Consider the following 144179-nt stretch of genomic DNA (forward strand, 5'->3'; position numbering starts at 1 on the left):
ATTTCCTTAATGATTTCAATTTAAGATGTACTACACAAATCATTTTAGCTTGAATATTTTACTTTATGGAAAATCTGTTGTAACATTGTTTTTTAATTTGTGTAAAGTAATTTTTGTATACATGCTGTATACTTTTTAAACATTTGTAATTTGACTGTCTATTGCTGCAATAGCTAAATGACAATTAAATTCTTTTACTATTCACTATTTAATGTTGTCCCAGAGGAAAAAAAGCACTGCTATTCCAAACTCCAAAAACATTATCAATTTCTCTCAAATGAAGCATGGCTTAAATTATATATTGTCCTCCCCCCTCCCCGAAATATTGGTTGTATTGACAGACTGGACCTGTTCTGCAGATTAATATTTACTTATGATGGCAGACTAGCATGCTAATACTAGCAATGAATTGTTCTCCTTGTGAGAATAATTAATTTACTGATTGGACAAAAATATATACAAAAACTTGTCAACCACAGAGCAGGAGCAGCATTAATTATATATTTACTGATGAACAGAAAAGACTATTCCCCTAATTCTATGAGATTGGGGTTTCACAGAGAATTTGTGGTAACAAATTAATCTGTAGCAAAGCCTCATGTTTACGGCTGCACCATTTCGAAGAGAGCAGAAGGGGTCCAATACATAACATTTACCAACAAGATGTATGGGATACTGTGCATGAAATAAAAACAGAAAATAGAAATAAACATTTATTTCACATCATCTTCCCAAGCCCCAAACAGTATAATTTAACATTTTTTCAATCTTTTGTACACAGTTACATTTTTAACAGTAGTTACATCATTTCTCCTCTTGGTGTAATTGTTTAGCAAAATATTTGCACAGCAAAACAGTATGCAATTCATGACTGAATCAATTGAGTGTTTATTTTTACAGTGAAACCCATAAAAAAGATTGCTGGGAATGTTGTGGGATGCTACCTTCACAAGTACATTTCTCTGATTTGCCTGTTCTAAAAATAAAATTTCCTGGTCTTTCAGAATTTTCTGTAGAGTTAAATAGACATATGTCACACACACTACTACATCATCTGCAGGATATGTCAACCCTCCTCTGTCTTTTACCATAATCAAATCACCACCACCCTGCTTCATTTCATCTGTAGTAAGGAATACCTTACAATATTCACAATGTTTTTTTTTTAATAGCTTGGTGTGAGCAGTAACCTGCTATGTAATGCAACAGTGGCCAAGTATTCTCATCTATTCCATCAACATCATTTTCATCTACTGCTACATTTAAAAATTCTGGTATTGATGTTTCTTTTAATCCCTGAATTTCAGTATGAGTAGAAAAAATATCAGTGGTCTTAATAACAACATCCCCAACTACTTTCGACCGAAGCACAAGGGAAAACATAGACTGTGCCCTTAGTTTTTGTTCAGTTTCAAAAACTTGCTTAGAGAAACATGATAATTTCCCCCACATAGCTGGCGGTATTTGCCGAACCTGTCTTCTAAACTGTCTGTCTGTACTTTTCCTAACAGCAAATATGATCTGTTTTTCTCAGATAGCCAGTAGTCACTGAAGTCTATCAAAGCAGCAGTTGTGTGTTTCAAAGCGCTATGTGTCTCTCGAGTAAGTTTTCTTTCATCACTACACTCTTCCCAAGAACATAACCATGAGATGAAGCACTGTAAGAATTCTTGTATGTGATGGGATTTACTAGTCACAGGTTCTTGGAAAATATTTCTTAACCTCTGTCCCTTGAGTAATGTTTTTACATTTACAATATCCCACCAACGATTTATTATTTTTATGAATGTTGCAGTACTTTCCCAGTTGCTAATTGCTTTCTTTGAACCAAATGTGTCCAAAGCAACAACTGTATCACTGAAAATACGCAACACTAACTTGACATTTTGGCGCTCAATTGAGTTAGGAAATAGAGACTTCAAAGTTAAGGAACTGCCATATTGCAATAGTTCATCTTTTTCTATCAAGTGCAATTCTTTCAGTGCTCCAACAGAAGACAAACCTCCCTTCAAACTGTCACTGAAGCACATCTGGAGGAGTAGAAAACTTAGACATTGCTTTCTTATTAATTGCATTATTGTCTGCTACTATAACAACCACCTCAAATCCAACTGCTTCTAATTTAACAATGACTGCTTTAATGTAAGAGAACAGAACATCACCCTGAATAGTATGAACTGGCAGAATAGATACCACATCCTTGTAAGGTGATTCCATGCTCTGAACCATAAAAACATAGGCGCTGGTTGCACACAAAAATTTTTCAGTGTTAAAGGCACATCCACAACATTTCCAGCTTTGTAATCAAGCTGAGACTTATGATGAATTTCATCCATCAACAGGAGCACAGTTTTATCATCTGAGGGTAAAGTACCTACTTTATTTGTGATGTAGCTCATAAACTGATGACCCTGTTGCTCAATGACAGGATTTGTTGAGAGTTTACTACAAAGCCTTGAAAGGGTGTTAGGACTAGGCATAGAAAAACTGTCAGTGTTCCTCAAAAATTTGTAAGCATGTGGGCTTATAGAATGTACTAATGACCACATTATCATAGAGTTAGTATCATACCTCAATTTAGTTGAACTTCTGCACTTCAAAAATGAAATCTGTTCCTTCAAAAATGTAATTTTAGTTTCGTTTCCTGGCAACTTTTCTAATAAATTTTGCAATAATTGGTCAATTAAAGACAAAATGTTATCTACAGGAGCCTCAGAACTATTATACAGAAGATAAATGTTCTTAAGAACATCACTTACCACCTGTATGTTGTTTACTTTCATGGGAAATTTCATGTTTCCAATACATTTCACTTCAATATCATTATTGAAGACACTGAGTAATAAACCACTGCTTATAACTACGTGGCAAAAAATTCTTGGGTAAGGATTATGCTTTAGTAACACTAGTCTCACACTGTCAGATTTGTTTATCACTACCCAGTCACTGTGCTTTTCACATTCACTCAACTTTGTTTTCATTTGTTCTAAACTATCGAACGATATCGCATCAATCATTTTCGCATGTGTGTCCACACTTTCTTGGATAGCAATTTGAAGAGCACGATTTTCTAAACGCCCCCTACGAATTTCTGGGTCCTCTCGTACTGCAGTTTGATGACTCGACAAGTAAGATGGGCATCCAGGCAACTTCGATGGGATAGCATCTGAAAAAATTAATAACGAAGTATGAAACCGATCTCACAGCATATAAGTGAAATAAAGATAGTTCTTATGCCACTGTACTTTACTAAGAGTGTGTTTCGTAACTCACCTTTTCTCAAGCGTCGACGATCCAACGGTGCTGTCAAGAGTATACCAGTTTTCGGGTCATACATACTGGTACTGCTTAAAATGTCGTCCTTGTTGAAATGCAGTTCACATATCTAAAAACAAGCATACAGTTCTCTTTAAAACATATAACGAAAATTAACGAGGTATGAGATTATAAATATGTTCTTCTGTTTTTACTGTATTTTGTTCAGCTGTACTACATTTCAAGTAACTACGACACACTAACCAAACAAATACACTGATACTTACAACAGAGTGCTTACTCGGTGTCCAGTCTTGTCTGTGAACAGTCGATAACCATTTTCGTCTTAAATTCTCGTCAGATGGAAAATAAAATACACTGACTTTAGGTCCATTATCGTAATTGCCCCTGCAATTCGGCATACAACACCTTCGGGGCATCGTAACTGAGTATAGATCAAATAACCACTCACGAACAGCACAAAGTACAACATGGAAACGCTACGAATCACGTGTGTCGGTAGTCGGTTCCTAGCTTCTCAGACCCCTACCCGTGACGTCACAGGTTCCTTAGACTCACGTTGTGAGGCCTTGTTCCTAGGTGGCGTTGGTTAAATTCGACCAATAGATGGCTCACGTCTTTGAATGTGTAATACTACTTGCGACTGCTAACTGTGACTGAAATCGCAGTTAGATTCTGTAAAGTTGCTACTGTGATATCTGTGACTTCTCAGTCACTGTGATTTCTAACAGATACGCGATTTCCTGCCCACCACTAGTACAGACTACCGACACACGTGAATCGTAGCGTTTCCATATTGTACTAATGTACTTTGTGCTGTTCGTGAGTGGTTATTTGATCTATACTCAGTTACGATGCCCCGAAGGTGTTGTATGCCGAATTGCAGGGGCAATTACGATAATGGACCTAAAGTCAGTGTATTTTATTTTCCATCTGACGAGAATTTAAGACGAAAATGGTTATCGGCTGTTCACAGACAAGACTGGACACCGAGTAAGCACTCTGTTGTAAGTATCAGTGTATTTGTTTGGTTAGTGTGTCGTAGTTACTTGAAATGTAGTACAGCTGAACAAAATACAGTAAACAGAAGAACGTATTTATAATCTCATACCTCATTAATTTTCGTTATATGTTTTAAAGAGAACTGTATGCTTGCTTTTAGATATGTGAACTGAATTTCAACAAGGACGATATTTTAAGCAGTACCAGCATGTATGACCCGAAAACTGGTATACTCTTGACAGCACCGTTGGATCGTCGACGCTTGAGAAAAGGTGAGTTACGAAACACGCTCTTAGTAAAGTACAGTGGCATAAGAACTATCTTTATTTCACTTATATGCTGTGAGATCGGTTTCATACTTCGTTATTAATTTTTCAGATGCAATCCCATTGAAGTTGCCTGAATGTCCATCTTACTTGTCGAGTCATCAAATTGCAGTACGAGAGGACCCAGAAATTCGGGGCACTTATGCAGTTTAGCAGGTACGGAAAAAATTTTTCATTTTTTTTCAAAATTTGATCGATTATAGTCAAATTTGATACGCTGATTACGAATACGATATTTATTTTCGCATATCTTCTGCCCGATAAGCGCGGCGCTGCCGATGACGCAACATTGCGTAATACACTAACTAACCAGTATTTTCAAATCATAGGCGGCCGCTACTGCGGCCGCATTCCAAAAAAAAAACTCCCAACCTAACCTCAAGTGGGCTACGCTACAGATCAATTTATGCAGTTTAGCAGGTACGGAAAAAATTTTTCATTCCAAATGTATCTGGCTTGGAGAGCTTTGTGGGTGAATATGTAAAGTTTGTTGGTGATTGTACTTTGTATTTTCATAAATAAAGTGATCTGTAGCGTAGCCCACTTGAGGTTAGGTTGGGAGTTTTTTATTTTGGAATGCGGCCGCGGCAGCGGCCGCCTATGATTTGAAAATACTTATTAGTTAGTGTATTACGCAATGTTGCGTCATCGGCAGCGCCGCGCTTATCGGGCAGAAGATATCGCCGACGGTCAAGGGAAAATGAAAATGGATGTTATATTCGAAATCAGCGCATCAGAATTCACTATATCGACAAAATATTGAAAAATAAAAAAATTTTTAAAAAATTTAAAACAATTTTTTTGATGTAAATAATTGACTGGGGCGAAAATAAATATCGTATTCGTAATCAGCGTATCAAATTTGACTATAATCGATCAAATTTTGAAAAAAATTGATAAATTTTTTCCGTACCTGCTAAACTGCATAAGTGCCGAAATTCGTAGGGGGCATTTAGAAAATCGTGCTCTTCAAATTGCTATCCAAGAAAGTGTGGACACACATGCGAAAATGATTGATGCGATATCGTTCGATAGTTTAGAACAAATGAAAACAAAGTTGAGTGAATGTGAAAAGCACAGTGACTGGGTAGTGATAAACAAATCTGACAGTGTGAGACTAGTGTTACTAAAGCATAATCCTTACCCAAGAATTTTTTGCCACGTAGTTATAAGCAGTGGTTTATTACTCAGTGTCTTCAATAATGATATTGAAGTGAAATGTATTGGAAACATGAAATTTCCCATGAAAGTAAACAACATACAGGTGGTAAGTGATGTTCTTAAGAACATTTATCTTCTGTATAATAGTTCTGAGGCTCCTGTAGATAACATTTTGTCTTTCATTGACCAGTTATTGCAAAATTTATTAGAAAAGTTACCAAGAAACGAAACTAAAATTACATTTTTGAAGGAACAGATTTCATTTTTGAAGTGCAGAAGTTCAACTAAATTTAGGTATGATACTAACTCTATGATAATGTGGTCATTAGTACATTCTATAAGCCCACATGCTTACAAATTTTTGAGGAACACTGACAGTTTTTCTATGCCTAGTCCTAACACCCTTTCAAGGCTTTGTAGTAAACTCTCAACAAATCCTGTCATTGAGCAACAGGGTCATCAGTTTATGAGCTACATCACAAATAACGTAGGTACTTTATCCTCAGATGATAAAACTGTGCTCCTGTTGATGGATGAAATTCATCTGAAGTCTCAGCTTGATTACAAAGCTGGAAATGTTGTAGGATGTGCCTTTAACACTGAAAAATTTTTGTGTGCAACCAGCGCCTATGTTTTTATGGTTCAGAGCATGGAATCACCTTACAAGGATGTGGTATCTATTCTGCCAGTTCATACTATTCAGGGTGATGTTCTGTTCTCTTACATTAAAGCAGTCATTGTTAAATTAGAAGCAGTTGGATTTGAGGTGGTTGGTATAGTAGCAGACAATAATGCAATTAATAAGAAAGCAAATGTCTAAGTTTTCTACTCCTCCAGATGTGCTTCAGTGACAGTTTGAAGGGAGGTTTGTCTTCTGTTGGAGCACTGAAAGAATTGCACTTGATAGAAAAAGATGAACTATTGCAATATGGCAGTTCCTTAACTTTGAAGTCTCTATTTCCTAACTCAATTGAGCGCCAAAATGTCAAGTTAGTGTTGCGTATTTTCAATGATGCGACAGTTGTTGCTTTGGACACATTTGGTTCAAAGAAAGCAATTAGCAACTGGGAAAGTACTGCAACATTCATAAAAATAATAAATCGTTGGTGGGATATTGTAAATGTAAAAACATTACTCAAGGGACAGGGGTTAAGAAATATTTTCCAAGAACCTGTGACTAGTAAATCCCGTCACATACAAGAACTCTTACAGTGCTTCATCTCATGGTTATGTTCTTGGGAAGAGTGTAGTGATGAAAGAAAACTTACTCGAGAGGCACATAGCGCTTTGAAACACACAACTGCTGCTTTGATAGACTTCAGTGACTACTGGCTATCTGAGAAAAACAGATCATATTTGCTGTTAGGAAAAGTACAGACAGACAGTTTAGAAGACAGGTTCGGCAAATACCGCCAGCTATGTGGAGGAAATTATCATGTTTCTCTAAGACAAGTTTTTCAAACTGAACAAAAACTAAGGGCACAGTCTATGTTTTCCCTTGTGCTTCGGTCAAAAGTAGTTGGGGATGTTGTTATTAAGACCACTGATATTTTTTCTACTCATACTGAAAGTCAGGGATTAAAAGAAACATCAATACCAGAATTTTTAAATGTAGCAGTAGATGAAAATGATGTTGATGGAATAGATGAGAATACTTGGCCACTGTTGCATTACATAGCAGGTTACTGCTCACACCAAGCTATTAAAAAAAACCATTGTGAATATTGTAAGGTATTCCTTACTACAGATGAAATGAAGCAGAGTGGTGATGATTTGATTATGGTAAAAGACTTAGGAGGGTTGACATATCCTGCAGATGATGTAGTAGTGTGTGTGACATGTCTATTTAACTCTACAGAAAATTCTGAAAGACCAGGAAATTTTATTTTTAGAACAGGCAAATCAGAGAAATGTACTTGTGAAGGTAGCATCCCACAATATTCCCAGCAATCTTTTTTATGGGTTTCACTGTAAAAATAAACACCCAGTTGATTCAGTCATGAATTGCATACTGTTTTGCTGTGCAAATATTTTGCTAAACAATTACACCAAGAGGAGAAATGATGAAACTACTGTTAAAAATGTAACTGTGTACAAAAGATTGAAAAAATGTTAAATTATACTGTTTGGGGGCTTGGGAAGATGATGTGAAATAAATGTTTATTTCTATTTTCTGTTTTTATTTCATGCACAGTATCCCATACATCTTGTTGGTAAATGTTATGTATTCTGCTCTCTTCGATATGGTGCAGCCGTAAACATGAGGCTTTGCTACAGATTACTTTGTTACCACAAATTCTCTGTGAAACCCCAGTCTCAGAGAATTAGGGGAATAGTCTTTTCTGTTCGTCAGTAAATATATAATTAATGCTGCTCCTGCTCTGTGGTTGACAAGTTTTTCTATATATTTTTGTCCAGTCAGTAAATTAATTATTCTCACAAGGAGAACAATTCATTGCTAGTATTAGCATGCTAGTCTGCCATCATCATAAGTAAAAATTAATCTGCAGAACAGGTCCAGTCTGTCAATACAACCAATATTTTGGGGAGGAGGACAATACATAACTTAAGCCATTCTTCTTTTGAGAGAAATTGATAATGTTTTTGGAGTTTGGAATAGCAGTGCTTTTTTTCCTCTGGGACAACATTAAATAGTGAATAGTAAAAGAATTTAATTGTCATTTAGCTATTGCAGCAATAGACAGTCAAATTACAAATGTTTAAAAAGTATACAGCATGTATACAAAAATTACTTTACACAAATTAAAAAACAATGTTACAACAGATTTTCCATAAAGTAAAATATTCAAGCTAAAATGATTTGTGAAGTACATCTTAAATTGAAATCATTAAGGAAATTATGGTACACTCACTGAGCAGTTATCACTGTGATATTTACACTCATACATTCAAGTGAGTAGGGAGGATTTACCGATAACCAACTGTACTACTTGTGGTTGAATAAATCAAATAAAGCTTCTACCCATTCTAGAGACAGTTTGTTAACAGCTTCATACTCACTACATTGCTGTTCTATGATTTAGATAATCTGCAGTAAGGTATGTGAAGATGCCTACTATTTCTAGTTCTGGCATTACTGAAGATTGGGATGCCACTCATCTGCTTTCACAAATGGCACTATAGATGACATTTTAAATTTTTACAACGTTGTAATACCCATTGCCAATGATCAGTGTATCAAATGACAAGTATTTTAACTAAAAGATGGGGGATCAGTAAGTGGATGGGTGAATATAAATGGATCAGTTTGTACAGTAAAAAGTAATAAAAGGTTCTTAAGATATGTCATTACATGAAGCTGATGGGTGGTGTCCCATTCTTCAGTTAAACCCCAGTTCCATGAGAGTGTAAATCCTGCCTAAGCTGGTATTCTGCTAAGTTAGTCTTTGTATACAGTAGAACAGTGTAAATGTGCAAGTTTATAACAGTTAATATTTTCAAGCTGATAAACAATGGCTTACAGTGGGCAAGTTTGTCAGAGTTTGTAATAATTCTAATGTGTGGTTCCCATGTCAATTTATAATACCTAATAACTTGACACTACCTAGTCTTCTACTGGCAGATCTCTTAAACTAAGTAGTATGTAGAAGGTTCAGTGAAGTTTACACAAGTTTCTGTACGGTAATGTTTTCTTAAGTATAAAACTGTAGATGACTGCCAAATGAGGTATCTGTCATACGAAACTAGAATTTGACATAGATACAAGTCCCAGAGTACCTGCTTCGATTCATTATCAGTCTTCCCAATTACGGTACCTCATTTTCAATTAAATCATGCAAGGTGACATACACTGTGAAAATAGTGCTGTCAGAGTTATGGAATTAGAAATTCGCATTTTCAAAACGCGAGTGACGGAAATTACGAAAAAGTATTTTCACCTTTGGAGCTATAGTTTACGAAATTTGAACAATTTAATTCTCCAGTGAGAAGGATTAGCGTTTGTTTACAGATTTGTATATAAAACACTATAAGTAGTCTACCAGGAAACTGTTTAATGTTTTCATATACGTGGCGCAGAGCCTAACAAGCCGCTCGGTATTTCAGACCCCTAGTCGTGACGTCACGAGTCGCGCTGTGAGGCCTTGTTCCTAGGTGGCGTTGTCCTGACTGAGTAAGTTCTCAGCAAAGAAATTAAAATCCAACATCTTTGGTTCTTAGTTTGTTTCGTTTGAGTGTGTTTTGTGTTAGCGAAAGTTTTCTCAAGTTATTTCTGTGCCGAAATGGAAGAATCAGAATTAGCCTTTGTCGACATTATTAAAGATTACCCCGCAATCATCAGTAAATCACAAACTCCGGCCGCAAGAAGAGAGAAAGACGATTGTATTAAAGAAATACAACACCGTTATATGGTTAGTTTCGGGAAAGAAATAACGGACGGGCAGGTAATGAAGAAACTGCACAACATGAAATCCCGTATCAAGGCGAAAACGGATGTTAATAAGACGGGAAACATTAAGATTTCCCTGAACAATTGGAAGCAGATATTTTTAAAGTTTTTGGACGGAGATGACTGCAACCCAACTATCCACAGAGTTCGTGGTAAGTCCCATACTTCCCGATTTTTTTATTACGCGCTTAATGCTTTTAAATTGTGATTCAGAAAAATACGTATTTTTAACATGTGAAAATGAAACAATGTTTGGTAAATTTCGTCTACTATATCACCACTTTTCTGTAAAAGTATCACAGTGTACTATGCATGAAATTGGACGAACCCCTCCCACATTTCTGCATAAACCTGTTTGTTATATTTACTAACTAGAAACTGAATCCTGACACACTACTATTACTTTTTTTTTATTTTCATTAGGAGCTTGTGCAGTAGGTGGTGGTTCCACCTCTGTCATCACTTCACCAACGAATTCGGAGGTAGCTGATACAGACTGCACATTGTATGAACAATAGTCAATTTTGCAGCTACCACTAATCGTTCCAGCCGACCATATGGATCTCGTTGGCCCCGAAATCGTCATACCTGCTCAATCGCCTGCTTCGGGGCATGAGAGAGTGCCTAAACGTCGGAGATTAAGCATGGAAACAGATGAGACACGTAATTTGTCTACTCCAGAGCTGCAAAGGCTGGTGCTATTGTATCAATTGGACATATTGAAACGAAAGCAGCAGAAATTGATGCGTGATGACGGTGAACAATAAAACAAATTGTGTAGTGTCTTATTTACGTACCGAATTTTATTAATAAACACACTTTTTTTTTTTTTTAAGTGAATGTTCATTTACATTCCTCATTTACCAAATTCCATATCCTCTTACAAAAATTATTCAGTACAAATTTCTTTTCAATGAAAAAATAAGAGTAATGAAATCCAATTTGAAATGTTAAAAAAATGTATGCACTTATATTGTTGTGTCTGGCCAGTATCTCCACCACATCATTGAAACAATTTCTGGTAAAGTAAAGCAAAAAGAGTAACTTGTTTGTATTTTAAATGCTGCAGGTTAGACAGTTGTGCACTTATTTACTATAGCATCTGGCAAATACCTTCACCACTAATTTTTGGTACAGTAAAGCAAAAACAGTAACTTGTTTCTATTTTGAATGCTGCAGGTTAGACAGTTGTGCACTTATTCTCTGTAGCATGTGGCAAATACCTTCACCACATCCTTGGAACAATTTTGGTAAAGTAAAATAAAAACTTGTTCCATCAATCTGCTGAAGTTACAGTACAGAAATTACATTAAGGTTCCAGCAGTTCATGTTAACCTGTTGTGTCCAAAGCTATTTACAGTAGTATCTCTGTTCCAGTTTGAATAGTTACATGTTAAACAATTTTTGTTGAAAGTAAAATCGATGATAGAGAGTGAAAAAAACAACACTAAACAGCATTTACAATTTCCCATCTTCTATTTGCTCCACATGTACGTTTGCTGCTTCCTCTTCTCCCAGTACTGGAAGATTGTTGTCGTCATCACTAGGTGCCTCAAAATCCTCATCCCCTACATGTTTTGCTACGTTGTGCAAAACAAAACAGGCTACTATCACACTGGGGATTTTTGTTTGGGCAAGCCTTATTTTATTTTGCAGACTTGGGAAACGCCTTTTCACCTGTCCAAAGCACCATTCGATTATCACCCTTTCCTTAGAGTGAAGTCTGTTGTACGCCCTCTCATCAGGTGTTTCGGGATTTGGAAATGGTGTCATTAACCACGGTGCAATGCCATATCCTTTGTCTCCTAAAATTAGGGCGTTGCACTGGTTCTCACGCAATATACGATACACATCGTATTTTCTCCATATCTTAGTGTCATGTGCAGACCCAGGCCATGAAGCATCAACACTCGTAAACATTTCACTGTTGTCACACGTCGCCTGCACGTTTATAGATGGAAAGCCCTTCCGATTAACGTATTCGTCTCTATGTGAAGAAGGTTTCATTATAGGTATGTGAGTGCAGTCTAGGGCCCCTACCGCACATGGAAACTTGTATATCGATTGCCATTTAACCTTCGTTGTTTCCAGTTCGTTAATATATCTCGGAAATCTGATCCACAACGGTGCTTTCCTGTTGACATGTTGCAGAACATACGAAAATGTTAGTGATACTGTAGTCTGGTGTACTCCCAAATCTTCTCCTACACCTATCTGAAAGCCTGGATCCGCTAAATAGCGCAAAAATATTTTCATTTTGCATTCATTGGAAAGGGCGCCTCCTCTTCTTTCGTGATTTTCCGGAAGAAAGTGATTTGCCAGCCAATTAATGTTTTGACTGTTAAATCTATACAAACTTCTACAGTTCCTTTCTTCTGTGTTCCTGCGTTCTACGTATATCTTTTTTTGCCTTTCAAGAAACATAAATTCCGCCATTTTCGCTAAAAACACTCGGTAACGCTAAATCACAACACAACTCGCTCACTCATGCTATGGAGCTCACTCACAAAAACAGAGAATCTTCTCCGCTTGTGAGAAACTTCTTTGGCTTTATTCATACGAAATCGGAGAATATACTTTTCTTTGAGCAACTTACCCCACCCTTCAACCCACACTGAGAACATACTCGGGTGAAGTATATTCTCAGACTCGCTTTATTCATGCCAACCAGAGAACTTTCTCCGAACATCAGAGTATAAAGTGTATTCTCCGTTTCATTCATATGACTCATTGCCCTTGCTCTTTGAATAGTTGTTAAATAGCCTCTTTCGAAACTGCTGTTCCGTTCTGGTGTGTATGAAGGGGTAATTACCAGCTGGATTCCAAGGTTTCTGAGAAGCTGTTTAGTTTCTCAGTTAATATGCAGTACTTGGTATGATTGTCCACACACAACATTTTGGTTCTTTGACGGAAGCTGTTCAGTACAAGAACGTTAAATTAATGCAATTTATCAGTGTCGTTGTGTTAGAGAAAATAAGTACTGTATCCAATTGTCGTATTTAAATTTAACAAAAAACTATGCACTTTGATCCCATGGCCAACATTTGTTGAAGTGACCATATATTGAATGCCCCGGTCATTAATGCCAGTACTTCATTTTATTCACTGCACTGTTTACTTTAGCACTCGGGTGAGTCGGTTTTAGCATGAAAAGCAACCTATTTATAATGTTCGCTTGCTTCACTTCTGCAACAGTTTCTTTGTCATGCACAAACTTGGCATTGTTTCATAATTAATAATTTTTGTTAAACTACATGTTCCAAGAGTTAACCAAATTATTTGATGTCACTCACTCCATTTGTGATCAACGGTTTTGTTGACGACAGTTCCCATACCAGTGATTTGGCATTATCATCACAGAATGGTACTTATTCAGCCATTTTGTATGTGACACACCACTGTCCATCAGCCATATGTCTAACTGATTGCACTGAGGCATTTCACTCAAGTGCCCTGTGATGTTTCGACAAGACATGTTTTATCCAACAAAACTTTCATGTTTCTCCAGGTCTTGCTTTCTCTTCCAGCAGTCTGGAGATAAATGTTCACTCTTTGTAGTGAAAACACTTGTCAGCAGATCGTATTTTTTGCTCTGTAGAACTGTTTGTTTTATAATTTTAAATTGCCTTTTTCTTTTGCAAACCGATTGCCGTCACTGCAAACATGTCCACTTCATTATCTGTGGCCAATTGGTACGTTGTTTTAATGAGACATTCCAACCATGTTTGCAAGTTCTGTTGACCACTTGGCACGCTGTCCCATTTTGCTTAGAACACGTTGCACTTTGATGGCTATGATGCGATGATTGTCATCTTCATGGCAGTGTCTGACTTACTTTCTCGAACGTTTCGGAGTTGCAGTGCCAGGTTGCGACTTTTTAATGTGTAGTTACTAGATCATCATATATTCAAGAAAAAACTGTGTTAGGGATAACATACTTCCTTCTGATCATTGCTTGTGTGTGAATCTCAATGTGTTGCACATTGTCTCACAAATGAACAGATTTTGCAATTGATTTTCATCTGCTGATGTGGAAATCAGGAACAGAGCCTAGGCATTTCCTTTTATTCAAGCTTTCATGGCCTCATTTCCAGGTTCAACCAATGGAATTCCTGTTCTACATCATCAAAATTTCCGTTGGTGTTGAGAGTTATAGTCATCTGGAGTTCCATTACTTTTTTATTCTTCCAATCTATTTGTCATGTCATGATAAAATTTCTTCAGCCTTTGTAGATCAATTTGTATCTGAGCCTGTCATGATTGAGATAACGAAACCTGCCACAATATAGTCGTTATTTCTTGTTAACTCCATTCTCCCTGATAGCAAAATGGGACTTGCTTTCAGTACTTGAAACAGTGGCCATAAGATAGGTATTTTGCATTCCATGACTGCATCTAGTGACGACACTGAGCTGACAATATTTGCTGGTTGAATTCCACTATTTCACTGTCGCAATCTACTGATTTTAATGTGTTGTTAGTGTGAGAATACGACGTTAATGGGAAATTCAAGTCACTTAACATTTTCACTCATGATCAGTACTGCCACAGACAGAAGTAAAGTGAAGGAAAAACAGTGGTACCTATAAAGGATAGAACGCAAAATGATATAATTTTTAATTTACCACACAACCAGTTAAACAGCAATGAAACTGAAAGATAGTAGTTTACAAGACTAAAGTTCTTATTAATATGTCGAGTGGGATTGTTTTTAAATGTGTTCAGAAAATAAGAAAAACGTGTTAATGTATGTAATATCAGTAACAAAAGAAATCCGTATTTTAACGAGATGTTTTAGCTTTAAGAAGCTTTTTGTTTGAAAAGTTGAACAGAACTGTAAATTTTTTCATTAGAAGATTGAGAAATGTGGGCAACATATGGATAAGTTTCTTACTGCAGAGTGTTAAACATTGTCAAATAATCCCTGATATGAGGTAATGTTCTGTTCTGACTCGTGAATAATTTGAGAACTACCAAAATGCCAACAGGAGCTCTAAATTGTAGTAGCTACTGCAGAATAGTTTAAAACCAGTGGCATGAAGGCTGGAACGAGAAAAGAAATCTGACACAACTTGAGTTGCTTATCATTGGAACATTGGCCATTTTACAGTGATAAATCACAAATTGTATGCTCTGAAGAGAAATCCCTGTTGAGATATCGACTTTCCGCATTCCCCATCGATTTTTTCTCAGTTCATCGAATGAAAGAGCAAACTCATCTAAAAGTTGTTACCAAACGTTGCTCAAAATTGCAAAAATAATGTGTGGTTGAGCGAACATGCTATATTGCCTGCAAAAAGCATTGATATTGAAGAACAGAATTCCAAGGTTTAAAGTGAAATTGCTCGAGAATTGATAAGGAAATTGGTGTGTTCTGCTACTAGTGAAGATGATGTCAACTACCCAACCAAATTTTTAAACTAGTCCAAATAGTCGCCCCACACTCTCCAATTGAAAGTCAGATCGGTAATCATAATGTTCCGAAATATCAGAAAGTCTTTGTAATGGTTCCTGGCTTGCATTGAAGAAACTGATGAGTAGCACCACTGAAGCAATATTCTCAAAGAAAGTACAAGGAAGATGACGTTTTGATACCATGCATCCCAATTTTTCCAGCTGACATGCCAACCGACTTTAAATGCTTGCAGTTTCTCGTGCAGTTCGGGTCTGCAATGATGATAAATAAATCATAAGAGCAGTGATTGAGTGTTTGCAGCATTAACCTTGAAGGCCCACGCTTCTTGCATGGTCAATCGTATATCGCCTGTTTCCATGTGAGAAAACGACCAGCTTTGTTTGTTTGTGTACCAGACAACAAAACAAAAAAATGTCATGTATCATATAGCTTTGCAATGAACGAAATGACATCACAGCAAACCAACCGAAACAAAGTATTTCTTTGTTTTGATTGTTAAAGCCAGGTTCATGCATGCAACAAAGTCCCACTACAGCTAGTACTAGTGCTAGTTGCAATGCAGTTGCGAATGTGAACTCCCAGTTTTTAATTATGCAATTAAGAGATGCAGCTTCTGTCATGCCACAAAAAGCTCAAATTTGTTGTACTTGGTGGCGCCACCTCCCCTGCACCATTGCTTCCTGTTGGCTGTATTTTGAAACACAAGCATTTTGTCACAATTACCATAGAGTAATTTCTGCTGTACTCCATTCGATTTTTGCGTGTGTTCATTTTATTACTAAAACAGTGGTCGGTAGGTACATTTTCGCAGTTTCTGGAACTACAGGGGTAACAACAACAGTAACCTGGAATCAGAATGAGATTTTCACCCTGCAGCGGAGTGTGCACTAATATGAAACTTCCTGCCAGATCAAAACTGTGTGCTGGACCGAGACTCGAACTCGAGACCTTTGCCTTTCACGGGCAAGTGCTCTACCAACAGTAACCTATCAATCTGAGTTTGATTTTCTGTAGCAGTATATATATATATATATATATATATGTGTGTGTGTGTGTGTGTGTGTGTGTGTGTGTGTGTGTGTGTGTGTGTGTGTGTGTGTGTGTGTGTGTGTGTGTGTGTGTGTGTGTGTGTGTGTGTGTGTGTGTGTGTGTGTGTGTGTGTGTGTGTTTGAAAGACCAATGATGTATCGAACAACCTTAAAATATTTTTGAATGAATAAATAATTGATGTTAATATGTAATTAGGAAAGCAAGTCGTATCAGCTTAGTGATTTGTGAGACCAAGCATTGCATAAATTATAGATTATATTAGTTAAATAGTCCCAAGAGTGATGTGGCAGCTGTTAAACTAATAATTAGATGCTCGAAATGCATACAGTAATCAATAGCAACAAGATTCTAAAATCTTTGTAGAGTGGCATGTCTGCAACTGATATTTACGTGCCAGCTGTTGGTTAGTTTGCTATAGCAGACAGCATTTCCGTCTCCAAGTGTTTTTTGTTTTATAAATGTGTTGATGGCCCCTGATTTGTCCCAGTGCGAAATATATTTTTGGATGCAACATTTGGGTTTTGTCTTCTTTATCTTCAACTGTTGTGACAGCTCTAATGCCATAACTTGCACTATAATATTAGTACCCTTTGATATGGTTTCAATTGATGCCATATTGAAAGTTGTGTGCAACTGCATAGAATCTGTGGTGCCATTACAGAAAGACACTAGCTGAGGCACATACTAGTTGCATATGTGAACCCGGATTGAATTGAACCTCAGTCAAAGTCGAAATGTATATAAAACATCTTGAAATTCTTTATAATATCAAATGTAATACAAAAAAATCAATCATTTGATTGACATGATATTCTGATTCAATTCAATTGAGATTAAAATTTTGGAACAAAACTGCATGATTACAACACGAGTGCATGCCAGGCACATCACATATTTCAAGCATTTCAGCGTTGTTATACAGATAGAATTCGTCTTGTATGTACAATTTCCCATTGTCATGGTTGTGAAAGTATTCCTCATCTTGAATGTTCATTACCACAATCACTAATGGATATAATGATCATTCAAAATAATGTCTTTTCGATTTTTACTTTCTTTACACATTTTCAATAACTTTTCACAGATTTGCAAAACTATCACAAACAAATTTATTGAAATTTGCTCAGGACAATGTCTGTCACGTCAGCAAGTTGTCTGATAAATATTGCATCCTCCCTACTTTTTCTCCCACTGCAACTCATGTAGAAGATGAGGCCTTATTGCCACAATATCACCCAGAACAAGTCTCACTCATTCACTCTATTCCACATTTATCCATAGTCTAGGCCCTGCCCCTGACCAGTCGCCAGTTCCACCCACTGGAAGTTACAAATCTGTGATTGCTAACAACTTTGATGTAAGTCCAAGACACTTCACCCAAGGGTAGAGAGACATATGTATGTTTGTGGTGTAACACATGCATAGACCATAGATAATGTCTATGAATACATGTTACATTGTGATGACATTCACTAATTAGTGAGAAATTGAAGTTTTTTCAAATACACACATCAAAAAAAGTTTTACCTCACCTCGGTTCCGAGGGATCTGGAACCTGTACATGAAATTGGAATAGAGATCAACATAAGCATCATTTCTGCCCTTTTTATTGTTTATGGGAACCACATATTGCATGTTGTACCACCACACAGCGAGAGCTTCACAGGTGGTGGTCCAGATGGCTGTACACACCGTACATCTAATACTGAGTAGCACATCATCTTGATGCAGTCCTGAATTCGTCATGGCATACTATCCACAAGTTCATCAAGGCACTGTTGGCTCAGATTGTTCCACTCCTCAATGGCTATTCGGCATGGATCCCTGTGTGGTTGATGGGTCACACGTCCATAAACAACCATTTTCAATCTATCCCAGGCATATTCGATAGGGTTCATGTCTGGAAAACATGCTGGCCACTCTAGTCGAGAAATGTCGGTTTCCTGAAGGAAGTAATTTCAAACACGTGCACGATGGGGACGTGAATTAGCATCTATGAAGACGAATGCCTCGCCAGTATGCTGCCAATATGGTTGCACTGTCGGTAGGACGGCATTCATATATCATACAGCAGTTACTTCCATGACCACCAGCGGCATACATCAGCCCCACATGATGCCACCCCAAAACAGCAGGGAACCTCCACCGTGCTGCGCTTGCTGGACAGTGTGTAAGACGCTCAGCCTGACCGAGTTGCCTCCGAACAGGTCTCTGACGATTACAACACGAGCCCTGTACCTCCTTCCTAGTGGAATGACTGGAACTGATTGCCTGTCGGACCCTCTTCATCTAATAGGCGCTGGTCATGCGTGGTGTTTACGTCTTTGGAAGGGTTAGGGACATCTCTGAACAGTTAAAGGATATGTGCCTGTGATATAATACCCACAATCAATTTCTATCTTCAGGAGTTCTACGAACCGGGTTGATGCAAAACTTTTTTGATGTGTGTTGTAACATAATACGAATGTATATTGTTTACAAGCTAAAATTCACCCATTACACATGCAAATACTAATGAGATAAGTCATATAAGGCAAATATTGTACTACTTTTGTTGTGTATTTCTACTATATGTAATTGTTATATTCTTTAATTTTCATGATCAAATCACAGATAATTTGAACTTAGAGAAAGTGGAACCACAGTATAGTTGGAACTAAAATTTCGGAATTCAGATACTACATGTGAAACAAACACCAATTTTGACTGTATTTCCAGAGAGCAACCATATCACTTTGTTATTGCTAGATTGATCGAATCTGTTTTTGCATGTTATTCATGGAATAGTTTTGCTGTAAAGTTTTAAGGGCAGAAAAAACTAGCATAACTTGAAGAAGATACGTTACAATCATAGATTACTATAGCATTTGTTTCTTGCAAACCCACAATGTGACAAACATACAAGTCGCCATTATCAAAGCACAAAAGAATGGTTGTGAATTCCACGAAATTACATACAAATAGTGCTTGATTTGTGACAGTACACTCCATATGTCATACAAGTAAAAGCGCTAAAATAGTGTATCAAGGCGTCTAAAGTTTAAAAAGGTCACAATACTGGAACACCATTTCTTTTTATAAATAAAGTGCTGCATACAACTCTTGGTTAACAACAGCTACAAGAGAGAATAGCAACAGATTGTTTTCCTGAGATGTTTGCAATAGAACATATAACACTAACTTACCACACAGCAGCAGTCACAATTCGTTTTAGACTCCAAACTAATATCGCTTATAATGTGCAGGAATGACATTGGTAGAATTTATAAGTTAAAATTCGTCCATTGCACATACAAATACAAATGAAATGAGTCATATATGCGAAAATCTTATTGCTTTAATTGGCCATTTTTACTTTACGTCATTCTTATATTCTTTAATTTTCATGAGCTAATCGTGGATATGTAAACTAAACGACTTTGACTTGTTTGGGTATAATGTTGATTTTAGACAATCAAGTTATCTGACTGCATCCTTGGCGTTACTACCGCTAAGAGTATTGGTTTCATATTTTATTTTGGCTCTGATGTTCCCCTAAACGACTGTATTACACAAAGTGAATTACTTAATGAAAATTTATCTTTATTGACATTAACTAACATTGCATTTATTTTTGGTTTCTTATCACTAGCGATGTTTCCAGTTCAGTATACATATTTTTATTTCTTTAATAATGCATATTAATATTATATTATTATCTAGGAAAACTTAAATTTATTACTAATTACTGAATATCATCACAGCCCCTTAACATGTATTAGACTGTGATATCATTGTATCACTGTAGGGAGTGTCTTTGACCGACATAACTGTGACACTAACAGGATTGATGTAGCTTCTACTGAGCGGAACTGGCAGTGGAGCTTAGACTATGTATAGGCATGGAGGGGGGAAAGACTTGTTCCGGGTGATTTCCTGGTGCCAAGGGCTCAACACATTACCACCCCCCACATTGCAGTGCAGAGGACTATGGAAATCAGTGTAGTGTGTTATATATCTAGAAGCACAGAACTATACACGAAAACAACATGACACGCACAATGAGACAATATCAGTAACAGAACATAAGAAAATAAAAATTAACTACCTAAATACCTGTGGAACAATGTCTCTCACATAAAAAACTGTAGATTATGTAATGATACAGTCGCAATAACATTCATGAGTCATATAAGTTTGATGTCCACATCATATTCTCACAAAAATGCAGTGAAAACAAAAAGAAAGAAAAAAAAATTATTTGTGAACATATGCACTAGTCGCTGTATGGCATAATATAGCACTTAGAGCTAAACACCACGTAGTCCACCAAATGGGCTGGTGGTCTGCACCAGGATTCACAGCTTGACTGGGTAGCATCAGCAGTCTCTGCAGTATGGATGTGGTCTGGAGTTGACAGTTACAGCTGCACATTGTGTGAATCCCTGGAGTCAGCCTGCATATTGGACGTAGCCTGTGAATATCTTGCAATATCCGTGCTGGTTTCAGCATATGTCCCGAAAGGGTAGATGGTTTTCCATTGAATGTAATGTCAAAAGTGTTGTCACCTCGGCGTATAAATTTATGTGGGCTCAAATATGGTGGTTGGAGCGCTGACCTAACTGTATCATCCTTCAGCATCATAGTCCTGCAGTTCCTTGCGTACAAAAACTGGTTGAACACCATATGATCTCTTGAGAGGTTGTGGATGTTGGAAATATGAAGATTCACACATTGTACTAATTCCATCAACCCCCCAGAATCTGATAAGGCTACTGGTTCGACAACTCTGTCATAAAGTTTAGAGCTTGTCCATACACAACTTCTTCTAATGGTGCTTATAAGTCTTGCCTGACTGCTGGTCTGACTCCTATTAAGATCCATGGTAGAGATTCATGTCACTCAACCCTGTGACACATTAATACTGCCTTTAACTGGCAAAGCCATTGCTCTGCCATCCTGTTGCTTAGAGGGAAGTAGACAGTGGTTCTGTAGCATTTCACTCCACATATTTCACAGAGGTTCATGAACAGTGCCAACTCAAATTGTGAACCTTGATCAGTTGTGATGGTCACTGGGCATCCAAGTGAGCCATCAACATTTCCATGGTTTCTTTCACTGTGGACTCAGTTGTGCTGTCAAGAAATGGAGTGGCATCCACTCATCTCTTGACTCTGTTAATGGCAGATAAGATGTATTTAAATCCTTCTGCCCTCCTCAACATGGGAAGAGGGCCAATAAAATTCAGGCAAACATGCTATTAATTGCCAGATGGAACATAAAATGCACCTAAAGTAGGACTTGTTAGTCCTCCTATTTTGTTCTTTTGACATTCTACAAAAGCTTGAGTCCAAAGTTTACAATCTATTGATGTTTAGCCACATAAAATTTTCTGTCACTAGTCTGGTACACGGATGTATTCCTGGACGTGATAATCTGTTCAGTTTCTGAAAAATGGTCTATCTATACTTTTTTAGGAATGAATAGTCTGGTGTATCCTTATGATGTGTCACACCATAACGTGTCTGCTATATTACTCATTTGTCAGCGTTCAAATTTTAGACTTGTGTGGTTTCATAACAATTGTTGGAGCTCGTTTTGGTTTTTTTTTTTTTTTTTTTTTTTTTTTTTTTTTTTTTTTTTTTTTTTTTGCTGCAATGTCGTCGAAGTTGAGGTGTACTGAGAATGCATTTATTCTGAGAACATAGTTACCCACAATACAATCCATCCGCATAATACGTACCACATCCGTCGAGAATCGCCTGATCCAATTCAAGTGCCAAAACCGTCGAAGCAGATAATCTTTACTAGAATTCCTTATCGCGTCTATCAACTTTGCCAACAGACGTCCTTCGATGTCTGCCTTAAAGCACCAGACTACGTCATAAACCTTGAGCAGCTCCCTGTCAAATGCCGACCACTTGTACAGAACTGCAGTTAGATTTTTTTAAAAGAATCACAATGGGTAAGGTTTTCCATCGATTATCTGTTGCAAAACTGCTTCAATCGTGTGGCGAATTGTGTCTGCTGTCATAGTTAAAAGGGCATCCACTATTTGATGTGTTAATGTAACTGCCTGTTCCAAGCTGCATTTGATCTCTTAGAAAGCCTCTTGCATATCATCTGTCCACTTCAGCATACGTTTCCCATGATTATCTTTCCCCATCAAAGCGTCTGTCAAAGGTGCCTGCAGCTGCGCTGGTTGATGCATATGTCTCCTGTAAAAGCTGATTGTTCCAAGAATTCGTTGCAGCCTCTCTGGAGGTTGTAGGTGTAGGCATAGAGTGGCTAGTGTCAATCCTATCAGCTGTGGGTCTAATACGAGATTAGTTACAGAATAACCCAAGTAGGTTACCTCATTTTTCAGAAGTTGACACTTCTCTTCATTGGCCGTGACACCATGTATCTTGCAATAATTTTTAAATGTATTTCATGCTCTTCTGCTGATTTTGAGAAAAAAACTGTAATGGAAACTCTCCTAACATTGCGGCAATATAACACTGCCATGTCTGGGCTACATTTTTGAAACATAGGGGATTGGCACGAATTCAGAAATGCCAAAAGACGTAATAATTGCCGTTTTTACATGTATTTCGGTGCTATTGGAATTTTATGGTAGGCCTTCTAGCGATCTATCACTCTAACCACACCTGCACTTGCCAGAGACTCTAAAAATTTTTATAATTTGGTAATAGGATATCGATGTGGGATAGTACAGCAGTTAAGTGATATATAATCCTCACACAGTCTATGAGAACAGTCCTTCTTAGGTACTAAATGTATTGGTGGTGTCCAGTTACTAGCAGTAGACTGAATTATGCCTAAGTGCAAAATTTTATTTACAGTTTGTCTAGGAGCCCAATGTCTATCAGGTGCAAGTCTCCCTGTCTTGCTGTAGACAGGTGGGCTGATCTGTGTATTTTGTCTTTTCCAACCTAGTGTATTGATATACCTGCGGTGGCAAGGCTGTAAGTCTCTTATGTCTGCTGTCCAACTGTTCTTGTTGATTCCTTATTGTTTCCTGTAACTCTGAATTTTCTTGACATAGTAATGCCTTCTGCTGAACCATTTCCTGTAATTTGGTGTGAGTCCTGGCAATCTCCTCTTCTATAATTTTCGTCAAATGTTTTCTTTTATATTCTTGTGCTGTTGTGCCTAAATTGACCATGTGTCTCGGCAGTCAGTATCCTGTAATAGAACAACTTATCGTTCCTTTTGCTAAGTCTAGTGAAATTTAGTGGTGGCGAAGAAAGTCCACCTCAATAATTGACACAGATACATCTTTTGTCACAAAATTCCAATTGAAAGTGCGCCGCAATCCAAAATCTACTGTGAGCCGAGATGTTCTGCAATTATGCACCAATGTGTCGTTAATGGTACACAGTGGTTTGCTGCCAAGTGGGGATGTTGTGATGGTATGGTGCTTACTGCAGAACTAGAGTCAAGTAGATGTGGTGACTGGACACCTTATCTCACATGTAGATCCTTCATCTACATCTACATCTACATGGTTACTCTGCAATGCACACTAAGTGCCTGACAGAGGGTTCATCGAACCATCTACATCTACATCTACATGGATACTCTGCAAATCACATTTATGTGCCTGGCAGAGGGTTCATCGAACCACCTTCACTATTCTCTGTTATTCCAATCATGTATAGCGTGCGGAAAGAATGAACACCTATATCTTCCTGTACGAGTCTTATTTCCCTTATTTGATCGTGGTGATCGTTCCTCCCTATGTAGGTCGGTGTCAACAAAATATTTTTGCATTTGGAGGAGAAAGTTGATGATTGGAATTTCGTGAGAAGATTCCATCGCAACGAGAAACGCCTTTCTTTTGATGATGTCCATCCCAAAACCTGTATTTTTTCTGTGACACTCTCTCCCATATTTCGCGATAATACAAAACGTGCTGCCTTTTCTTTTTTTTGAACTTTTTCGATGTACTCTGTCAGTCCTATCTGGTAAGGGTCCCAAACTATGCAACAGTATTCTAAAAGAGGATGTACAAGCGTAGTGTAGACAGTCTCCTTAGTAGGTCTGTTACATTTTCTAAGTGTCCTGCCAATGAAACTCAGTCTTTGGTTAGCCTCCCCCACAACATTTTCTATGTATTCCTTCCAATTTAAGTTGTTTGTAATTCTAATACCTAAGCATTTAGTTGAATTTACGGCTTTTAGATTAGACTGGGTCCTTAAGCTGAAAAAACGAATTGTTATTCTGGTCCTTTATACCTTGTAGGCTGCACTCCTTTTGAGTCTAGTTGTCCATCACAGCAATGATAATACGTTGTTGCTGATACGTGAAATGGCAAGGGGAAGTGCATTTGCATGCTGTTGGTTCAAGTTTCCCATGAAACCAACATAGGTCCTTCGACCTTGAGCCGGCATTAAGAGTTGATATTCTCTCTGGGCAAGGCCAAGAACCTCATGCCAAGGGTGTTCCATCAGGAGGAGGAGTCGCCTTCTGCTAAAGCTCGGTTAATCGGCGTTCCATGTCGTCTCTGCGAATCCCATGAAAGCTTTTGTACTTCTCTGGAACCAATCCTCTCCTGCTGTGGCAACATGGCTCCCTGCATAGTATTACTAATATTTCCTATATATGAATCGACTTCCTTTTGTAACTGCAATACTGCATGGAGTCTACCAGCCAAGTGTAATTTGATTTCTATAGTCTCATGCTCTCCTGAAATGAGTGTAGCTTTCAGTGATGATGGAAGCTTGAGCAGCCTCAAGGTGTCATCTGAAGCTAAATCAGGTCCCATTGTATGCCTCATGTACCACCATAGTTGCGGAGATACTCTGCTTACGATGTCCTCTTTATACAACACCTCTTGTACTTGTTGTTGAGGTGTCTGCTACAGGCGTGACAATAATGGCTTTTTTACTGTGTCTAACTTGCCTGAAGTAGGTGAGGCAGCAGTAATGTCCCCAATGATATGAGAATGTTTGGCTAAATTGTTCAGCATTGCTTCGAACTTGTGTGTATCATCCATCACCCACTAACTTCATAAAATGAATTGTTATTTGAAACCAAGCTTTTCGGTGGTTGGGCTGTAATGATGGAAACTTAGAAATGATTTCCACTTGCCATTGTTCAGCACTAGCTGCTAACTGGAGAGGCATTGCATTGGTCGATTCATATGACTAAAGATCCTGGCAGTTTTGTGGCGCGTTGAACACCCAATGCACATTTAAGCGATTGTCCACGTAATACAGGAGTGGTTGGGTTATTGGAGCACATATTATAAGACTCCAGCGGTTGTGGAATATAATGTGAAGTGGGAGGAAACGCCAGATTATGAACTGGAGTGGTAGAAGCCGGCGCGGTTGTCTCTTACAATAACATTGGCTGATTGTGAAATACTTCCAATTGTGCATATTGTAGGGTTTCCTGCACATTCACTCTGATACATAGCTGTATCTACACTATAACAAGTTGCTGTCTGTTGTCTTGTTTACATATCAGTCCGCCATTAGCACTGTAGTCCATAAAATTAGTGGTCACCAGCTCATTTCACCTCTGATTTGAGTCTTCTAGTGCTGATGAAGTAATGGTGGTTAGAGGTTCTCCCTCTGATACTTCCTTCTGAAGAAGCAATCGGTCCTGTTGCTGATTATATAGATTTGCCATTATGAGCAAATGCACGATATTGGCCCAACATAGAAGTTGGGGGTTGTTTTGGGGGGAGGAGATCAGACTGCGAGGTCATTGGTCTCATCGGATTAGGGAAGGATGGGGAAGGACGTCGGCCGTGTCCTTTCAGAGGAACCATCCCGGCATTTGCCTGGAGTGATTTAGGGAAATCATGGAAAACCTAAATCATGATGGCCGGACCCAGAACACAGAAGTACTCAGTGTTATGAAGAGTCCGTGAAGTCAGTATCACCATTGCAGTTAACTGGCATAGGTGGTTTGTATAAAGTACAGTCAACACGATTTAGACACACAGTAATTACAAGGTGACTATATGAAAAAAACGTAAATTAGTTACAAACTGCGGTGTGGACACACACTTTACTCAAAATGTAAACATCACTACAGATGAGATTTTCACTCTGCAGCGGAGTATGCGCTGATATGAAACTTCCTGGCAGATTAAAACTGTGTGCCTGACCGAGACTCGAACTCGGGACCCTTGCCTTTCGCGCGCAAGTGCTCTACCAACTGAGCTACCGAAGCACGACTCACGACCGCTACTCACAGCTTTACTTCTGCCAGTATCTCGTCTCCTACCTTCAAAACTTTACAGAAGCTCTCCTGCGAATCTTGCAGAACAAAGGCAAGGGTCCCGAGTTCGAGTCTCGGTCGGGCACACAGTTTTAATCTGTCAGGAAGTTTCATATCAGCGCACACTCCGCTGCAGAGTGAAAATCTCATTTTGGAAACATCCCCCAGGCTGTGGCTAAGCCATGTCTCCGCGGTATCCTTTCTTTCAGGAGTGCTAGTTCTGCAAGGTTCGCAGGAGAGCTTCTGTAAAGTTTGGAAGGTAGGAGACGAGATACTGGCAGAAGTAAAGCTGTGAGTACTGGGCGTGAGTCGTGCTTCGGTAGCTCAGTTAGTAGAGCACTTGCGCGCGAAAGGCAAGGGTTCCAAGTTCGAGTCTCGGTCGGGCACACAGTTTTAATCTGCCAGGAAGTTTCATATCACTACAGATATTCAGATTTAGGTTATGACATGTTCGATATGCCTGCCGTCATTGGTGATGAAGTGGCGCAGGCGAATAGCGAAATTGCGCATAATCCGCTGAAGTGTCGGAACATTGATGCTGTCGGTGACCTCCTGATTTGCTGTTTTCAGATCAGCAATTGTTTTGGTGTTATTGCTGTACACCTTGTCTTTAACATAGCCCCACAGAAAGGAATCTCATGTGTTCATATTCAGAGAATATGGCGGCCAATCGTGGCCCATGCCAGTCTCCTCTGGGTACCCCAGAGCCAGAATGTGGTCCCCAAAGTGCTCCTCCAGGACATCAACCACTCTCCTGCTTCGATGGGTTCTAACTCTGTCTTGTATGAACCACATCTTGCCGAAATCAGGGTCGCTTTGAATGATGGGGATAAATTGTCTTCCAAAACCTTCATGTACCATTTGGTAGTCACGTACCATCAAGCAATAGTGAACCGATTATTCAGTGACTGGACATTGCACACCACACAGTTACCTGTTGAGGATGAGGAGACTTTTCGGTGGTGAAATGCGTATTATCAGTCCCTCAAACGCGCCAATTTGGCTTATTGATGAACCTATGCAAATGAAAATGGGCTTCATCGTTAAAGCTAATGGTTCAAATAGCTCTAAGCACATCTGAAGTCATCAGTCCCCTAGACTTAGAACTACTTACATCTAACCAACCTCAGGAACTAACCTAAAGACATCACATGCATCCATGCCTGGGGCAGTATTTGAACACATTAACCCAAGTAACGCCAACAATAAAATTCAAAGAGAGTCAAGGACAACTACCCACAAAAAAGTTCCATATCTCAGTCCTTTTAAGTGGGAACGTCTTGCACTGTCAAGAAATCGATTACACTGGACTTCATTATTTCCAAAATTCGATGTTATTGTTATTGTAATTGCCACATACATCATAATACACGAGAAAGCTTTCATTATGGTCAAAATGTCTGTAGTGAATTTGATATTAACGTTCTGCCATCTTAAAGTTTCTAGTCTTTCATCGAGTTTTACTTCTAAGTACCAACAGACACCCTAAATTTCAACTCATGGAAACATTTCTGCAAGGACTGTGAAATAGTACATTTTTACAACAGGTTTTTGTCAGATTGTCTAATCTTTAGGAAGCAAAGCAATACTTTTCTGAGCTTATTTATAGGTCATTGCTTCATTTTCTAGTGCAAAGCACAAAATCTGATCTGAGACAAACCTTCAGGGATGTAGGACGACTCCAGATTTACATCAACAAAAGACAAATTGTAGACCATAATTTGTATTAACATTAATCTACCTGTATTGCTTAGTATTCATATCCGTTCAAAATAATTTAATCAAGGAAATTAAAAAAAGTTGCTACTTTGAGAAAATGATGCTGCCTCCGGAATTGTACTGAATAATTGTTGTTTATCTCCCACTTGTAGCTTCATATTTACTTGATTACACCTGTTTTATCGAAGAGCATTGTTGCTTCCATTTGTAAATAATGAATCCTGTTTACAATGCATTACTAGTTGACAGAAAGATTTACAATGAATACACTTACCTGCTATGTAAGTGACAGAACTTTTTGATCCTTATATGTAGATCTTCAGTCAGGTTTTAGAAAGAGAGGCTAATTGATTGAATTTTTTGTTTGAATTGGTAGAAATTCCCAATTTTTTGCCTCATGGTTAAGGGGAGCTTATTTAATACCATACCTTTGTAGTAGAATCTGTAACTGCACTTTGATCTCTGGGCAGTTAAATAATTGGTTACATGAAGAGTATTTTTAATGTTAATGTGTACATCATAGTTAAACTGAATCTTGTTTTTGTAGGCTACAACAAAAATCATTAAGGACTTTATGTATTAGGAGGTGAATGAAGAATTCCAAGGGCCTTAAAAACTCATTCTGCACAATTCATGATTATCTGTTTTACACAATAATCTTGCTGTTCATTTCTGGCGAATAAATATTTTGTTCATTTTCAGTGCCCTGCTTCAGAAGATTTATTATCAGGTTCTGTTTAATCAATTTCATAGAAACGCATTAAGTTCTTTCTGATATGCAGTGGGCTATATGCAATGTGTTAGAGGGTAAAGCCTGCAGTGTTTTCTTGTAGACTGTTCGGAAGAAACTGTTTTTGGTTTAAAAAAATGGTTCGAATGTCTCTGAGCACTAGTGGACTTAACATCTGTGGTCAGCAGTCCCCTAGAACTTAGAACTACTTAAACCTAACTAACCTAAGGACATCACACACATCCATGCCCGAGGCAGGATTCGAACCTGCGACCATAGCGGTCATGCGGTTCCAGCCTGTAGCACCTAGAACTGCACGGCCGCTTCGGCCGGCAGATGGTTTTTGATGACTGAAACTTTGCACTATGTAATCTAGTTCCAAAAAGATCAATGGATTTCTTAAGTCAACAACAAACACAACAGAAAAATGAAATAATTAATGGTAATAATGCAAGTACTTAATTTATCAGAATTGCTGTCACAGAAAAGAAGCATTTTGCGAAAACAGCGTTATGGAAAATTTATATCCTTGTGCTGTGTCACTTTATTACCTACCATGTAACCCAAATCTTTTAAAATCAGCGTTATTTAACTCAATTTTTTTGCTGTGAGAACTTTTTATGACGGGGAAGAAGAAAAAATAGTTCATACATCTCAGAAGTTAACATTGTAACACAGTTTTAAAACATAGACACCTTGGAAATGGATACACTTGAGTTACAGAATGAAACAAATACAATGCATTGATTGCTGACATGTCAGCAATAGGGTATAAGAATAATTCAGAGAAACTTTAAGGTAGGGGCAGTCAAGATTTCAGCTTAAGGCTCTTTCGGGCCGTGAGTGCCAAGGAGCTCAACCACACTTTCCGTTTTCCCACTGCCATGCCACGCTATCTGAGCATGGGGAGCAGGAAGAGGCGAAAACTGCGAATGCGCCGCTTTTAAATGGCAGTTTGGTCCCACTGCATGCTACTTGGCTTTATATTTCACAGTTCTCAACAACATAGGTCACAAACAAAACAAAATGTCAGTATTATCAAATTGCTTTTGGCGATCTGAAGACGCAATATAATTATTATCTGGTACAAACTGTCGGCATACGGACAATGCTGACAATTTCACAGATTTTCATCCTCGAGTTACGATGTAAATATGACTCATTTAGCCTCATAATCGAAAAAACTCACAAATACGACAATTGAAACATTGTAGCACTTTTGCAACCTCATTATGGAGACTTGGAAACTGTACCCAAAGATGGCGAATGTAGATATCCTGGACAGTTCTAACATAAAAAGATTAGTCATTAAAATGGGAATTATCTTGTAGGTTAATCAGTTACATCTGCATATGCGCAGGGTGCTTTCAACTGAAACAGCAAATGGTCTGAAAAAGAGCTCAGAAACAGGTGTAATATTGACAATGTCCTCAAAATCTTTATAAAACTATCTGTGTAATGACTTCCAGTAGGACTGCACAAGGCCACTCGCGTTTTCTGTAACGCCAGAGAGCATACAGAACTGGACTGCTTTGTCAGTATGTGTCCCTTCTACAACGCGATTTTCTGTACAAATGCATCCCCACACCTTGCAATGTGTTACTGTGGGCAGTGTGCAGTCAAGCTCACTTAAAGCGCGAAGTCTGCAATTCATTCCGGATGTTCTAATTTTCGTTCCTGCACTCGTTTTTCCTTCCTAAATTGAGCAACAGCGAATTTTAAATTGAAAAATCCTTCCAAGTATGCCCTTGACATAACCATCGTACTTTGCAGAAATGTATAAAATCTCCCTACTCTTTGTTTAGTTCTACTGAAAGCTGTCGAAACTGACATAGGAATAATACGTACGAGTTTAGAAGTTTTGCTGTTCATACCACTAATTTCTTCATGTGTTCCAGGCCTGCAAATTTAGCATAAAGTGAATCCCATCTGCCGATCCTTGTAATTTTTCACCCTTTCATTGGCCACTAAATCCTTAAATCTTTAAATTATTTCTACATGGTACTGTATAGTCGTTTCGTAGCAAATATGTAGTGCCTGTCGCTTATGCAAATTGAGGATTCTCATCCCTCTCTTCTGTCATTCTCATTCATTTTAAAGGATTGCGATGATAGATCGCTAGAGTGCCCCTTCTCGTGCAAACAGCCACTGGACCTGTGATTGTCCTTCATACCACGAACAAACAGTGAGGGTTAAACATAGTTGACATTATGGTCCTGCCAAACTCAGAGAATTTTGACGACAGAAAAATGCCGCACAGCAATGCTAAATGAAATGTCAACTTACTTCCGATAAGGACCGAGCAAAGCCGAGTGACAAGCCCAGCCTTGACCTGTACATGACCTGCATACATCGCACATGTGAAGTCTGGCATGCCGTAGCTGGCCCTGGTTTAAAGGATAGTACTCAATTTCATTAATTTATTTCACCTAAGTGCAAAAACAGCAGTTCACCTGTACATTATAAGCGCTCTTTTAATTAAGAACAATATTATCATGCTTATTTTCATATAATTTGATTGATAATATCGGAAATAATTAATAGCATTGAAAAAGTTTTAATTAAAATTATCGATATATAACAGTACAGAATAACGCCTGCAGCAAAGCAGAGCTTCAGGGAAATCAAAGAGGGTTTAACATGGCTACGTTTGTTTCTAAATTCTACTGTATAAACCATGCGTGGGAATTATTAGTTCTCTTGTCTTATTTTCTGCGCTCTGAATAAGTCTATGTAGCTGCTACTTGCGATATATGGGACATTTCCGTGTGATATGCTACGGAAGGAATCAGGGCGCTTTTGTTCTATTGCAAGAAAATTGACTATAGTTAATTTATATGGGACAGACTTTCGCCATAAGGTCACGGATTGAGAATATCTGAGGAATTGTGTGCGCGAGAAAAGTAGCGCTCAGTATTTTACCACTCAGTATTAAATTCTATTACCAGCCAAATAACTGATAATAGAATTTGTGGACCATATGAAGGGATGTTACACTGAATATAAGAATGGAACTGGACAGTTAGCTTTGTGAAAATAAAAGCGTATGAAGTTTGAATGAATGTATCGAAGTATAGTAATGGACCATAGTCCTTGCTGCAATATCTTTGAGTGATGAACTACAAAAATCACAGACATTTTAGTGCCGTAATTGCTGAGAGTAATTGCTGAGAGTAATTGCAGGATCAACACTCCCTCTATACAGAATGCAGTCCTTCACGATCATCTAATTATTGTTGAATATTGTTAAAAACTAAAGTGATTTCCCTAAGTACGAGTGTATTAGTAAATAATAACTAACAGCGAAAGATGGTATTAACTATCTTGTCTTCAGTAATGTGGCTACAAATGAAGAGTGATAGACTGAGCAAAAAGTTAACATTAATTATTATGAAAACCCATAATTTAGTCACTGTTACAGTGAAAATGTATACGGCTGCTGCATCTGATTTACAGATATAACTAAAAGTCGGGAATATACAGTAGATAACAACATAAATATCTTATGTCAGAGAAGTCAACAACAGCAGATCGATGGAAGGCATCTACAATGTGACTTGACTTCTGCAGCTGTATGTGCCACCACATATTTACTTAATCTTACTTTCAAAATAAACAAAAAAATCACTGCTTACTAAACAAAAGTATTTTTCTGTGGAAGCTCCAAATCATAGCACTGTGTAGGTTCTGATTGCGGAGTCTGACTCCATGATGCCACTTCATTTTAAAGTGCTGAATGTGTATAGCTTTTTTCATTTGGGGAATGGAATCATGAAAGGAGACTGGTTGAAACATATTCATTTAGCTGAAGGAAAATATAATTCCGTATATCCTGCTAAGCTGAGATCACTAGTTCCTTCAGAGGGTCTCTCACATTAAAAATGAATGTTTGTCTAATACTTTCTGCCCTGTTTTGCACATTTAAGCATCGTCATTGGATATGCCAAACAAGACATTTCTATTTTTGCTGTTTAAGATACCAGCAATAGAAATATTAGAACACAGTGCAATTTGCCAAAAGTGGCACGCCAGTTTATTGTTCAGTTTCCAAGCCAAATACGAACTGATAGAACCTGGATGAAGTACATAATCGCACTCATGATTTATTACAATGACAGAGCAGTTAGCATTAGTAGAGGCATCAGTTTGAATACATACCAAAAATCTCTTGAAAGCAGCTTGAAACTCCTGGTTTGGTATTCTGCCATATCTAGCCCCAACTCACCCAGCGACTTCTCACAGCACTGGAAAATACTCCCAGCTGGTCTTGACTGAGTTCATATGTTAGTACAAACGTCATTCCTGGTGCAGATCTGCTTGCGATAGCATCATATGCAGCTAAATTATACCTATAAAACAGTTCTAGTCCAGAGAACCACAAACGTTCGACAAGAAGATTATTCTAATGTAAATAAGCAATCTTATCCTTGCTTTACACATCAGGATCACTATACGTGGCAGAAGTCATAAAATATAAACGCTTATTTCGCGTAAAAAACGGACAGTGTGACATGGATGGACTTCATTTTTTATAAAAGTATAACAAAATATTTCACGCATATCCTTGAGGCGTTGTAAGAGTGGTAATGCTACTTGCCAAACTGAGGTCTTGTCTTCTAGTCCTATGGAAGCAGTGACCTACGAGTGCTGGAACTTAAATAATGGCAACTATTCATTCACAACCGATGCATAAGAGTTACATGTTTGCACCTGTTACTGTCCTTCAAAGTAGTCACCAGCGTTGTGTAGAACCCGTTGCCAGCGATGTGGAAGGCGTTGTATACCGTTAACAGAGCCTGTTCTGTTGATCGTGAGAATGGAGCTGTCTACAGCCTGTCGAATCTCTGGAACAGTTCTGACGAGAATGCCACAAAGTGGTTTCTTCATCTTCAGAATCAAATAAAAGTTACTATGACTTAAGTCCGGGGAGTATGGTGGATGGTACAGTACTTCTCAGTGCCATCGGCCGAACAGAGTAGCCACAGCTTGCACTGTATGTACCCAAGCGTTACGTGCTTCTTTCGCAAAGCTGGTCGCAGGTGGTGCTCCAAAAATGAACAACAATACTGTACATTGAAGGTCTGCCGTGGGGAAACATAATGCGTTAGGACAACACCATCACAGTAATACACGAGAATCACCATAACTTTAGACTGCTCCATTTGCACCATCAACATAACAGACTCTGCTAACGGTATTCTACGCCTTCCACATCGCTGGCAACGGGTTCTACACAACGCTGGTGACTACTTTGAAGGACAGTAACAGGTGCAAACATGTAACTCTTTTGTATTGGTTGTGAATAAATAGTTGCCACTATTTAAGTTCCAACCCTCATATAAGGTTGACAGTACAACAGAAACAGGTATTTACTGAAGAAAAGTGATTCTGTTGTTTGCAAACAGAACTGTCAGTATGTTCCACCAGGTAGTGCAGAAAATATCTCCTTCTTATCGAATCAGGCAGCACACAATGGCAGCCATGTGGCAGCTCCGGCAAGCATGGTCTCGCAGCTGCAGGTGAGCCAGAATTAACGAGACATGCTTTGGCTGCACCCTGCAATATCTCTCAAACGATTTTATTGAAAATTTCCGATAAAAAAGTTGATTTTCACGGCATTTATAGCTTTATGTGGCAGCGTCATAGTGAATGCCCATCATCGCCCCAACAATCACACTTGTGATATTCTCATTTAAGGAAGGCATTGTCAACATTCGGAAAGTATGTAATGAAAAATACGGGTCGTTATGATTTTGCGTTTGCTGCATATTACATAAAATGTTACTGAGAAGGGAATTTAAAGGCACAAAATTTTTATTTAGACTTGAGAGGGGGCCTCTATCGGTTTTCAAGCTCGAGAAAATAGATTTTATGCAGTGTGATCACTTCCAATTGCACTCGTGTGAGAATGAAATATCGCTAACATACCTCACATGTACTAAACAGTTCGAGGTATCGAAACGAGATTTCAGCAAATGACAACACACAAAGAGGAGAATATTTTGACGTATTGTTAATATACGAACTTTCTCATCGATAGGTAGTGAAAAGAAAATTTGCTATTATGAAGTTTCTTGTCTTATGTTATGCAAACCGGTAGAATGAGTTTTGCATGAGGTATTGACCTCTTTGGTCTCCTATTGCTTGTTTAATGAGACATACTATTTCAATATTCTGTGGCAATAGCTACTGCAAGGTGAGTTTGTACAAATTACACTGTATTTCGGCGAAAGGAGTAAAATTAAACTTGTCATCAATATAAATGTGGGTGTTATTCATAATTTATGATGCTTTATCAAATGCAAAACGACTAACAATTACGACAAAACAAAAAAATTCATACACATATAAACAGCCAATTGTGTTGCAATTTTGGCCCTGTACTCTAACTTTTTCTTATTAGGGAATGACTGGAATCGAAAATTAGCTGAGACTTTCTCCCTGCTCTTCGTCTGAGAAATATGAATATTTTTGCAGAAAGTATGTATTATATTTTTCTTTCTATCCCAATTCACGGTGAAGTCACAGACCAATGCAAGAGTCGTGACACTCCACCTCGTTTTTCTTACCCTCAGCGATAACGCCGCCCCAAGCAGCCAGGAAGTGACACTTCTGAATACAGTATCCGATGAGTGCGAATCCTACTAACGTTTAAACTGACTTGCAAGATAGTTTTTACAATAGGTTGTGTATATAGTGTCATAAATATCGCCAAAAACTAAAAAATTACACCATATTTGTGATTATTTAGTTTTCTAAGGACCCTGGAAGAAACGAAAGGTGCATTGCAGGACAGTTTATTTATGATGCTCTTGTAGTGGACAGGCGTTTACTGAATAATCTCGTTTTGCTTTAATAACAAAAACACTTGCTAGTAAACACCAGAAAACCCAACTTTTTATGGAAAGAAGCATGTATAAGCCACAACAACTGCAGCTTCTGGAACAATCACCCAAATATGATAATAAATTATGAAAAGCAATAAACCTGTTTTGCAAAGCAGGAGAAACCAATTCCATAATTATTACTGAATTGGCGCCACAAATGACAAGAATCTTCAACACATTCGCTTTAGAGGCAAAAGTAATTACATTTACATAAATATTAGTGTATTAGAAAGTCGAATGAAGTGTAAGAAAGGGCAAATCATTGGATTCCATCAAAATTTTTTGAGGGACAGGTAATGTATCTATGATAATAATAACAGATGACAACAGAAATATATACTTCTCATGCATTAAATGTATTTATATTCTCTTGATTTCAGCAGCATAAGCTGCAAATATAGAAATATCTTAAAGTATTTCTCCGTGAATGAGTTTTACCTTATGTTAATGAATCAGTGGGATTCGTCTGGGTTTATATATATTCCACGATAATTCAAGTCTCTTGATAATTTACCAATGCATGGAACACAAAAAAATTCCACTATTCCATTAATTAAATAGAAAAATATTAAAACCAAACGTTATCATTTCGATGCATGTGACTGTCTGCTTTCTCAGCTCTTGCTCCAGCTGACAAACGGTAACAACTACTGCACCAGAGAGCCTCGTGACTATATTTATTACACTATTGTGGAGTGGTGTACTTCTTCACTGTAATGCCCTTTTGATGTGTTAAAGATAGGTAATACATGTTTACAATCTATTTGAACCTTAATGAATAGTCTCAAGCGGTTCATAAACCAATAACTATCATGTTTTCATAACTTGCCATTCACTGACAAACAGATATCATATTAGTAATTTCTAATAGAAAAATGTTGTATTTTTTCTGCAGAATAGAAGTGACCCAATAACACTCTGAAGCCGCCAACACACTGACAACTTGCAGAACCTTGCCAACTATTAGTCAAAGTCAATATCACTGATGAATTAAAAGATATTTGTAGTAAGAAGATTCACTCGCTCATTCTGTACAGAGATAGTAACGAAAAGATGGTATGCTATTTGCTGTACTTTTTCATATATGGTACCAGAGACAATGGTAGTGTACAAATAAAACCCTTTGGTAAGTTTCAGTCTCAGCCATTCTTTGTTAAAGATACAGGATACCTGTGTAATTGCATCAGAATTGGCGATTTATTTTCATCTGACTTGCTAAACTCTTTAAACACTTCATCTTCAGAGAAGTATGGTACCTTTATTTAAATGTCATGTTAAATTTTGCTCCTTTTGCCAAAACACAACAGAAATTGAACACGCAAGTGACTATCAAAACAAATGACAGGTGCTAGAATAAAAAGTACTGCATAACTGGTGAAAAATATTTTTACCCTCACTCTGTGCCCTGGTAATGAACTATTTTTTCATATATGTCTATGGCTATTAAGGTTTTTTAATTTCTGTTTTGGTAACTGTAATGTGATGTATACACACATTTATTGTATGTGATATGTAAAACTTGTCATTGATGATACTTCTGAAAGAGGTTATCAAGTCAGATGAAAATAAATCATCAATATTTTGTAATCACAGAAAAATTATGTAACTTGGTGTATCTTTACCAATGAACAGCAGGGACTAAAACCTGCAAATTGATCTCATTGCTACATTTCAGTTATCTGTGACATATGAAAAATTACAGATAATAGCATACCATCTTTCCACTCCCAACCCTATACAGTGTGACTGCGTGAATCTTATTACTACAAATAGTTTTAATCCATCAATGGTATTGACTTTGTTGGCAAGGCCCTGCAAGTTGTCAGTGTGTTGAAAACTTCAGAGTTTTATGGGGTTAGTTCTACTCTGCAGCAAAAATGCGGCATTGTTATATTAGAAATTACAAATTTGATGCCTGTTTATTTGTGGATGGCAAGGTTATGAAAGCATTACAATTGTTACTTTATGAATGGCTTGAGAGTACTCATTAAGGTTAAAACAGATTGTAAACGTATATAATATATCGTTAACTCATCGAGAGATAAAGGTGAAGAAGAATGGGGATAGGAAGAAGAATGCGAATAGAAACAAAAATGTGGTACACTATTTGCTGCAAATATTTTTGGTATTTCTCAAATGAAGAACAGGGAGAAAATCCTTTGGTAAGTTTCCATTCCAGTCGTTCCCTATCAAAAATTGCGTTGTGTTACACCATCCTATTAAAATTGCAACACAATGGGCAATTTATTTTTGTTTGAATTGTTAACCTTTTCTCAGATGAAGAAGCCTCATCAGTGGTGAGTAATGACTACCTTTATCTTGTTGCCAGGTGTAATTTTGCTTCTTTTGCCAAAACACACAAATTCAACTTGCAGTAGCTATTGAGGTAGAATCTAGAAACTGTGTGTCTTATTAAACAAGCAATAGGCGACCGGAGAGGTCAATGTAAGAAGAGAAATTTCATGTTTATTTTTATATTAGTAAATTCTCTTTTAATTAGTTGTCGATGACGTTTTAAAGATTAAAATACTGAATTGAAAAGAAATTTAAAAAAAAAAATCGAAATAGAGAAGAAAGTTCCGTATGTCATCCAATTGGTAAAATACTCTCTACTTCGCATGCTCTCATTTGCCAAAATCTTGTTTCGATATTTCGAATGGATTCAGAGACATGGGCTTTGTTATGAATATTTCATTCTCTCGTGTGTACGACAAGTCATCGCCCTACATAAAATCCATTTTCTCGAAATTGGGGACAGTTAGAGATCTCTTCCCAAGTGTGAAGAAAAATTCATTTTATTTGCTTAATACGATTCTCAGTAACTTGTGATATAATACGGCCCAAAACGCAAAATCAAAGCGACCCATAATTTTCATTGCAAAACTTTTCGAATTTTCCTTCATGTCTTCCTCAAATGCGAATAAGAAATAAGTATGGCCATTTGCGAGGTGATGGGCACTTAAGTATGAAGCTGACATATAAACCTAAACGTACTGTAAAAATAATTTTCTTGTAATGAATAGTTTCTGTGAATTCGTATGAGAAAAAATGAATGCGAGCGACGTACTACTCATAATGGGACTGCTGTACCTTGACAAGCTGGCTAACCAGCGTTCTCTGTGTGCACTTGTATGCGCAATGCTAGACAGCATTACAAGTCGGCAAGCAGACTATTGGCTTTCTTTCAGTTCTTACACTTAGATGTTGATGACGATAAAATGACGTGGTCTATGTTTCATCCTATAGTCCATCCAACACATTTATGCCCAGCAGCTTCCAATCCCATGACAATGGCCATGGTGATTTGCAGCTACTGTTAAAAAGAAAAGGACGAGTTTTTCCATACTCAAGAACAGCATTCACAGTGGGGCTGTATTATGGCTGGTGTAATGTTGGTTTAATGTTTTCTTCCGAACAGTAATTAAATAACTTTGAACACAACTCGCTAAATTTGTTTTAATTTATTATCGTTCGCGCTTCACGAATTATAAGTTCCTCTTAAGAAGTGCAGCTATTAACATCACAGAGTTATTTTGTGCTACAACAAAATAAAATTTAAAAAAAGTGGATGAAATTAATGGCTCCCTACGACAATAGAAATTTTGAGTCTGGAACTTTCGTTTTATTGTGATTATCCTCAATAACAAATTACTGTAACAAACTCAAAAATAACGAAATTTATGAGAAATACAGGCAAGGATGACACTAAGTATTACATAATATGACAGTTGCAATATGATAGATAATTATTTAATACATTAACAAGAATCAGAGTTCAGTATTTGAGAATGTGTCGCCATAGCAATCTTTAGTCTCTTTCCCAACACTGAAAATTTATACTGAGAACATATTCCTAAAGAAGCTGTAATACAAGAAATGGATGAAACTTACGATTCGCTCAGTCGAATATCCTTGTTATTTGGAACCTTTTCTGTGGCTTATAATCGACTACTTCGCTGTAGTGTGCTGTAATATCTATGAGGTTGTTTCCCGCGGAATCTGCGTTTTGTGTAATTGCAATTGGAGTTGGGTGGAGTCATAGATAATTGGATGTGGTGTAGTGGAAGCGCAAGAAGAATTGACTAAGTGTGGAAAATATTTTAGCAACGTTCATTTGTTGTTCTTACCGTCAAGATGACCTGGAAACTCTCGGAGGGAGCACTTGCTGTGAGTTTGTAAATTAATTTGGAAAATGTGAAATAGTTTACGTAAACGAAGTGACAGCTGTTTATTTGGTTTCACGTTATCTCACCGATTGTATGCTTTTTCGAAACTAGATGCAGAAAAGCGGAACTTAACTTAGAATCATGTTATCGCTAAACACGGATGTAACAGTATCGTTTGTTTGTTTATAGAGCAAAATTGAAACTAGTACCATGCTGATGGATTATTATCACCATATTGTGAGCTAATTAGCATTGATTATGTTCACTTGAAATGGTGTCATGTAGACTGTCTCTGCCATTTGTATGCGGATTTGCATCCCCCCTCCGCCTGTATGCGATGCAAGTCTCTTCATTATCGTACTTATGTAAACCGATGACACGCTTTCCATGGTGAGGTATTTTACTTTTTTCGTATACTATCACATTGCCCCCCCCCCCCCACCCCCACCCCCCCTCCACCCTCCACTATGACCTCGTGTATGTGGTCACAACTACCTATATCGAAGATCGAGGTCCAGGTTGGTTGGAAGATCAGAACGTGATTGAGAGTTGGGGAAGCCAGCGAGTATTAATTACAAATATAGATTGTGATACAGCTTTGCTTGAACTGTTGCATAGGTCAGTGTTTACGTTTGTTTTGTCTTGACTGCACCTCTCGTCAGAAAACGGAAACTGCTTGGTAAACTCAGGAAACAGATAATTTAAAAGTTTTCAATAAGTGTTTTGATGGATATTACGTACATGCGTAACACATAAACTACGGAAAGTGCAATGGGATGTGCACTTCTATCCATTTTTTTTTATTTTCAGACAATAATGCGTGGCGGTACTGTTGAAGATCCGGTAATGCAGATATTGGTGAGTATTACTTATCCTCGTTTCCCAATTTTCTTCCAGTCTTTAATGTTGTAGTTTGATCTGGTATATGTTCTATCTCCGAAAAAAGCAACATACTTTGAAGTATTTCTTACACGTACCAGGATTACCATTGTTTGTGTAAGTGTTTTCTTTTCTGGCATTGCAGAGGGAGAGATTTAGGGAAGGTAGCACCACCCCTGCACAGTTCTAAGAGCGTGGAGACTTGTTGCGATAAAGGTGTTCAGGTGTTGGCAAATGCAGGGATGGGGTGGGGTCTACATTGAGAACATTAATATTGTGATGTTAACTAGTTCAGAGAGTTAGTCCCATTACGGAGCGTCACATAACTGATAGGTGAATGAGAAACAAATTAGTGTTCCTCACATTTCACAAATATGAGATTTTTTATCTTGGAATTCTCAGATAACATGAAACTTGATGTGTCAGAAAATTCCATTTCAATATGAAATCCATGTGAGATGTTTGAAAAGAAAACAGCAACACAATGAGCATAGCAATATTAACACTTTTGAAATAGTGCTTGGGATGTCGATGACACTTTGTTGGACTCAGGTCCTGCCTCAAAAATGTTTAGTGTAATACCTGACGGTAATAAAATTTCATATAAATTAACTTCTCACTGAAAAGCAGATTCTCTTTTTCTGTGAAAGTTGATTAACTGATAGATCGTTCAATTTGCAGGGCAGCAAGAGAATAGCTGGTGCAGGCTCAAGTGAGAGGTATCGTCTCCTGGTTTCTGATGGCTGCCATCTGAACAGCTTTGCCATGCTTGCAACCCAGCTGAATGACAAGCTGACATCTGGAGAGCTATCAGACTACTCTGTGGTCCGAATGAACCGTCTGATTACCAGTATGGTTAACAATGGAGGAAGGGGGGAAAAGTGAGTTCTTATTTGATAATGTTGTAGCCTATTGGAAAGATAATAGATTTTTCAGGTTTTTATGTCTATTAAATTAATCTCTGGTATGTAATTAGAAAGTATGAATCGAAATACAAGCCTCCAGTTTGTATTGTGACTGTTTCTCCCATTTTATTTCTGTCACAATGTTATATTGCCCAGTGGGATTTGTTTAACAAGGTGGTGTCCAGTTGCAGCTATTGAGCCATATAATGGATAAATTCAGACATAACTTCCAGTTCGTGCTAGAGGTGTGGTAAGAATCCCACTGTTTTTATACAATTCTTTGTTAAACGAAAACGGTATTTAATGTACAGTAGACAGCTACTGAATCAGTCATTATTGAATGTGTGTTCATAAGTGCCTCTAAGTATGAAGAATCTCTTGTATTAGATCCATTTTTTTCTCCTCCAGTGTGCTTCAAATAAGCTCTGTTTGTACTAATACGAATGGGAGTGAACACAAGCAAAAGAAACATTCACAGCAGTCGCTGTTGCTTCCACCACTTACTTGTAATAGTGAGCAAGCCCACACAGTGGAGGAAATGGACGAGAACATGTGCAAGCAAGCATCAAAGAATGAGGTCGCTGTGCATCTGTTCTATAAAGGTCATAAGCATATAGGTTTGTTAGGAGGGCGATGCTAGTTTAGTCATGAAGGAAAACTGTGAGTGTAAATAGGATTATTTGAAAAGGCAAGCCCTTTGATGGTGAATTAATGTAGGGGGTTGAAAATATGGATTCGTGAATCTTCATGTAAGGGTGAAATGTGTGGTGGTGGAGTGTCAGATCCCACCTGTCGGCTTTGACACGTGACGTAAGGCTGTTGTGGTGTGTGACGTCACGGAATTTAGTGTGTGAGAGTGGCGTGTTTGTAGGTGTCGTTTTGATGTGATCGGTGGTGCTCTCTGGTGGTGTGTTAGGTGGTGTTTTTGGTTTAGTTTGAGAGTGTGGCGTCGTGTGTGAATTTTGGTAAATTCCTTTTTTATGTCTGGTAGGTATGGATTTGACTGACAAGGTCAACAGTTTTCGGCTGTGTTGGGGGATGGGGGACAGTGCGTTGTCTCTAATAAAATTTCTTCTACTATTCAGGTTTTTGGATGAAGTCGTGAAGAAATGAGGCTTACTTAGAGTTCCGGCATCTCGGACCAGGGACGGCTGTATGTGGAGATGTAAGGATAACAGGTCAAGGGAAGTGTTGGATTCCAATGTGTGGCTGTGAATGTTGGTATTGGTATCGGGAGATGTTTTTGAGCTATATAGGTCAAGGGAAGTGTGTTAGGTCCTAGTTTATGGGATTGGGAGCTGCTGTTGAGCTATATAGGTCAAGGGAAGTGTTCGATCCCAATTCATGAGATTGGGAGCTGCTGTTGAGCTATATAGATCAAGGCACGTGTCCGATTCCAGATGATATTGTGTTCAGTGGTATTTGGGGAGTTTTGTGATTTCGGTTTTTTTCGTCGTTTTGCGTGGTTTTGTATGGGGGTGGGTGTCTAAATTTGTTTATATTTAACTTCCTGGCAGATTAAAACTGTGCGCCCGACCGAGACTCGAACTCGGGGCCTTTGCCTTTCGCGGGCAAGTGCTCTACCAACTGAGCTACCGAAGCACGACTCACGCCCGGTACTCACAGCTTTACTTCTGCCAGTACCTCGTCTCCTACCTTCCAAACTTTACAGAAGCTCTCCTGCGAATCTGCCAGGAGGTTTCATATCAGCGCACACTCCGCTGCAGAGTGAAAATCTCATTCTGGAAACATCCCCCAGGCTGTGGCTAAGCCATGTCTCCGCAATATCCTTTCTTTCAGGAGTGCTAGTTCTGCAAGATTCGCGGGAGAGCTTCTGTAAAGTTTGGAAGGTAGGAGACGAGGTACTGGCAGAAGTAAAGCTGTGAGTACCGGGCGTGAGTCGTGCTTCGGTAGCTCAGTTGGTAGAGCACTTGCCCGCGAAAGGCAAAGGTCCCGAGTTCGAGTCTCGGTCGGGCACACAGTTTTAATCTGCCAGGAAGTTTCATATCAGCGCACACTCCGCTGCAGAGTGAAAATCTCATTCTTGTTTATATTTAGTTTGTCCCCACCCAAAAATTCCCTATTTCCCGCACTTGTCCCGTTAGTGTCATTAGGCTTTTTGTGGAATGTGTGTGTGTTCGTTTTCCGATGTATTTTCATCCTCATAATGTGTACGTAACGTCTTTATATGTGCCACATTGGAATTGTGGTTTATCGTTGTTTCCGCCATATTTGTGATGTCATGGGTCAAAGCAGACGTGCGGGATCAGATGCTTCCATATTTCCGAAAATTGCAAACCAGAATTCTAGCCGCGAACAAAGTCAGTTGAGATTGTTAGAAACTAGATGTTAGTTTTAAGTACTTGTTTTGCATTTCAAATATTATCTAGCTTGTGGCTAATTCAAATTCTTCTTGTCTGATGGAAGCAATAAATTATTTCCATTTTCTCGCTTACTCAGTTATTACGTTGATTGGTTTGGAAATTCCTTACCAAGCAAAATTTTTCGCCATTTTGCCCTTTGGATGCCTTGGATCCAACACACTACTAAGAAATTTATATTCCTCTGTTAGTAATATTATTCTCCTCTGCCCCCTGCATTGTTCAGTAATTCTTGCAAGACAACAGCAGGCTTCAAAAGTGAATACCACACCTTAGCATGTGCTAGTGCTAAGCAGTCACAACCAAATGATGTTAGCATTGGCTTGCATTCTGTGTAAACACTCATTCACTTGAGTTCACTCCACTGAAAATCAAGATTTTGATAGAGTAACTCTGTAAAATACTTTTTTAAGTTATTTATTTGTTCTATTTTTTTTACTTCACTGCTTCAGTCAGCTGTCTTTAGTCACAAAATTAAAGGCATTCCTAAAAGTAGAATAATTATATATAAAAACAAAGATGAGGTGACTTACCGAACAAAAGCGCTGGCAGGTCGATAGATACACAAACATACACACAAAATTCAAGCTTTCGCAACAAACTGTTGCCTCATCAGGAAAGAGGGAAGGAGAGGGGAAGACGAAAGGAAGTGGGTTTTAAGGGAGAGGGTAAGGAGTCATTCCAATCCCGGGAGCGGAAAGACTTACCTTAGGGGGAAAAAAGGACAGGTATACACTAGCACACACGCACATATCCATCCACACATACAGACACAAGCAGACATATTTAAAGACAAAGAGTTTGGGCAGAGATGTCAGTCGAGGCAGAAGTGTAGAGGCAAAGAAGTTGTTGAAAGACAGGTGAGGTATGAGTGGCGGCAACTTGAAATTAGCGGAGATTGAGGCCTGGCGGATGACGAGAAGAGAGGATATACTGAAGGGCAAGTTCCCATCTCCGGAGTTCGGATAGGTTGGTGTTGGTGGGAAGTATCCAGATAACCCGGACGGTGTAACACTGTGCCAAGATGTGCTGGCTGTGCACCAAGGCATGTTTAGCCACAGGGTGATCCTCATTACCAACAAACACTGTCTGCCTGTGTCCATTCATGCGAATGGACAGTTTGTTGCTGGTCATTCCCACATAGAATGCATCACAGTGTAGGCAGGTCAGTTGGTAAATCACGTGGGTGCTTTCACACGTGGCTCTGCCTCTGATCGTGTACACCTTCCGGGTTACAGGACTGGAGTAGGTGGTGGTGGGAGGGTGCATGGGACAGGTTTTGCATCGGGGGCGGTTACAAGGATAGGAGCCAGAGGGTAGGGAAGGTGGTTTGGGGATTTCATAGGGATGAACTAACAGGTTACGAAGGTTAGGTGGACGGCGGAAAGATAGACAGATGACAAATGGTAAAAAATATCTGAACAGTAATTTGTTGTGTTAATGCACAGAATTACACCCAACTCAAGGATAACCATTGTTATAGAAGTTTGAGTCAACTGAGACTGAGCTGACTAGTGTTAGACAATTCAAAAACATTTCATGTACAGTTTGGGATAATGAACTATACATACACAGGAACATAACTACACATGCACATTGCTAGTCTTATACATTGGCTATATGAGGCAGCGTTGTGAATTACCCACAAGGTCGTAGTTTAATAATGAATCCGTGTGGAGCATTATATAGGGTTGTGCTTCACACAAAATTTTACTGTCTGTTAACTATTCTAGTCAGTGGAATTGCTGCTGAAAAGTTAGTTATGTGTTCCATTGATCAATCACACAGAAACTGTTATGGTGTGGAACATGTCAAGTGCATAAGAAATGCATACATGAATCATGAATCAAGGTTTTTCTTTCTTTTTTTTTAAAATTTTTTATTACATACCAGATTCCCTTAAATAGCACAAAACGCATATATTATAGCTACAGATGTATTTGTTTCTATTCTGGTATTCGTCTAGGATATGGAAGAAGTTGTCAAGGAGATATGATTTCAATTTATTTTTGAAACTGTTACTACTGTCTGTCGGACATTCTATTTCTTCTGGTAGTTTATCGAAAAGTTTTACAGGAGCATATTTTACCCCTTTCTGGATATGTCTTTCTATCTTCTGATATTATAATCATAATGTCACTCTTGCTTTTAAACTGGCCCATACTGTTGAGAACAAATGTCATTACTGAGTAAATGTACTGTGAGGCTGTTGTACGAATTCCTAACCTTTTAAGCAGATGCCTACAAGATGTGCAACTGAGCCCCACATATTATTCTAATCACTTTCTTTTGAGCAGTGAATACTTTTTGTTTAAGTGCTGAGTTACCCCAAAATATTATTCCATATAACATCAGATAGTGAAAATATGCAAGGTATGACGGCTTGCTAATTTCTATGTCCTTTGAATTAACAGTTATTCTGATAGCAGAAGTGGTTGAACCTAGTCGCTGTAGGAGATCCAAAATATGAATTTTCGAGTTAAGATCCTCATCTATGTGTGCACCCAAAAACTTAGTATGCTCTACCCTGGCCACTGACTTCTGTTGATGTATTATATTTATGGGAAGAACTGTATTCCATGCAGGAAAAAAATTGAATGTACTGTGTTTTGTCAAAGTTTAGAGCAAGCCCATTCACAGAAAACCAATGAATAACTTTTCCAAAGACATTATTTGTATCATTTTCTGTTGGAGTTTATTTTATTGGATTAATAATGATGCTTTTATCTTCAGCATACTGTGTCTGTTTAGCTTCTTGTTTCAGTTAAGAAGGGAGGTCATTCGCATATATCAAGAACACAAGGGGACCCATAATGAAACGTTGAGGAACACCTAATGTAATTTCACCCCAGTTAAATGAAGTGGGAAACTATCCTTAAATCACTTAAACCATCTTTGAAACTTTTTGCTTCTTGTTCTGTAGATGTGATGTAAACCACTCATATGCCGTTCCATGTATAGTGTGGAATTGTACTTTCTGTAATATAATGTCATTCTTCACACAATCAAATGCTTTGGGTAAGTCACAGAAAATTCCAATTGGTGATATTTTACTATTTAAAGACTGTTTTATGTGGGCAGTGAAATTGTATATTGCTGTTTCAGTAGAACAGCATTTTTGAAATTCTAACTGTGATTTAGTAACTGTTGAGATGGCTAACCACTAGAGTACAATACTCTCTTGATGATTTTTGAAAATGCGGTAATCAAGGATATACTGGCCAGTAATTATTGACATCTGTGGTGACATCTTGAAAATAGCACATTTTAAACTGTCTGGGAAAATATCTTAGGTTTGTGATGCATTACGGATGTGACTAGGTTTGTGATGCATTACGGATGTGACTAGGTTTGTGATGCATTACGGATGTGACTCGGAACATCTGCTGTAACTGATCCACATTGTTTTAATGTCTTGTTGGAGATATCAACTCCAACAGGACATTTATTTTTCAAAGATTTAATGATTTTCATTATTTCACAAGATGCTGTTGAATGAAAATAAATATGACAAGGATTTCCCAAAACTGACTCTTCCATGTACTTCTTGGCTTCTTCTTTTGCATTATGCTCACCAATTTTTTTCACGTAAACTTAAGAAATGGTTGTTAAATACGTTAGCTACTTATGTACGATTGGTTAAGGTGGTCTCATTCTCTTTAATAGTAATACTAACTACCCCCAGTGGTTACTTTTCTTTTCTCTTTTCTAACAACATTCCATATTGATTTTATTGACCAAGTTGTTAATTTCGTCTCTAATATACAATTTTTTTGATTTGCTGACAACTTTTCTCAGTATGTTACAATAATTTTTATAGTGTAAAATTACGTCTGGGCCTTTACTAATTCTTGGTGTCTCATACCATTTTCTTTTTCTTTCTGAAGGCACTGTTATACCTATAGTAATCCAAGGTTTCTTTGTAAACAGTTTTGTGTTAAATTTAGTAAATTTTTGAGGGCAACAATGTTTGAAAAGGGATATAAATTTATCAAGAAATATTGCATTTATTATTAGCATTTGGCTGATTATATACATCTCCCCACTTGTACCTAATGGTTTCTGAACTGTACACCCTGCTGGGTTTTGTAAGTCAGTCAGTTGTGCATCGTGGTCTGAAAATCTATTTATCACAGGGAAAGCATGTGTTAGTTTTACATCCTCTTGCTGTACAAATACATTATATATTAGAGTGCTGCTGCCTTGAGCTATACGTGTAGGGAAGTAGATCACTGATTCTAAGTTATTAATAACACTTCAAGTTCATTTTTCCTATTGGAATTGCCTAGAAAGTCTACATTGAAATCACCTCAGATTAATAACTTCTTCTTTTTGTCTGACAGACTCAAGCTTTTTATGAATAGCTCCCAATCTGCTAATGGGTACTTGTACACTGCTGCTAACAGCCCTATGAGCTTAAAACCAGAAAAATGCAGAAAACTCATTTATAAGGCTTGTTTAATTCTGTGAAATTTGAGTTTCTTCCAGTGTATAAAATGTTCGAATAACTCTTGATACTGCAGCTTTGTGATACCCTTGATAATCGATACTTCAAGAGGTGCATGCTGCACATCATTTTCAAGACACAAATGCAATGGGAAGTCACTGTGCAAGGAAGTTTAAAACATCGGTATGTAAGCATTAGTGTTTAACACTGTTCTTCTCATTTCAAATATTCGTAAATATTAAAACGAGTACTAAGCTGGTAATTTGCACTCAATTTTCATGCAGTAATCAGTATTTGTAGTTGCTGGAAGTCCGAAGGCTATAATGCAGTGTTTTTATATGTATCAATACAGGTTACGTATACATTCTGTGCATAACTTTTTATTAGTCTCTAGCCCTCTTATTTCAGTAATATGAGATACCCAAATCTAGTAGCTATTGCAAATGTGTGTTACAGACGTGTCATGATAATACTCGACCTGACGATATTGGCAAAGGGTACCGAGGTGGGCATGAAGATTGGCAATCCTGTGGCCTTTCCAGATGGTGGCTCCAGTGCAGCAGCAACGCCTGCTCCCACAAAGCCAGCAGTAGCGTCTCCTGCACAGTCGAGGCCACAGGCAAATGGCAGTAAGTGCATAGTTAAAAACTCGTTGCTATGCTGTGTGAGAGGTAGAGGTCCCATATGCTAACAATGTGTGTAGAGTGTAACTAGGTTTCCTATATTGTAAGCTGGTTTATGGATTTTGAAACTGTGGGTACTTCATATGCCAACTGTGGATAATCATATTTTCAGTATCTTACCAGTTGAAACATGTAGGCACTCTATTTGACTGTGTGTGTGTGTGTGTGTGTGTGTGTGTGTGTGTGTGTGTGTGTGTGTGACAGAAGCTGTTGTTTAATGTGTTTTGAGCTGTGACGGGATCACAAGAATGTGTGGACAGTTGATTAAAAGTATCAATGATGGATCTGTGCAGACATATTTCATAGCAGTGCATTGAAGTACTTGTGCCAAAGCTAGGGTTTTCATATTATTGGAACCAAATTTGGGACATTTTCAACATAAATCACAATAATTGAGGACAAATGAGTAAAAAGTGGGGTACAGTACAATTACTATCAATATAGGCTTGGTAATAATTCATTTTCAAGTATTTCTACTGTACTGCTGATGAGAGGTGTTAAAACAGTATTGCATACATAATTTGGGTTCAAATATATGTATAAATTTCATGTATTTTATTCTGAGAAGATCGTACAGACTCAATGGTCTTTAAGTAGTACTTTTTAGTGGTGTTATTCACTCTAAAAGTTTGCTTATGTTAAGTATCAAACTAGAAGTCCATATGTGGGAAGCTAACAAATGTGGTTTTTATCATTGTCAGAGTAATTTGAGGGGTATTGTTATAACTCTATCCATAAAGCTTTACTGACTGAAATTACTTATTGGATAGGTGCATTAGAACCTGCAATAGCTAGTGAAAATTCACCAATATGTAGTTGTCGGTTTTAGATCTTGAAGAGTTAATCTGAAGTGCAGCTTTATGTTTGCTACACATTGTGTATCATGTCAGTCAGTGTTTCCTCGACGTGCTAAATTTTGAACCACAAACTGTACACTCAGCAATGTCAGTGTGTTTTTAATTGAAGATTCTTGCCATGACTTACTGTGTAGTTTGCGTTTTCCCGTGATTAATGCAGGAAGATAAAGATCCAGTTTGTTAGACACTGAAAACGTTACACTGCTGTAAAACAGATTGATGTTATCACCGACTGCGACATAATCGCGTATACAAACAATGATCCAATACTGTAAAATGCTTTTTTATTTCAGTCTTTGATCACAATATGAACTCTGTAGACGATGACCGGTTTCAGTCTGTAATGACCATCCTCAGATCTAAAATAAATAAAAATACAACTAGTGAGCAGTGTGTCTTTAATCATAAAACAGCAGTATGTATCACAATATACTGTCATGCAACCACGGAAATGTACAGATACAATATGGCTTTTTTACACCATGTCCTAAAGTGATACGGCCATAGTGGCATCGTCAAAACATATAATCAGCATAGCACCGTCACATAGATTTAAGATATGGTGTAGAATAGGCCACATCATAATTATTGCCAACCAGCCACTGAAGTACAGTAGCATCCAGGAACCTTTTTGCCTACACCCTCCCTAGATGTCGCTACTGTGGGCTTGCTTATATGTAGTCATCATTTACGCAAAAACATAATCTGATAAAAGCACATTAGATAAAATGCATGTAGCAGACTTATTAAAATTGACAACTGTCATCGAATCCAATTGTGATGCATTAAAAGATGAATGCAGTTATCCATGTAAAATTATTAAAAGGAATTATATGAAGAGTATAGGTCCGACCCTTTCTTTTTTTTATGGTGAATTTACGGTCAATAATTAATATAGCGTAATACATTGCCTGTGGCAACCTATAAATTGCTTATGAAAGATAAAATGTCTATATGACAGCTGAAAAAAGACAGATCAATGAACAGCGCCTTCTGTTGGGTCGGCCACTAGTATCTTATGTAGACGCGCACCGATCGTAAGAACTTTACCAATAGAGGGCTTTACATACATCGTGACATGTCTCCCACAGAAAACGTTTAAACAACGTATAAGCATTCAATAAATAAAATTATATAGTTTGGTTATACATTTGATGAGTAGGTAGGAGATAATCAGTTACAGGATTAGAGCAACATAACTCATCAAGTAAGGCTAGGTACAAATACGCGAAGCATTATTTGGTTATCGTAGTATGTTATCAAATAAAGCAAAGTAGGCGTTGGGTACAAAATCGCTCTGTCCATTTTGTACCCTGGTGGGCTCATGCCTTTTGGCTTTGTAAATTTCCAACTCCTCCAACAGGCCTAAAGCGCCACCCTTCTCTGCCCTGTGTAAAATACGCATACAACTCTCGATATTGTCTACAGTGTGGCCGGTTTCTGCTAAATGCATTCCTAATGCAGTTTTATTATGTGCTTGCAAATGCTACCTGAATCTAATTTTAAAAGAGTGGCCAGTTTGACCGATGTAAAACTTGTCACAACTACTACAAATGATTTTGTAAACCCCATGCAGTTGTTTACAAGATCACAATATCTCTTGAGTTTCTGAAAGAATCCACGTATTATTTTGAATTTGACAACAAATGTAGTTCAGTTTTTTCGTGAGAGTGGAGAATAATGCCAACATCAGGATAACTAAGTACTGTGTTAGGGTAGGTGGTTATAGTTTAGAAATAAAAAGCATAACTGAGACTAACATCTTGGACATATTGATATACCCAAAGAGTGTTTGGAGACATAGGGACTCATGTTGCAAATTAGGACTGTCCTGGAAAAATTGTGAGAAATGGGAACCCTAGCAAAGCTTGAGGTGATTTTATCATGCAATTTTAGTGTGTGTTTAGAAAAATGTCATAATTCTGAAGATTCACAATGCATCTTTCACACTCAAAAAATTTGCATATGATGTACAGCAGAAGTCAGATTTGAACAATACCTGTACTTTTTATTGCCATCACCAACTGTAACCCAAACTGTCAACTGCCAACCCAGCCTAGACCTCAGTCTAAGCAATGGATCAGCCTGTCAGACTAACCTACGTTTAAAAAAATAAAAATCATTGTTTAATCACTTTTTGCATGCGTATGATGTCGCACCACATTTATTAACAGGTGAAAGCTTCATCAGTAGGTTCAGCTGACCCAGTTGACAATATTAGTTTTTCCTTGTGTATGATTTTTGGACCTGTAGGTTGTCTCAAAGGTGATAGTTGGATCGTAAATTGCCGAAGCTAAAGAATATAATGTCATGAGATTAACTAAAATTCGTGTTATGTTTGTATTTTATGAATATTAACAATTGCAGACAGGCACAATGAAAAGACTACTAAATACGCAAGGAAGAAGCAATCTGGGTGGCTGGGGGCAAGGAGGGGGAGGGATAGCAGGGTAAGGGTCAGGAATAGTAAAGTGTTGCTGGTGGGGCATACAGGGATGAGGTAGAGAGAGGGCAGGGCAGCTATATCCAATAAGGAGTTACACAGAGGGGAGGGGGGAACAGAAACACAAGTAATAAGACTGCAGACATGTTGGTAGAATAGAAGCTGTGTAGTGCTAGAGTAGGAATGGGGAAGGGGATAGGTAAATAAAGGACAATGACTAACAAAGATTGAGGCCAAGAGGATTGTGGGAGTATGGGACATATTGCGGAGTAATCTCCCTGTACAATTCAGAAAAGCACATGTTGTGAAATAGTCATTGAAATGAATAACATTGTGTTGGGCAGCATGCTCAGCAACTGGGTTGTTCAGCTGTTTGTAATTCACAGTTCATCAGTGGCCATTCATGCGGACAGACAGCTTGTTGGTTGTCACGCCCACATAGAACACAGCACAGTGCTTGCAGCTTAACTTGTAGCTCACATGATTGGTTTCACAGGTGTGTCTGTGATGGGAAAGGTTATGGTTGTGACCAGACTGGAGAAGGTGGTGGTGGGAGGATGTATGGGAAGGGCCTTGTATGTAGGCAAGTCATGAGGTAAGGGGTTGGAGGCAGGGGTCGTGTGGGAATGGACAAGAATATTGTGCAGGTTCCCTGGGCAGCGGAAGACCACTGAGAGGGGTGGGAAGGATGGTGGGTAGGACATTCCTCATTTCAGTACACAAGAGGTAGCTGAAACCCTGGCAGAGAATGTAACTCAGTTGCTCCAGTCCTAGGTAGTAGGAGATGGTAGTTGACTGTAGAGAAAAGGCAAGAGAGCTCTGTTTTTGTACAAGGTTGGGAGGGTAATTACAGTTTTTGAAGGCCTCAGTGAGACCCTTGGTATATTCCGAGAAGGGCTGCTGTTCACTACAGATGTGTGACCAGGCTGTATGCCGGGGACTTGGTATGTAATGAGTGGCAGCAGTTGAAACGGAGGTATTGCTGGTTGTTGTTAGATTTTACAGTGACTGAGGCAGTGATGATGTCATCTTTGAGGTGGTCAACATTGAGGAAGGTGGTTTGTTGGGTAGGACCAGCTGAAGCAAATTGGAGAGAAGGTGTTGAGGTCCTGTAGAAATGTTTTTGGTGTCTCCTCACCATCAATCCAGTTCATGAAGATGTTGTCAGTGAATTTGAAACAGCAGAGGGGTTTGGGATTGTGGGTGGTTAGGAAAGATTCCTCTAGATCAGGCTGTTCCAGCTCGTCGGCTCCGTTGTGAGCCGCGGAGCGCTCCCTGCTCCAGGGAGCCGTGTTGCTCACTGTGACCGACCATTCAAGTGGGCCGGCCCGTGGGACGGCTGGCTGAGGCAGGCGGCAAGGCAAGCGTTTCGATGTGCCAGCTGCGTTTACAAAATCGACAACCTCATACTCTTAGCTCCTAAGACGTGGTGACATGCTACACCAGGAAATACGATGTTCAGGAAATAAATAAGAAACAACTATTTTACAAGAAATTGCATACTAAATTTATTGGGCCTCTGTAACTTGACATTTTCTTTTCATTACAAGATCGGAAATATCAGGCGTCAAAGTGTTCGCAGCGTTAATGCGGAGGATGGCCTTCATTGTTGCATTCTGAAGAAATGATCGTTCCTTATTTTTTACTCTTTTCATTGCTGGGAAAAGCTGCTCACAACAATATGTAGATCCAAACATGCACATGATCTCAGCGACATTGTTGTGAAGCTTGGGAAATGTTTTTTGCTGTAATGAACGATACCATCGTGACAAATCCAAAGTGTTGTAGTACCACTCTTTCAACAAAGTTGAATTTTGTAAATCAATAATCTCCAATTGAAGTGACGATGACAAGTCATTGGGGGAAATTGAAAAAGGAGTGCTGAACACCTAAAGTTCCATTTCCAAACTAGTGAGGTCTCAGAATCGTGTTTCAAACGACGTGATGAGCTGTTTTAACTTTGCTTGGTAATCGCCGAAAGTAGTACCTTCAGGTAGTTTTAAAGGAGCAAGACGATTGAAGAACGTTAAATGTCCATTACTCATTTGCCTCTCAAATAAACGTAACTTTTCCATGAACGCTTTGATCTGGTCGTGCATGTCAACGATTAGTTGCCCTTTGCCCTGCAGTGACAGATTTAAATTATTCAGATGCGTAGTTATGTCAGCTAGGAACGCCAGGTCTGATATCCATTTTATATCTTTCAGACAACGCATTTCTTCCCCTTTCATTTCAAGAAAGAGGCATATTTCCTCATGAATGGCAAAGAAAACATCAAGAACTTTTCCCCGACTCAGCCAACGAACTGTACTGTGGTAAGGTATATCCCCATACTCCGCTTCCGTATCTTTCAGGAATCCTTTGAATTGGCGATGATTCATACCGTGACGCCGCACAAAATTCACACACTTCACGACATCTTTCATTACACCACCTAGCTCTACTGTTTCAGCAAACAGGGCCTCTTGGTGAATAAAACAATGAAGAGTCAAAATGTCTTCCCCGAATTCGTCCCTGAGTTTATTTTTCAAACGAGAAGCAAAACCTTGGCGACACCCGATCATTTGTGGTGCAACGTCTGTCGCTACAGAATGGAGCTTATCCCACAACAAATTCATATTGTCCACTGATTCACAAACAGCTTCAAAAATGTCACGTCCTGTTGCGGTGTAATAGAGTGGTACCACATCCGAGAGTTTATCAGTTACTTGCAGCTCCATGTCGACACCACGCACAAAGACTGCAAGCTGAGCACAGTCCGATATGTCGGTGCTTTCGTCAAGCGCTAGTGAAAATGCAACAAAGCTCTCCGCCTTTTTCCTGAGCTGTGTCTCTAAATCCGCTGCCATGTCCAGGATTCGACGAGACATTGTTTGCTTCAACAGGCAAACCCCTTCAATTGCCTGCACCTCCCTTGGAAACAAACGTTCTGCAACTGCTACCATGCACAATTTTACGAGTGGTCCCACCGAAAACGACTTGCCACTGGTCGTGAAGATATGAGCGACCCTGTAGCTTGCTCGAATTGCAGATTCAGTAGTGTTTTCTCCGCTCTCATTCACCAGAAAATTATAAACGCATTACAGAACACGGACTATGTTGCACATTTTGATACCCTCCGTATTACGAAACCGTTTTTAAACTTACGTCTCCTGGTATGTCGTTCTTAAGCCTGGCTACCAGTTCTCCGTGTGAAACGCCTTCTACCTGATCGTAGTGTGCTGCGTGAAGACGTGTATAATGTTGTATGTTGTACCTCTTCGCAGAATTAAATACTTTGACATACAAGACGCTGCGGATGTCCATTCCTCTCAGTGAATAGAAAGGTATCCTCCAATAGAGGTACAGGGCTCCCGCGGCTAATCATAGCTGTCATTGAACACGGATTATTGCGTCACTTGCGGCTGCATGTGGCCAGGGGGCAGTGAGTTCGCTTTCCCCCTCCACGCGGGCTCCGAGCTGCCGCAGTGAGCGCTCCGGAGCGCTCCGGCTCCCTGGAGCTCAGTTGGAACAGCCTGCTCTAGATGGTCCAGGAGTGGGTTGGCATAGGATGCCATGTCGGTGCCCATTGTTGCACCCTGAATTTGTTTGTAGGTGGTGCCTTCGGAGTAGTAGTAATTGTGGGTGAGGATGTAGTTGGGTCATCATGATGAGGAAGGAGATTGTATGTGTGGAATCCATCAGGCATTGGGAAAGGTAGTGATCAATAGCAGCTAGGCCATGGGCAATAAGGGAACCTCACACGTTCAGTAATATTGTCAAACTATCAATATATTGACACATTGTCAATGCTAGAAATATTGATGAGCAGTATTGATGGGCCTCAAAATATTGTCAGTATCGTCGATACATACTGAACGTGTATGACCAAATATTGACTATTTGACAGTATTCTCCATTCAGATGTTAACAAGGCTTTAGGAACCAGCCACGCAGAATTAAAGTACAGTGTTAATTTTTTCAGTTCGCCGTTGTGTTTATCGTACCTCAGAGTCAGTTTTTAAGGAGTCTTTCTCTCGTAAAAGAATTTTAATACCAGTAGGCTTATGCAAGGTAATCATTATATATGCCACTTTAGGATGGTTAATGGGGGGTTCTGCACGATATTGTGTACTTTATTAATTTGAAAATGTGGTGCTTATTGTTGTTACACAGCAGTCTTGAAAACCACTCCCCTTTCAAAAAATTTGTCGTAGATCTATAATGACTATTATAAGAGGTCTGCAAAATGCATGTCGGTTTCACAAAATTACGTCAAAGCGCACAAAAAAAGTGTTAATTGCCTGAACAGGTCGTAGCCAGGCAGATACAATTGCTTCACACGTTTCCATAGAATTTTACAAATTGTGCTTGGTAATATTGCATAACTAAACTTAGATCATTAGAATGATCTGTCTGTCATCAGACATCTCAAAGTTACTCGTAATTGCTTCATAAACACAACTGCCTCTCTCATTAATATATTTTGCTTCTCTATTTTATCTCATTTCAACCATTAATAACTTGTCCAATGCTGAACTCATTGGAAAATAATTTATGAAATATTTCGGGTCTATGATTCTGATTGGTCAGTAAATTAACCTGTAACCAGTTGCTCCTTTCTTCAACCGGTCTCGGACCCATTTTCTCTTTTTTGTTGTTTCTATTCCTTGCAAGCTTTTGATAATGTAATTCCAGCACACATTTTCTTTTGGCTGTTCAGCTTCTTAATGTTCCAAAATCTTGCTGTCAACTGACAATTTTTGTCAATGTTGTTGATAGTGTGAGGACACTTCAATACATTGAAGGTTTGACAGACTAGTATTGTCAAATAATGAACATGGGCAAGATGTTGGTGTAAAAGGAGGTGGCATCAATAGTGATGAGCAGGGCGCCATGTGGTATAGGAACAGGAACTATGGAGGGTTGTTGGTGCTATTTAGACAGGAGGTTAGGTTGGGGGTAACAGGGTGAAGGTGTTGGTCTGTGAGAGTAGAGATTCTCAGTGGGAGCACAGTAAATGGCCACAGTGTGGGATCCTTGGTGGTAGGACATGTGTACTTCAGGAAGCATGTAAAAGGTAAGAGTGTGGGGAGTGGTAGGGGTGAGGAGATAGGTAGACCTCGAGGAGAGGTTCTGGGATGGGCCTAAGGATTTGAGGAGAGACTTGAGATCCTGCTGGATTTCTGGAATTGGGTCGCTGTGGTAGGTTTTGTAAGTGGACAAATCCGATAGCTCGTGGAGTCCTTCTCTCAGGTAATCCTTGCGGTTCACAACCGTGGTGGAGCCTTTGTCAGCAGGTAGGATTGTAAGGCTGGGGTCAGATTTTAGGTGGTGAATTGCAGTTCTTTCTGTGGCTGTATGATTAGCTTACATTTCGAGGTATTCGGGGAATGATAGTGAGGCAAAGTTAAGAATTTCTGGAAGGTAAACTGGGCGATTTGGGCAGTGGGAATTGTTTGCGGTTGGATTCAACATTGGTCTGAGGTTGCTTCTGATTAGCAGGGTTGGTGGCCAAAAAGTGTTTTCACTGAGGGAACCAGGAGAAGGAGAGAAGGTCTTTAACAAGTCCTGCATGATTGTATTTGGGAGTGGGGCAAAAGGTGAGGCCTTTGGAAAGAATGGATACTACTGTGTGGCTAAGGCTTTTGGATGAAATGTTCTTGACTGTTTTGGGACTATTTAGATTCTGGATTCTGTGTAGTGGTGGGTGGGAGTTTTGGAGGGTGGGGTAAATGTAGTAAGTCTGAGAGACAGGATTTGTCAGCTGTGAGGGGATGTGGGGAGGTGGTTGTAGAGGCAGTCCATGGAAGGAGTAGGAAGTGAACAGGTTGGAGAATTTTTTTCGGTGGCGTTGTGGGTGTTGCTCTAGTTCCTGGAGGGCGACAGTTTCTGTGTCTGAAGTGCGATGCAGGAATTTTTGTTTGCACAGCAGGAGAACTTTATGGATGGAGAGGAGGTGCTGCAATTAGGCTTGGGCCAGATTCATGTGGTCTTGCAGGACTCTGTTGGTGAGGGTTAAGACTGGCAGAATCTGAATGGAAGGAGGTCATCGTGGAAAGAGGAGTTGCAGATGGAGATGGGTAATTTTTTGGTTAGGTCATTGGGAATGACTCCCTGAGCCCAGCAACAATGCAGGTAAAGTATGCAGGACAGGATACTGGCTAGGATTAAGGACACTTTTCTGTACTGGTACAGATGGAAAGAGCAGGGATCCATGGTGGAGCATAAAAATATGTAAATAACATAGAGATACATCCCCTGTTCTCAGAGACATATACGGGGCCACATTTGCGGCTTTGTCAGATCCCTTTTTGCTCATAGGTGAGCTGACTCTTGGAGGATTTCTTCAAGCTCGCTTTGTAAAAATACTGATGAACTGTGAGCTGTACCATCTCTGGAGCTTCCTGTGACAGTTCCCAAGGAAACTCAGAAAGAGTCATACTGTATAGTTGGTAAGAAGGTCTTGTTGTTTGAGGCCTCTTGTGTAAAGCAGTTCTTTCTACCTAGTGATTTTATGGTTCATTTCGGGCAAGATTTTGAAGACTGACTTTGAGGCAATAACTAGCTGGCTGCTGGTTTTAGGAACCATCTTCCCAGTTTTAACATTCTCATGAGCTTCCAGTTCGTCTGCAATTGCGTTTCTCCAGTGTTTCAGGTTGGGATCAGAATCTGCTTTGTTGAAAGGATTAGGAGTGTATGGGAGGTAATTAGTTTCATACCTTGGTGATCTACAGATGATTGAGCAGTCTCTTAACTGTTGTGATTGGTCTTGACTGGTTTGCTCATCTGTTAGCTGTTGCAATTGTCTATCACTTTTGGAGGGTGTCTCCCTTTCTATACTTTTGATGGCCTGAAGTGTGCTTGCTTGTCGTGATCGACTCATGCTCTTAGTCATTCTTGATCTTTAGTTACATCCTCAATTTCTTTTGTTGCTGATGTTACGCTGCTGCTCACGTCATTGAATGTGACAGCTCAAGATACAAACACTTTCCAATTTGCAGGGTCAAAAAGTTGATAATTTGATTCTTCTTGCTACCCAATGAATGTAACTTTTCAGCCGTTCGTGTTCTGTACTTCAAAATTGTTTTGGCACATGAGCAAACGTGTTTGATACAAACATGCAAATGTGTCCAATGCAGTGTTATCATCCTATTCCACAACTTGTGGAGTTCGCTTGAAATTGGGATTTGTCAGAACAGTATTTAGAACGTAAGGTACAGTGTGGTTGACAACTTCTACCCATGAAAAAATTGGATGAGTGTTGGCTTTAGACATTGGGTTGTATGAATAAAAACGAGAGCATTCTCCAGAGTTGATACTCAGAGCAAAAGAACATTCTCAAAGAACGTTCTCAGTTTCGTATGAATAAAAACTAGGAAGCATAATTTCTGACCCTGGAGTACTTTCTCTCTACCTCCCCACCTTACTGAGGAAGTTCTCAGCAAAGAGATTAAAATCCAACATCTTTGGTTCTCAGTTTGTTTCGTCTGCGTGTGTTTTGTGATAACGAAAGTTTTTCTCAAGTTATTTCTGTGCCAAAATGGAAGACTCAGAATTAGCCTTTGTCAACATTATAAAAGATTACCCCGCAATCATCAGTAAATCGCAAACTCCGGCTGCAAGAAGAGAGAAGGCGGATTGTATTAAAGAAATTACGGACGGGCAGATAATGAAGAAACTGCACAACATGAAATCCCATATCAAGGCCAAGACGGATGTTAATAAGACGGGAAACATTAAGATTTCCCTGAAAAATTGGGAGCAGACATTTTTGAAGTTTTTGAACGGAGATGAGTGCAACCCAACTATCCAGAGTTCCTGGTAAGTCCCATACTTTCCGATTTTTTTATTACGTGCTTAATGCTTTGAAACTGTGATTCAGAAAAATATGTATTTTTAACATGTGAAAATGAAACAATGTTTGGTAAATTTCGTCTAATATAGCACCACTTTTCTGTAAAAGTATCACAGTGTACTATGCATGAAATTCGACGAACCCCTCCCACATTTCTGCGTAAACCCGTTTGGTTTATTTACTAACTAGAAACTGAATGCTGACACACTACTATTACTTTTCTAAAATTTTTATTAGGAGGTTGTGCAGTAGGTGGTGGTTCTACCTCTGTCATCTCTTCACCACGGAATTCAGAGGTAGCTGACACAGACTGCACATTGTATGAACAAGAATCAATTTTGCAGCTACCACTAATTGTTGCAGCTGACCATATGGATCTCGTGGGCCCCGGAGTTGTCGTACCTGTTCAGTCGCCTGCTTCGGGGCATGAGAGAGTGCCTAAACGTCGGAGATTAAGCTTGGAAACAGATGAGACACTTAATTTGTCTACTTCAGAGCTGCGAAGGCTGGTGCTATTATACCAATTGGACATATTGAAACTAAAGCGGCAGAAATTGATGCGTGGTGAAGATAAACAATAAAACAAATTGTGTAGTGTCTTATTTACGTACCGAATTTTATTAATAAACACACTTTTTTTTTTTTTTTAAGTGAATGTTCATTTACATTCCTCATTTACCAAATTCCATATCCTCTTACAAAAATTATTCAGTACAAATTTCTTTTCAATGAAACAATAAGAGTAATGAAATCCAATTTGAAATGTTAAAAAAGTGTATGCACTTATATTGTTGTGTCTGGCCAGTATCTCCACCACATCATTGAAACAATTTCTGGTAAAGTAAAGCAAAAAGAGTAACTTGTTTGTATTTTAAATGCTGCAGGTTAGACAGTTGTGCACTTATTTACTATAGCATCTGGCAAATACCTTCACCACTAATTTTTGGTACAGTAAAGCAAAAACAGTAACTTGTTTCTATTTTGAATGCTGCAGGTTAGACAGTTGTGCACTTATTCTCTGTAGCATGTGGCAAATACCTTCACCACATCCTTGGAACAATTTTGGTAAAGTAAAATAAAAACTTGTTCCATCAATCTGCTGAAGTTACAGTACAGAAATTACATTAAGGTTCCAGCAGTTCATGTTAACCTGTTGTGTCCAAAGCTATTTACAGTAGTATCTCTGTTCCAGTTTGAATAGTTACATGTTAAACAATTTTTGTTGAAAGTAAAATCGATGATAGAGAATGAAAAAAACAACACTAAACAGCATTTACAATTTCCCATCTTCTATTTGCTCCACATACATGTACATTTGCTGCTTCCTCTTCTCCCAGTACTGGAAGATTGTTGTCGTCATCACTAGGTGCCTCAAAATCCTCATCCCCTACATGTTTTGCTACGTTGTGCAAAACAAAACAGGCTACTATCACACTGGGGATTTTTGTTTGGGCAAGCCTTATTTTATTTTGCAGACTTGGGAAACGCCTTTTCACCTGTCCAAAGCACCATTCGATTATCACCCTTTCCTTAGAGTGAAGTCTGTTGTACGCCCTCTCATCAGGTGTTTCGGGATTTGGAAATGGTGTCATTAACCACGGTGCAATGCCATATCCTTTGTCTCCTAAAATTAGGGCGTTGCACTGGTTCTCACGCAATATACGATACACATCGTATTTTCTCCATATCTTAGTGTCATGTGCAGACCCAGGCCATGAAGCATCAACACTCGTAAACATTTCACTGTTGTCACACGTCGCCTGCACGTTTATAGATGGAAAGCCCTTCCGATTAACGTATTCGTCTCTATGTGAAGAAGGTTTCATTATAGGTATGTGAGTGCAGTCTAGGGCCCCTACCGCACATGGAAACTTGTATATCGATTGCCATTTAACCTTCGTTGTTTCCAGTTCGTTAATATTTCTCGGAAATCTGATCCACAACGGTGCTTTCCTGTTGACATGTTGCAGAACATACGAAAATGTTAGTGATACTGTAGTCTGGTGTACTCCCAAATCTTCTCCTACACCTATCTGAAAGCCTGGATCCGCTAAATAGCGCAAAAATATTTTCATTTTGCATTCATTGGAAAGGACACCTCTTCTTTTGTGATTTTCCGGAGGAAAGTGATTTGCCAGCCAATTAATGTTTTGACTGTTAAATCTATACAAACTTCTACAGTTCCTTTCTTCTGTGTTCCTGCGTTCTACGTATATCTTTTTTTGCCTTTCAAGAAACATAAATTCCGCCATTTTCGCTAAAAACTCTCGGTAACACTTATTCACAACACAGCTCACTCAGCTCGAAGTATGCTACGGTGCTCACTCACAAGAACAGAGAATGTTCTCTGCTTGTGAGAAACTTCTTTGACTTTATTCATACGAAATCGGAGAATATTCTTTGCTTTGAGCAACTTCTCCTACCCTTCAACCTACACTGAGAACATACTCGGGTGAAGTATATTCTCAGACTCGCTTTATTCATGCCAACCAGAGAACTTTCTCCGAACATCAGAGTATAAAGTGTATTCTCCGTTTCATTCATATGACTCATTGCCCTTGCTCTTTGAATAGTTGTTAAATAGCCTCTTTCGAAACTGCTGTTCCGTTCTGGTGTGTATGAAGGGGTAATTACCAGCTGGATTCCGAGGTTTCTGAGAAGCTGTCTAGTTTCTCAGTTAATATGCAGTACTTGGTATGATTGTCCACACACAACATTTTGGTTCTTTGACGGAAGCTGTTCAGCACAAGAACGTTAAATTAATGCAATTTATCAGTGTCGTTGTGTTAGAGAAAATAAGTACTGTATCCAATTGTCGTATTTAAATTTAACAAAGAACTATGCACTTTGATCCCATGGCCAACATTTGTTGAAGTGACCATATATTGAATGCCCCGGTCATTAATGCCAGTACTTCATTTTATTCACTGCACTGTTTACTTTAGCACTCGGGTGAGTCAGTTTTAGCATGAAGAGCAACCTATTTATAATGTTCGCTTGCTTCACTTCTACAACAGTTTCTTTGTCATGCACAAACTTGGCATTGTTTCATAAGTAGTGATTTTCGTTAAACTACATGTTCCACGAGTTAACAAAATTATTTGATGTCACTCACTCCATTTGTGATCAACGGTTTTGTTCCCATACCAGTGATTTGGCATTATCATCACAGAATGGTACTTATTCAGCCATTTTGTATGTGACACACCACTGTCCATCAGCCATATGTCTAACTGATTGCACTGAGGCATTTCACTCAAGTGCCCTGTGATGTTTCGACAAGACATGTTTTATCCAACAAAACTTTCATGTTTCTCCAGGTCTTGCTTTCTCTTCCAGCAGTCTGGAGATAAATGTTCACTTTTTGTAGTGAAAACACTTGTCGACAGATTGTATTTTTTTCTCTGTAGAACTGTTTGTTTTATAATTTTAAATTGCCTTTTTCTTTTGCAAACCGATTGCTGTCACTGCAAACATGTCCACTTCATTATCTGTGGCCAATTGGTACGTTGTTTTAATGAGACATTCCAACCATGTTTGCAAGTTCTGTTGACCACTTGGCACGCTGTCCCATTTTGCTTAGAACACGTTGCACTTTGATGGCTATGATGCGATGATTGTCATCTTCATGGCAGTGTCTGACTTACTTTCTCGAACGTTTCGGAGTTGCAGTGCCAGGTTTCGACTTTTTAATGTGCAGTTACTAGATCATCATATATTCAAGAAAAAACTGTGTTAGGGATAACATACTTTCTTCTGATCATTGCTTGTGTGTGAATCTCAATGTGTTCCACATTGTCTCACAAATGAACAGATTTTGCAATTGATTTTCATCTGCTGATGTGGAAATCAGGAACAGAGCCTAGGCATTTCCTTTTATTCAAGCTTTCATGGCCTCATTTCCAGGTTCAACCAATGGAATTCCTGTTCTACATCATCAAAATTTCCGTTGGTGTTGAGAGTTATAGTCATCTGGAGTTCCATTACTTTTTTATTCTTCCAATCTATTTGTCATGTCATGATAAAATTTCTTCAGCCTTTGTAGATCAATTTGTATCTGAGCCTGTCATGATTGAGATAACGAAACCTGCCACAATATAGTCGTTATTTCTTGTTAACTCCATTCTCCCTGATAGCAAAACGGGACTTGCTTTCAGTACTTGAAACAGTGGCCATAAGATAGGTATTTTGCATTCCATGACTGCATCTAGTGACGACACTGAGCTGACAATATTTGCTGGTTGAATTCCACTATTTCACTGTCGCAATCTACTGATTTTAATGTGTTGTTAGTGTGAGAATACGACGTTAATGGGAAATTCAAGTCACTTAACATTTTCACTCATGATCAGTACTGCCACAGACAGAAGTAAAGTGAAGGAAAAACAGTGGTACCTATAAAGGATAGAACGCAAAATGATATAATTTTTAATTTACCACACAACCAGTTAAACAGCAATGAAACTGAAAGATAGTAGTTTACAAGACTAAAGTTCTTATTAATATGTCGAGTGGGATTGTTTTTAAATGTGTTCAGAAAATAAGAAAAACATGTTAATGTATGTAATATCAGTAACAAAAGAAATCTGTATTTTAATGAGATGTTTTAGCTTTAAGAAGCTTTTTGTTTGAAAAGTTGAATAGAATTGTAAATTTTTTCATTAGAAGTTAACTGATGATTGAGAAATGTGGGTAACATATGGATAAGTTTCTTACTGCAGAATGTTAAACATTGTCAAATAATCCCTGGTATGAGGTAATGTTCTGTTCTGACTCGTGAATAATTTGAGAACTACCAAAATGCCAAAGGGAGCTCTAAATTATAGTAGCTACTGCGGAATAGTTTAAAACCAGTGGCATGAAGGCTGGAACGAGAAAAGAAATCTGACACAACTTGAGTTGCTTATCATTGGAACATTGGCCATTTTACAGTGGTAAATCACAAATTGTATGCTCTGAAGAGACGTATTATTTCTTTTTAAAATATGTGGCTGTGTTTCCAGCTATGGCACCTGCCCCCACTCAGCTGACACGACCACAAGTGCGAAATAATGCTGCTCAACTTTCATCTCCAGCTGACGGGCACATCTTCCCAATCGCAAGTCTCAGCCCGTACCAGAACAAGTGAGTACATCAATGTCTTTTTTGCACTTAAGGTAGAGACTGATGATACCATTTACTATAATATTTGCCTAGTTGTGTTTACTCATATTGCAATTAATCTCTCAAGATGATTGAGATTTTCAGTTTACTGAGATAGTGGCACAATTGGGATCTCATTTTCTCAAAGTGTACAGAACAACATGTTTGTTGATTACATCTTGCCTCAAATCATCAGAGGCAAGGGTATAGGGTCACTATTATTTTCTGTATATGTACATGATACAAAGGACAGGGTGAGCAGCAATGTGCACTTGCTATGGTGTACAGGAAGGTGTAAAAGTGACTGTAGGATGAAACAAGATGACTCTCACAAAATATCTAGCTTGTGTGATGAATGGCAGTTGGCTTTGAATGTAGAAAAACTTAATGTGGATCAGTAGGAAAAACAAATCTGTAGTATTTCGAGACAGTGTTAGTAGTGTCCTTGACATAGATGCATCATTTAAATATCTGGGTGTAACGTTGTAAAGTGATATGAAATGTGGAGTGAGCATCTGAGGATTGTGGTGGGTAAGGCAAATAGTTGACTTTGGTGTTGTGGGAGAATTTAGGAAAGTGTGGTTCATCTGTGAAGGAGATGGCACATAAGACTCTAATGTGACCTACTCTTGAGTGTTGCTCATGTGTTTGGGATCTGTGCCAGGTCAGATTAAAGGAAGATAACAAAGAAGCCCAGGGACAGACTGCTAGATTTATTATAGGCATGTTCGAACAACACCCAAGTGTTATGGAGGTACTTCGAGAACTCAAATGGGAATTCCTGGGGGGGGGGGGGGGGGGGGGGGGGGAAGGAGACAGTCTTTCCAAGGAAGACTATTGAGAAAATTTAGAGAACTGGCATTTGAAGTTGACTGCAGAATGATCCTGCTGCTTCCAACACATAAGGACTACAAAGATGAGAGCCATATAGACAGTTTTTTTTTGTCACTATATCAGTGAGTGGAACAGGAAAAGAAATGGCTCGTAGTGGTACAGTGTACCCTCTGCCACCCACTGTATAGTGGCTTGTGGAGTATTTATATAGATTAGTGTAGCTGTTTGCTCTTGTTCCTTCATTTGTGCACCTCGAGACTTCATTTCTGTTAATCTTTTTGATAAAATTCTGACCACCTCTTGGCCTCCAATGAAGGCGGTAAGTATGCAACAGATGGGTCAAGTCTTTGGGGTCAAATTTGCCTATTTCACTTGGCTATGTGTGACATCCTATGACTATAATTCCACTGTGCACACTGCTTGACTCTGATTAGATTAGATTAATACTTGTTCCATAGATCATGATTAAGACACTTCGTAATGATGTGGAACGTGTCAGGTTAATAAAAGATGTCTGTACAAGATATTACATTACACAAAATATTGCATGACACTAATGTTTAAGTTGGTTTTTTTTCCTTAATTTATATCTAAAAATTCAGCCAGTGAGTACAAGGAGTTGTCATCTAGAAATTCTTTTAATTTATTTTTAAATGTTGGTTGGCTATCTGTCAGGCTTTTGATGCCGTTTGGTAGGTGACCAAAGACTTTTGTGGCAGCATAATTTACCTCTTTCTGTGCCAAAGTCAGATTTAACTCTGCATAGTGAAGATCATCCTTTCTCCTGGTGTTACAGCTATGCACACGGCTATTACTTTTGAACTGGGTTGGATTATTAACAACAAATTTCATAAGTGAATATATATACTGTGAGGTTACTGCGAGGATCCCTAGATCCTTAAATAGATGTCTGCGGGATGACCGTGGGTGGGCTCCAGCAATTATTCTTGATTACACGTTTTTGAGCAATGAATACTTTTCTACTCAACGATGAATTACCCCAGAATATGATGCCATACGAAAGCAGTGAATGAAAGTAGGCATGTTGTTGTTGTTGTTGTTGTGGTCTTCAGTCCTGAGACTGGTTTGATGCAGCTCTCCATGCTACTCTATCCTGTGCAAGCTTTTTCATCTCCCAGTACCTACTGCAACCTACATCCTTCTGAATCTGCTTAGTGTATTCATCTCTTGGTCTCCCCCTACGATTTTTCCCTTCAACCCTGCCCTCCAATACTAAATTGGTGATCCCTTGATGCCTCAGAACATGTCCTACCAACCAATCCCTTCTTCTGGTCAAGTTGTGCCACAAACTTCTCTTCTCCCCAATCCTATTCAATACTTCCTCATTAGTTATGTGATCTACCCATCTAATCTTCAGCATTCTTCTGTAGCACCACATTTCGAAAGCTTCTATTCTCTTCTTGTCCAAACTATTTATCGTCCATGTTTCACTTCCACACATGGCTACACTCCATACGAATACTTTCAGAAATGACTTCCTGACACTTAAATCAATACTGGATGTTAACAAATTTCTCTTCTTCAGAAACGCTTTCCTTGCCATTGCCAGCCTACATTTTATATCCTCTCTACTTCGACCATCGTCAGTTATTTTGCTCCCCAAATAGCAAAACTCCTTTACTACTTTAAGTGCCTCATTTCCTAATCTAATTCCCTCAGCATCACCCGACTTAATTAGACTACATTCCATTATCCTTGTTTTGCTTCTGTTGATGTTCATCTTATATCCTCCTTTCAAGACACTGTCCATTCCATTCAACTGCTCTTCCAAGTCCTTTGCTGTCTCTAACAGAATTACAATGTCATCGGCGAACCGCAAAGTTTTTATTTCTTCTCCATGAATTTTAATACCTACTCCGAATTTTTCTTTTGTTTCCTTTACTGCTTGCTCAATATACAGATTGAACAACATCGGGGACAGGGTACAACCCTGTCTTACTCCCTTCCCAACCACTGCTTCCCTTTCATGTCCCTCGACTCTTATAACTGCCATCTGGTTTCTGTACAAATTGTAAATACCCTTTCGCTCCCTGTATTTTACCCCTGCCACCTTTAGAATTTGAAAGAGAGTATTCCAGTCAACATTGTCAAAAGCTTTCTCTAAGTCCACAAATGCTAGAAACGTAGGTTTGCCTTTCCTTAATCTTTCTTCTAAGATACTCTTCACGCAGTATTGTATCTCCCATTTCATCTTCATCTACATCCTCTTCCATTTCCATAATATTGTCCTCAAGTACATCGCCCTTGTATAGACCCTCTATATACTCCTTCCACCTTTCTGCTTTCCCTTCTTTGCTTAGAACTGGGTTTCCATCTGAGCTCTTGATATTCATACAAGTCGTTCTCTTATCTCCAAAGGTCTCTTTAATTTTCCTGTAGGCGGTAACTATCTTACCCCTAGTGAGATAGGCCTTTACATCCTTACGTTTGTCCTCTAGCCATCCCTGCTTAGCCATTTTGCACTTCCTGTCGATCTCATTTTTGAGACGTTTGTATTCCTTTTTGCCTGTTTCACTTACTGCATTTTTATATTTTCTCCTTTCATCAATTAAATTCAATATTTCTTCTGTTACCCAAGGATTTCTACTAGCCCTCGTCTTTTTACCTACTTGATCCTCTGCTGCCTTCACTACTTCATCCCTCAAAGCTACCCATTCTTCTTCTACTGTATTTATTTCCCCCATTCCTGTCAATTGCTCCCTTATGCTCTCCCTGAATCTCTGTACAACCTCTGGTTTAGTCAGTTTATCCAGGTCCCATCTCCTTAAATTCCCACCTTTTTGCAGTTTCTTCAGTTTTAATCTACAGGTCATAACCAATAGATTGTGGTCAGAGTCCACATCTGCCCCTGGAAATGTCTTACAATTTAAAACCTGGTTCCTAAATCTCTGTCTTACCATTATATAATCTATCTGATACCTTTTAGTATCTCCAGGGTTCTTCCATGTATACAACCTTCTTTCATGATTCTTAAACCAAGTGTTAGTTATGATTATGTTGTGCTCTGTGCAAAATTCTACCAGGCGGCTTCCTCTTTCATTTCTGTCCCCCAATCCATATTCACCTACTATGTTTCCTTCTCTCCCTTTTCCTACACTCGAATTCCAGTCACCCATGACTATTAAATTTTCGTCTCCCTTCACAATCTGAATAATTTCTTTTATTTCATCATACATTTCTTCAATTTCTTCGTCATCTGCAGAGCTAGTTGGCATATAAACTTGTACTACTGTAGTAGGTGTGGGCTTCGTATCTATCTTGGCCACAATAATGCGTTCAGTATGCTGTTTGTAGTAGCTTACCCGCATTCCTATTTTCCTATTCATTATTAAACCTACTCCTGCATTACCCCTATTTGATTTTGTGTTTATAACCCTGTAGGCACCTGACCAGAAGTCTTGTTCCTCCTGCCACCGTACTTCACTAATTCCCACTATATCTAACTTCAACCTATCCATTTCCCTTTTTAAAATTGTCTAACCTACCTGCCCGATTAAGGGATCTGACATTCCACGCTCCGATCCGTAGAACGCCAGTTTTCTTTCTCCTGATAACGACATCCTCTTGAGTAGTCCCCGCCCGGAGATCCGAATGGGGGACTATTTTACCTCCGGAATATTTTACCCAAGAGGACGCCATCATCATGTAATCATACAGTAAAGCTGCATGCCCTCGGGAAAAATTATGGCTGTAGTTTCCCCTTGCTTTCAGCCGTTCGCAGTACCAGCACAGCAAGGCCGTTTTGGTTAGTGTTACAAGGCCAGATTAGTCAATCATCCAGACTGTTGCCTACTGAAAAGGCTGCTGCCCCTCTTCAGGAACCACACGTTTGTCTGGCCTCTCAACAGATACCCCTCCGTTGTGGTTGCACCTACGGTACGGCTATCTGTATCGCTGAGGCACGCAAGCCTCCCCACCAACGGCAAGGTCCATGGTTCATGGGGGGGAAGTAGGCATAATAAGCTAATTTATTGAGATTCGTATCACCAAAATTTGCGATAACCCTAATAGCATACGTAGCTGAACTCAGCCGTTTCAGCAGACCATAAATGTGTTGCTTCCAGTTTAACCTCTCATCAATGGACACACCTAAAAATTTTGAAAATTATACATTAGCTACAGACTTCTGTTCAAAGTATATTTACTACTGGAGTTGTGCCATTTACTGTACGGAACTGTATATACTGTGTTTCATCAAAATTTAAAGAGAGTCCGTTTGCTGAGAACCACTTAATAATTTTGTGAAAAACATCATTTGCAATTACATCACTTAGTTCTTGGTTTTTGGATGTTATTACTATACTTGTATCATCAGCAAAAAGAACTAACTTTGCATCTTCATCAATGTGGAATGGTAAGTCATTAATGTATATCAAGAACAGTAAAGGACCCAAGACCGAACACTGTGGGACCCCGTACTTGATAGCCCCCCAGTTTGAGGAATCAGCTGTTGTTTTAACATTACATGAACCACGTATTCCAACTTTCTGCATTCTTCCAGTTAAGTATGAATTAAACCATTTGTACACTGCCCCCCTCAAACCATAATGATGTAGCTTATCTAAAAGAATTCCATGATTTACACAATCAAAGGCTTTTGAGAGATCACAAAAAATACCAATGGGTGATGTCTGGTTATTCAGAGCATTTAATATTTATGTTTAATTGCTTCCAGAATGTCTTTTTCAACCTTGTTGTTGTTCTTGGAAATTTTTTTTATATGTTCATAGAGTTCATCCCACTTGCAATTTTACTATTCAGTTACAGAGTTTGTAGCAATTTTCATGCCTTTCTGCCACGGTCTGCTGATTTCAGCGACATCAGTATGTACTGTATGTGTGTTCCCTTCTACTTCCTTTCTCTCTCTCTCTCTCTCTCTCTCTCTCTCTCTCTCTCTCTCCTGTAAAGGTGTACTGTTTTCTTTGCTTATAGCTGTGGCCATTTATTTTAGTTTTGTAGTCGTGACTCCAACTCAAAAATTTTTTCTTATTTGTTCCCGATTTGCCACTTTTGTCTACATAGTCTTCAGACTTCAGAAATACTGATAATGAAATTTGTTTAGAATCTTTTTTCTCTTCGTTGTTGCAGGTCCCTTTCATCCTTTCTTTGGAACCATTGTGCTTCCTGTTCTTTCATTAATTTTTTTTCCGCTGTGCCTCCCATTCTTCCTCCGTTTTCTCCCTTGTTCCTCCCATTCTTCCTATCTTCTTAAGAAAAGTGCGTCCTTGTCTGTCTCCTCTTTTTGTTGATCTTACATGATTCTGAATAATAGTAATAATAATAATAATAATAATAATAATAATAATAATAATAATCATCTGAACACTGCTGAAATCTGTAATTATTGATACATATTCAATTACCCGAAAGTTCCTAAATGCAATGTAACATATACCGTACAGTTAAAAGGAAGTCACACTTGATCAAGGTCCGCGTCACTTTCCATTTTTAACCAGACATAACGTCTGAGAAAGGGAAGAAATAATAGTGGTAGTAGTAATAATAATAATCTTTCCTCTGTTTTAACATTAAAAAATCCTAAATATTATGTTTGACCTCTTGCTCCATTTTATCATCCTGGTCTTTATTTATGCTCTCCATATACTTCTTCCGCCTCAGTCATAATACATAATTTACATAGTTAAGGCTTAAAACAATCACCACTTGACTTCAGTTAGTTCAAATCTTCATGAATTGTTTCACACTCAAAAATCTTTTACTCACAGTAATTTTACTGCACCAGTGTGTGGCAAATGATGACTTTGCTTTTTGCAAACGTACATCTTATCATTTTTAATTGCTGCAATTACTTGACTCTTTGGCCCCTGACATATTGAAGACCGCTCATAGTTTTGTGAGAACTTCATTCTGGCTGTGTGATTCACTATGCTGGTTAATGTCATTCCAGGGGCATGGTTTGCTATGCTGGTTCCTTGTCAATGCTCGGTGTGTACCCTCCTGCCTATTGTGACATGTGACATCAGTTTCTTCACAATCAATTTAAATTATAATGTATAGAGTTCAATTTATTCTCATGTTCCGAACATGTTATTTCACAAAAAACTTGTTTCTAATGACTAATAATTACCACACACATCCTTTTTCGTTCCTCATATACTTAGGATTCCAGATATTTATATAATTCCAATCAAATTGCTTCACTCTGTGTACTAGCCTCTACTTGTCTCTGAAACATAATCCAGAGAACCCCCAAAACAAAGGATATTTCACTTAAGGGTCCCCCTGTGCGTTCTTACAACCAAAAAGGAGCAGGACTAGATAGTGAAATTTTCAAAAACTGGTTTCACACATATTTTGTACCCCAAGTTCAGTGATATCTAGAGGAGAAAGGATTGCCACAGAAGGCTGACGTATTGCTCGATAATGTCCCTTCACATTCCAATGAGAGGATTCTCGTATCCAGTTACGGTCTCATGGTAACAAATTTTTACCTCCTAACATGACTGTGATTATGCAACCAATAGAGCAAGGTGGAATTGCATCAGTAAAACAATGCTACCTGTCTGGTCTACTGAGAATGCTAATTGATGAAGATGATTTGGTGGCATTCTTGAAGTAGTTGATATTTCTAGATACATTACACAGGATTTGTGATCCCAAATAGGAAGCCGAACCACATACACTAGTTCAGTCATGGAGGAAAATTCTTTCAGATGTATAAGAAAGAGATTTCAGGGTTTATGTCGAAGAAATAACATCTGCACAAATAATAAATCTGGCAGCAGGTTTAAATGGTTTTGAAGGTGTCAATCAAGAAAACTTGAATGAGCGGCTGAAGATAGACTTGGGTACGCACACTTCCAGTACATAAGTTTTGCCAAAATTGTGACTGCTGCTTCGCAAGAGAATGGAAAAGACAGTGAATGTGAAACTGTAGACGAAGACAGTGACATGATTGTACTGCATTGCACTGTGTTGATGCTGTCCTGGATTATATGGGCCACAGTGGGGTTTCAGTATGATGACATTACTGCTGCAAGGAAAATTCCGAATGCCATACGAAAGAATATCAACTCCACTCAGAAGCGGACCAACATCACAGGCAATTTTAAGATGTAAACGGGCTTACAGTTCCTATACATAGAACTTGGATAAACTTACGGACAAATAATACGTGTTTGAAAGTATTCCAATTATTTGTGTATATTCTCTCCCACATTACCCCAAGTTATAGGGAGTATACTGTAAGTAATTTTTAAATTTTCGTTTCTTTAACTGAATGTCTGAAAAATTGAATGTATTTCAACACTCAAGAATTAAAAGATTATTGGTGAAGTATTCTTAAGGTCAAAGAGATTCTTTTTTTAAAAAAGATGTTTCATCATACATGTGAAAATATAGGTTTCTTTTAAACTATTTAGTAGGCTACTGTCTGAATGGTGTATAGGCTTGACAAGGATAGTTATGTCACAGCTATGTGATTTTTGTTCTTTCAGATATGGACTAATTGAAGATACACTATGCCAGTGAGAGTCACATTGTCTCTTAATCTTATTTTGAAATTTATTTCTGTTCTTGTCAGTTACAATCTTGCAATAAGACAAGTAAAGGAGGCATCGTGGAAGGCATTCTGTGAGGAAGTGGAGGGCACGGCTGCACAAGCCAGACTTAAGAAGATTCTCACTAGAGTACCAACTAATCCAGGAGGTACGTTGAGGAAGGAGGGTGGGGAATATACAGACAGCACATGAGACGCTGGAATTGCTCCTCAAAACTCACTTTCCTCAATATTCTCTGCCGGACAACACAGTCCAGTAAGTGATCCCAGAGAGACAACGGTTCTCAGGCACTCGAAGAGAGTACTGGGAATCTGCCAAGGAGTGTGGAACTTCAACAAAATTCAGTGGGCGGTGGGAACATTCCAACCGTTTAAGTCACCTGGCCCAGATGGAATTTTTCTAGCTCTCCTGCAACAGGCAGGAGGAAAGCTTATGAGAGTCCTATGCAGGCTATTCAGGGTTAGCTTCGCAGTAGAAATCATTCCCAATGCTTGGAGGAAGTGAAGGTTGTCTTCAGCCCAAGGCCAGTGAGAATTGATCATACCAAGACCAAGGATATGAGACCAATCAGTCTGTCCTCCATCATTCTCAAAACATTGGAAAAACTGGTTAATGTATATCTTGGGGAGAGGAGACTAAGTAGGGTCCCTCTACACCTGAACCAACACGCATACCAACCAGGTAAATCCCAACTCGTTGGGAAGGTGGAAAAAGCACTTCACTTCCAAGGAATAGCCCTCTGCATCTTCCTGGATATCGAGGGGGCCTTCAGTAACACGACCTTAGATTCCATGGTAAGGGCAGCAGATGTGCATGACCTGGGGACCCCTATATGGAGGTGGGCCAGGGCCATGCTTAGTGGAAGGAAGGTAGAGGCTACCATGATGAATGAAAAGATGGTAATTAAGACCACTAGAGGCTGCCCACAAGTAGGAGTTTTGTCTCCTCTATTGTGGAATCTAGTGGTGAATGAACTCATTGAGGAACTAAATACCAGACAATGCTTCTGCCAAGGATACGCAGCTGACCTTGTCATAGTAATACTTGGTAAATTCACTGACACAGTCAGGAATATGGCACAAGGAGGGTTGGACATTGTGTGAAAATGGTGCATTAAACAGGATCTGAGAGTCAATCCTAAGAAGACTGTCATGGTGCCATTTATGAAGAGAGATATTCAGCATGCAAGTTGGAATCTAAAGCTCTTCGATGAAACTCTACCTGTGAAGGGGACAGTGAAATATCTAGGGGTAACCTTGGATGAGAAGCTAACTTGGAGTATCTGCTCCAAGGCAAAAAGTACTTTAGTGAGTACTAGGAGGGCTCGTGGCAAAAACTGGGGCCTAAGCCCCAGGGGTATGCACTGGATACACACCACAGTGGTTTGACCTAGGATTTTCTATGGGGCTGTAGTGTGGTGGAAGAAGGTAGAACAGCAGGTTGTTGCTAAAGAGCTTGCTAAGGTGCAGAGGTTGGCCTGCTTACCCATAACGGGCGGAATTAGCAGCACACCAACCGCTGGAATGGAAGCCGTGCTAGATATGCCTCCACTTCACCTTTGGGTTAAGATGGAGGTAGCAGCTGGGGCACACAGACTTAAAAATGGGTCTCATTCAGGTATCCAGAATCACACACTAACATAGTGAGTGAGGTAAATATAGGTATGGCTGGGGAAATGCCTGCTGACTATATAATAACTCTCAACTGCTTTGACAAACCTTACAGCATAATAATTGGAAGAAGGGAGCAGCGGGAGAAAACAGTTAGACACCGTATGGGGGGACATTGTTTGGTTCACCGATGGGTCGAAAACAGACCAAGGCATTGGGGCAGGGTTTTACGGGGTTCAACCAAGACTGGAGAGCATCATCTCTCTAGGGAAACTGGCCTCTGTAATCCAAGCTGAAATTACTGCAATCAGGGCATGTGTGGAGGAGAATATCTGTAGGTGCTACAATGACTGACAGCCCTGATATCATTGGCAGCTCCTGCAACAAGATCTAAACTTGTTGCAGATTGCCACAGTGCTCTGGTGGAGCTAGGATGAAGCAATAGGGTAAACCTAGTGTGGGTCCCTGGCCACTCGGGGATCTGTGGCAATGAACAAGCCGATAGATTGGCTAGGATGGGGGCAACAACTCCATTTATTGGACCAGGACCTGTCCTGACAATCACCAAGGCTAAGATCAAATTAGAACTACGGAACTGGCTTAGGAAACAGCACATAGGATATTGCACCAAGGTCCATAAACAAAAACATGGTAAGGTAATGATGCCAAAGCCATGTTTTAAAAGAAGCTCTGTAATCCTAGGATTGAACAGGAAAGAGATCAAACTCATGATTGGACTGATGACCAGCCATAGGAACTTAAAAAAAAACGCCTACACACAATGGGTATAATTGAAGAGGACCCTAAATGTAGGATCTGTGATGAGGGTGAAGAAACTGCATCACATCTAATCTTCGAATGCATAGCGTTTGAGAGTAAAAGATACAGAATCATTGGGACAACTAGACCTGAAGAAATTGTCTCTAACAAAAAACTGGTAGAGGGACAACTTGCACTATTTAAGGGCACTGGTTGGCTTTACTAAATATACAGGGAGGGATACCGCACAATAAATCTAGTTTTGGTGCGGGCACTGGTGCGTCAGACCAAAGCTGTTTTAGCTCTCCAGTTAAAATAAATAAATCAATCAATGTGAACATTTTCTCACATCCATTGTGTTTTAGGTTGTTTTTTGTTAGGGGCATGCTAGATTTTGTGTGAAAATTTTTCCCAGTGTGGTATGACAGTGAACTGAGCCCTTGTGGGTAAGTTAATGCTGTCTTTATTTTCATTGGCTTGTAGCTTTTAAGCACAAATTTTGTCAGCTAAGGTGGGATTATAATCATTTTCTGGTATTTTTGTTAGTGTTTCTAGTTCATAAATTGTTTCCTTTAGTTATTGGATATTTTGCTAGTCCCCCAATGCAGGTCTGTGATTTGGATTGCAACAGCTATTATGAATTTGCAGTGAGTAGTTGTTTCGCTAGAAGCTGTTTAATCAGTGTGTTACTAAATTTTTGTGGTTTGAGATTGTAAATTTTATTTCATTATGCTGCTCTTGATAGATTGTGTGGTATTTGTTGCAAGCTATTTCATTGCAAGTGAAATTTATGTAATTTTTTTTCTGTGTCTCCAGATCAAACTAGGGTGTCATCTACATGTTGGTATTGTGTAAGAAAATAGTAGCTAGTGCACCAGCAATCAATTTTCCTTTGTAAAACTGTACTGTGAAACAAGTTTGAAGATGTCCACATCAAACAATGCAAAACTTCTTTCCTTGGGTGTAACAGTCATGTACCTTAACGGTTGATGAAACTATTTAAATTACCAAACATTATTTACATATACATCATAAAATGAGTGAAATAGTAATGAGGAATTTATTATTGTTGTGTCTTCAGTCCGAAGACTGGTTTGATGCAGCTCTACATGCTACTCTATCCTATGCAAGACTCTTCATCTCCAAATAACTAATGCGACCTAAATCCTTCTCTGCCTACTGTATTCATCTCTCTGTCTCCCTCTGCGATTTTTACTCCTCCTTCTCCCCCCTACACCACCACCACCACCACCACCACCACCACACTTCCCTCCAGGACTATATTTGGTTATCCCTTGTTGCCTCAGAATGTGACCTATCAACTGATTCCTTCTTTTGGTGAAATTGTGCCACAAATTTCTTGTCTCACCAATTCTCTTCAGTACCTCTCATTAGTTACGTGATCTACCCATCTAATCTTAAGCATTCTTCTCTAGCAATACATTTCAAAAGCTGCTATTCTCCTCTTGTCGAAGCTGTTCATCTTCCATGTTTCTCTTCAATACATGGCTGCACTCCATACAAATACTTTCAGAAAAGACTTCCTAACACTTAAATCAATGTTAACAAATTTCTTTTTTTTTTTTCGGAAATGCTTTCCTTGCTATTGCCAGTCTACATTTTATATCCTCTCTACTTCTGCCATCATCAGTCATTTCACTGCCAAAGTAGCAAAACCAGCCTTACTACATTGTGTCTTGTTTGCTAATCTGATTCCTTCAGCATCACTTGATTTAATTCAGCTGCATTCCATTATCCATCTTCCGCTTTTGATTATGATCATCTTATACCTACCTATCAAGATGCTGTCCATTCTGTTCAACTGCTCTCCCAAGTCCGTTGCTGTCTCTGACAGTTACAATGTCATCGACAAACCTCTAAAAGTTTCTATTTCTTCTCCCTGAACTTCAATTGCTTCTGCAAATATTTCTTGGTTTCTTTTAGTGCTTGCTCAATGTACAGATTGAATAACATGGGGGATAGGCTATAACCTTGTCTTACTCTCTTCTGAATCAATGCTTCCCTTTCATGCCTCTCAACTCTTACATCTGCCATCTGGTTTCTGTACAACTTGTAAATAGACTTTCACTCCCAGTATTTTAGCCCCGCTACCTTCAGAATTTCAAAGAGAGTATTCAAGCCAACATTATTGAAAGCTTTCTCGAAGTCTGCAAATGCTACCTTTCGTTAACCTGTCTTTTAAGATAAGTTGTATGGTCGGTATTGCCTTGTATGTGCCCACATTTCTCCAGAATCCAGCCAGCCTGATCTTCACCAAGGTTGGCTTCTACCAGTTTTTCCATTCTTGTGTAAAGAATTTGTGTTAGTATTTTGCAACCAAGAAATATTAAACCGATAGCTCAGTAATTATTCATGAGCCAGGAACTGCTTTTATTGAAATTACTACACTGTTTTTTAAGTCTGAGGGTATTTCGCCTGTCTCGTACATCTTGCACACGAGACGGAAGAGTTTTGACATGGCTCGCTCTCCCAAGGCTATTAGGAGTCCTGAGAGAATGTCATGTACTCTCAGGGCCTTGTTTTGACTTATGTCCTACAGTGCTCTGTCAACTTCTTGTCGCAGTATCATATCTCCTGTCAAATCTTCACCTACATCCTCTTCCATTTCTGTAGTATTGCCTGCAAGTTCATCTCCTGTGTATAGACCCTCTATATACTCCTTCCATCTTTCAGCTTTCTCTTCTTTGCTTACGGCTGACTTTCCACCTGAGCTCTTGATACTCGTGTAGCTGAATCTCTTTTCTGCAAATGCCCCTTCAGTTTCCCTGTAGGCAGTATATATCTTTTCCTTGGTGATACATGCTTCTGCATCCTTACATTTGTCCTCTGTTATAGTATTAAAATTAGCATTCCCCCATAACTATTTCATATTCAGCTACAAATTATATGTACTATGCTGAGCAGTGTGTATGAAAGACATTCCTGACTAGGTGGTGCCAAACCAATTTTGAAGTGCACATATCTTGACAACAATCTGTGGGCTTTATAAAAACGGGAAATATTATTAATGAAATGTATTGCATCCATTAAAATATTTTATAGAACTAATATGTAATCAGATTTCCATTCAGTTCTGTCTGCTTCCAGGTGGGTAATCAAAGCTCGTGTTGTAAATAAGACACCAATAAAAACTTGGTCAAATGCAAGAGGAGAGGGGAAACTATTTTCAATGGAATTGGTGGATGAATCTGGGGAGATACGTGCAACAGCATTTAAGGAACAGTGTGACAAATTTTTTGACCTCATAGAGGTGAGTGAACTGAAACTTTTGTTGAACATAAACGCAGCAAACCATGACTAGTCACTTACAAAATATTTGTTTATTTCCCTAAACTTGTTTTTGAGCCTTTTCAGGCTCATTTTGGGATTGGGCATGTTGAAGTTACAGGTTTCTGTGTGATGGGTTCTGGCGTGTGGCAGTATGGACAATTGTTAACATACAAATGGCAGCTTTCATTTTCATGGCCCATCAGTCACAGAATTCAATATAAACACAACCACCAGACATCTGCTAGCATCCTGCAAGGGTTATACCTTTATCAGAATAACAATGATTGATAGCTAATAGTTAACAACAGGACAACAGCCATAGAAATGATCAGGAAATGATATTGGTTATGACTCGAAGCCAATACCATTAGTGTTAATTTGTTTTCATTGTATGCTTTGTCTCTGTGTGTAGCCTGTTTGTTCTACATGACGTAATCTCACAGGTTAGGAAAGAGATTAGGATAATAACAGCCTGCAAGGTGAACTTATTACCAATGAAATGATGGCAGACTTTGATGATTCCCATCTTACAGATGTGACATTGAAAGTAGGACAGAAATCTCAGTTATTTCAATAAATAAATTTTGTGTGAAGAAATGAAAGCAACAAGTAGATGAAATCATTTCCAGTCATTGAGGAGTCTCATTGCTGATAAAATCTCACATTATTTACTTAAATAATAAGCAGGAATATGTGAAGATGTTTTATGTACCATATATGTTGACACTTTTCAAAATTCTTATTTTTGCTTGTAGCATACCATTGGATAATCATGGACAAAATAGACAACTAGTTTATTACAAAGCAAAGTGTTGCCATGGTTCTTCCAGAAAACAGTTTCATTTTCAGCTTCTTATTTATGAGTAGTGTCTCGCTCTTTGTATGAAATGTTGCTTCTGAAGTGCAATTGTGAAACATGCACACCATTGCTTTCACATTTATTAATATATTGTAACTTGTTTCAGGTGGATAGAGTGTATTTTATTAGTAGGTGTCAGTTGAAACCAGCAAACAAGAAGTTTACCAGTGTGAATAATGATTACGAAATGACATTTACGGGTGAGACAACTGTTGTACCATGCCATGAAGATGTTACTGATATCCCTCACATTACCTTTAATTTCGTACCTCTGAACAAGCTCGCTGAAACTGATCTCACGGCAATTGTCGGTAAGTAACTTTGTCTGTGTGAGAGAGCATACTTTTTGTTTTTGAATAGAATCTATTTCATTTCAATCACTAAGATTTATAGTTAAAGCCAGAATATGAAACTGTAAAATGTGTAAACCTCTAAATGAAATAGAAGAAACTGTAAATAAAACATTTAGGACTGGTGGTGTTCTAAAGCTTGTGTAATTTTCAGAAACATCTTATTTGTATGAGCACCCCTGGACATCATTTAAAAACTTCATTGTTCAACTGATTTTGGATTTAGCCCATTGTAGTGGGAAATAACAAGAGGATAAAATGCAGTAAAACAATAAATTGATTGCAAAGCTTTACAATAAAACTTCACAAGAAATTGACAAAATCGAGCAAATATTGGTGTGAGGCTTAAATTGTATTTATCTTCTATCGATTATCCCCACATAACTGATGTGGTTGTATTTGTATACGTCATGAACTGAAAAATTGCATTACGTTTTCTGTACATTTGTACTATAATGTACCTCATGAATAATGTGAACAATACACATTATAAATATGGTAATGGAAATAATTCACAGAATGTAAATGTGGACAGAGTAAAAGTGACAGCTGACTATATAGTTGAGGCCTTGATTTATCAATAAGCACTGAAACAAGACTGAGAATTTTGCTGATCTTTGAAAGTTATGTTTCTCTTGAACTAACAGAAGTACTAACAGAACACACGTGCATTTACTCGGTTACACATGCACAGCAATATTGTGCCCTCTGACTGCATTGTACTGGCGGTGAGGGGTCATATCCAGTGAAATTGATGAGGGGGCAGAGTATTACCGATAGCTGGAAGGGAGTGGCAGCAGGCACACAGGACAGGAATGGGCCACTGTCGGGCTCACAGTGGTGCAGGCAGGGGGAAGTTGGATGTGGCACACAATGATGTGGATGATGGGACTGGGAGGGGGAATAGAACCGCTGTCTTACGGACAGCATGTGGAGTCTAGAATAAGCTGAGTGAGGGGCCATGGGGGCAGGATTGGACGTGGGGTTTGGGATGGGCTAGCAGTGACAGAGGCCAGGAGGGTTGTGTGTTGAAAGATGTGTAGTGAGGGCAATTACTGTCTGTTCAGAGAAGTTACTGTTGATGGGACTGGATCCAGATGGCTCGGGCTGTGACCAGCTAGTGATAGCATTTGTTATAGTCTGCAAATCGTTGCTCCACCAAGGGGTTGACTTTGTCCTCAAGATTGCCGATGGCCATTCACTCTTGTGGTCAGCTAGTTACTTATCAGCTCCCCCCCCCCCCCCCACCCCCCCCCCCCACCAAAAAAAAAGGCTGTGTTATGTGACTGCTTTCACAGATGACCTGCCTCCGATGGGGTGAGATGCGCCTGTGGTGGATCTGGATTATGTTGTGCTTCACTAGTGCGTGGGACAGGTCTCAGACCCAGGTCTCACGTATGTATGGCCGGTTGCTCGAAGGGTTCGGAACAGCTGTGACGTAAGGTGGACATTGTGTTATGATTCTTGTAGTCAGTCATTATGATGACAGGTGGCCAATGCTAAATAGAAACACACATTGCAGGTTTGGCAGTGAAGTTGGTAAGGAGCTGGCTGAATAGTCTGTACCTGCAATAACTGAAATAATTAGTAGTCATAGGTAAAAATAATATATATTGTACTTGTGTTACAGCCTTGTTCATATGCTGCATACATATAATTACAAACAGATATCTAGAGAGGCATTACTTACGACATACTTGACTAAGCACCTTGTTAGAGGTTGCTTCCTATCAGCTGAAGGCTATGCTACATTCCTACTTGATGTCCCGAGCAAGAGTGGATGAGAGCTCGCTAGATACTTGTCACAAGCCACGGAGCAGCACTAGTCACGACTTGCGGTTCCAGCAATATCTATTATGGACTGCGGTCGATATCTGCAACCCCTAACAAGTGTGGTATCAAATGTTGATACCACACATTGTTTTCTAGACTGGGTGGATGACAGAAAACCTTTTGGGAGACAGCAGTGTATCGTGACACAGTTCACAGGACCAATTATCGTCAGCCACTTTTCCTTCTAACCTAGCTTCCCCTTCCTTGCTCCCTTTCTCTGGTCACCCATTCCGTCGGATATGATCTGTCACCTCAGTCGGGCTGCAGTGTCTGTACAGTGTAGTCGGTCAAGACATTGTGGCTGTGTGGGGTGTATGTGAATTCTGTTTCCTCAAGAGGAAGATGTGTCCAAAGCTTAAGGTGTACTGACCTACTCAGTCTAGTGCATGTATTGGTGACTTGACACCTCAACTGTGTGCTAACGTAATACTTGTGACAGAAGCTTAGTGTTTTATAGTAGCAACAGCTCACAACATTCGTCCCTGCAAATGTACCCTCCGTTAGCGTGTATGCATGTCTATTAAGGGGTTGCTAATGCTGCTTGCAAACATGTGCTTAGACCACTTAATTTGTGATCAAAAACAGCTGAGAGACCAGTAACAGCAATACAAGACAAGGGCAAAGTGTCGCGTAGTTCCTCTAATTTCCTCTTCAGAAGTATGCATGCTACATTGTGTAGAACTGATGGTTTGGTCACAGTTAAAAGATAAAACAGTGTGTAAATAACTAAATATGGCTATTATGTTAACAGTAATAAGTAAGGAAACACTTCATCTCCCTGTACGTAGGAGCGGAGGACAGCGAAATGCTGAATGCCCATGGCACTACCTTTCCCAACACCCAACGGATTCCAAACCAGCCACTTCCTTCCTAGTCCCCATGACCAACTGTGTCCTTGCCCACAATCACTTCTTTCTGAATGTATTACCTACAAACAAATCTGGGATACTGCTACGGACACCTGCATGGCACCATCCTATACCAGCCTTCTCATGGGCCATCTAGAGGAATCCTTCCTAAAAACCCAGAATCGAAAACCCCTCACCTGGTTCTGATTCATTGATGGCATCTTTACTCTCTGGATCGAAGGTGAGGGCACCCTATCCACATTCCTTATAACCTCAGCAACTTCTCCCCAATTTGCTTCACCCGGTCCTATTAACCCAACAAGCCACTTTCTAGATGTTGACTTCCACCTCAAAGATAGCTGCATCAGTACCTCCAGCCATATCAAACCTACTAACCACCATCAATACTGCCACTTCAACACCTGCCACCATTCCATACAAAGAAGTCCCTTCCGTACAGCCTAGCCACCAGTGGTCATTGCATCTGCAGTGACAAGCGGTCCCTCTCAAAATATACCCAGGGTCTCACTGACCGTAATTGTCCTCCCATCCTTGTACAAAAACAAATCTCCAGTGTCTTATCTTTCTAGTTTCTCACCACTTCCCAACATCTCCATCATCCGGCCACAGAGTAGCATTCCCCTCGTAACTCAGTACTACCCAGGACTGGAGCAACTGAATTACCTTCTCTGCCGGGGTTTCGACTACCTCTTGTCGTGCCCTGAAATGAGAAATGTCCTGTCCACTATCCTTCCCACTCCTACCACAGTGGTATTCTGCCATCCACCGAATCTACACAATATACTCTTCCATCCTTACACAACCCCTGCTCCCAATCCCTTACCTCATGACTCGTGCCCTTGTAATATATCCCTTACCTCATGACTCGTGCCCTTGTAATAAACCTAGGTGAAAGACCTGTCCCATACTTCCTGCCACCAACTATTCCAGTCTGGTTACCTATCCCATCAAAGGCAGGGCTACCTGTGAAACAAGTCATGTGGACTATAAGCTAAGCTGCAACGACTATGCCGCATTCTGTGTAGGGATGACAACCAACAAGCTGCCTGTCCACATGAATGGCCACCAACAAATTGTGGCCGAGCAACAAGTGGACAACCCTCTTGCTGAACACACTGCCAAACATGATATCCTTCATTTCAATGACTGCTTCATAGCCTGTGCCATATGGATCCTTCCCGCCAACAGCAGCTTTTGTGAATTGTGCAGGTGGGAACTTTCCCTGCAATACATCCTATGTTCCCGTAACCTTCGTTAGTCGCTGTCCTCACCCATTCAGCCCCTTCCTTGTTCCCATTCCAGCACTACATAGCCATCATTCCACCATCACATCCAGTCATTTTATTTCTCTCCTTTTCCACTGCTCCCACCAACTCCCCACCTCTCCCCTGCCCTCTAACACGCAGCACTTCACTGTCCACCACCCCCACCATACTATTCCTCCCACGTCAAACCCCAGCCTCCTCTTTACCCCCACCCAGTGGCCACTCCCGTCATGTACTGGAGCTGCTGCTCACAGTATGGTTTCAGTTGCCTGAGACTGCAGTTGTGCGTGTGTGTGTGTGTGTGTGTGTGTGTGTGTGTGTGTGTGTGTGTGTAGGGGACGGGGTAAAATGGTGCCAAGTCTTGCAAGTTTCTGAGTTTAAATAATATTTGGATATCTAATCCGAAACATGAAAAAAGTATATATATAAACTAAATTATTTGTCATTCACTGCATTCAAACTTAACAATGAAACAATTAGTGGATGTAAGTGGAGTGCCAATTAAACTTACGAATTGCAGTTAAAATGTATATTCAAACATCACGCATCAGATTCTCTTAAGCAACTATTTATTTAACTCATCCAAATACAAAGTCCCGTAGTGCTTCAGTTTCGCAGTAGTCCAACAGTTAGTCCACAAAAAATATGACAATCTGCATGTAAAAAGGAATTTTTAATCTCCATGGAGCCCATCACCAAAAGCAGTACAGATAATTCCAGGTCTCATCCACTGCTCATAGTCTAAAACCCACAAACATGTAGAAAAAGGCAAAGGACCCAGGTTCGAGACACAGTGCTGCACACAGTTTTAATCTGCCAGGAAGTTCCGGTCTTAAAGTATTGACCTACAGTCAAACTTAGTCATCAGAACAGCACACAATTCTAAGTTCCAAGCTACTGTCCAGAGACTGTCACTTGTAAAATGATGATGTATAAAGTCTCTGCAGCTCTTGAACTTAATGCTAACCAATATAGCTCTCAGTTCCTTGAGTGATCAGCAACCACTGTACGCAGGTTTTCTGATGCTTGAACTTAACACACACAGACACACATTTATTTAATCATATGGTTAGGCACGCCCCTGGGCAGACTGTTCGTTGGGTGCCGGTCTTTCAATTTGACACCATTTCAGCGACCTGCATTCGACTTTGATAATGATGACAGAACAGCACCCAGTCCCTGGGCAGAGAAAATTCCCCGACCCAGCTGGGAATTGAACCCGGGCCCAGAGGATTGACAATCCGTCATGCTGACCATTCAGCTACACACACACACACACACACACACACACACACACATGTGCGCATGTATGTGTCACTCAAAATCATAAGAAGATAATTGAAAATAAACAAACATATTGAGTATTCTCATGCACTCTTTTCGGTGGTTTTCTTTGAATTTACATGCACACCATACTTCAGTGATGTGTATCTGAGTTAATGACCAAATGATTAATTAACTATTAAATACCTCTGTCTTCATGTGTGATGCATTGAGCGACATGGATCGGTCATAGGTTATGCAGTTACATATTACATGAATCTTTGGAGGATTCAGTTTTCTGGTGGATTTGCATAATTAAATGTGACTAAATGAAAGTGAAATATTGTCCTACAGAGGAAAATAAAATACAGTGACGAGAACAGACTGCTTCATCTGTTATCTGAAACTTCATTTGCAATCAGGGTTATAAACATTCACAGGCTACTAATTTTTATGGGTATTTTTTATTAGTTGTATGAAACATTCTCGGACTTCTTGCCACGAAGTTCAGGGTAACACATCAAGCTTTCTGCAGTTATCATTATCATCTTCATCAGAGACAACTGACTGTCAAAACTGCTGCTATAGTGGCCTTATATAGCACACAGATGGCTTCTAATTGGTTGATAATTCTGTTGCAGATAGTGTCACGTCTGTGCTAGTGGTGCCACTGCTCCTGTCTAGCATAAACGTTGCAACAAATATTGCTACTGCTTCTGTGTCGAGAGATTGCTTCCACTTGCTGCTAAGATCATCTCTGCTGTCTGGGTTGACGCTCTTCTCTCACATTTTTACTTCTAAAGCCTCTTTAATGACAGAATCCCAGTATGGAGGAACCTAGGACAAAGTTTTTATTTCATCAAACACAATTTTGGTTTTGTGAGACTACAGATTTTCCAGTTCTCAATTTTTAATATTCTGTTGATGTTCTGCATAGTGGTCGGAAATGGTACAGCTGGACTGGCCGATGTAACTGCTCTTGCACTCAAAATGGACAGTCAGTTGCCCGTGATGAAGATGGAAGTAATTATCAAAAACTTGAGATTTTACCCTGAATTAACATGGCAAGAAGTCAAAGAATATTTCATGCAACAGTGCTGTCATGAAAGATTTGATTCTCATGTTTTATATGTTTTGAATATAATAGAGGGAAACATTCCATGTGGGAAAAATGTATCTAAAAACAAAGATTCTGTAACTTACCAAACGAAAGTGTTGTTACGTTGATAGAAACAATAATAACAACAACAAAAAAAACACACACACAAATTTCAAGCTTTCGCAGCCCACGGTTGCTTCATCAGGAACGAGGGAAGGAGAGGGAAAGACGAAAGGATGTGGATTTTAAGGGATAGGGTAAGGAGTCATTCCAATCCCGGGAGCGGAGAGACTTCCCTTGGGGGGGAAAAAGGGACAGGTATACACTCTGGCTCCTACCCTTGTAACCACCCCGGTGTAAAACCTGTCCCATGCACCCTCTCACCACCATCTACTCCAGTCCTGTAACCAGGAAGGTGTACACGATCAAAGGCAGAGCCACGTGTGAAAGCACCTACGTGATTTACCAACCGACATGCCTACACTGTGAAGCCTTCTATGTGGGAATGACCAGCAACGAACTGTCCATTCACATGAATGGACACAAGCAGACAGTGTTTGTTGGTAATGAGGATCACCCTATGGCTAAACATGCCTTGGTGCACAGCCAACACATCTTGGCACAGTGTTACACCGTCCGAGTTATCTGGATACTTCCCACTAAAACCAACCTATCAGAACTCCGGAGATGGGAATTTGCCCATCAATATATCCTCTCTTCCCGTTACCCACCAGGCCTCAACCTCCGCTAATTTCAAGTTGCTGCTGCTCATACCTCACCTGTCATTCAATAACATCTTTGCCTCTGTACTTCCACCTCGACTGACATCTCTATCCAAACTCTTTGCCTTTACGTATGTCTGCTTGTGTCTGTTATGTGCGGATGGATGTGTGTGTGTGTGTGTGTGTGTGTGTGTGTGTGTGTGTGTGTATACCTGTCCCTTTTTCCCCCCCAAGGTAAGTCTCTCTGCTCCCAGGATTGGAATGACTCATTACCCTCTCCCTTAAAAGCCACATCCTTTCGTCTTTCCCTCTCCTTCCCTCTTTCCTGATGAAGCAACTGTGGGTTGCGAAAGCTTGAAATTTGTGTGTCTGTGTTTTCTGTTATTGTTTCTATCAACGTACCAATGCTTTTGTTTGGTAAGTTACAGAATCTTTGTTTTTAGATATATTTATATGTATTGACTTACGCATAATTTGCTAACTTTCACAGTAGTTTAAATATTGTACGGAAAGTTCTGAAGGAATGTAAATAATTCGAGAGTAAAGGGAACAACTCAGTTGTCAACAGGCACACAAAGTAAACGGAAATATCTGTAGTTGCCCTCCACAGTTCCGTTGGCTTCAAGTATACTTCTACCCACTGACAATGTCTGTGTCTGCATTTTGACAACTGTCACTCCTCATACACCAAAATGACATATCAGTAGTGATGAGAATTCCCTCGCCCAGAATGCTGAAGGTCTCGGGCACTGCACTTGCCACCTGATATCATCCCAGACTGTAGCAGCTGAACAGTCGCCAGGGCTTAGACTATTTATCATTTTACCCAGAATTGAGGATTCTAACCAGGATCTTTCCCACCCCCTCATGAAGTGGTGTCTGCTGTCCACCAAATCTGCACAGTATCCTGGTCAATCTCTGTGCCGGCCCCGCTCACCTAGGTAAAGACCTGTCTTGAGACACTGACACAACGTACCTACTCCAGTCCCATCGTGGGCTTATCGTACCCCATCAGGGACAGCAACACCTGTGAAAGCAGCCATGCTGTGTGCCAGACCTGCTGCAGTTTCTGCACAGCATTTTATGTTGGTGTGGCCACCAGTAAGCTGTTTGCCAGAATTAGTGGGCAGCACCACACTGTATCTGGGAGCAGAGTCGACCACCCTGTGACGGAACACTGTGCAGAGCACATCTCACTCGATTTCAGTTGCTGCTTCATAATGTGTGCCATCTAGATCTTTCCCCACACAACCACCTTTTCTGAATTATGTAGACGGAGTTTTTCACAACAATGCCTTTGTTACCATAATCCACCTGGCCTCAATCTCCACTAACCCTCTGCTTTTGCACCGTCTTCCAAACACCCCCACCCCCCCCTTCCTCTGTTCTGTTACCCCCTCCCGAACCACTCCTACAGGCCACCGGCTCTGGTGCCCGTGTGCCGCATTCGTACCATACCTCGCGCACCTACCAGCTCTCTTTGAGCCATCAGCCACCTTCCCCCAGCCCCCCCACCCTCTCTCTCTCTCTCTCTCTCTCTCTCTCTTTCTCTCTCTCTCTCTCTCTCTCTCTCTCTCTCTCTCTCTCTCTCTCTCTCCCTCCCCCCCCCCCTCTCTCTCCCCCCCCCCCCCCCCCCCCAACGTTATTTCTCTCCTCACCCAATCCACGTGACACAGCCCCTGTGACCGAGCGAGGTGGCGCAGTGGTTAGCACACAGGGCTCGCATTCGGGAGGACGACGGTTCAATCCCGTCTCCAGCCATCCTGATTTAGGTTTTCCGTGATTTCCCTAAATCGTTTCAGGCAAATGCCGGGATGGTTCCTTTGAAAGGGCACGGCCGGTTTCCTTCCCAATCCTTCCCTACCCCGAGCTTGCGCTCCGTCTCTAATGACCTCGTTGTCGATGGGACGTTAAACACTAACCACCACCACCACCACAACCCCTGTGTCAACAGCTGTTGGCAGGCCCTGATAGCTGAGCAATGGGCATTACATTAAAACTTCTTTAGAAATAACCTTCTTTTTGAAAACTTCACATTACGTGCTTGATAAATTTGACAAACTAACATTTATTTCAAATGTGAGTACACTATGTCTTTTAAAACTGTGATTATGCAACAAGCCACCATTAATCTTTTGTTTTATTTATCTGTGTGCAGATGTCATTGGCGTACTAAAGGCAGCTGGTGGCGTTGAGGTTTTCACAGCTAGAACAACAAACAGGGAAATGAAGAAACGTGAGGTTACCATTGTTGACCAGAGCAACACTGCGGTAAGGAAGCTCCCGTAATAGGTTAACAAGTGTAGAGCTTGTAGCCTGCTTAACTTGAATACTAATTATTTTCTGTTAATTTGCAACATTTGAGCTCTGTATGTGGCTGTTTTATTGTTAGATTCATTGGATATTTCAGCACTCTGTTTCATTAATACTTTCTTTTGTAGAACATAATTAGGTATAGTGTATATCAGCCAGAATAGTTTTGTCTTAATAGATTGCAAATTGTACTTCACAAATGCTATTAAAAACTATTCCTTGACTGCGAATGCTATTCATGTGCTCTCTCAAAATAATTTAATACCTTCACAGCTTATCTATTCCTTCTTATCATTTTTAATGCATGGTGAGAAAAAGTGGTAAACATTTTTTTCCCCTCCAAAGTAACGCTAATCACATGTTTATGGCATTATAAAATCAAAAAAGAATTAATCTGACATTGCAGTTCCAATAAACTTTTGCTCTTTTAAAAAAAGGGTTTGATAAATACAGGATAATCTCACTTTCACATAATGTTTCCGTATTTCTTGGGTTCCATTAAATTTGCTATGTTAAAAGCATTAATTTGTGCCCACTTCTGTGTTATCAGATTTATAAGTATCCTATGATTTAAGCAAACAATGTTGATGGTGGAGAAAAGTCTTTCACATAAAATGACACTAGCGTGGTGGTGGTCTTTACACAGACATCACGCCATGAGCTTCCCTCTATCTAGATCTGCATCGGTTATTTGTCATTGTAAGTCAGAACAGTTAATGGCGCCAGTGGAGCATCCGCTGCTGCTGCTGCTGCTGTGGCCAAGCTAACAGAATATATTAATTATTCACTCCGAGGGGGCATCTGATGTGGTGGCTCACAGGAGTAATTTTCAATACAATTTGGAAGATGATGTACATCAATATTTATTTGTCTCCAGTGACAGTACTGTCCACTGTGATTACTGTAACCACATTATTTCAGTGCTACCTTCACCTTGTGATTATAATTACACACAGTGGATAATCACTGTCCAGTATTTGTAACTACTAATACAGTTTGGTTTACTGTACATGGACACACTAAACACTATCATCAACTAGCTAAGGTTGACAAGGTTGGGTGCACTAAGAAAGCTTTAGATATACACAGAGACTGTTTGATATGTTGCCACAGCAACTCCCATCAGCCACCGAGCAGAGAATCTTAATTGTGTGTAGTGTTGCTCGTAGCTAATACATTTATGGCTGTTAGATGTTCAACAACATTGATTTTTCTGTTTGAGTTTTAAGGTGCAGAATATTATAAATGTAGGTGCGAAGACAGTTCAGATGGAAGAAAAAGTAAAAATTCTCAGGGAAGCTGTGATTCATCCTGGAATGTGTGTTGAACTTGCACGTAGTGTAGGGAGACTTGTGTCCACACTGAATACCATCAATAAAAAAAGTAACTAAGTTTTGGAAAGTGCAAACAAATGTGGTTCAAATCCAAGAAGAAAGAACTACAAAAGTTACTTCAGATATGCAGAGCTGGAAGAAATTACAAAGAACTGGTTTCAGAAATTTTGTTCAAACATCCTGGTGAACGGTGTGATACGTGAAGACGCTGGAGATGGGCAGTATACTCATAATTGAGGACTTATTCACATCTGTGAGCAACAGCCTTGCCGCAGTGGATATACCAGTTCCCATCAGATCACCGAAGTTACGCACTGTCAGGTGTGTGTGGCACACGGATGGGTGACCGTCCGGATCGCCGTGCACTGTTGCCATTTTTCGGGGTGCACTCAGCTTCATGATACCACATGAGGAGCTACTCGACCGAATAGTAGCGGCTCCGGTCAAATAAAACCATTGTAACGACAGTGTACTGACCACACGCCCCTCCTGTTGGCATTCTCAGCTGGGGCTGACACGGCAGTCAGATGGTCCTGATGGGCCACTTGTGGCCTGAAGACAGAGTGCTATCCACATCTGATAGGTGGGTTTAGTGATTTAAGACGTGGTGTAATGTGATTACAAAGTTGTATGTGAAAAAGAAAACAATGTGAACAAAATACCTGTTGGTGGATGGATGAGTGGTAAGTTAAAAGAACTTAAACGCCATTATGAACAAAGGGCATAAGTATAGTCTTCAATATTCTTCTGAGTAAAACACCTGCATTTAAAGGCAGAAATTGCCACAGAGGAAACATAATAAAGTACACATTACGGTAAGGTTATACATCGGTGGTGATGGTGCTGATAAATTGAAGGCCTTTGTGATCAGGGAATCAAAGTTGTTTTAAAAATGTGCCAACATTGCTCACAAACTGCAACACTCAGGGGTGATGTCAGAAGCATTTGAAAACAATTGAATATTCTAGATGCAAAAATGGCAGTGGATTAAAAAATTCTGTTAGGTAATTGTAGCTCAGCACATCCTAAAAATTTAAATTTACAGAAGTACTATTATTTCTTTCCAATGACGATCATCAACCATGTTTTAAAAACACGCACAAGATCTAAGATGCAGAAGGAATTAACTTTGATGGAAGCTGGAAGGAACCCTGCCTCTTTTGAAGTGTATATTTTGGATGCTCTGCACCAAACAGGGTGGTCCATTGATAGTGACCAGGCCAAATATCTAACGAAATAAGCATCAAATGAAAAAACTACAAAAAACGAAACTTGTCTAGCTTGAAGGGGGAAACCAGATGGCACTATGGTTGGCTCGCTAGATGGCACTGCCACAAGTCAAACGGATATCAACTGCGTTTTTAAAATAGGAACCCCCATTTTTCATTACATATTTGTGTAGTACATAAAGAAACATGAATGTTTAAGTTGGACCACTTTTTTCGCTTTGTGATAGATGGCGCTGCAATAGTTACAAACATATAAGTACGTGGTATCACGTAACATTCTGCCAGTGCGGACAGTATTTGCTTCGTGATACATTACCCGTGTTAAAATGGACCGTTTACCAATGCGGGAAAGGTAGATATTGTGTTGATGTATGGTTATTGTGATCAAAATGCCCAATGGGCGTGTGCTATGTATGCTGCTCGGTATCCTGGATGACATCATCCAAGTGTCCGGACCGTTCGCCGGATAGTTAAGTTATTTAAGGAAACAGGAAGTGTTCAGCCACATGTGAAATGTCAACCACGACCTGCAACAAATGATGATGCCCAAGTACGTGTTTTAGCTGCTGTCGTGGCTAATCCGCACATCAGTAGCAGACTAATTGCGCGAGAATCAGGAATCTCTAAAACTTCGGTGTTGAGAATGCTACATTAACATCGATTGCACCTGTACCATATTTCTGTGCACCAGGAATTGCATGGTAATGACTTTGAACGTTGTGTACAGTTCTGCCACTGGGCACAAGAGAAATTATGGGACGATGACAGATTTTTTTGCACGCATTCTATTTAGCGACGAAGCGTCATTCGCCAACAGTGGTAACGTAAACCGGCATTATATGCACTATTGGGCAACGGAAAATCCACAATGGCTGCGACAAGTGGAACATCAGCGACTTTGGCGGGATAATGTATGGTGCGGCATTATGGGATGAAGGATAATTGGCCCCCATTTTATTGATGGCAATCTGAATGGTGCATTTTATGCTGATTTCCTACGTAATGTTCTACCGATGTTACTACAAGATGTTTCACTGCATGACAGAATGGCGATGTACTTCCAACATGATGGATGTCTGGCACATAGCTCGCATGCGGTTGAAGCGGTATTGAATAGTATATTTCACGACAAGTGGATTGGTCGTCAAAGCACCATACCGTGGCCCGCACGTTCACTGCATCTGATGTCCCCGGATTTCTTTCTGTGGGAAAATTTGAAGGATACTTGCTATCATGATCCACCGACAACGCCCGACAACATGCGTCAGCGCATTGTCAATGCATATGCGAACATTACGGAAGGCAAACTACTCGCTGTTGAGAAGAAATTCAAAAGTTATTTTAATCCACATCTAGTGTATAATAATAATAATAATAATAATAATAATAATAATAATATCATCATCATCCAGTTTGTTGTCTGTTATAACATGTCATATATTGCAGGGTGTGTGTCTGCTACTTTTTGGAAAACTCTTGAGTGCTGTGGCATATAAAAGGTTTCGAACAAATTTCTGACAAAAGTGCTTGTAACTGAGTAATGTTTTTCCTCTTTAAATTGTAGAATACCATGTTTGATTCCCACTAAGCAGCTTTCTTCATAACTTTTATTTGAACTCCGTATTATCAAATTGAAATGTTTAGAAATATGTAATTCTACTTCTTTTAATAAAAGTATATTATTTTATTTTTACTCACTGATTGTGTAATGAAGCTTGGGCCAAAAATTCAAAATGTTTTGCTGTTAAATGAAACAGTTTACACACACACACGCACACACACACACACACACACACACACGTGCATGCATGGTGTCCTGCCTAAGAGTCATCAGGTGTTTGATACAGTTGCAACTTTGTCTTTGCTAAGAGAGAGAGAGTTGAATTTTATGTGGCCATTCAGTAGAGCTGTAGCAAATTAATTCAGTGTGATATTCATTTTATTTATACATATTAACAGGGACAGTAAAACACAAGTAATAACCAGTACTCCAGCAGCGAATGAGCAGTGCTGCTATGTGGAGGTAGCAGTCAACAAGGGCCAAGGGTGTGCTGTCTCCTCTAGAGTGCTGGTTATTTTTCATGTTTTCAGCATCCCTGCCAATAAGTATTGATAACATGAATATCACACTACCGTATTTACTCGAATCTAAGCTGCACCTAAAAAATGAGACTCGAAATCAAGGGAAAAAAAATTCCCTAATATAAGCCGCACCTGAAATTTGAGACTCAAAATTCAAGGGGAGAGAAAAGTTTTAGGCTGCACCTCCAAATCGAAACAAAGTTGGTCCATTGTAATATGAGACACAATTTAGGTCGAATGAATGACGATACAGCTACAGTAGTTTGCTTAGAGTCGTAAGCTTAGCAGTTAAGCTTTACCAGGTAGCCATTGCTATGCGTCAGGCGCTCCATCCGTATTTATACGGGTACCCTTCTTTTTTCATGTGCTTCGTCTGGTTTGAATTGATTGTTTATTTTTCTTTGATCTCATAAGCGCTGTTCTCTTTGTTAAAGGTGTTTACGTTACTCTAAGCTGAAAATGTATTACTGTGCTGTGTCATGCACTGTTTGTCGCATGACTGTTTACGGCCTGTTGCCGCTCGCGGCATGGCTTGCTTTTGTGCACGCTACCGCCACTTTTTTTTTTTTAAAAAAAAAGAGGAATCGTCTCATTAGCGAAACAATGGCAAGAGACTGCTATTTGTTGTTACTTACACTGCTGCTTTCTTTGATAATGATCAACAAGAACCAAATAATATACTGCATATGATAGAAGTTTTGAACAAGAGTTTAGCGAAAAGTTTTCTCCGTTTGAAAATCTTTGCAGACACCTCTTTAGTACATAACATTCTGCACAGAAATTAGTCATCTTAGATTTAAAAATCTAGTCAATAGCCGAGCTTCATTTCTGACTGTATCACTATTAGGCATAAGAATAATACGAATATAAACATGACATGATATCTATGTTCTTCTGTGTTTGCTGTTGTTTCACTCTGGTTTCGTAGTTTATTAGGCAGACAGGATTTAAATGAGATACCTGCAAACACGAAACAATACATGGCAAAATATTTATATTTGTATTATTCTTGTGGTGAAGAGAATACTGCATGTGATTCAGTTCATAAAAGTTCCTATTAGCAACCATCTCTTCTCACAGGTAGGAAATAATTCAGAACGTAGAGTTGGCCATATTGACAAACATTCCAAACAGTCTTGCCAGTCGGATTTTCGTAGTACATTGAAATGCTGTTACATTCGAAGATGAACAATATGGAATTTGTATTTACTTCGTTGGATAATGTATGAAAATGCATTGGTCGAAACTCGGGGCAGAGAAAAATACTGGTCTTCCACCTTTTTTTTAATTTATTTACTGATGCAGAGGTTTTGGCGCCAGTATTTATCTTTGTGCCTGCAAAGCATGCCTGAGTAGCACTACATATATTCGACGACAGAAGTTAGTTGTGGCGGCACCTACCAACATTTTTCAGAACTTCCGCTTACGTTGCACTCAATTCTGAGTCGCAGACGGTTTTTTGGATTACAAAAAAACAGAAAAAAGTGGGAATTAGAGTTGAGTAAATACGGTATACTAATTTGGGCCCACACTATCGAACAGGCATGTAAAATTCACTTTAAAAATAATTTTGTTTATAATGTGAAACAAATCGACACTTTCGCTTGATGCTACCCATTGCATGAAAGACATGATGGGCAGTATTTGTTAGAGCTGACACCTGCTACATGTGGCAAAAACAGATATTGGAGATAACTGCTGAAACAATAGGAGTGCCAGACTACTCTTAAGAGGGACACCTGGTATCATGTATATATCCTTTTTGGTATTATGTTTACAAATGAGGACAGTCTCTAAGATACAAAATGGTGTTTTATTTTATATTTTTTTATTTATTTTGAATTTATCAAGTTTTAATTTGTTATGAGTACTTGCATTATCATGGGTTTAGTAGTGCGGTTTGAAGGTCAGTGTAGAATTCAAATAAATTACTTCTAGCAAGAATTGAACATAACTACCTCAGGATTAGAATACTAGAATGCCTCGCACTCACTTACAGGCACTTCAGTTAGACAATAGCTCGTAGTGTTACACACTTTATATGTTACAGCACTGTAGGGAGTTGATGTCAAAATTCTAGAAAGATCAAAGAAAATAGTTTTCTTGTTAGGCAGTTGATGCAGAATGTCTCAGTAGAGGCCACATCACAATTTGCAGTGCTGTTAGATTATTCTTACTGCTGACAGGCTAAACTTTGTCCCACAGATGGCACTGACATTGTGGGGCGAGCAGGCCGAAGAGTTCTCTGAGACACCTGGTGCTGTGCTGGCAGTTAAGGGTGTCAAACAGTCAGACTTTGGTGGTGGGCGATCGGCATCAGTTCTGATGTCGAGCACCCTGCAAGTCAACCCAGACATACCAGAGGCACACAGGCTGCGTGGCTGGTATGACAGTGTCGGCCACAGCCAGGAACACGTAAACATTTCAGCCAAACAGCTGGGAGCGGCAGGCTGTGAGTAACTACTTGCTCCCTTTAACAGAAAGAATGCCATTCTTGAGTTATTTGTTGGTATTTGATTGAGAGAAAGAGAGAGAGAGAGAGAGAGAGAGAGAGAGAGAGAGAGAGAGAGAGAGAGAGAGAGAGAGTAAAACTGCCCTCTGAAGAACTTTAGAGACAGAATTGTGATAGGTTGATCTCATTGATGATTGAGAAATTAAGTCTTGACTGCAGAAACGTTTATTTTGTGGCAACCAGTTTCGATCAGTTTTTGACCATCCTCAGACCGTCATCGTATGACAGTCTGAAGATGGTCAAAAACTGAACAAAACCGGTTACCATAAAATGAATGTGTGTTTGCAGTCAAGACTGTTTTGTGCCTTTTTAAAGTATTTTTTGGCAAACTGCTGTTCTCTGTGAGAAATGTTTTAAATTACTAATAATTGAGAATGACTTATTGCAAGTAGGCTAATTAAGGACATTCTTTACAGAAGGGGGGGGGGGAGACTTTTAAAAAAAATGATCATATCTATCCTTTGCAGCAGTGTTATTGATGAAAACTTATCGTTTGCTGTTGCAATAAAAATTTATAAGTGTATGAAATTGTGAGCGTCCATAGTAGGTAATTGGATGTGAAATGCAATAAGACAGAAACAACAATTAGCACCGTAGGGGACCTTATCCAACCAGTCTTGTTAGGTTGTGAAGCTGACAAGATTCCAATAGACAATCAGCTTAGAGGTTGGTATTAAGATTCTAGTATCATTGTGCCTTCCAGTTCTCGGTGAGCTCTGCAGCAGGATATTTGTGGAACATATAGTTTATTGTACCTTACAGTGTATGATAAAAGCAGCCGCGAGGGGCGCGGGGGTTATAGGAGTGACACTGTGAAGCTCCATGCTTTACGTGAATTTCAGACAATGGAAACTCTTTAAGTTGTAATATCAACAAATTAGGAAAAGGATCAATTGCTACTCAGCATACAGGTAATAGGCTGAGTTGCAAGCAGGCACAATGAAAAGATTGGAACACATTAAACTAGCAGCTGAAGTCTTCTTCAGAAACGAAAACACACACACTCAAGCAAGTGCACATCACTCGCACACATCCACCATCTCTGGCAGTTTGGAGCTTGCCCCCTCTCCACCCCACCCTCACCCCTTCCCTCTCTACCCCACACCCATCCTCCACTCAGGCTTTTGAGCACATCAAAAGCAGCGCTAACAGTATGTCGGGCAGATACAAACTTATGGTGGACAATACCATTAGCATAAAAAATGTGAGCATTGCCTTCACTTTGAATCTGCTCATGTAAGCCTTCTTGCTGTGTGGTGACTGCAACTTGTGCCACTTGCAACTCCATTAGTCATTCCAAACCCAAGAATCATCTCCCATTATAACTCCACCAAAAAAAAGTAGCATCATTTCTAAACAGTTAAAGAAGTTCTTCACAAATGAACACTCAGTTTGTTGTTTTTCATCTGTCAAAATGTTCGGTACCAGTGCGTACAATTTCTTCCTTTGCAATTGTTGGTTACAGTCTTTTGGATAGTGGCTTTGGGTACACCCAGCCTGAGGTATCAGATGAACACTCATTTTATGTCCCGTGTTCAAAAGTTCACATACAAGAAACACCGCTTTCACATTTCGACGCTGGAGGGCATTCGGAGTAAGTTTGTCGGCGTAATGCTGGTCTTCCGATAACATTTTGTCCCACCGAACACTTGTCATTTTGACAGACATTAATTAGCAAATGGCTGTTCAGTCGTTGCGTTTTGCTAGCAGGTTTTCCAAGTTTAAAGCAAAATTTGATTGTTACCATTTTTAAAAGTTGCAGATGGAACCGGACCACTAAGAGTTTAATGTACAAACACATACTAATTGTCTGGCATTTCACAGGAAACTGGGGTTGGTCACGATGGGAAGCTAAGGACCCCCATCAGCTAGCCTGGGTAGTCAGAAATAAACAGTGGCACAATGTTGTGCCTAACCTTGTAGCTGGGATAAGCAATGACTGGTGTATGTTGCACGAACATACACAGTGTGTGTATTGGTGACAGTGATGAGTTCTCTCTCTCTCTCTCTCTCTCTCTCTCTCTCTCTCTCTCTCTCTCTCTGCCCAGAACGCGTGAGGCAGCATCGTTTTTACTTGCACACTGCCATAACAAAATTGAAGACAAAAGCCTTGTAAATGCATTGTAATTTTTTTCATTACTGAATGTGTGTTTTCAGCCTTTGTTAGTCACTTCCCCCATTGTTTACTAGTGTTCTAACTTAACAGCTGGAGGTCTGACACCTTGGGCAACTCTGCTGGAGATCCGGGATAAGCAGATGGGCAGCGGAGAGAAAGCAGACTACTGCCAGACAAAGGCCACCATAACAACAATTCGCAGTGAGAACTGTATGTACATGTCCTGTGCTGGTGAGAACTGCAACAAGAAGGTGAGTTATGCATTACTGTGCTGATTAACTCATTTTGACTTGTAGTAATTTGTGAAGCTGCCTCAAAGAGTTATTTGGTGTAACTATTAATACTTCATCAAATGTTTGTAATGATAACACTGGAAAATCTATGGTTGATGCAAAGAAATGCTAAATTTGTCAAGTACAGCTGCTCACCTCAGAAAATTCTTATATTCCATTTCGTTGTGACCCCTCTTTATGTATTGTTTATAGTGGATAACATTAACTTACCTCTCACTGTATGATTTAACTGATGTATTTATTGACACATTTAACTCGTTCACAGATCACTTTGCCATTACAATGGATGTTGCATGTTGCTAAATTGTGAGTCCTGTGATTGTGCAACTGTGTGCTGCAAGTGACTTTAGAATGGTACAAATATTTATATAGTCTTTGGATAAATGTTCCACCAATTTATTGGCACAACAGATATGTATGTAACCTGAACTTCTTATAATTTACTTTGTTGTCATTGTCAGGAATTATCTGTTGACTGTGTGGACTTCATTTAGTTGGCTGAATTTTGTTAAGATGGTGTCACAAAGATACAGAATTTCCATATGTGTGCTCAAGAATATAGCAATGTCCCTCTGGCCTTTTTGCATGGAGCATCTGTACTCCGTTAAGGGTATAGCTGCTGTCCTGGTTGCAGGTTCCAATCTCAGTGGATTCTTTGATGACAGAATGCCAGTAGACTTGTTGAAATTGTGATATATAATGTGACATTTGTACTCTGTGCAGTATTCTGAAATTGCACGTGTAGGCTGAGCAGTGTAATCACAACCGCAATCTTAAGGAATTTTATAAATTCCAGGAACACTTGAAACAAAGACTTGACGTTCAGTGGACACAGCATCTCCATAATTTTCTTTGGTGGTCAGAAAATGGTTTGAATAATGTCTCTACCTCTTTTCTTTCTTTCTCTTCTTCTTCTTCTTCTTCTTCTTCTTCTCCTTCTTCTTCATATTTTTTCCCCCTCTTTTTTTTTAGCAGCCCAAAGAAATAGAGTAGGTTGATCATCTTGGGAATAACTGTGTGTTCATTTCTAGAGGTACCTAATTTAATATAACACATATGTGCGTGTGTGCGAGTGTATACCTGTCCTTTTTTCCCCCTAAGGTAAGTCTTTCCGCTCCCGGGATTGGAATGACTCCTTACCCTCTCCTTAAAAACCCACTTCCTTTCGTCTTCCCCTCTCCTTCCCTCTTTCCTGATGAGGCAACAGTTTGTTGCGAAAGCTTGAATTTTGTGTGTATGTTTGTGTTCGTTTGTGTGTCTATCGACCTGCCAGCGCTTTTGTTCAGTAAGTCACCTCATCTTTGTTTTTATATATAATATATATAATTTTTCCCACGTGGAATGTTTCCTTCCATTATATTGATATCACTAATTTAATATAATATTGACTATAACATTGAATGACAAATTTGAAGTGAAAGTGTGTAAATTGCATGATTTTGAGATAGTTATGTTTGTTTCAGTATAAAATGATACAAAATCATCATCTTCATAGATATTTAGCTCTAGCTTTTTAAAAAAGTAATCTACATTTTTGTTTAAATAACTTGCTAACGAAATACACTTTCATGTTCCAAGACTCAGCATAACAAATTTTAAGTGAATAATTACTTCAATGATGTTATGTGTTATGCATTGATAAATTTCAGTGCCATTCTGGAAATACAAAGGTAAAATATTATGTAAAAATGAAGATAATATTACATGAATGAAAATACTTTGTAAGAGAACTATATAAAGCACAGAAGAAAATATATAAATTAACTGGTCGCAAATGTATGTAAAGGATTACGAATGTTAAATGTCCATATGTACAGTATATACAATTACATATTTTGTTCAGAGACAAATTCAGAAGATGGCCATTTTCGCTTGGCTTGACATTTACACACACACTCAGGAACATCCCTTATGACAGTCCAGCAGTAATCTGCTAAAATTGGAGGGCTTTACTTTCTGGCATACCTCTTCTTAAATGTGGCAATATCTTGATGAAATTGCTCCCTATGTTCTCACTTACTGCACCACAATCTTTGGGGAAGAAGTCAGGATGACTATGTAAGAAATGCATTTTCAATGACATGTTGCAACCAAGTTTTTCGTAAGCTGACAACATGTTACTTACAGTTTCCTTGTAATTTATTGCTTGTTTGTTCCCTAAAAACTGTCAACAGATTGTCTTAAAACATTCCTATGCATGCCTCTCATCACTTGTATGTTTCAATCAAAAGTATGGTCTCCGAAAAACTCTCGAATCTGTAGACCTACAAAGATGCCTCCCTTAAATAAGGGAATTTTTGCCTTAAGTACTTACACGCATCACCATCTTTTTTTATTCACTTAACAAAGTTTTTCATGAGACCCAACTTGATCTGCAAGAGAGGGAGCAGAATCTTTTTAGGGTCTACTAGAGGTTCACTCTTATTGTTATTTATACCTGGTTGAAGAGATTTTATGGTGGGCCATTAATGTTTACTGTAATGAGATGCACGAACTCGGCTATCCTATTCACAGAGAAAGCAGCAATATTTAGTATACCCTAACTGCATATCTAATAGCAGTGCAACCACTTTCAAGTCACCACAAATTTTCCGTTGAGAGTTATTACACTTGATGGCTTCTAGTAAAATTTTCATGTTTTGGTATGACTCTTTCATATGTACACTATGCCCAACTGGAACAGAAGGAAGCTCATTACCAATATGTAAAAGCACTGCTTTTAAGCTCAACTTTTACGAATCAATAAAGTGTCTCCATTCATCAGGGTTGTAATTAATTCTGAGAGCCTTCACTAGACCATTTATGTCTACACATGCCACAAGACTATCTTGCATGTTAAAAATAGGAATGAAGTGTTGCTATCTTCTATTGTAGAGTGAAACATTTACATTGCTTTCCAGAAAATTGCGCTGCTGCAATTTTGATGCTAAAATTTCAGCCTTTGCGTTAGAGAGCTCCAAATCTCTAATGAGATCACTTAACTCATTTTGAGGACAATTTTTGTGGATCATCAGTTGATGACATATTTGGAAGAAACTCTGGATCTTGCGATGTGCATGGTTCAGGAGGTTCAAAATCCCCATCAGAAGTAATCTTGTACTCTGTCAGTGGTTCAGGTATTGGCAATCCTTCCCCATGTAGAACTGGACGTATGGCAGATGGAATGTTAGCATGGGTCACTGTCCACTTCTTCTTCTTCTTCTTCATCTTCATCTTCTTCTTAAATATTCCGTTCTTGATAGGAGGAACCATACAAAAGTAGCAGTCACTGACATGGTTCGTCAGCTCACGGCAGATCACGGGCACTGCAAAGGGCATTGAACGTCCTTCCCCCATGCATCCAATTCCTGAGGTTTCTGACACAAGTGTTGCAGAACACATGTGGAGCCCAGGGTTTATCCTGATCACTTATTTTGCAACCAAAATAACAACTCTAAGCTTTATTAATCAATGGAGTTATTTGCTGTTTTGTCAAGGAAATGTCACTTCTCCACACACCTAGCAATTGTCAGCACTGTTAACACAAACTCGTGGCATTTTTTGTTTACTTAAATAGCAGTCAAGTTGAACAACTGGTAGTTAATCTTGAAACAAACATGCAAAAATTATTACATACATTAATAAAGTCAATGAAGTTGAAGAGGAGGGAGACAAAAAGATCACTAAAATTGGTATCAAAATATTCATATCCAAAATATTGCACACAAGTAAGACCAGGGACAATAATGTAACCCATTGTTACTAGTTATGACGTTGACAAACCATTATAATCTTTGATTTTAAACTTGACATAAAAATCCATATGTAATTATCTCATTGTAATAAAACAGTGTAAAATTAAAACTAGAGCTACTTTTGAATTGTCTTTGTGATATTTATGATCAGCAGGTTAGAATTGGTAGGCATTGGCTATTTTCATTTGATTTACGTTTGCCATTGTTGCACAGTGTAACCATTCTTTCCGAACAATGGGAAATCCAGGATTACTAATTTTAATGATTGAGAACTACCACAACTGTATTGATACATACTTATAGTGTTACAACCGGTTTAATTCATTAGATCATAATAGAAACAATCCTGTTGGAGGAACATCCTCAACTGAGCATTATACCAGAGGTTGAAAATACCGCTACAGTTATTAAGTTCTTCTATTATCACACGACCGGTTTCGGGATCTTATACGCCCATCTTCAGGTGTCGTAACTCGGTGCTGTGAGCCCCGAGCACTGCGGTGGAAATGTGCGAGGTGTGGTGTGCTACCTAGGAGCGCAGAGCTCGGGGTCACAGCACCAAGTTACAACACCTGAAGATGGGCATATAAGAGACGAAACTGGTCGTGTGATAATAAAAGAACTTTACAACTGTAACGGTATTTTCAACCTCTGAGATCCTAATGTTACCAATTAGTGCCAACATCTCGATTTAAGAGGTCTAGTTGACTTCTGTAACACTAGAGACTAAATCTGTAAATGATGATAATGTGAACATTCTGCTGACTGCCTGGCACGAGCTTGGTGGGCAATAAGTGGAGCACAGCATTCTGTGTACAGTAGGCTAGACCTGTTCACCTGTCAGCTCAGACAGGTTCACACCACAGCAGTGAATGGCAGTGCGGCTGCCAGTGACTGGAGGTGGGGGGAAGAAGTGGCACTGGAAGTGAGTGAGGAATTGGAGCAAGGTAGCTTCAGAAGAGAAAAGGTCCTCAGGAAAGTGCCTACCTCTGTTGTAGCTAATCTCATGATCTACAGAGCTTATCACTTCACATTGACTTATGAAAGTATTTTGTGGCAAATCTATTAATGAAGCACAGGATGTGGGGCAGCTAAGTACGAAATATGGTACATCTGAAGAATGGTACATCTTCATGATGAGAACCATTTAGGATGAAAATCAAATTGGCAAAATTGTATTTTGTGGCCATTTTATTCAAATGTTAAGCAGTAAAACACAAGATGTCAACAGATATTACTTCCTTGCTTTTCTCTAAACCATCAGTGGTCTGTTACCACTTTCTGAGGGCTGCTACTTTTAAGAGGAGCTTTTAAGTTGATGTTTTAGCAGTGAGATTCTGTGGGGGAAGGGTTCTGTTCTCGTCATCGGGAAAAAATAGTTGCATACACAAATATGTAGAGCCAGGCATAGAAATAATCAGAGTTAAAGAGTTGTAAAGTACTGGAAATTTATGTTGAAAAAAATCCTATGAAAGAGAGAGTTAATTTTGTTGTGAATCTTGTCATCCAACTGCCTGACAGGCTAAAGTCTCAGAAGTTCTAACTGTTGCTCAGTTTTAGCATTGTCAGCATTAAGTGAACAGACAGTTGACTTTCCAACCCCTGGAAATGAGTCTCAAATTTGTGGAGGAGGTCAGGAATGTATTATGTACTGTTTCTAATACTGCTCTGCCCCTATTGTTAAGGAAGGCAGCTTGGGGAAATGAATAGTGTTCCCATTTCGTAGCTGTTACTCCACAAAGCATTTTTCATCTTTAATCCCTGAATTCAGTCATACATCTTTGAAATTAACATGTTCTTATCTTGCATTACTAAATTCCGAATATTCACAATGTGTGTAATGTCACAGAGGAAGGCCACATCTCCTGTAAACCATTCATTTTTCAGTTCTACAGCAGGTAAACCAGTTATGTCCATAAAAATATTTGTTTCACTCTAAGATGAAAATAGATAGGTTAAAGTTAGATATAGTGGGAATTAGTGAAGTTCGGTGGCAGCAGGAACAAGACTTCTGGTCAGGTGAATACAGGGTTATAAATACAAAATCCAATAGGGGTAATGCAGGAATCGGTTTAATAATGAATAAAAAAAATAGGAGTGTGGGTAAGCTACTACAAACAGCATAGTGAACGCATTATTGTGGCCAAGATAGACACGAAGCCCACACCTACTACAGTAGTACAAGTTTATATGCCAACTATCTCTGCAGATGACGAAGTAATTGAAGAAATGTATGATGAAATAATAGAAATTATTCAGATAGTAAAGGGAGACGAAAATTTAATAGTCATGGGTGACTGGAATTCGGTAGTAGGAAAAGGGAGAGAAGGAAACGTAGTAGGTGAATATGGATTGGGGCTAAGAAATGAAAGAGAAAGCCGCCTGATAGAATTTTGCACAGAGCACAACTTAATCATTGCTAACACTTGGTTCAAGAATCATAAAAGAAGGTTGTATACATGGAAGAAGCCTGGAGACACTGACAGGTTTCAGACAGATTACATAATGGTAAGACAGAGATTTAGGAACCAGGTTTTAAATTGTAAGACATTTCCAGGGGCAGATGTGGACTCTTGGTTATGAACTGTAGATTAAAACTGAAGAAACTGCAAAAAGGTGGGAATTTAAGGAGATGGGACCTGGATAAACTGAAAGAACCAGAGGTTGTACAGAGTTACAGGGAGAGCATAAGGGAACAATTGACACGAATGGGGGAAAGAAATACAGTAGAAGAAGAACGGGTAGCTTTGAGAGATGAAGTAGTGAAGGCAGCAGAGGATCAAGTAGGTAAAAAGACGAGGGCTAGTAGAAATCCTTGGGTAACAGAAGAAATACTGAATTTAATTGATGAAAGGAGAAAATATAAAAATGCAGTAAATGAAGCAGGCAAAAAGGAATACAAACGTCTCAAAAACAAGATAGACAGGAAGTGCAAAATGGCTAAGCAGGGATGGCTAGAGGACAAATGTAAGGATGTAGAGGCTTATCACACTAGGGGTAAGATAGATACTGCCTACAGGAAAATAAAGAGACGTTTGGAGAACAGAGAACGACTTGTATGAATATCAAGAGCTCAGATGGAAACCCAGTTCTAAGCAAAGAAGGGAAAGCAGAAAGGTGGAGGGAGTATATAGAGGGCCTATACAAGGGCAATGTACTTGAGGATAATATTATGGAAATGGAAGAGGATGTAGATGAAGATCAAATGGGAGATACGATACTGCGTGAAGAGTTTGACAGAGCACTGAAAGACCTGAGTCGAAACAAGGCCCCGGGAGTAGACAACATTCCATTAGAACTACTGACGGCCTTGGGAGAGCCAGTCCTGACAAAACTCTACCATCTGGTGAGCGAGGTGTTGGAGACAGGCGAAATACCCTCGGACTTCAAGAAGAATATAATTCCAATCCTAACGACAGCAGGTGTTGACAGATGTGAAAGTTACCGAACTATCAGTTTCATAAGTCACAGTTGCAAAATGCTAACGCGAATTCTTTACAGACGAATGGAAAAACTAGTAGAAGCCGACCTCGGGGAAGATCGGTTTGGATTCTGTAGAAATATTGGAACACGTGAGGTAATACTGACCAGACGACTTATCTTAGAAGCTAGATTAAGGAAAGGCAAACCTATGTTTCTAGCATTTGTAGACTTAAAGAAAGCTTTTGACAATGTTAACTGGAATACTCTCTTTCAAATTCTGAAGGTGGCAGGGGTAAAATACAGGGAGCAAAAGGCTATTTACAATTTGTACAGAAACCAGATGGCAGTTACAAGAGCTGAGGGGCATGAAAGGGAAGCAGTGGTTAGGAAGGGAGTGAGACAGGGTTGTAGTCTATCCCCAATGTTATTCATTCTGTATATTGAGCAAGCAGTGAAGGAAACAAAAGAAAAATTCGGAGTAGGTATTAAAACCCATGGAGAAGAAATAAAAACTTTGAGGTTCGCCGATGACATTGTAATTCTGTCAGAGACAGCAAAGGACTTGGAAGAGCAATTGAACGGAATGGACAGTGTCATGAAAGGAGGGTATTAGATGAACATCAACAAAAGCAAAACGAGGATAATGGAATGTAGTTGAATTAAGTTGGGTGATGCTGAGGGAATTAGATTGGAAATGAGACACTTAAAGTAGTAAAGTAGTTTTGCTATTTGGGGAGCAAAATAACTGATGATGGTCAAAATCGAGAGGATATCAAATGGAGACTGGCAATGGCCAGGAAAGCGTTTCTGAAGAAGAGAAATTTGTTAACATCGAGTATAGATGTAAGTGTGAGGAAGTTGTTTCTGAAAGTATTTGTATGGAGTGTAGCCATGTGTGGAAGTGAAACATGGACGATAACTAGTTTAGACAAGAAGAGAATAGAAGCTTTCGAAATGTGGTGCTACAGAAGAATGCTGAAGATTAGATGGGTAGATCACATAACTAATGAGGAGGTATTGAATAGGATTCGGGAGGAGTTTGTGGCGCAACTTGACTAGAAGAAATCAGTTGGTAGGACATGTTTTGAGGCATCAAGGGATCACAAATTTAGCATTGGAGGGCGGTGTGGAGGGTAAAAATCATAGAGGGAGACCAAGAGATGAATACACTAAGCAGATTCAGAAGGATGTAGGTTGCAGTAGGTACTGGGAGATGAAGAAGCTTGCACAGGATAGAGTAGCAGGGAGAGCTGCATCAAACCAGTCTTAGGACTGAAGACCACAAGAACAACAAATTCTCCCAAGGACTTTCTTTTGATTCGGTCAGGATATTTCATATGATATGGCACATCACCATAACTGTTTTCCAGATCTTCCAAAAAGGCTTTGGAACTGGCATTGCTTGAGAGCATGACTGCAGAGGAAATTTGCTGTACAATTCACTGCACTCATCAGTTCCTATGTCCACTCTCTTGGCACACGAATTATCTTGGTGACGAATGCAGTGTATTGCAAAAATATCGTGTGGAATGGGTAAAGAGTTTAACATCACTTGTAAAAGTGTCCCTGAAACTGATGTTTCAGCCAATGGTAGCCACTGTGCCATCTATAGCCACAGAAGCGGGAATCTTCAAGCAAATTTATATTGTCAACACTCTCTTGAACACATAAGAATATCTGCTTCTGTTATCTTTCATCATACATTACCTCTTCTATGGCAGAAAGATTACTACCTAATATGAGAGTGTAAGTTACCAACTGAGCAGTCAGAAACATCTGTGCTCTCGGAATCATCTGTGCTCTCATCCAGTGCCAATGGAAATGCAATAATTTGTTTGCAAGAAATATTACCTTATCAGAAATGCTATTGACAGACTACTTCTTGAATTCTGCATCAAATGAGTGAATTAGAGAGGCTAACTGCCTGAAACCTTAAAAATGTCTAGGGAGCTATATTCAAAGTTGCAGGCACTAAACATGTAATTGTAAACTTCTTTCAGTGAAACTGCGCAGTACTTTAGCAATCTGAAATGCAGGTGCATTTGCTGAGATTCATCCTGATAACAGTACATTTTTATGGTGGAAATATTGAGGAAAATTATTCAGATGTTTCTTTCTGTGCTCTGTCATAAGTACCTACTTTCGTCACATTGCTTAACAGTGCTTCAATTTTTGCATTTGTGCTTATTGCTCTTCATCTTCATAGTGTATATGATCTTTAATGTGGAAGATATAATCTCATCATAAACTGAATTTTTGTGTGTGTGTTCAGTGATTTTGAAGCGCACTAGGCATTTCAAGAGACCCGCATCATAAACATATAGGCGTCCTTCAATGACCATCTGTAAATTGATCTCGATGTGTCCGATCCTTCACATTGAAGTTTGCAAGCTGGCCATTACATTATCTTCAATTGATCAAAAAAGATCTATTCTTCACTGTGCTGTAGGAAGATGGGCTGATGTCAGAGGCTACACAGAATCTAACAGTGATCACACCTCTGAAGAGGTGCCTCTCCCTCGCTGCCTCTCCCTCGCTGCCTCTCCCTCGCTGCCTCTCCCTCGCTGCCTCTCCCTCGCTGCCTCTCCCTCGCTGCCTCTCCCTCGCTGCCTCTCCCTCGCTGCCTCTCCCTCGCTGCCTCTCCCTCGCTGCCTCTCCCTCGCTGCCTCTCCCTCGCTGCCTCTCCCTCGCTGCCTCTCCCTCGCTGCCTCTCCCTCGCTGCCTCTCCCTCGCTGCCTCTCCCTCGCTGCCTCTCCCTCGCTGCCTCTCCCTCGCTACCTCTCCCTCGCACCTTGAGCACTCACTTCTCAAGTGGTGAGCGAGTGTGAGCATTCCTGTCCACATAGCTGCTCCTTGAACAGGGTCCACAGCTCGTGGTCTTATGATCGCGTTCTCGCTTCCCGAGCGTGGGGTCCTGGGTTCGATTCTCGGCGGGGTCATGGATTTTCACCTGCCTCGAGGTGAGTGGATGTTTGTGTTGTCTTCATCATCATTCATGAAAGTGGCGGGATTGGGCTGAGCAAAGGTTGGGAATTTGTATGGGTGCTGATAACCGTGCCGTAGATTGCCCCACAATCCTATCATCATCATCTTGAACAGCCCAGCACTACACTATTTAGTGTACACAGCAAACCATGTTGCGTGACGCTGAAGAAGCTTCTATTTCGTATTCTGTGGTTTAGACTGTTCAGTGGCAAACTTGGGATCCATGTTGTCATTTGTTCTTAGTGACATTTTCTGAAGTGATAAAAAGTTAATGTAATGACCCTGTTTTGCTTTTTTACAAAGATTATTTTAAACTATATGCACAGTTACTGTCTCAGCATGAATTAAAGTAGCTTTTAGTGGTCATAGTCTCATCCCCCTCCTCTCCTCAGAAAGCGATAGTCTAAAATGGTACACTTCACATGTTATTGTAGCTACTCACCAGTCAAAAATGAAGGTTCCATTATTTTATTGCAAGTTTTTTAGAGTTTTACAGTTGGATGTAAAATCAGGTGGCAGTTTTCACTTAACACAGTTGGAAAGTATTAGGTGAGCACTGTGGCATGAAATTAACTGAAGTGACACTTGAGTGCTAGTTGAGATGACAAATAAGGTCTATGAAAAATAATGCAGTAGGTAAATGGTTAAAAAAGACAGAAAAGCAATAAGGGACAAATTGTAAGGCATGTAAAATTACAGATAATCCAGTGCGGCTGGCTGTAACATACATTTGTGTGTTGCAACAAAACTGTAAATTATTACTTAAACAATCATTTCAAGGTGGTAGCTCACAATGCTCTGTGTTAACTGCAAACAATGAATCTGTTGAAAGCACTGCTTGTAGTTTTGGTAATGTTCATAACTACCTCTATAAATGGTTACAGTTCTAGTAAAAGCCTATTCTTTCCACAGGTTATTGACATGAATAATGGAATGTACAGGTGTGAGAAATGCAACAGAGACTACCCTGGCTTTAAGTACAGATTCCTCATGTCGGTAAGTGATTTTCTCATATCTATTTAGTTTTAGGTAGGTATACTTGTGATCAGAGATTAAGGTTAATTTGCTGTCTTCTTTGGGCACCCAGTTTCAAAAGTTGTATTTGCGGAATTATATGGTGTTAATACATGGACAGAATGTTCAGAAATAGGTGACTGCAGTAGGTTATATACACTGATCTGACAGAACTTCATGACCACCGACCTACTACCGATATAAACCTGTCACCTGATGAGGAATGGCTGCTTGCCACACACACTCAGGGTGCATGTATTATCAGTGAGCGTGCTGTCCATGTGTAGAATGGGCAATGCACGTGATTTCTCGGATTTGACTGAGGGTAGATTGTGATGGCCTGGCACAAGAATTTCGGAAACTGTACGGCTTTGTTGGGTGTTCGAGGAGTTTTGTGGTGAGAGTCACAAACACATCGCAAAGCCAAGGTGAAACCATGTCCAGACATAAGGTGGTTAGGCGGTCACTGCTTATTACAGATGTTGGATGTAATGGGCTCAGCAGACGGGTCAAAAAGGAAATGCGGTGAACTGCAGGGGAACTAACATCAGGCTTTAATGTTGGGCACAGTACAAGTGTGTATGAACACTCAGCGCACGAACACTCACGACGATGGGTTTCTGGAGCTGACGACCCATGCATGTGCAAATGTTAATACCACGACATCAGGAGATGTGGCTGAAATGGGCACAGGACCACTGGCGCTGGGCACTGAACAGTGGCAGAGCATTGCACGGGATGTTGAATCCCGATAATTTTGTCGTCATGCCAACAGGAAGGCACAACTCTGTCATCTTCCAGGATACAGCTTCTTGACACGTCTGCGGGATGGAGACAAGATGGTGGGGGCTCCATTATGCTCTGGGGAACATTCACGTTGGCATCCATGGGTTCAGTGGAGCTCGTGCAAGGCACCATGATGACCAAGGAGTATTGTACACTGGTTGCAGACCATATACACCCTTACATGACAATCATGTTTTCCAACAGCGTGCTCTTTTTCAACAAGAGAATGCATTATGTTATAAGGCCAGGAGTGTGGTAGTGGTTCGAGGAACGCAGTGACGAGTTCATTGATTTGCTGCCCCCCCCCCCCCCCTCCCCTCCCAATTTGCCAATCAAGCACATCTGGGATGTGATCAAATTTGGCGTCAGAGCTCATTACTGCCTCCCCTCTCCCCGGTCTCACCCTCTGGAATTTGCACTTCATTTCTTCCGTGCCACGACGCTCCACTGCTGTTATCTGTGCCAAAGGTAGACATACTAGCTGTGAGGTGGGTGCTCATAATATTCTGGCTGGTAAGTGTAAGTGCTAGTGCCCTGTGGATAATGGCTTGCTGAATCCAGATATACTTCAACATGAGAACTGTAGTATAGGAATAGTTGTAGAACTTGCAAGAATAGCAGTGCACATTGGTTGACAAGAAATTAATAGTTATAAGAAATAATTAATTTTGTGCAGAACATTCTTCTTTCAGTGTTGCCTTTTTTGTTCCACTTGGGTGGATGTATTAAAGATTGGAAATTATTTCTAGGTTTGTATTGGTGACTGGAGTGGACAGCAGTGGGTGACCTGCTTCCAGGACACAGCTGAGGCTTTGCTGGATATGAAGGCAGAGCAGTTTGGTGAAATATTCTCTGACAAGGCCCAAGTGCAGGCTATTGTCAACAACGCAACTTTCAAGTCATTTGTATTCAAACTGCGTGTCAAGTTTGAAACATTCAATGTAAGTTATGTGTCATTGCAGTTTCATTGAATTTTTTTTTTAACTTTTATCACGTAGTGAACACTGTGATCAAGGATTTAGCTATAGACTAAACTCCACCATTGACATAAATTGAGTTTGCTGATGCCATACAATGCTTTGGATTGCGTCATTTGATATACATTAAGTTCCTTATTATCTGACTGTGTATCATCTGTGCATGGTTCGGTTATTTTCAAAAAAAGAAAGCATGGCACTTGAAGTATTCTGTCATAATTAGAACAAATATTTTCATTTAGATTACAAATTTCTGTTCGTGAAGTAGTAGTTTATGAAAACAGTTGTTAGTAGTTAAACTGGTGTCTTTGAAGTAAGATATTAGCAGCTAAGTGAGACTGTTTAAGTGAAAGAAGTATGTTCTATAGAGAAAGTGAACAAAGGTGAGGTGATGTAAAATATGTCTGAAGTGAAGGAAATTTAACGTGCAATACAATATTTATACAGTTATGTGCGGTAATGGATTTAATCAGTTCTTAAAAAATCATAGATGTGTAATAGCAAGTAAAAACTCGTCAAAAAATTGAAATTTGTATCTGGGTACAAGAAAATTGAGCTTTTTTTTTCTGACATCTTGCTTTCACAAATTATACATTCAAAACGTGTTTTTGAGAGATCATCCTTTGTGCTCACCCAGAATAAAGAAAAATTTGATGAACATGTTGAATTAAACCAAAACATCACAGCAGCTAAGTGGTTAAACCATTAGGATAAATGTAGACATGTGCTTAACGACAAATTTTGTCACCATCACTGTTGTTTAAAGCTTTTCAAAAGAGCCACGCTCCATATGCTCACCACTGTTAAAAGTGTTATTTTAGGCTTGATGAGAGAATAGACTTGAAAAAATGAGTTTACTTCCCCAGTTGATGTTACAAGCTTATTAGAAGTCGGCTCAGTGAATTTCTGTACATAAGCATTAAACTTTTTTTCTCAGTTAGATATTGCATAACAGAGGTTATAATTATGGTGCTGTAGAACTTTATCACACTGCTGTAACAACTATTCTTGAACAAAATGCAAAATTTTTGTAAATCACTCTCTTCAAATTCAATTTCTTTCCTCTTGGTACACACAGCTCTGTGTTAAATAATTTTAGTTCATTTTGTAGGCTACACATTCCTGAAACCTCATCTCAAAACTCTTGTCAAAATTGTAAATGTTTTGGTGATAACCACAAAACCAGTATTAGGAGGAAACTGTGAAACATGTTTTGCTTCAAAAAAAGTTAGGTTTTTGATGCCAAGTTGCACACCTACAAGAGTAAGGTGGACTCCAAACGTCTGTGCGACCTCAAACTTTTCACATTCACAAATCATTTGAAAAATGTCACATTTCATCTGCCGAAGGTACAGTCTGTTTAGATTGCCTCCAGGCAAAAATTTGGAAAGTGACTGTAACCTGTAGACAAGTCAACAGTGTTGGCTCATTTTACGATTGAGTATATAATGAATTTTACTATTGATGGCAGTAACATAGGAATTATTTATTTGCTGCCACAGTTTTAATACTGCTATGTAAGCTGTTATAAATGACTTGATGATGATCTGAAGATTGAAGCCAGTTGTGGATAAAAAAAGCTGTCAACTGCTTTTGACAAATAAAACATTTTTCCCTTCAGTTTCTTATGATTTATGGGGCATCATCTTCACAAAATACATGGTGTCTTGCCAGAGGTGATAAGTGACAGAAATATTGGAAAATTAGCAGTCTGGTGTAATGGGTTGCACAAATCAAATCACAAATTATCCCTGATTTTCTCTTGTATTTGTGACGGGAAATTTTTTGTTGCAGGATGAGACAAGACTGAAGGTTGTAGTGATGAATCTGAGGCCTGTGGATGTGAGAGAATACTGTATGAAGATGATATCAGAGATCAAGACTGCAAATGGAATGTCCTAGTGAATTACGTGGACAGTTGGAAAAACTGGGATAATGGAAAGTGTGTACTGAGTGTTACATTACGTTGGTAGCTTGAACGGAACTGGCATGCATTGAGTAATCTTCACTAAGCTTTGTGTAAACCTGTAATGTAATTTTAAATCAGAAATAAGAGACATTTCAAAATGTAATTTCATATTTCTGTAGCATGTTTATTTCTCTTCTTACTGATCTCTCGTGACAGAGTGCCTTTATTTCATGGAAGTATGCACTGTTTTCCTGAAATTTATTTACTGTGTCTCACTGTATAGTGCCTGGAGCACATTTTTATGTATTTTTTTCATGGTTCTCTATATGTCTATAGTGTTTCATTCTGTCTACAATAAATTTTTTTTGTGTAAAACTGTAAGATGTATAATTTACAATGCGCGCGCGCACACACACACACACACACACACACACACACACACACACACACACACACAAAGTAATTAAATGACACATTTCCAGAAATTTATTCGTGTGTGTATAATAATAGTGTGATCAAGAAATGTTGACAAATGAATAGACAGCAAGTAATTTGAAACTTTCAAGATGACCATTGTTGACCCAAGATGTCTGAATAAGTAACACTTTACTGCAGACAAGTGGAAATTTTAATTTCAAAATTGAGTGTAGCTCTGAGTGAATATTGCTGCCAAAATCTTTCCTCACAACTCTCTATAGCTACAACACAGCCAGTTCTTACTTGCAGGGCTGCCTTTCCATGAATTGCTAAATGATTTTAAAAAATCACTGGCATGAACAGTAATACAATAGCCAAAAGCCCCTGTGTCTTAGGTTAATAAACTACCTTCTTATTGAGCAAAATAAAATCCAACTTTAAACAAGAATTCTGCACAGTTTGTTAAAATTTATATTCTGTTGTAAAAATGATCAATACGTTTAAAGGAAGTTCCTGTCGGATTTTAACTATTTTCATAAGAAGCCAGTCTGATACCTTTCTGTGTCCAGTGCAGCCCAATTCAAACTGATAATACGGATCCGTTGAGAGGCTAAAACTGGGAAACAAACCAAGCAAGTCCAGAGATATTCAAAATTTTGTTGCAAGGGGAAAGAACTGGACAGCCGTGAGAGAGCAGAGCAGACTGAATATTTATGAAATCTCTCTGTCCATCAAACTGGAGCAAGGAAAAACAAAAACATGGTGACCTGCATAGACCTTGTAAAAATGTATTCTTGCCCAATATAGCAACCAATGACATTTAAGTGGCCCTTTCAATGTATTCATTCACTGACAATGTTCTTACAACAGGAGAATGCTCTTGTATATTAAACCTGAATGTGTTGCGATAAAGGGCAAATGAAATGAAGTAGTCTCTTTTTCACTCGCACCTCGTATGAGAACACTGAAAAGCTCTATACAGGGTAACCCAGGAGGAATGATCAATAGTCAGCATTCTGACGAACAATTATTCGAAGTGAAAATGTCTAGTAAACATGGTCTCCAAAATGAATATCTTAAGATCTGTAACACTTCATCAGTAGAAGAGATGTTACACAGTAGCGAAGATGGAAAAAGTGGCCATAACTCCTAAAATACACACTTTTAGAACCAACATTTACTAGATTGTCATATCCGTGACTACTGACCATTCCTCATGGGGCTCCCTGTATATTTTGTGATTTCACCTGTGATCAAAGTAAAAACTCCACCACCTTCCTCTTCATTCATTATGCGACTCTGTCACATTAGTGGCCTGAAGAAGATGAAAATAACATTCCCTGTGCATGGCCGTGGAAACATCTGAAGATTTCAAGGAAATGATTGATGCTTCCAGATGTAAGCTGTCTACTTCTATTGTTGTCTGTGTTAATCAAGGAATGGAAAATAATGTTTGATTCAAAGTGTGCTGCATAATGTCCTTTCAAAACTCAGCCTATTAAGATATCATCTGAATCCAACCACTGCTGTATGTTCAAATATCAAATTATTTGCCATGAAGGAATTGATTGTAAGGACACTATGACAATGTCAACCAATAGATGGGCTGTTTGAACTGCCCATACCTGATTATGACGATATATTTCCCGTCAGAATTCCTTACTTTTCTAGTGCACAGTAGATTTGCATTCATGTTCACTGTAATTGAACTCAAGTTGGGTTATTCATTACAGATTCATTGAATTTTCAGACAAAAATATAAAGCTTTGCAAAGCCTGATTAAGTTTTTCCGTCTGGCATTCTACAGATGTCAGATCCCTTAATTGGGCAGGTAGGTTAGAAAATTTAAAAAGGGAAATGGCTAGGTTAAAGTTACATACAGTGGGAATTAGTGAAGTTCGGTGGCAGCAGGAACAAGACTTTTGGTCAGGCGAATACAGGGTTATAAGTGCAAAATCAAATAGGGATAATGCAGGAATAGGTTTAATAATGAATAAAGAAATAGGAGTGCAGGTAAGCTACTACAAACAACATAGTGAACGCATTATTGTGGCCAAGATAGACACGAAGCCCACGCCTACTACAGTAGTACAAGTTTATATGATGCCAACTAGCTCTGCAGATGACAAGAAACTGAATAAATGTATGATGAAATAAAAGAAATTATTCAGATAGTGAAGGGAGACGAAAATTTAATAGTCATAGGTGACTGGAATTCGGTAGTACGAAAAGGGAGAGAAGGAAACGTAGTAGGTGAATATGGATTGGGGCTAAGAAATGAAAGAGGAAGCCGCCTGGTAGAATTTTGCACAGAGTATAACTTAATCAAAGCTAACACTTGGTTCAAGAATCATAAAAGAAGGTTGTATACATGGAAGAAGCCTGGAGATACTGGAAGGTGTCAGATAGATTATATAATGGTAAGACAGAGATTTAGGAACCAGGTTTTAAATTGTAAGACATTTCCAGGGGCAGATGTGGACTCTGACCACAATCTATTGGTTATGAACTGTAGATTAATACTGAAGAAACTGCAAAAAGGTGGGAATTTAAGGAGATGGGACCTGGATAAACTGAAAGAACCAGACGTTGTACAGAGTTTCAGGGAGAGCGTAAGGGAACAACTGACACGAATGGGGGAAAGAAATACAGTAGAAGAATGGGTAGCTCTAAGGGATGAAGTAGTGAAGGCAGTAGAGGATCAAGTAGGTAAAAAGACGAGGGCTAGTAGAAATCCTTGGGTTACAGAAGAAATATTCAGTTAATTGATTAAAGGAGAAAATATAAAAATGCAGTAAATGAAGCAGGCAAAAAGGAACGCAAACGTCTCAAAAACAAGATCGACAGGAAGTGGAAAATGGCTAAGCAAGGACAAATGTAAGGTTGTAGAGGCTTATCACACTAGGGGTAAGATAGATACTGCCTACAGGAAAATTAGAGAGACTTTTGGAGAAAAGAGAACTACTAGTATGAATATCAAGAGCTCAGATGGAAACCCAGTTCTAAGCAAAGAAGGGAAAGCAGAAAGGTGGAGGGAGTATATAGAGGGCCTATACAAGGGCAATGTACTTGAGGACAATATTATGGAATCGGAAGAGGATGTAGATGAAGATGAAATGGGAGATAAGATACTGCGTGAAGAGTTTGACAGAGCACTGAAAGACCTGAGTCGAAACAAGGCCCCGGGAGTAGACAACATTCCATCAGAACTACTGACTTCCTTGGGAGAGCCAGTCCTGACAAAACTCTACCATCTGGTGAGCAAGGAGTATGAGACAGGCGAAATACCCTCGGACTTCAAGAATAATATAATAATTCCAATCCCAAAGAAAGCCGGTGTTGACAGATGCGAAAGTTACCGAACTATCAGTTTAATAAGTCATGGCTGCAAAATACTAATGCGAATTCTTTACAGACAAATGGAAAAACTAGTAGAAGCCGACCTCGGGGAAGATCAGTTCGGATTCCGTAGAAATATGGGAACACGTGAGACAATACTGACCCTACGACTTATCTTAGAAGCTAGATTAAGGAAAGGCAAACCTACGTTTCTAGCATTTGTAGACTTAGAGAAAGCTTTTGACAATGTTGACTGGAATACTCTCTTTCAAATTCTGAAGGTGGCAGGGCTAAAATACAGGGACCAGAAGGCTATTTACAATTTGTGCAGAAACCAGAAGGTAGTCATAAGAGTTGAGGGGCATGAAGGGGAAGCAGTGGTTGGGAAGGGAGTGAGACAGGGTTGTAACCTCTCCCCGATGTTATTCAATCTCTATATTGAGAAAGCAGTGAAGGAAACAAAAGAAAAATTCGGAGTAGGTATTAAAATCCGTGGAGAAGAAATAAAAACTTTGAGGTTCGCTGATGACATTGTTACTGTCAGAGACAGCAAAACGAGGATAATAGAATGTAGTAGAATTAAGTCAGGTGATGCTGAGGGAATTAGATTAGGAAATGAGACACTTAAGGTAGTAAAAGAGTTTTGCTATTTGGGGAGCAAAATAACTGATGATGGTCGAAGTAGAGAGGATATAAAATGTAGACTGGCAATGGCAAGGAAAGCGTTTCTGAAGAAGAGGAAATTTGTTAACATCGAGTATAGATGTAAGTGTCAGGAAGTCGTTTCTTAAAGTATTTGTATGGAGTGTAGCCATGTACGGAAGTGAAACATGGACTATAAATAGTTTGGACAAGAAGAGAATAGAAGCTTTCAAAATGTGGTGCTACAGAAGAATGCTGAAGATTAGATGGGTGTATCATATAACTAATGAGGAGGTATTGAACAGAATTGGGGAGAAGAGGAGTTTGTGGCACAACTTGACTAGAAGGAGGGATCGATTGGTAGGACGTGTTCTGAGGCATGAAGGGATCACCAATTTAGTATTGGAGGGCAGCGTGGAGGGTAAAAATCGTAGAGGGAGACCAAGAGATGAATACACTAAGCAGATTCAGAAGGATGTAGGTTGCAGTAGGTACTGGGAGATGAAGAAGCTTGCACAGGATAGAGTAGCATGGAGAGCTGCATCATACCAGCCTCAGGACTGAAGACCACAACAGCAGCAACGGGTAAGTATACACAATATGAGTACTATCACTGTATTATCACTACTGGAAATACGTTTAGTCATGTGTATTATGGAACTGCTGCATCTGTTTTTCTCGACTTACAAGTTTCTTTCCCCTTAGAGTAAGTTTGACTGCAGTTTGGAAAATGCATTTAACAGTCGTGTAAAAAACCATGGGTCACTAAGGGGATAAAAGTACCTTGTGAAAGGAAAAGGGAAATGCATCTTTTGGCAAGAACAAACAGAGGCCCTGCAGCAGTTGTCCAGTACAAAAACTACTTAAAATTACTTAGAAAGTATGTTAAAAAATCAAGATACATGCACATGATGTCAGAAATCAGTAAGTCTGATAACAGAGTTAAGGCAATATGGAATTTAGTGAAGCAAGAGACAGGACCACCAACCCCAGAAGATAACATTACTATTGAATTGAAGGGAAGGGTTATAAATGACAAGTCATAAGTAGCAAATGTATTTAATAATCATTTCTTAAACATAGTAGAAAGTATAGAGACCAACAGTTAAAAAGAAAGAGCACAGCAGTATGTTTAGTCAGTAACTCGCATAAAATTACATCATATGAATATACCACCATCTTCTTCTGAAATTAAGAGTGTCATACAATCTCTCAAGAATAAAAGCTCTTCTGTTCTGATCGTGTTTCCAATAGAGTACGAAAGATTTGTTCCCATGAAGTAAGTCCGGTATTGTCCAAAATATGTAATCCATCTCTAACTCGAGGCATTTTTCCAAATCCCCCTGTGGATGCGGGGATTGGAATAGGCCCGAAGTATTCTTGCCTGTCGTAAGACGCGACTACAAGGAGTATCTCACGTTTCGGCCTTTATGTGACGGTCCCCTGTAGGGTTTGACCTCTATTTTTCAAAATTTTCCCGCAGAGCAAGCCAATTGGGGAAGGGCGCCTTAGATGGTGCATCGTGTCCATCATGCCTTGAGATCTTTAGCCCACTTTCTCGTCGTTGCACTGCAGTCCGGCTCATTCTCCATCTCTTGGGCGAGGATGCCTTCCTGGTTGTGTTTTCCACCATGCACTACGCAGTGACGCTTTTTGCACCGACGATGACCATGGACTTCTTTGCACCTCATATCTAGCATTCCGTTGTGGGGCTGCCATGTACCCTGTTGGTTGTAGCCTCCTGACAACACAGGGATCGCTCTGCTGATGGCTGTGCCGTTAACTCCCCACGTATGCCAAGGAGTAGGTGCATCGGCACTCCCAACAATGACCATCCTGCCAGGTGGCAGGGCGGATGATTCACAGTCTCTAAGCGTTCCAAGTCTCAGTACAATGCTGGAAAGTACGACCCTGAATCATTCCCCCTTTCCTCTCCCTGGCCACGCCATGGGAGGAACGCCAGGCTAAGGATGGCAGCAAACCTTACTCACTCCAATACCTCGTTTGTACGAGAACTGATGGGGTCTCCTTTGTTTCTATGAAGCCACAGTTTTTTTGTAGAGCATTTAGAGGACGAGTTTGGGGAGGTAAAGGGCTTGTCCAAAATGCGATCTGGGTCAGTCTTGATGAAAAACAACATCCTCTGCCCAGTCACAGAGTTTAGTCGGTTGTAACAAGTTGGGGGAAGTTTCTGTTACCATCACACCACATAAGAGATTAAATACGGTCCAGGGTATTATCTTCAACAGGGACCTTCTTTTGCAGTCTGACAACGCAAATTGAGAGTGGCGAGGTGTTCATTTAATGCGGCGTGTCCATCTGGCCCAAGGAATAATGAGGTTGCCACTGGTGCCTTCATACTGGCCTTAGATGGTGACACCTTACCCGAGAAGGTCAGGGTGATGGTCTACTGCTTTGACGTCAAGCCATATATCTCTCCCCCGATGTGGTGCTTTTAAGTGCTGTAAGTTCGGCCATATGTCTTCCCACTGTACTTCCAGTGCCACATGCCAAGATTTTGGACATTCATCACATCACAATAATCAATGTGCCCCGCTTCCCATCTGTGTCCACTGCAGGGAGCATCATTCACTTTGCTTGCCTGACTGCAGGTTTTTACAGAAAGAGAGGAAAATCATGGAATATAAGACCCTGGAACGACTGACCTACACTGAGGCTAAGAGAAAATGAGCGTCTACATCCTGTGGCTTGAATCCCCTCGTAAGCTGCTGCTACGTGAACTGCTGTAGCCCCATCAGTTCCGCGAATTCCATTCGGCTGTGAGCCAGAAGCCTATACCTGCCCCCCTTGATGGTTGGGGCGGGGGGCACTAAATAACAGAAGCAGGAGTATTGGGAGAGATACCTCTCACCATTTGGATGCCATACGTCACCTTCCCAAGTTTGGACAATCGGATGTCTTTTTGGGTACCAGACCCCAACAGGTGTCCCTGGCATTAACATCAATGGCGTGTTATCTACCGCTGCAAACGCGATTGCTGTGCACTATGCTCGAGCCTCTTGAGTCGGAGAACTACCCCTCCCCAGGCCTTTCACACCCTCAAACGGCAGATGGAAAGAAAAGTCCTCTCGTTTGCTACATGGCGTAGTGAACACTATAACGCCCCATTTGCAGCATAGGAGCACCTCACTGCCTTTTCACATTATCCCGACACAGCTCCTGGGCCAGATTGGATCTACAGTCAAATGATTAAACATCTCTCATCTGACGACAAGCAATAGTTCCTCATCATCTTCAACCAGATCTGGTGCGATGTCGTCTTTCCATCGTAATGGCAGGAGAGTTAAACCTACTTGATGCGGAAAGCTATCAGCCTCACCAACGTTCTTTGTAAGCTGCTGCAACGTATGGTGTGTCGGCGATTGGGTTGGGTCCTTGAGTCATGTGGCCTACTGGCTCCATGTCAGGGCAGCTTCAGCCAGGGTCTATCTACCACTGATAATCTTGTGTCCCTCGAGTCTGCCATCCAAACAGCCTTTTCCAGACGCCGACACCTGGTTGCCGTCTTTTATTATTTACGAAAAGCATATGACACGACCTGGCGATGTCATATCCTTGCCACATTATACGAGTGGGGGCTGTGAGCCCCGCTCCCAATTTTTATCCAGAATTCCATGTCGCCCCATACTTTCCTTTTCCAAGTTGGTGCCTCCCATAGTTCCTCACATACCCTGGAGAATGGGGTTCTGCAGGGCTCCATTTGAGTGTCTCTCTCTATTTTTAGTGGCCATTAATTGTCTAGCAGCAGCTGTAGGACTGTCCGTCTCACCTTCTCTGTATGCAGACGACTTTTGCATTTCATACTGCTCCACCAATGCTGGTGTTGTGGAGAGGCACCTACAGGGAGCCACCCACAAGGTGCAGTCGTGGGCTCTAGCCCACGGTTTCCAGTTGTTGTCCGCAAAGACGTGTGTTATTCATTTCCGTCGGCGTCGTACTGTTCATTTTGAACCAGAACTTTATCTTAATGACGATCCACTCACCGAAGTGGAGACATATTGGTTCTTAGGACTGGTTTTGGACACCGGCTTCCTCACCTTCGTGAGCTTAAGCGGAAGCGCTGGCAGTACCTCAGCGCCCTCCGCTGCCTGAGCAACACCAACTGGGGTGCAGATCGCTCTATGCTGCTTCAGCTCTACAGAGCCCTTGTTCAGCCCCCCTTGACTATGGAAGTGTGGTTTATGGTTCGGTGGGACCCTCAGCGTCGCGTTTACTCGACCCAGTGCACCACTGTGGCGTTCGACTAGCGTCAGGAGCTTTTAGGACGAGTCCGGTGACCAGCGTCCTGGTGGAGGCCGGAGTCCCTCCATAGCCGGTTGGGCGTGCGCAATTACTCTCCAGTTAAGTTCCGCACGATCATAGTTCTCCTGCACATCCAAATCACTGTCTCCTTTTCCCGCCCACAGCGGCTCGTCTCCCTCATCTGCGGCCCAGGTCCGGGCTTACAATTGCAGTTTGTGTGCAATCCCTTCTCTCCAAACTGGAGTCCTTGCCTTTACCACCTGTACTTGAGGTTCATTCACGAACACTTCCATGGTGTACACCTAGGCCGCGGTTTCACCTGCACCTTTCACATGGCCCTAGAGACTCCGTTAACCCTATGACTCTCCGCTGTCACTTCCTCTCAATTCTTGACATGTACCGGGGCCATGAAGTGGTTTACACTGATGGCTTAGTGGCTGATGGCCACGTTGGCTTTGCCTATGTTCATGGAGGACATACAGAACAGCACTCCTTACCAGATGGCTGCAGTGTTTTCATTGCAGAGATGGCGGCCATATCTCGTGCTCTCGAGCACATCCACTCAAGCCCAAGCGAGTCATTTCTCCCGTGTACCTACTCCTTGAGCAGCCTACAAGCTATCCTTTGGTAGCGACCATCCAGGAGTTCATCTATGCCCCGGAATGATCCAGTCGTTCAGTGGTGTTTGTCTGGATCCCCGGTCACGTCGGAACCCAGGCAACGAACTTGCCGACACGTTGGCCAAACAGGCTACGCGGAAACCGCTTGTGGAGATAGGCTTCTCTGAAACTAACCTGCATTCAGTATTTCGCCGCAAGGTGTTGCGGCTTTGGGAGACGGAGTGGCATAACCTCATTACGCAAAACAAATGGTCTGCTTTCAGGGTGGAGGTTTTAATGTGTTGCAGAGTGGCTGACTTTTCCTTTTTATTCTCATGGTCAGCCAGCCATGGTAAACTGCTTTCTTGTTTTAACCTCTTCTGCCTGTTTCTTGGGGCTTTGTGGTTTTCTTGTCCCCTTTTGTCCATTTAAGTGTTTGTTGCCCTTCAGTCATTGTTGTAGTTTTTCCTTTCATTCTGTTTTGTGTTGTAAGTCTCATTGTCTTATTCTAGCATTTATGGCATTGTTTCCTTCGGAACAATGGACCGATGACCTCGTAGTTTGGTCCCTTCCCCCCCTCTTTTAAACCAACTAACCAACCATTTTTCCAGAGAGACTAGAGTATCCCGTTGTTAAACCCCTCTTTAAGAAAGGTGATAAGAGAGATGTCAGTAACTACTCTATTTCACTGCTGACATCAGTCCAAAACTCTTGAGAAGGTGGTGTATTCTAAAACAGTATCTCACCGTTGCAACAATAATATCCTCAGCAAATCACAGTTTGAGTTTCAGAAGGATTGCTCTATTGAGATTGCCATTTACGAGTTGGCACACCAGATATTACAAACACAAAAGATGATGATGATGATAATAATAACAATAATAATAATAATAATAATAATATGGTGATGTTTAGAGTACAAATTAATTTTCAATATGAATGTAAAATCACTCGTTCAACATCATGATGATTTATCATGCAAAATGATCCATGGGACATGAAAGTAACTAACTTACTTACTTTATTGGGGGAACACTCCAGATGCCAGTAACGCTATTTTCACATTCGATGCACCCAAGGTGTTTAATTTATAAAATAGAAAGTATTGTGTGTTCTTGTATATTAATTTTCTGGCTTACTTGGTTAATTTCCCTGGCCCTTCATATATGAAGCAGCAAATTTTGAGGTTTGTTTGATCCATGGGAGAGTCAGAGATAGTGAAGGATCTGAACTGGAAGACTCGTACAGATAGATGTAAACTATCCCGAGAAAGTCTTAAAGTTTCAAGAACCAGCGTTAATTGATTACTCTTATAAATATACTACAATACCACTTATATTGCTCAAACAGGGATCGTGAGAATAAGATTAGAATAATCACTGCACGCATGGAGGCATAGAAACAATCATTCTTCCCTTGCTCCCTAAGTGAATGCAACAGGAAGAAACCCTAACTGGTACAAAAGGACATACCCTCTGTCATGCACCTCATGATGTTTTGCAGAGTATAGATGTAGAGGTAGATGGATTTTAGAACTCTTCTTGTTTTTTTAATATAATTAAATTGTTAATTTAAGAAGGAAAAAACAAGATACATGAAGTACAATTGGGAAAAAATTATTGTTATTATGAAAAATAATTCACAAAAGGAAAAATCAAATCAGATATCAAAAGAGGACCCTTTACCTAGTTATTTCAAACAAGAGGGCTTCGGTAAATGCTTTCAGTCTGGCTCACCTGAATTAGTATATTATGTTCTACTATAGGCACTACTATAGGTATGTATGTTGTGATATTAACTCTACGTGATTTGTGTGTAAGGTATGACAGTATTATTTGTTGTTACAATTGCTTGTTCCACTTAACCGTGCTGTAAGCGATAGATGAGCCTCGGTAGATGACCTCAACCCTAGTTTCCTTGAAGGGCGCTTCTTATCTATGTTGCGCGCTTGTCTTGATATTTTATCAGTGATTCGGTTAAGCATGCTCCAGTTATCTGGGTCTCTTAAAGCTTGCCCTATGTACGATTCCTGATGTCAGCCATGAGCTCGCTAGCGCGCGCGCGCGTGTGTGTGCACACGCGCGCCATATTTTAGTGTTATGAATATAATAGAGGGAAACATTCCACGCAGGAAAAATATATCTAAAAACAAAGATGATGTGACTTACCATACGAAAGCGCTGGCAGGTCAATAGACACACAAACAAACACAATCATACACACAAAATTCAAGCTTTCGCAACAAACGGTTGCTTCATCAGGAAAGAGGGAAGGAGAGGGAAAGACGAAAGGATGTGGGTTTTAAGGGAGAGGGTAAGGAGTCATTCCAATCCCGGGAGCGGAAAGACTTACCTTAGGGGGAAAAAAGGACAGGTATACACTCGCACACACACCCATATCCAACCACACATACACAGACACAAGCAGACATTTGTAAAGGCAAAGAGATTCGGCAGAGATGTCAGTCGAGGCAGAAGTACAGAGGCAAAGATGTTGTTGAAAGACAGGTGAGGTATGAGCGGCGGCAACTTGAAATTAGCGGAGGTTGAGGCCTGGTGGATAACAAGAAGAGAGGATATACTGAAGGGCAGGTTCCCATCTCCGGAGCTCTGACAGGTTGGTGTTAGTGGGAAGTATCCAGATAACCCGGACGGTGCAACACTGTGCCAAGATGTGCTGGCCATGCACCAAGGCATGTTTAGCCACAGGGTGATCCTCATTACCAACAAACACTGTCTGCTTGTGTCCATTCATGCGAATGGACAGTTTGTTGCTGGTCATTCCCACATAGAAAGCTTCACAGTGTAGGCAGGTCAGTTGGTAAATCACGTGGGTGCTTTCACACGTGGCTCTGCCTTTGATCTTGTACACCTTCCGGGTTACAGGACTGGAGTAGGTGGTGGTGGGAGGGTGCATGGGTCAGGTTTTACACCGGGGGCGGTTACAAGGGTAGAAGCCAGAGGGTAGGGAAGGTGGTTTGGGGATTTCATAGGGATGAACTAAGAGGTTACGAAGGTTAGGTGGATGGCGGAAAGACACTCTTGGTGGAGTGGGGAGGATTTCATGAAGGATGGATCTCATTTCAGGGCAGGATTTGAGGAAGTCGTATCCCTGCTGGAGAGCCACATTCAGAGTCTGATCCAGTCCCGGAAAGTATCCTGTTACAAGTGGGGCACTTTTGTGGTTCTTATGTGGGAGGTTCTGGGTTTGAGGGGATGAGGAAGTGGCTCTGGTTATTTGCTTCTGTACCAGGTCGGGAGTGTAGTTGCGGGATGTGAAAGCTGTTTTCAGGTTGTTGGTGTAATGGTTCAGGGATTCCAGACTGGAGCAGATTCGTTTGCCACAAAGACCTAGGCTGTAGGGGAGGGACCGTTTGATGTGGAATGGGTGGCAGCTGTCATAATGGAGATACTGTTGTTTGTTAGTGGGTTTGATGTGGACGGACGTGTGAAGCTGGCCATTGGACAGATGGAGTTCAACGTCAAGGAAAGTGGCATGGGATTTGGAGTAGGACCAGGTGAATCTGATGGAACCAAAGGAGTTGAGGTTGGAGAGGAAATTCTGTAGTTGGTCTTCACTGTGAGTCCAAATCATGAAGATGTCATCAATAAATCTGGGTTGGCAGGCCTGGGTAGCCAAGAAGGCTTTCTCTAAGCAACCCATGAATAGGTTGGCGTACGAGGGGGCCATCCTGGTACCCATGGATGTTCCCTTTAATTGTTGGTATGTCTGGCCTTCAAAAGTGAAGAAGTTGTGGGTCAGGATGAAGCTGGCTAAGGTAATGAGGAAAGAGGTTTTAGGTAGGGTGGCAGGTGATCGTCATTTAAGGAAGTGCTCCATCGCAGCGAGGCCCTGGACGTGCGGAATATTTGTACACAGCAAACGAATACTGAGCCCCCAAGGGACTAGGGCCATTTGGCACCACATCTGTGGAAGCCCGGTGCATTGTACTTGCAACGTAACCATTGGACAAAGAGCAGCAGCTTATCGGCTCAAAAGAAGAAGACTGGATAATGTATGTAGAAGGGGAGCATATTACAGAAAAAAGCAAATAAAATATTTGAAGGTTGAAACATGGCAAAAATAATGGGAAACATCTCAAAAGGGCTGTCAGGTTATCTTCTTCCCGAACATCTGGGAACGGTTCCGGGCTCAGACACGTTGACCCATGTCACAGAATGGTATACTTCCTCACAGGCCATGGCCCCTACCCTACATATCTGCACCTCTTTGGCCATAGCCAAAGTCATATGTGGGAATGTGGGCAACGTAGATCCCCTGAATACATAACACTAAAATATATCTAAAAACAAAGATGATGTGACTTACCAAACATAAGCGCTGGCAGGCTGATAGACACACAAACAAACACAATCATACACACAAAATTCAAGCTTTCGCAACAAACAGTTGCTTCATCAGGAAAGAGGGAAGGAGAGGGAAAGACGAAAGGATGTGGGTTTTAAGGGAGAGGGCAAGGAGTCATTCCAATCCTGGGAGAGGAAAGACTTACCTTAGGGGGAAAAAAGGACAGGTATTGCTCACATACACACACACATCCATCCGCACGTACACAGACACAAGCAGACATCTATCAGCCTGTCAGTGCTTTTGTTTGGTAAGTCACATCATCTTTGTTTTTAGATATATTTTTCCCATGTGGAATGTTTCCCTCTATTATATTCATATCCTTAGGTTAGTTAGGTTTAAGTAGTTCTAAGTTCTAGGGGACTGATGACCTCAGAAGTTAAGTCCCATAGTGTTCAGAGCCATTTTTCTAACAAGAAGCATCTTGACAGAGGCCATGTTGTGTTTGATAGAACAGAAGGAGGGGTAATGTATCAATCACAACTATGTATGAATGTGTCTGGCTCCAAATTAAGTCCCAGCTTGGCATTTACATTCTCTGTCCAGTGCTTGTAGAACTGCTTAAAAACATCATGATGATCATGTTAGTGTGAAGTGCATTTTCAGTGATGTGTCTAATGTTATCCTCAGTGGTGCTATAGTTATGGTCTAAAGCATTGCCTGCACTCCCTCCCACCCCACTGACACTTTTTAAAAGATGTTTCTCCAATAATGAACAATTAATGAGAAGGCGGGGCACTACTCACTGACAAACATTAAGAGATATGTGCTACTATGCCTCAGGACTTTCCTCCATTCGTCAGAGCAAGGTTTCAATATGCACATATTTAGCACTTGAAATTTGACATCTTAGCAAGAATCATCTGTAATTTGTGTTTTTCTCAGCCACTGAGGGCCGGCCGAAGTGGCCGTGCGGTTAAAGGCGCTGCAGTCTGGAACCGCAAGACCGCTACGGTCGCAGGTTCGAATCCTGCCTCGGGCATGGATGTTTGTGATGTCCTTAGGTTAGTTAGGTTTAACTAGTTCTAAGTTCTAGGGGACTAATGACCTCAGCAGTTGAGTCCCATAGTGCTCAGAGCCATTTCAGCCACTGAGGACTTCATAGTATTGACGAAAGGTCTGTTCTCTTAATCATTGTGTCCAAGAAATGCCATTAGTGTAATTAATGGAAAAAATAGCATGAAAACCATTTTGAAAGAAAGCGTAATTCATCGAAAACACTTTAATCATTCTGCAGATATGCCCTGCACATTTGTTTCCAGTCATCTTGCATCACCACTATATCATTAGTATGATAATATGTGTATTCTCTTTGCTTGAAAACAAACGGTAACTTCTGACAACAGTATATGATTTCCTCCTGGTCTCTATTCTAATAAACTTCTAACTTTAACACTGTTTTCTGCATGCAGACATTAAAGGTAATTGGGGAGCAACATTGATGTTTGAGACAGTATTATCAAACTACTTGTTCACTTACACACTGTGAGACTTTTGGAAGCACAGTTGTACTGGTAGCAGGGGAAATGTATCCACCATTTTTTTTTTTTTTTTTTAATTAAAAGTTTTCAAGTTTAATCTGTTACATTACTTGACACTCTCACTACTTTGATGATGTTTTTCAAGGTGCTTCCTCAGTGTTCCATTCTGAGTATACCTTGCTGGACAGTATGGACAACGAAACTGTGGTTCTTTCCCACATTCATATTTTAAATGTTTTGTTAAATTCCTGTTGTACTTGTACACCTTGCCACAAACTCTGCACCTAGAGAAACAAGGTCTTTTTGACTGGGGGAGGCCCGAATAAATGTCACACGTCCAGTCGACCACACTTTCAATACTCATTCCCTCACTGAGAAAGTTCGCCCTGTCACTAGGTGACTGCTGTTCTCGGTGCACTGCACAGTCCACATCATTAAATGTAAAATTACGCGAAACATCATCAGCAAAGTTGTCGTCAGTGTCCATTAACTCACTTTCACTTTTAACTGGTGTTTCTGTAAGTGTTCCTGGTTTCTGGAGAGGACCTTTTAATGTGACTGCTGTCTGCTCTGAAGCTGCTTTTGGCAGTAGAGTATTTTCACATTTTATTCTATCAGTCTTGTTCTCTGGAACATCTGGCAAGTTATTTTCCAGCACGGACTTTGGAAATGCTGCAGAAGTCAACGGTGTTAAAGCATGTGCTGAAATCGTTGAACTAACCTGTGGTTCATTGGATGTGCCGTGTAGAGTGCTTAGGTGATTTTCAGTTGCAGAAGAACTATTCCCAATTTTGTTCTCATGGCGAGCAGATAAACTGTGTGAAGCCCTGAGAGCACAATTGATTGGTGACGTATTTTGTTCTTTTGTACTGAGAGTTTCCTGTGCGTCAGGAGATGGTAAACTGTCATCTGATAGATCAACTACGTCTGTGTCTGGTGGGAACTGAGTGACTGTTGCAGGTTCTGCAGATTGCTCAACTGCTGCACCACTCTGTAGGACCGAAGAGCACATTTCCTTAGTTTTGTCCACTTCCACCTTCCCATCTCCTCTACCCTCACAACTGTCTGACAAGCCTTTTATTTGCAGCAACTTTGCCGCCTGCAGGAGACCTCCCAGCTGATCCTGGGAAATGCTGACCTCACCACGGTACATGTAATCCACCACAGCTCTCAGTTCCTGAAATCTGATGTCTTTCAGTACAACTATCGGGTGTTTCTCATAGTGCTGGCTGAACAACAGTGCAAAGAAAGGGCTACACGATGAGAGGATCACTCGGTGAGCTTTCAAGCAACGACCTTCGGCTGCGATAGTGCAGTCGACAAGTGTTCCGCTGTCTAAAAGGGTTTCAAAGACAGAAAGTACTGTACTCTGGTGGTTGTTCCACCTCAAACATACATTACCATTTGCTTCCATGTTTCACTTGTAACTAGCTTGCACACTGTACCAACAACTTTTACTGCAAAACTGTATTTATTTGTTTATTTATTGTTTATTTGGATACACACGGGTGCCAACTACTGTATACTGCCTCTTCCAAAGTGGTATTCACAATTGCATATTACATTTACACTGCCAAGTTAACAGGATATCTGCTCTCAGGTCAGACTGGATTCTGTTGCTCATTTACAGCGAATCGATCGAATCCTTCTGGTACTCTACGTGGATATGTTTTTGTAGCACCATAAATCCATCCTGTGAAAAGAAAGTAGCATGAATAAAGCACACTTTCGTAAAAAAGGCACCTTGTAGTATATTTAAGAATCAAAATCTTTATTCTGTGCAACTAATATGAGGACTATTCATACATTAACCCCTATTAGGTATTAAAAATAAACAAATGTTTAAAGCTTCATGGCACTTGCATGGTTCAAAAAGGAGACTTTGAAGGTCATGTTGCATCAGTCAGTTCTCTACCGCATTCATCAGTGTGTAAGCAGCAAGTGGACGAAATGGACTGTGCTGTTCAGTCTCCTCACAGTTACGCTGTGTTTCGTTATTCGCTTCCTGCAAGCAGAATGAGTCACGATTTGTCATCGGTTGTGTCATTGTATGGTGATGGGGTTATGAGTGTAGGAGCTGTGAGGGACTGGTGCAGAAAATTTGAGGCTGGTCGCATAGATGTAAACAATGGAAGTGGTCAAGGAAGACGTGCAGACGTAACTGACGAACTTGTGCACCATGAAACTATTCATAGTTTCCAAAGATGTGCTTCTGATTTCAGGGATAACCCTCTTTAACATTGTCACAGTGGGTATTAAAATGTTTAACTGATGTTCAAAAAACTTAGAGTGGATTCATCTTTGATATTCAGCATTACCATGAAGAGAAGAAATTTCTGGACAGAGTTGTTACTGGGAACAAGATGTGGGTACGGTATGTGAACTCTGAAACTAAGGAGCAGTCCAAAAATTTGATGCACACTCATTCTCCCAGAAAGCCAAAAAAATTCAAGCAGACTCTATGAAAGCACAATAGTGGTTACAGTTGTTTGGAGCTGCAAAGGAATTCCAACAATAGATTTCATGAGATTAATTCCTGAGAATACTGTGACATCACAGGTTTATTGTCAGGCTCATGTGAAACTCCAAAAGACAATCCAAATCAAACCAGGAGAGATGATTGCTAAAGGAACAAGTGTCCTTCACAACAATGTGTGACCCTATATTGCGAATCATACAAAGGAAAAGTTCACTCTTTTTGGCTGTGAGATTTTTCGTCATCATCCCTATAGTTCAGATTTGGAAACAAGTAATTTTCATCTCTTCCCTGAAATACAAGCCTGGCTGGCTACTCAGCACTTTTTGACGGACAATGACCTCAAGGATTTTGTCAGCAATTAGCTGAAGTACGGCGTGGCACCAATCTTTGATGAAGGGACAAAGAAGCTGATGGCATGGTGTAACAAATATTTGAATTTGGGTGGCGACTAAGTAGAGAACTACTATCAAGACATATGTACAAACTGTGTTTACAAGTTATGTTTTTCTTTTTCTTTTTTATATCCAATCTGAGGGTAATTTATGAGCAGCCCTCATATGAAGTAGAACAGGGGCAGTCAACATTTGTACCTACCGCCCAGTTTTGTATCTCTGTTAGTAGTAAAATTTTCACTGATTCCAAATATGGTGATATAAAAAGTAGGGAAGTAACTTTACTGAATAAAATTTATACAGCAGAGTTAAATCAAGTTAAAGTATCTCCACTAATAATAATAATAATAATTACTTATCTAATACTTTGTCAAAATTGTGTCAAGACTTAAAATGAAAATGTTTTTTAAAACCATTACAGCCTACCACCCACCTGAAAACTGGACTGCCCATTAGTGGGCTGTAGGGACCAGGTTGACTGCCACTGACTTGGAACATTTTTCATTTGCGACAGCCTGAATCTGGCTGAGGAGTGATGTATCTAAATTGTGAATGTCAATCATTTGGATTCTATACCATTCCCTAGTGCATTATGAAGAAAGGTGGGGCTGGTGCTTAACTGTGTCTTCCACTACATGCCACAATGACTGAATAATATTAAAGCATGGTGAATGGGGAGATCACTCAAAAAGTGTTAGTTCATCCTAAAGTTACTTAAAACAATGTCTTTGACATATGTTTGCTTTCTTGTGGCTTACCCATGACAGTTATTATAGTACATAAAAATACACCTCTGTCACAGTGTCCTTTATTAACTGCTACAAGTTTCAAAGTATTAATCCCCCAACTTTCTAGTATCTGTCAAACAGAATCCCACTCTTGAAATGTTCAAGCCATAAAGTAACTGAAATAACAGAAAAGCCTTTATCATAAAATTAAAACTTACTTTCTACAGCTGTGATGTGACACTGCGTGCATCCTACTAGATCAAGTATTAGGGTTTCTTTCATACCATCTGTGGATAGGGCTATGGAAGAACTGATGGCTCAAATACCTTTGTGCATGCTGTAATTTTGTCTTCGTGGTCCCTGCGGGAGTGTTCCTTAGGAAGCTGTAGTATTTTCCTATATTTCCCACTTAATGGTGGTTCATAGATTTTAATAGGCTTTTGCAAGATAGTTTGTGTCTATATTCAAGAAAGGCAATGGCATACCGCCTTTGCTAGGACCTTGCCTAGTCGGCGGTGCGGGTCTCTCGCATCATCCCTACACTCCTTGAAGTATGGGACATCATCATATTCAAGCATTTTCATGGTTCTCCCTCACAACTCCAAATCATCTGTGACCATTCAAGCTGCCCTTCTTAGTGCATATTCAAAACTCCTTGTCAGTTCTGTTCAGTACAGGTTGCACACATGCGAGCAATATTCACAGAGCATGAGTGTTTTTGTAACAAATCTCTTTTGTAGACTCTTTACAATGTCCCATCTTACTACCACAGAACCAATGTCTGCCACCTGCTTGACCAATGGCTGTGCCTGTGTTATCATTCCATTTTTACACTCACAAACTGTTACACCCAAGCATTTGTACAAATTGACTGACCTCAGTTGACTCTGTGTTACAGTCATTGCACCCTAATTTTTTGTTTTGTGAAGTGCACAGGTTAAATTTTACTTATGACAGCAGCAGTGTAGTGTGCTGATGTTTACAGTGACAGCTGAAAATTATCTAACATGCATGTTAACGCAAATGTTTTGATATGAAATGTTATCTTTACAAGGATAATTAATTTACTGATTGCACAAGGGTGCATACAAGAACCTTTCAACCACAGATAAGGAACAGCATTAATTATTTACTCCACGGCCAGTTGTTGCTAACATGAGCACACTATGCCACCACTGCTGCTGTAAGTAAAATTTTACCAGTGCACAGTTTTACATTTCTAAATATTTAAACCAAGTTGCCAGCCTTTTTGCAACAGTTTGAATATTTATTTGATTTAATATTTATGCTACTTTCTTTAAATAGTGCTTCATTACAGTCAACTGCATCATCGGCAGACTCCAAGGTTAGCGTTAATTTTGTCTGCCAGTCTTTAATACACAATGAGAATAGCAATTCCATGGAGCACACACAAAGTTACTTCCACACATGCCAGTGACTCTCCATCGAACATGAAATGCTGCATCGTTCCTACGAAGACTACTTCAGTCCAGTAACAAGTTTCATTAGACACCCCGTTTGACTGTATTTTTATTAATAAGCATTTGCACAGTACCAAGTCAGATGCTTTGACACGTGTCAACAATCACAACTAAAAAGCAAAGGATAAGTAACCAGCTTCCAATTTTAGTTGACCTCTGGCAGCTCTTATGAACTATAGCTGTGTCACTTAAACTTATCTTGTGCTCGACAATGGCACATAAGTCAAAATTGCAGTGGCACAGCAAAAACAATTACAGTTGAGAGTGGTAAATGATGCCATTTAAGGAATTTGTACTGGCTGTACATCTACATTTGCCAGAAGTTGATGACATCATTTAAAGTATAAAATTAAAGAGGACCAATAAACCTTGTGGCTAATTAAGCCCTTGCTCAAACCATAAAGATATTAAGTACAGCAAGGGAAGCTCAAATACTCACTTGTTGCCAAGGTTAATTACCATAAATCATGGTCTCCATATAAATTATTCAAATATGTTGTACAGATATACACTGGGTTGTCAAAGAGAAACAACTTGCCTCTATTCCAAAACAGTTTTAGTCTGTGAGTAGTTTATCAGCGATTTTTATAGCAGTAATTTTGTTACTGTCTGTGCAAAAGTTGGATTCACTTCAAGATAATGAAAATAACTTTACATTTGTATCTTGTACTTGTCACTCTTGTGCTATAATTAATTGTTACTAACTTTATCAGTAAACATGGTATCCGCCAAGTAATTACAGATGACGAGATGATGCACTTTTGTGAACGGACAATTCGAATTATAATGTACAGTTTTTGCATAACGAGATCAAAGAAATGTTGGCGTATTAATTTCTGTTACGAGATCACAAATTATTTGCTCCAAAATGGAGCGTGTATCCTGAGATCGGTTAAGTACTACTTTTCTGTTTAACTACCGTATTTTTCTGGGACAATCGGCGCTGCTTTAATGAATTACCTCTCAAACTGTAAACATAATCCGACACCGAATGACTGGTGGCACAAAAATCATTGCGAAAGCCTTGTGTCCTGTCATCAGGAAATGTGTTTTCGTTCCGACGGCGCGCAGTTATTTCACGTTCAACACTGAAACAACTGCCTTCACAATAATATACTGCCGACGCACAAATGTATATTCGGAGCCAGAGTGGTTACCACTCTACCTGTCAAAAGTCAGTGTTACCAACAATTCGGGGAAGATTAAATAGAACAGTCAACACGCAACGCTCTGTCTGCGGTGATCAGAGCTTAATTTCGGCGGAAACGGCGTGCCGGCACCTACCATGGAAATTTTTCAAGTCACTGGAACGAGTCGAAACTGGAAATTCAAATAGTACACGTCCATTAAATTTCAATCCAACTTTGATTTGCTACTGCCCCGGCGCCAGTAAATTTAGTTGTTGAAGTACTGCAGTGACGTATGTGTATTGATTATTTGTAGTAATGAAACTGAACATAGATTAATTCATTTTTAAAAAACCCATCCCAATTCAAAAGTAGCAGTAAAATGCATACTACAACACTACAGAAGAAAGAATAATCTTCACTATTCTGGGTTAAATCTGACGTCGGCACAAAAAGGGGTGAATTATGATGCGACAAAAATCTTTGGTCATTCGCCAAATAATATTAATAATCTGACAGAAAGCAATCCAAAATTTAAAAACAAAGTAAGGTTTCTGAATGGCAACTCCTTCTACTCAATAGATGAATTTTTAGATATGAAGCAGTAACTGAAAAAAGCATAATGAAAACTTACGTCAAAATGACACGTTCCACATCATTACGAAATGTCGTATTCGTGATCTATGGAACAAGTTCTGATGTAATGTAACGAAATGATTAGATGTCAAACTGCATTTAAATTATTCACTAAACATCGAACACCATGTCACATCTTTTTTTTTCCCGTAATACTTCAGCGAGATTGTGTAACACCTTTTTATTTTCCTCATTAGTAATAAGAAATTTCCATCGCTGCAGAAGATGGCAAAGATAAGCTTTTAAAATTATCTTTGTAACAAAAGACAATGGCAGGAGAACATTACATTTTTTTAACAACTTTTGTTTCATTCTCCCTTGAGAATGATTGTATTTTAGATATCACAAAAAAGATGTGTAATTTTACTGAACCATCAACAACATGTGTAGTAAATGATATATGTAACAATGCATGCAAAAATATATATGTATATTAAGAGTTATCATAGAGGCATGATTTTTACCTGCAATCATAAGAGGATTCCCCATGAACCATGGACCTTGCCGTTGGTGGGGAAGCTTGCGTGCCTCAGCGATACAGATGGCTGTACCGTAGGTGCAACCACAACGGAGGCCAGACAAATGTGTGGTTCCTGAAGAGGGGCAGCAGCCTTTTCAGTAGTTGCAGGGTCAACAGTCTGGATGATTGACTGATCTGGCCTTGCAACATTAACCAAAACGGCCTTGCTGTGCTGGTACTGCGAACGACTGAAAGCAAGGGGAAACTACGGCCGTAATTTTTCCTGAGGGCATGCAGCTTTACTGTATGGACAAATGATGATGGCGTGCTCTTGGGTAAAATATTCCAGAGGTAAAATAGTCCCCCATTCGGATCTCCGAGCGGGGACTACTCAAGAGGACGTCGTTATCAGGAAAAAGAAAACCGGCGTTCTACGGATCGGAGCGTGGAATGTCAGATCCCTTAACCGGGCAGGTAGATTAGAAAGTTTAAAAAGGGAAATGGATAGGTTAAAGTTAGATATAGTGGGAATTAGTGAAGTTCGGTGGCATGAGGAACAAGACTTTTGGTCAGGCAAATACAGGGTTATAAATGCAAAATCAAATAGGGGTAATGAAGGAGTAGGTTTAATAATGAATAAAAAAAATAGGAGTGCGGGTAAGCTACTACAAACAGCATAGTGAACGCATTATTGTGGCCAAGATAGACACGAAGCCCACGCCTACTACAGTAGTACAAGTTTATATGCTAACTAGCTCTGCAGATGATGAAGAAATTGAAGAAATGTATGATGGGATAAAATAAATTATTCAGGTAGTGAAGGGAGACGAAAATTTAGTAGTCATGGGTGGCTGGAATTCGAGAGTAGGAAAAGGGAGAGAAGGAAACATAGTAGGTGAATATTGATTGGGGCTAAGAAATGAAAGAGAAAGCCGCCTGGTAGAGTTTTGCACAGAGCATAACTTAATCATAGCTAACACTTGGTTCAAGAATCATGAAAGAAGGTTGTATACATGGAAGAATCCTGGAGATACTAGAAGGTATCAGATAGATTATTGGTTATGAGCTGTGGATTAGAACTGAAGAAACTGCAAAAAGGTGGGAACTTATGTAGATGGGACCTGGATAAACTGAAAGAACCGGAGGTTGTACAGAGTTTCGGGGAGAGCATAAGGGAACAATTGACAGGAATGGGGGAAAGAAGTACAGTAGAAGAAGAATGGGTAGCTCTGAGGGATGAAGTAGTGAAGGCAGCAGATGATCAAGTATGTAAGAAGACGAGGGCTAGTACAAACAGAAGAAATATTGAACTTAATTGACGAAAGGAGAAAATATACAAATCCAGTAAATGAAGCAGGCAAAAAGGAATACAGACGACTCAAAAATGAGATCGACAGGAAGTGCAAAATTGCTAAGCAGGGATGGCTAGAGGACAAATGTAAGGATGTAGAGGCTTATCTCACTAGGGGTAAGATAGATACTGCCTACAGGAAAATTAAAGAGACCTTTGGAGAAAAGAGAACTACTTGTATGAATATCAAGTGCTCAAACGGAAACCTAGTTCTAAGCAAAGAAGGGAAAGCAGAAAGGTGGAAGGAGTTTACAGAGGGTCTATACAAGGGCGATGTACTTGAGGACAATATTATGGAAATGGAAGAGGATGTAGATGAAGATCAAATGGGAGATACGATACTGCGTGAAGAGTTTGACAGAGCACTGAAAGACCTGAGTCGAAACAAGGCCCCGGGAGTAGACAACATTCCATTAGAACTACTGACGGCTTTGGGAGAGCCAGTCCTGACAAAACTCTACTATCTGGTGAGCAAGATGTATGAGACAGGCGAAATACCCTCAGACTTCAAGAAGAATGTAATAATTCCAATCCCAAAGAAAGCAGGTGTTGAGAGATGTGAAAGTTACCGAACTATCAGTTTAATAACCCACAGCTGCAAAATACTAAAGCGAATTCTTTGCAGACGAATAGAATTGGTAGAAGCCGACCTCGGGGAAGATCGGTTCGGATTCCATAGAAATATTGGAACATGTGAGGCAATACTGACCTTACGACTTATCTTAGAAGTAAGATTAAGGAAAGGAAAACCCACGTTTCTAGCATTTGTAGACTTAGAGAAAGCTTTGGACAATGTTGACTGGAATACTCTCTTTCAAATTCTAAAGGTGGCAGGGGTAAAATACAGGGAGCGAAAGGCTATTTACAATCTGTACAGAAACCAGATGGCAGTTATAAGAGTCGAGGGGCATGAAAGGGAAGCAGTGGTTGGGAATGGAGTGAGACAGGGTTGTAGCCTCTCCCCGATGTTATTCAACCTGTATATTGACCAAGCAGTAAAGGAAACAAAAGAAAAATTCGGAGTAGGTATTCAAATCCATGGAGAAGAAATAAAAACTTTGAGGTTTGCCGATGACATTGTAATTATATCAGAGACAGCAAAGGACTTGGAAGAGCAGTTGAACAGAATGGACAGTTTCTTTAAAGGAGGATATAAGATGAACATCAACAAAAGCAAAATGAAGATAATGGGATGTAGTCGAATTAAGTCAAGTTATGCTGAGGGAATTAGATTAGGAAATGAGACACTTAAAGTAGTAAAGTAGTTTTGCTATTTGGGGAGCAAAATAACTGATGATGGTCGAAGTAGAGAGGGTATAAAATGTAGACTGGCAATGGCAAGGAAAGCGTTTCTGAAGAAGAGGAAATTTGTTAACATTAAGTATAGATGTAAGTGTCAGGAATTCGTTTCTGAAAGTATTTGTATGGAGTGTAGCCATGTATGGAAGTGAAACATGGACAATGAATAGTTTGGACAAGAAGAGAATTGAAGCTTTCGAAATGTGGTGCTACAGAATAATGCTGAAGATTAGATAGGTAGATCACATAACTAATGATGAAGTATTGAATAGAATTGGGGAGAAGAGGAGTATGTGGCACAACTTGACAAAAAGAAGGGACCGGTTGGTAGGACATGTTCTAAGGCATCAAGGGATCACAAATTTAGCATTGGAGAGCAGCGTGGAGGGTAAAAATCGTAGAGGGAGACCAAGAGATGAATACACTAAGCAGATTCAGAAGGATGTGGGTTGAAGTAAGTATTGGGAGATGAAGAAGCTTGCACAGGATAGGGTAGCATGGATAGCTGCATCAAACCAGTCTCAGGACTGAAGACCACAACAACAACAACATCACAAGAGGAGGCAATAATTTGTTCCATCCTGCAAGACGTCTATATATATACGGTAGTCATAAAGATTTAATAGATGGACTATATGATCGGCAACCACAGAAAAATTAGGGGTAAAACAATATCAGCCGGCCGAAGTGGCCGTGCGGTTAAAGGCGCTGCAGTCTGGAACCGCAAGACCGCTACGGTCGCAGGTTCGAATCCTGCCTTGGGCATGGATGTTTGTGATGTCCTTAGGTTAGTTAGGTTTAACTAGTTCTAAGTTCTAGGGGACTGATGACCGCAGCAGTTAAGTCCCATAGTGCTCAGAGCCATTTGAACCATTTGAACCAATATCACCGTCACTTAAATGTGACTTCTACTAAATATGTATGTGTAATGATCCAACAATTCAGTTTTTGTTAAGCACTAAGTTTGCTGCAAAGTACAGTTTGTGTGACTTTAGTATTGGTAAGTTGCATTATATTTTTCTTACGTTGCGAAGAAGACTGTTCATGCTACCAAATTTAGTTTCAACAAGAATTCATGCTTTAATTCCAGTACTGCAAGTAGTAATTATCTCTCATTACGTAAATTTCATGTCGATTCATCCTCTTTGTGTTAGCTGTTGGGCTCCCTCCCTCCCCCCAGCACCGTTATTCCGAAATCGACCAACAGAACTGACACATTTGGGAACCGATTTTCCAGGACAAAGTCACAGCTAATATGAACAGACTTTTTTGAAAGAATGTTAAATGAACATGCACAAAAATTTTGTCATTATTGAGGAAAAGAAAAACTAATGTTTGTCTATTTTCTTGCTGCATGGATACTAGTGCAACAATAGCCATATTATATGAAAAGCGGAGCAGAGAATTAAAAGGACCAATTTATCCACCAATCGGAGATTTAAGTGAGCTGCTTGACTACACAGTGAAGGTACGAAATTTGCACAGTAGCTTGCATGATTACGCTTAGTAGCGCCTCACCAGTCGTAGTTAGCTTTCTTTCCTTTTTCCTCAACGTTTCCCTAGTAGAAAATTTATTAATCGACAGGACTCAAAAATCATACCAAGCCTTGACCCATCAGTGAGCGTAAATAATTACGAAAATTCCAACCATTTGTATCGTAATATTTTCGACAAATTGACAGGAATTTATGGAAACTCGTTTTCACAGGAAATTGCAGATTTCACGTGTAAGGTTTATTTGCACAAAAATTTTCCAACTGGTTTTATTAACTTTTTTGGTAATTGCTTGCACAATCAAATTGGCTAACCAAAAATTACGCATTGTTGATCTTAATACAGAAGGTGCAATCGGCCAAGATGGCGGTGATTTGCACGAACAGACAAATGAAAATGAAGCGCTAACCGTGGAGCTAGCAGAAAGCCGACATAGGTCAGAGACAGGTGTCACACATCTAACAAATGACAGCATAGATACACAGACTACAGTCTAACATAACCATCGCGACACTTCGCCTCGATTTTGTTGTCAGCAGCACTCCAAACGTCGCGATCGAGAAAGCGAAAGCGAGTAGAAGTTGTTTATTTTGGTTTGTACAGTGGTTTTTTACAAACAGGAGCGTCTGTAGCGCAATAAATTGCAGCAATAACAAGAAGAAGATACCATATCTGCCGTTTTTTTAGGTTTTCTAAGGTCTGTGAGAGGTAGATATCGCGTATCGTCAGGGTTCGCTTGCAAACTACATGTGTATTAATGATTAATGTTTTGGTTTAGGAGCAGAAAGTGGCTAGTTAATAGCAGACGAGACGATTTTATGAAAAAATATCCTGTTTACCTTTATAATAATGTTAAGTTTTGTTCGCTACACTTCGAGCAAAACTAGGTCATGAGTCCAGACAGCAATAAATTCATGTGGAATGCAGTACCTGCACTGTTTGACATTCCTAATAAGCCACCTCAAATGACAATGAAGAGGAAACTGCCACAAAGATTCGGCAATCCGTCTAAAGCTGTAAAACACTCCTGTTGCACAGAAGCAGCCAGTTCAACTCTCCATATATCAGTGCCAGGTTTATCTGAATCGTTAACAGAGACCCGCTTTGATGATGAAGTGGTTAGATTATGTGCAGTTATTCGTGTTTGGCAAAAGTGTGTGAAGTGCCAGAATGTGCAAATTGCTAGACTTCGTCCAAAACTATTACGGTACAAGGAAAGTGCTTATCATTTTAAGTACGGACAGCAACAGAAACTATATCAGAAGGATCAAGTGAAGAACGACAAACAAATTTTGAAGACTATAGGTCGCGATATATATAAAAAAAAAAAAAGATGCATTGAATTGTCGTTAAGCCAGATTAGCATGTCAATGAAGGAGAAACGTGCTGCAAGGTGGAAAGACGAAAATAAGCTGTTTGCTCCTAATTCATTATATTAGAGCAATCAGGCTTACAGGTTTTGTCACAATGTTTTTTGTTTCCATCAGTGCATACATTACTGAGGTACGTGGAAGGCATATAAATAAAATGTGGGATAAGTGGCAACATATTCCGCCTTTTAAAACAGAAGATACAGCATTTCCCCAATTCTAATAAACTAGAGAATATGTCAGTGAATAAAAAAGTCTCTAATGACACATTTAACATATGACAGCACTTATGACATTGTTATTGGCTTTGAGGACTTGAGGTTCACAAGCACAGCATATTTCTCCTGATATCTGCCTGTTGCTTGTCCCACTTAGAATAATATAAAGATGATGGCCGTACTTGTGGCAACAGGCGACAATAACTAAAACACAGTAGACCTAAGGAACGACAAATGAGGCGTCGATCCCTTTTTCACATAGAGGTACATGTCTGTGCTGCTTACGTGTGAATCTGTGTGCTTGCATTCCTTTGATATCAACGTGGTAAACTGCAATTCTATCCAACATAACAAATGTCTCTTCACGAATGTGTTGTAGCTTGCCATTGGATTCGTGATTTTATCCCTACTTGCGCTTATTTTACAATCATTTTTTGGAACATCTGTGTCTTCTGATATTAGACAAACCTTGGAAGCAAAAAAAAATTCAAATGTTTTGTAAATCACATAGGAATGGGACACGATACAAGCATTATACTTACGACGCATCTGATATTCTCCTTTCTCGCCGCTTGGAGCGCTAGTGTCGCTTGAGCTGTGAAACGGTAACAACATTTACAGCAGTGAGTGTCGCGACTGTTATGTTAGAATGTGCACAGACAAACTATGACGATACCATGATGACTATCGATGACGCTGTTTCACACATCTCCCGAACCGATATATCGCTGCTAAACGAAACAGAGAAACCTGAAACAGCGATGTATTTTGGCAACATAGGACGGACATTGGTTATCGGTAATCCGAATATTAACATGCAAAGTACAGCTGTTGGGACAGCTTAAATGAATTTCTCGAACACTTCAACTCGCTGCACCCCAACATACAGTTCGCGATGGAGGTGGAGCAGGATGGTGCCCTACCGTTTCTTGACGTCCTGATGAAACGGAAACCTGATGGCCAGCTGGGACACAGTGTATACAGAAAACCTACACACACAGATTTGTACCTAAATGCCTTCAGTTGCCACCACAACTCCCAGCGTGAAGGCGTTTTGCGTACACTTGTTCGCAGGGCACGATCGATCTGCGATCAGGAGAGCC

The 144179-nt window shown here is 39.8% G+C and overlaps 4 protein-coding genes and 1 non-coding gene across 8 annotated transcripts; 2 read left to right on the plus strand and 3 right to left on the minus strand.

Moving 5' to 3' along the window:
* Nucleotides 1-700: 700 nt before the first annotated feature.
* On the minus strand, nt 701-3813 carry LOC124551093. The gene is made up of 3 exons (XM_047126024.1): nt 3543-3813; nt 3274-3385; nt 701-3166 (listed from the first exon to the last, which is right to left on the minus strand). Exons 1-3 carry the CDS (start codon nt 3693-3695, stop codon nt 2118-2120), a joined length of 1314 nt encoding a protein of 437 aa, XP_046981980.1. The 5' UTR covers nt 3696-3813; the 3' UTR covers nt 701-2117.
* Nucleotides 3814-4056: 243 nt separating this feature from the next.
* On the plus strand, nt 4057-6585 carry LOC124550824. Its single transcript, XM_047125550.1, has 4 exons — nt 4057-4283; nt 4439-4550; nt 4657-4733; nt 5542-6585. Exons 1-4 carry the CDS (start codon nt 4131-4133, stop codon nt 6583-6585), a joined length of 1386 nt encoding a protein of 461 aa, XP_046981506.1. The 5' UTR covers nt 4057-4130.
* Nucleotides 6586-40152: 33567 nt separating this feature from the next.
* On the plus strand, nt 40153-115095 carry LOC124550875 (replication protein A 70 kDa DNA-binding subunit). Its single transcript, XM_047125626.1, has 13 exons — nt 40153-40357; nt 41167-41214; nt 41917-42116; nt 49425-49597; nt 65792-65912; nt 79783-79945; nt 80931-81135; nt 90384-90496; nt 97389-97635; nt 99902-100062; nt 111159-111242; nt 112796-112987; nt 114818-115095. Exons 1-13 carry the CDS (start codon nt 40325-40327, stop codon nt 114923-114925), a joined length of 1848 nt encoding a protein of 615 aa, XP_046981582.1. The 5' UTR covers nt 40153-40324; the 3' UTR covers nt 114926-115095.
* Nucleotides 43668-43742, minus strand: Trnas-cga. Its single transcript has one exon. It is a non-coding gene; the product is annotated as a tRNA-Ser (tRNA).
* Nucleotides 115096-129767: 14672 nt separating the features above from the next.
* LOC124551062 (longitudinals lacking protein-like) lies at nt 129768-136281 on the minus strand. Of its 4 annotated transcripts, XM_047125946.1 has the most exons (3): nt 133967-135575; nt 133346-133453; nt 129768-131734 (listed from the first exon to the last, which is right to left on the minus strand). In XM_047125946.1, exon 3 carries the CDS (start codon nt 131453-131455, stop codon nt 130148-130150), a length of 1308 nt encoding a protein of 435 aa, XP_046981902.1. In that variant the 5' UTR covers nt 131456-131734; nt 133346-133453; nt 133967-135575; the 3' UTR covers nt 129768-130147. The 4 variants fall into 4 exon arrangements, 3 of the variants coding, with proteins under 3 accessions (XP_046981902.1, XP_046981900.1, XP_046981901.1); XM_047125944.1 differs by lacking the exons at nt 133346-133453; nt 133967-135575 and adding an exon at nt 136082-136281; XM_047125945.1 differs by having other exon boundaries at nt 133346-135575.
* Nucleotides 136282-144179: the final 7898 nt, after the last annotated feature.

The sequence above is a fragment of the Schistocerca americana genome, chromosome 9 (assembly GCF_021461395.2).
Source record: "Schistocerca americana isolate TAMUIC-IGC-003095 chromosome 9, iqSchAmer2.1, whole genome shotgun sequence".
NCBI classification, from domain to species: Eukaryota; Metazoa; Arthropoda; class Insecta; order Orthoptera; family Acrididae; genus Schistocerca; species Schistocerca americana.

Bases quoted from the DNA above. Each gene is read 5' to 3' on its own strand.
- LOC124551093 (XM_047126024.1), bottom strand. From the start codon at position 3,695: ATGCCCCGAAGGTGTTGTATGCCGAATTGCAGGGGCAATTACGATAAT. The intron at 3,386-3,542 runs GTAAGTATCAGT...GCTTGTTTTTAG, and splicing joins CACCGAGTAAGCACTCTGTT to ATATGTGAACTGCATTTCAA. The intron at 3,167-3,273 runs GTGAGTTACGAA...TAATTTTTTCAG, and splicing joins TCGTCGACGCTTGAGAAAAG to ATGCTATCCCATCGAAGTTG.
- LOC124550824 (XM_047125550.1), top strand. From the start codon at position 4,131: ATGCCCCGAAGGTGTTGTATGCCGAATTGCAGGGGCAATTACGATAAT. The intron at 4,284-4,438 runs GTAAGTATCAGT...GCTTGCTTTTAG, and splicing joins CACCGAGTAAGCACTCTGTT to ATATGTGAACTGAATTTCAA. The intron at 4,551-4,656 runs GTGAGTTACGAA...TTAATTTTTCAG, and splicing joins TCGTCGACGCTTGAGAAAAG to ATGCAATCCCATTGAAGTTG.
- LOC124550875 (XM_047125626.1), top strand. From the start codon at position 40,325: ATGACCTGGAAACTCTCGGAGGGAGCACTTGCT. The intron at 81,136-90,383 runs GTAAGTAACTTT...ATCTGTGTGCAG, and splicing joins TGATCTCACGGCAATTGTCG to ATGTCATTGGCGTACTAAAG. The intron at 90,497-97,388 runs GTAAGGAAGCTC...TTTGTCCCACAG, and splicing joins TTGACCAGAGCAACACTGCG to ATGGCACTGACATTGTGGGG.
- LOC124551062 (XM_047125944.1), bottom strand. From the start codon at position 131,455: ATGGAAGCAAATGGTAATGTATGTTTGAGGTGGAACAACCACCAGAGT.